General features: G+C 39.9%; 4 protein-coding genes and 2 long non-coding RNA genes across 9 annotated transcripts; 1 reads left to right on the top strand and 5 right to left on the bottom strand.

Annotated features, from left to right (window-relative positions):
• Positions 1–58,731: 58,731 nt before the first annotated feature.
• Positions 58,732–61,347, top strand: LOC145443277 (uncharacterized). Of its 2 annotated transcripts, XR_013916373.1 has the most exons (3): positions 58,732–58,837; positions 59,055–59,145; positions 60,206–61,347. It is a non-coding gene; the product is annotated as an uncharacterized LOC145443277 (long non-coding RNA). The 2 variants fall into 2 exon arrangements; XR_013916368.1 differs by having other exon boundaries at positions 58,738–59,145.
• A 1,699-nt stretch (positions 61,348–63,046) lies between these two features.
• On the bottom strand, positions 63,047–63,938 carry LOC145443294 (uncharacterized). The gene is made up of 3 exons (XR_013916380.1): positions 63,839–63,938; positions 63,137–63,198; positions 63,047–63,081 (listed from the first exon to the last, which is right to left on the bottom strand). It is a non-coding gene; the product is annotated as an uncharacterized LOC145443294 (long non-coding RNA).
• An 83-nt stretch (positions 63,939–64,021) lies between these two features.
• LOC145443251 (uncharacterized) lies at positions 64,022–89,860 on the bottom strand. Of its 2 annotated transcripts, none has more exons than XM_080321251.1 (22): positions 89,161–89,860; positions 88,579–88,696; positions 87,788–87,894; positions 87,199–87,342; positions 85,032–85,128; positions 83,492–83,523; positions 83,311–83,419; positions 81,720–81,829; positions 81,128–81,271; positions 79,285–79,363; positions 78,319–78,350; positions 78,139–78,247; positions 76,960–77,069; positions 76,694–76,837; positions 75,660–75,822; positions 74,310–74,341; positions 74,127–74,235; positions 73,335–73,427; positions 72,683–72,801; positions 72,252–72,395; positions 65,477–65,585; positions 64,022–64,808 (listed from the first exon to the last, which is right to left on the bottom strand). In XM_080321251.1, exons 1-22 carry the CDS (start codon positions 89,468–89,470, stop codon positions 64,748–64,750), a joined length of 2,475 nt encoding a protein of 824 aa, XP_080177377.1. In that variant the 5' UTR covers positions 89,471–89,860; the 3' UTR covers positions 64,022–64,747. The 2 variants fall into 2 exon arrangements, with proteins under 2 accessions (XP_080177377.1, XP_080177369.1); XM_080321243.1 differs by having other exon boundaries at positions 87,788–87,897; positions 89,161–89,859.
• On the bottom strand, positions 67,572–70,775 carry LOC145443266 (uncharacterized). Its single transcript, XM_080321263.1, has 6 exons — positions 70,572–70,775; positions 69,850–69,899; positions 68,928–69,024; positions 68,344–68,405; positions 68,211–68,288; positions 67,572–68,149 (listed from the first exon to the last, which is right to left on the bottom strand). The coding sequence occupies exons 1-6, from the start codon at positions 70,748–70,750 to the stop codon at positions 68,016–68,018; spliced, it is 600 nt and encodes a 199-aa protein (XP_080177389.1). The 5' UTR covers positions 70,751–70,775; the 3' UTR covers positions 67,572–68,015.
• Positions 89,861–90,404: 544 nt separating the features above from the next.
• LOC145437795 (uncharacterized) lies at positions 90,405–97,849 on the bottom strand. Its single transcript, XM_080315097.1, has 6 exons — positions 97,762–97,849; positions 97,584–97,689; positions 94,754–94,860; positions 93,313–93,456; positions 92,817–92,934; positions 90,405–90,979 (listed from the first exon to the last, which is right to left on the bottom strand). The coding sequence occupies exons 1-6, from the start codon at positions 97,847–97,849 to the stop codon at positions 90,802–90,804; spliced, it is 741 nt and encodes a 246-aa protein (XP_080171223.1). The 3' UTR covers positions 90,405–90,801.
• A 908-nt stretch (positions 97,850–98,757) lies between these two features.
• On the bottom strand, positions 98,758–109,145 carry LOC145433751 (uncharacterized). 2 transcript variants are annotated; one of them, XM_080310954.1, is made up of 13 exons: positions 108,284–109,145; positions 107,218–107,249; positions 107,039–107,144; positions 106,257–106,340; positions 105,313–105,422; positions 104,257–104,400; positions 102,982–103,402; positions 101,933–101,964; positions 101,752–101,860; positions 100,984–101,067; positions 100,462–100,574; positions 100,049–100,192; positions 98,758–99,045 (listed from the first exon to the last, which is right to left on the bottom strand). In XM_080310954.1, the coding sequence occupies exons 1-13, from the start codon at positions 108,295–108,297 to the stop codon at positions 98,909–98,911; spliced, it is 1,530 nt and encodes a 509-aa protein (XP_080167080.1). In that variant the 5' UTR covers positions 108,298–109,145; the 3' UTR covers positions 98,758–98,908. The 2 variants fall into 2 exon arrangements, with proteins under 2 accessions (XP_080167080.1, XP_080167086.1); XM_080310960.1 differs by having other exon boundaries at positions 100,462–100,571.
• Positions 109,146–128,872: the final 19,727 nt, after the last annotated feature.

Here is a 128,872-nt window from a genome sequence, read left to right as displayed (position 1 = left end):
TTCCAACCATCCCATATCGTATACGTCGGCTATATAAGTTGGTAGTCGTCCGTAGGCTCATACAACACGTTTTTTGAAGTATTTACACAATGATGGCATAATTATACAACTTGAAAAAAAACAATTTTTTTAAAGGCCTTTGTTTAGAACAGAGGTCTCAAACACGCGACGGCATTTGGGAATTTCAAGTATTCATCAATATATTCAAGTGCAATATATCTTTTTTTGAAGTTCACCCTGAAACTACAATAAAAATCGCTGAAATTTTAACAAACTTCATTATCACGTCACCATCCGGTATAATATCCGTTATTACTTCACATTTCAAGTTCATGATGATAAAATATGACCGTAAAATTACTCGATTTAATAGAAATGACTCGTGCTAAGTCGGGTCAAATATTACAATCAGAGAAGGACTTGCGACTCGCAACGGTGACTTGGTAATCGTACTGACGCAACAATCCATGCAACTGTCATGGAAAATAGTCTTCATTCTAATATAGGTACAATCAATCAATTGTGTTGAAAATGGACAGGGGATACGAGAAATCTTTTCCGAAGTACAATGTGGTACGATCACTAAAAAGATTAGGAAGCAATGCTATTACTATGGCTCAATAATTATATATTGTTATTGATATGATCCAATAATAAACGAAAACAAAATCTAACGCTGATTTAATTTGACTTTGGCAATGACAGTAACAATAGCCTAATTATCACGACTATATCAACACCAGGATTGGGCTACACCGCTCAAATGATCTGATATCAGATCAATCTTCTGTGGATTCAAAAATATTGTACATAAAATCGAGGCACATCAAAGGTGCAATAGCTGCAATATTATAACCCGATATTTTTACGATGTCATGATGCATCGTCTTGCATGATGTCTATAACTCATTATTTTAACAAATTATGCCCGCCACAAAAACAATTTTTTCAAATATTTGAAAATGTTATCTTTTTCCTTATCAAACGTGAATAGTACAAAGGGAATTACATTTTCACGATGTTTGTGGAATGCCTGTCTGCAAGGTCCCGTTAAATAGGACCTAGCTGGAAATTATATATTGCACGTCCCTATTATTGATGCTGCGGCCCGCGGCATCAACAAAAAGTAGCAAATTGACCCGCGAGCACATTTGAGTTTGAGACCTCTAGTTTAAAACATGTTTTAAACAAAGTGTTTTAAACAAACATTTGTTTTAAATGCAGCCTTAAATACAATAGTATTTTACAATGGGCGTCTTGGATAAGGTGTGACCAAAATTTACATCCGTCCAGCAAGAGTTTGAACCGCGTATTTCGAATATCGGTCAGGAACATATGGCGGACACAATGCTGTTGCATGAGAATAAAGGGGAATCTATATAGTGTATGAGTTCTTTAAATCTGCGAAGCATACCACGGAATGGTCATTGAGGTATGTCGCTTCGACATATAGGCTACTGCCACGCAAGTTCCAAACATCTGAAGCAGGCGACACATCTCCTCGTCGTTCAGAAAGAGCATTATCAAGCATTACTCGTCAAAACTCGAATCGATCTTTTAATCTGAATCGCGTTATCGCGAAGCATTATGAGAGCTTTACATCTGTCTATCATATTATGCTCATTTCCAAAAGCTATTTAGCCATTTCCATAACCGACAAGACGCAACAGTGTAGGTCTATAACGCCTATCTATCAAAATATGTTACCATAGTTGTGACCCAATATAAAACGTTGTGTCATAAAATCAACGCTCCGTAATACTGTAGAAACACATATGCTGGTATAAAGTTGTAAGCCCCTACTGCATAGCTTACTCACAACTGCATGAAAGTCGGGAAAATAATAATTTTATTATATCCCTGTCGTGCGCCGTAGCGTAAATGCGGAATTACTAGCCATCCACATAACACTACAATATTATTCAAATCGTCGTATGAATATTCGATTTCTTGCTAAATATGATGTTTGTATCCCATGAATGAAATAAAGAAGCATAATATTCGAATAAATATGACGTCGCTGCAATGAAAATCATAGCTGCTGAGTGAAGCGCCAATAAATATTCATGGCTCGCTTCTTTTGTTCAACTTTCTGTGCCCTATCGTAGATTTCCCTGGATCTAATTCAAGACCCTAATTAATGAATACAGATTTACTGGTGTCTGGACATTGACATAACCGAATGATACCAGAAATTAGTTATCCGCTTATTTGTTATAAACTAGATTTAATCCCCAACTACGGTTATTGTTACGGGTCGATATCAGTAAAAACATTGCAAATCTTTTGAATTGAATCCCTAATGAAACAATGGATGAATATTCAAATTATTCGACCGCACTGACGGCACATGGCGCAACTTCCTAACTCTCCTCACAAATAAATCTATGTCACAGCATGTTTGTATATGTAGTTCTACATGAATCACAAATGTTCGAATGAAATTAAAAAAAACGTCGATAAATGTTAGACGTAGTGATCTGTGGTTATGGCTTAGGACACCTTTCCACGTTTTCTTTGCACGTTCGGTAAATTATGTGTTACTCTGCTTTCTCCACGATATTTATACCAATTGACACAGCGACCTTGGGCATAGTGTTTATTTCTTGTCATGCATGAGTGAGTCTCTCATTTCCTGACAGCTGTTGTAGATATGAAATCGGCAAAGGTCGAAGCCTCTCGCTGCGGAATTGAGTGCAGCAGTTGATGATGTTCGGATGGTGACTTCCAACGACTCGGTTAATGCAAGCTCCGTGAAATTGACTTGCTGTTTGGTCATATTCAATGGTTTACTGGGGATATCGTAGTCCTTCACAATCGAGTGCGTCGTGATGTCGCACGAGATGCTACTCGCTAATTCTCCTCGTAAGCAAATTAACATCGCATCATGTCGTCGTAGTTTTAAATAGGATACGTTTACTCGAATTGCAACAAAAGGACATAGTTTGGCGTTGCGATCGTACCGCACGTACTGAGGACAGTTTCCTTTGGTTATTCGTTCAATAATTATGTTTCTCCCGTGGCCTAAAATAACTTAGGTATAGTACGCCACTTTTACTCTACCCTGACTACACAAGAGTTGTATACCAAACGCACGTAAAAGCTTAGCATCACGAGTTATTGCATGGTAATGCATGAGGGCGTCTCACATTTCCGCACAGTGTATCCAATTTGTATGGCAGTTTAGCATCGAAGCTGTCTGATTGACCTAATTCTCTAGCCATGAAGAAATGCGAGCACCGTTAAGGCGCGAATCACTTGGTGCTGAATCTAGCACCATACTGAATCGATTACTACTGAGCTCAGGAAATCAATTCTGACTACCGCATCGTCTCGCGTCTGATGACAAAGAAAAATGCAAACATCAGCTGGACGAGATCGACTTGATCTTTAATGTAGCACGTGACTTATTCGAGATTCAATTAGTACTGAGATCTCTATATCGATTCTGACCCCAGCTTCATCTAGCATTTGTATACGCTGTTCTCCTGGTTCTTCATCTACACACATGACAACTGTTGACTGAAAAAGTATGCGATGAGCATTATCGTGCTTATCTGCCAACAGCATACATACATGCCCTGTGCGAGACTGATTTCCGAGTACTAACGTGGATTGTAACAGTAGTGGCATATGTAAGTGTCCCCATATGGAGATGCACAAGGGAAAGCTCGTAACACAGACCGTTTTATAAATCAGATCGTGAGATCATGCGCCCTTATTTCAATACCTCGACGATAACGCAAGTTAGGCTGTGCTCAGTCAACGCAGGATATGCTTGAAAGTAATCTTCGTAACTGTCTTGAATTTGACATATAAATACATTTTCGTTTATCTTTCATTACGGACAGAACCAGGAAAATAATTATTAATTCTTTACTCAAACAATTAGATAACATAGTATGTAGTTGCTAGTTATGGTTTTCGGGTAACGAATATTCGAATTTAAAAAATACAGGATATTTTGTCCCGTTGCGATCGTACCGATGACGTAGGATAACTTCATACTTTACACATTTCCCCCTTACTACGTACTGGATTCATATTAAATGGAGATATTAGCCGCGCGCCGCGAGTTTCTATGGTGCAATAGTGCTAAACTCATTTTATCACAGTTCTGTTAGCTATGAAATCTCTGCTAATCTCGAATACTATCGATGTTGAGGTAAGTGCTAGAGTCTATGGCTACTGACTTTGTTAATTAAGGCGCCGTGAGAGTGACTTGCTCTGGTGTCATATTCGATGGATTACTGTAAATATCGCACTCATTCACAATCAAGGATGGGCTCTGGTGTCACACGAAATGCTCCCCACCATTTGTTCTCGCAATCAAATAGATAATACAGCATGCAGTTGTTGGTTTTAGTTGGTTACGGTTGTATTTTAATTATAAATATAAAAAAAAACATTGGAAACTGTTTCGCACGGGGTTCGTATCACGTATCACGTAAGCTGAAGTTATATCGTGTAGCAGACCTTTCCACTTTCATTCATAAAATTATTTGTTTCTCTTGGGGCCTACGATAACTTAGGTATAACGTAAGGTGTCGTAGGCCTCGGTTCTTGTGCTTTCATTTGCTCTCTTACTACGCAGGAGATGTATACCAAATTCACGTAAAATCTTCGCGCCATGGGTTTTACATGGTCATGCATAAGCGCGTCTCTCATTTCATCACAGATTATATCGACTCTGCATAATGCCTTAACATCAAAGTTTCCTGAGATGTCGGATTTTGGCGCTCTCCACAAGGAATAAATACACACATTTTCTAGGCGCGAGGGACTTGGTGCTTAATATATCACGTGATTCATCATCACCATCCTAATTTTATTGAAATTTTTATCAACTCAATACACCATAAGATTGTGATATGACTGATTCTAGATTCAATCAATACCGAGCTCAGGAATAGCTTCTGACTAGATGAGCTTCATATCCCATTTGATGACGCCATTTATCTGACTTTACACACGTGTCAACCTTGGATTGAAAAAAGCCATCGACGAGCATTATTCTGCATCTCTGCCAACAACAAGAAGATATGCGAGACTGATTTCCTGAAACCCGTAATATGTTTCACATTGTTTCAGTGACATAACACGATAGTAGTGAGTGTACCAGTATGGAGATATCAACACGGGAATCCGGTGCCGCATACACCTTTTATAAATGCGATCGGGAGATATCGCAGCATGTAGGCCCAGATGTAATTCCACATATGTCACAGCTTTTTGAATTTAGGAAAACACGGGCAACTGTTTGGCGTAATAATCATATATATACCAAGGCTATGGCTTAGAACACTTATTAACGTTTTATCTGGTATTCTGTTTCCACCCTTTCTAAGCAAGAGGATGTTTACCTATACCAATTAAAATCAAAACCTTGCGCAACGGGTTTTTATATATTGTCATGTATGAGTGCGTCTAATATCATAACAGCTGTTGTAGCTATTAAACCGGAGAATGTCGAAGCCGCTCGATGTTAAAGTGGGTACAGCGGTTGATGATCGTAGAATGATGAGTTTCAGCGACTTGGTTAATACAATCTTCGTAAGATTTACGTTCTGTAGGGCCATATTCAACAGAGCACGATTACTGGAATATCGCACTCATTCACAATCTTGAAGTGCGCTGTGATGTCACACGAAATGTTACCCCCTATTTCTTCTCGCCAACAAATAGATACACAAATTCAAATAGGTACAAATAAGTACAACGTATATCTATTTGTAGTTTTGAATCGGTTGCGATTTTTTGGATAACAAAAAAAAACATCGAAAACTGTGTCGTTTTGTGATCGTGCCCCGTACAGAAGGTATGACGTAGGCAGTGGCGGCTCGTCCTATAGGGCAACTGGGGCATTGCCCCACCTAAAATTCTGTTCAATAACAATTTAACCATTTATAGACGCACAGCAATCAATACATACCGAGATCACAGCGAAACCCGCGTTCTTCTTGTGCTTTCGCTTGCAAACGCCCATACATAGCGAAGTCTCTGCGAAAATCGAATTCTCTTCTGTGTTTTCGCGTTGTGAATGCCTAGCCGGGGCTTGCCCCGGTAGCGCTCATAACAAGCTTTCACTATCTATTCTCTCAAAGCCGCGCACAATAAAGAAACGGTGATTTACTCTCTCATATTCGTAAAATGGCCGAGCAACCGGGGCAAATATGCCTACTCGCCCTTAAGGTGTGATGTAACAATCGTATCTATATCTGAACTCGGTTACCGTAATATGCGTTGAGTCGACCTTTGCTGGTATAGGTCGATTTTGACGGTGTTTCGCACCATGATAATTCTTGAAACTTGGTATGATATGTCGTGAAGGTAGTATTTAACACTGCTCCAAGTTTCAGGCTTGCTACTTAAAGATAATGGTAGTAATTCCGTTTCCGAAGTTCAGTGTGTGCTGATCTATCATGTACATAGTACAGCAAACAGATTTTACTCAAAAGCCGGTATTGGTCTCCATTGATTTTGACGATGTTCTATACCGAGATCGGTCATGACATTTGGCACGGTAAGTGTTAGTATCGACCGCTGTAACAAGTTTTAAGTTTGTCACTGAACTATGTGGGTGGTAATTTCGTTTCCAAAGTCGAGTAAGAGCTGACTCTTCATTTATCGCCAACAAATTTACGCAAAAGCCGTTATTGGTCTCTATTGATTTTAACGATGTTCCATACCTAGATCTGTCATGAGCTTTCACACGGTATGTCTTGATTTTAGTATCGAACGCGGTGCCAAGTCTTGAAGTTGACACTCAATGATTGAGGCAGTTATTTCGTTTTCGAGGTCTAGTATGGTAGAGATGCGCGCTGATCTGATACTTAGCCTACCTACGTCATTGCGGATCTCACGCAAAAGCCGGTGTCGGTCTGTGCTAATCTATAGTCTGCGTTCCATAACGAGATCGGTGATGATATTTCCAATGGTATATCTCGATGATCGCATGAAACAGCTAACCAAGATTCTCGGTTTGCATTCAAATATTCACATAATTTTATGTTCGCCAATGTCCGTTTCACTGTGAAATTGTGGCCTTCAAACCATTTGCTTACAATCCCCTGTCAATTGCGATAGCTATTTCATTTTCGATGTCGGCTAACAGCTGATCATTCGATCAGCCTATTCCTCGATCTATTTTACTCAAAGTTCGGTGTTCGTCTGTTTGCATTGATTTTGACAGTGTACCATACCGGAATGGGTTATGAGATTGCGTATGCTACTTCTCGATGATTTCTTGTAACAGTATACTAAGTTACGGCTTTTATTCATGTATTTATATATTAATATATTTTCCAACGGCGATTTCGCAGCAGACTTATAGACAGTAAGCCGTATGTGTTGTGTCACAGTCTCCAGTTTCAAGGCCAAAATGTCCTACGTTGTTCCGAGACCGAAGTTCCGAGGCTCCTGTCCTTAGTTCTTCAAAGACCATTCAAATTGATGTTCTGGATTCAATATGACAGGCCCAATCTATGATATAACAATTGCGTATGTGTCCGAACTCGTTGACCTTTCCAGTTAGGCTTACGCGATCTCTCGAGTTCTAGTCATTGGAATTAGTCAGGTCAAGTCAAGTGCGAACATGAATCGTATTGAAACTTTATTCCGTACGTAGTTTACGCAGTTGCCTTTAGAGCGAAAATGAGAGGTCTAGAAGTTGTCCAGTCTATTGATCCAATCGTACGCCGGGTGCCTCCGCTTTGGTTGCCTATTATCACCTGGTCGTATAACCAGAGATGGCCACAGTCCGGTTCAGGAGCCGGAGCAGGATTTCAATGTTTTTTTACCTGGCCGGACTGGATCCGGATTTCGAATTTGGGGTGACGGTCGGATTTTAGGGTCTATCGATTTGCGTAATCTATAACTCTACCATGAAATCAAAACGCATGCTACTAAGGATGACCTGATACTTGATTCGTGGCATAGGGACGATTCTTAGTTCACGTACATTTTGTAAAATAATCCTTTGATTAAAAATAAATGAATAAAACATTTGTTACCACACTTCAAGTCACGGCTCACCGGCAAACCTCTCGCGGCACCTACGTTAAAATCACTATTGTCGGGAAATTCATGTGACCATCATAAAGTTACTTTTTTACGTTGGAAAACGCCATTGTGACGTCATGTTGATAAAAGTCGCTCGCAGCCCTTGCCCCACCACCCGATATTGTCACGAGCCGCCACTGGACGTAGGTGACTCAATTATTGGTTTCTCACGGGCCTGCAATAACTTGGGTACACATTATTCATCATAATCCTGATTTCTCTGCCTCCACTCTTTACTACGCAAGAGATGCATACCAAATGAGCGTAGGAATATAGACAACTAACCTACGGATAGATACCCAACACCCGTCGTCACGCTTGCTTGCTCGAAGGGAAATACTGCTCAGCAATCTGAACGCAACGTAATTGCTAATCCCATAGCTGACGACCTGAGCGCTCAAATTAAATAAAGTTGATCTTATTTGAAAGCTACAGTCGCGCTGATTCTGGTGATGTACATTAAACTTTTATCAAGGCAATGGAACCACCCCGAAATAACCTTCAAAGTCTGAAAATCGGCATTGTTCTAAACAATCGCAACCGCGCAAAGACCGTTGTTATGGTCATTGTGCTGCGCCGTTGCGATTGTTCAGAACAATGCCGATTTTCAGACTTTGAAAGCTACAAATCTGCCGTTGTCGCATCACTCGACCGTGAATTACGTGTTGCGCATCTATCCGTAGGTTAGTTATCTATAGTAGGAACTTCGCGCAACGGATTTTACATAGTCATGCATCAGTGCATCTCTCTTTTAATCACGGTGTATCGAATCTGCATCATGCTTTAGCATCGCTGTTGTCTTGGAAATCTCGCTTTGAACAGAGAAAAACGCGAATATTAATATTAGCGCGCAAGAACCTTGGTACTGAACATAGCTGGCTGATTCGAGATTCGATCACTGCGTGGACTTTCGATCTGAGGCCTTACTTCTGAGTTCGGAGTTCGGACCGCAGCTTCATATCGGATTTGATGACGCTCGTTCCCTGACTTGACTTTGCACACACGTCGACCACGGACTATATAATTCACTCGAATAGATGTCTCTCAGTGGTTCTCAACAGCCGGTCGATGGACCGGTGCCGATCCGCCAAATATATTGGAATTCGATATCTCAATTCCATAATGTAAAATGTTGAATGCTTGTCCATTAGTGATGTAAAACATCTGATTTTAAATAGATTTATGAATTTGGAACGCATTTTTCTGCATCGTGTCGAAGTAAAGAGTTCATGCATGGTCTATACTCAGTAGTGGCTTTTGGGGTGGGCGAGATGGGTGGTCGCCCGGGCCCCCTGGCCGAAGCCCCCCCTCTTTGGTTTATGCGCATTTTTCAAGGATAATAGCGAATAAACATGGAAATCCGTGTACCAAGCAAGAATATGATTCCGTACAGATGTGTCAATCATCATCAAATATCTGAATTGGTTAGAAAAGTCCCGTATCCCGATAATCATCACGTCCCTGCGTGCGGTAAAATTACTTAGTTTTGATCTAGTCTATTCTTGCACACATGAATACCTGGAAGAGAAACCATAACAGCAAACAGTAAAGTCACAATTTTCTCTCTTTCTGCTCACGTAATCAGATTTACCTGCAGAGCTGAGTGACGTGTTGGGCATCTAAACAATAATGAAACATCTTCGGGAGGACCCGTTGGTATATTGACTTCGTTACATGATGCTATTTCGTGCCCGCCTATATCTGGTATGTCAAGAGATATGGAAATCGCTAAAACGTATAAAAAAGTACTGATCCAGCTCCGGCCAAAAATGGAAAAGTCTGGCCGGATAACCAATCCGGCTCTGCACCATGCTCCGCAGTCTGCACCAACCCACACATACTTGGTGTATAATCGGGTGGCTATGGCGGCACGTTCAAATTTCGAGTAGAGAATTTCGAAATAACGACCCGCTAGTGGGGGCCCGAGTTTCGGGCTGAATGTGCCCATATCAAGAACTGAATCCAACCGAAAAGCCCAAAGCAAAAGATCATCGCTCTATTATTTTTGTTTTTGTGACTCGTTGCGAAAATTATGTCTTCCGCGAAGTTTTGCAGATTTGCGCAGCTTTCAAGTAGAACCATATGAGGATATAAGATGAAGAGAACATGTAATTCTGCCATAATGAATAATGCTACGAGCACTCTACGAGAACTCTATATATCCCTGCTCGCAGTGTAAACGAACATACGTGTGCCACTGTGCCTATTGTATACAATCCACTGCCGTGGAGTAACGGCAAAGGACAGCTTGGTTTTGATTCATATCAGCTAGCAGCGGTTGATGCTTATGAAGCGTCGATATGGAAATCGTCATTTGTAATTTGACGTGTACAAAATTTCAAATCTTTGTCAGATCTAGGCATATACTTCTCGCCTATAGCAGTAAAGTTCAAACCCCATTTAACTTTTTATATAAAAAGATATCAATAATTACGCTATATTTGTAAGTAGGCAAAGATTTGATTATTATCATCCACCTGCGGGGAGCTGTCTCTATTGTATTGATAACCTGGCACATGCCATGGCGATGGTCCTTCAATCATACTACAACACACCCCACTACTATCCACATGCGTGATAATAAGTGGTGGAATTTGAAATTTCGACGATTCTGCTATCAATAACCCGATATTATGTCGCACTATTTCTTTGTTCACGAATGTTCTTGTTCAGTTTATGTCAGGCCACAAAAGAGAAAAAGTCATCTTTCTTTTACGAAGAAATCGATTCAGTGTTGGGATAGAGTCTCTACCTTCAGGTCATAAGTCATCTCGAATTATTGCACATTTTGACTGAGTCAAGTCGAGTCACTCGATTTTTGGAGATGACTCGAGTCAAGTCAAGTCAAGTCAAGTCGTCAAGTCAAGTCAAGTCAAGTCAAGTCAAATTATCTTTACGAAATACGAGGTATGATTATAAGTCATTGCATTCGCCATTCAGGACAGAATATAGAATTAAATTGACATGCAAGAATGCGTTGTATAGCTCACGCATTCATAGAATTGCTAAACAACGTAGGTTAGCTGTGTATACTGTGTAAGGTGGCCGGAAAGTTGCCCTTTTTTTAAGAAACCAACAACGTAAAATAAAACAAAAGGTATATTTCTGGAGTCGAGTATTTATCAGTTTCCGGATTTTACTTCAGTATCATAGGTCTGAATATTTTGAAAAAGTTTGCTTATTTCAGATTTCCAAAGGGTAACCCTAGTAGGCCTATAACCATTGATCTACTGCAGATGAATCTTTTGCAACAGCCGGAAGTTCAATACCGGAACATCAGATACTACCTTTGCCACACCAATTCTACTATGAAAATCTGTAGGAACAGCCATACAGAAGTGGTAATGTGAATCTCAGGGTTCGGTTATTTCCGTGATTCTACCACCCAAGATTGATCGACTTTTTGTGTGTCGACCTTCAATGGTCACTTTAAGAACTCGCCCATGACTCAATCCTCATCCCCTGACCAATTTTCCGTCTAATTTTTCACGAGTCTGCGCACACTCACTGCGCAGACCCTCGGACAACAGTGCGTAACGACTAAAAAAAGAGTCAGCACTTCGGATTTTTTGTGCGCAACTTAGATTTTCTGTGCGCCTAGACCAGTGGTTCTTAACCTTTTTTCCTCCAGCGCCCCCTTTCAAAATTATCGTGCTCCAGCGCCCCCCAACCTCATATTGTAAGGAATGTAATAAAGACAATGAGTAAGAGGGCGGGCCGTAACAGCACTTTGTATGCCCCCCTAAAAACGATTGCCGTGCGCACCCATAGCCTGATAAACCAAACTTCTGAGGGCTTCGCCCACAAGAACCCCGTAGCATGATTTCGATGGTCAGCAAAGTTTGTGTGGCCTGGTCGCCCTATAGGTACCAAAATATTCTATAATGCATCAATGAATAGGTGGTAATTACATATATAAGTCGCTACAAACTTTTTATCCTCTCAGCCCACGTAATCAGATTTGCCAGTAGCACTGAGTGAGGTGTTGTATGGGAAAATAAAGGGCACGTAATTAATAATCAAACATATTCGGGCGTGCCCGTAGGTACAATTAATTCGTTACCAGGGCCGTAACAGCACTTCGTCACTCCCCCCCAAACAAAAAACGTTGGTCCTGGGCCTCCATCGGGTGATAAACCAACCTTCCGGGGGACTTCACCCCCAGACCCCATTCGGCTGTCCGTTATTTGCTGATACTAGGTATCTACATAGGGTGTCCATTTACAGAGGCAGTTACTCGCGCCTACACGCGCGAAGCGCGAAAAATTTCACTAATTAATGATTGAAATTGGTCAATATGATCGGGAATTGCATGTAAATTGAGATCAATTTTTATCCTCTCTCTGCTCACGTAAACAGTTTTACCGGTAGAGCTGAGTGATATGTGTTTAAAAAGGTAGGACCCCTCAATAATAATTATACATCTTCGGTCGTATACCCGTTGGCAGGAACGAAACGTCACTTCGTCAGGCCCCCGAAAAAACTTGGGTCTTGGGCTCCCATAGGGTGATAAACCGACCCCCCCCCATCACGTTGTTCGCTTTTGCCACGGAATCAGCTGTGCTGTTTAGAGAGCCAGTGCGAAGCGCGAAAACTTTCGACAATTCATGCTAAAATCGGTCAGTAAGACCGGGGAGTGCAAATATATTGCTATCAATTTCTTGTCCTCTATGCTCACGTTACCAGATTTACCGATAGAGCTGAGTGAGATGCAATGTTCCCTCAAAGCTGCGCACGTGCGCAGTGCTGACACCGTCTCTGCGCACAGAAATCTACGTTGCTCACAACAAATCCGAAGTTATGACCTTTTTTTAAGGTCAGCGCGGTGAGTTGTTGAGTGTGCGCAGACTCATCAAAACTTGAAGCGAACATTGTGAGGTGTCTTGGAAACTGTAGGGCCCGTAACTAATAGTTAAACATATTCGGGCGGGCGAACCCGTTAATATGACTTCGTTGCATGGTGTTATTTCGTGACCTCCTGTCTGCAATATCAAAAAATATAGAATCGCCCAACAGGGATATCGCTCAACAGGAATATCCCTGTCGCCCAATCGTACTAGACTAAGAGACACACACGATTTCAAATTGGTATTTCTTCACTGGCATATAATTTTCCCTGCAGATGGAATTCGTGTTCTGGGGTTCAGATTGCCAAGACAGGAACATTCGGTGCCAGTCATTTAGGCGCCCATGGACAATTAAACCTATATGTATTTTGAAGGCTATATATAACGAAGTTTTCGGTGTTAATTTGCTCTGAATACTCATTAAGGATATGTCCTATCACCACATCATCTACTGCGAAGCCATTTTTCTCCAGCGCCCCCCATACCGCCCCCCTTGAGCCCAGCGCCCCCCATATCGCCCCCTGAGCGTTTCCGCCCCCTTCAAAATCGCCAGCGCCCCCTGGGGGGCGCTGGGAGCAAGGTTAAGAACCACTGGCCTAGACCATGTCAGCACTGCGCATTTGCTCACGTGCGCAGCTTAGAGGGAACATTGTCCCTGACCTTGAGCATGGTACACTTACATTTTGTCGTTGTGTGTGAACAATTCCTTTTAATCTTGTACAGAACGGAAGAATGCCATTATCTTTGACGCCACACGATGTTGTGTCCTCGTCTTGCTACACTATCATCGGCCCATTCAACCAAGATATTTTAGCCTGGTCGCGGTTTTGCACCTTTGCAGGTGAGCGAATGCCCAACCCATTATGCACGCTGAACAACAGCACCTTGGTAAAAGAGGCTCTCCTCGAAAACAGACACTGAATTTCCCGATCTTCTAACCTGCTATTGCTCGACCTGTTCTCAATTTATTTGTGACGCGAGACACGACTAGAAAGACTTTTGTATTACATCAATGCAGCTGGCGGTATGATCCGCAGGAGACTCTAAGGATCGTAACGCTGCAGCTCGTATTTTATTTTTGAATGGAGTTTTACTAAATAAAACTGTCCCTCTCTCATTGGAAGTATTACTTCTACTTGACAATCTCGAAATAGCGAAAAGTCACCAAAGCCGATGAAGTAGAAGTACAAGAAGCGAAAAATTAGTTCTACTCGTGGCAGTACAGGAAGTAGAGAAAAATTACTCGAGAACTTAGAAAAATTAGAAGTAATTCGTTACTGGCCATCTCTGTTATTTCGCAAATACCAGTACTGATAGACGAAATACCATTAATAATGTGGTAGCTTTCTATTCTTCGAGGTTGCAACGAAATGCTTGTCTAGGCCATCCAAGTCTAGCTAAAGTCTTATGACATGCATGACTCGAGTACCAGTAGAGTCAATACACAAATTGTCTCAAATGGAGTCAAGTTATTTTCCATTTTTAAAATGACTTGAGTCAGGTCGAGTCACCAAAAATTCGCGACTCGAGTCAATACAACTTACTATTGATATAACTCGCGTCTCTCAATTTTAAACTTGATGAAAAAGAAAAATTTGATACGTATCAAATAGATTAGGCCTAGTTGTCAAAATAGATTAGAACGATATGTTGAGTACTACTATTAATCAATCATGGGTGACAACATCAAAATATCAGGATGAGCAAAATAAAATCACTGCCGATTCGAATCAGACACTGAAGATTATGGTCAAATCGAGTCACTAGTTTTCAATATTATTTTATTGTACAAAATTTTGAACGGAAATGCTTCAATTACAATTACATGAAAAATTGTAATTTTTGTTCGTAATATTTTATTCGGCATCAGTTCATGAAAAATGAAATATGCACTATTGATAAATATAGTCGCGACTTCGGTCACCTCGGAAAATATGCGAAACAAGAATTATTACCGAAAAACTCAAATAACTCCGCTTCAACGGGTTGGAATTGAGTCAAAATTGTCTTGCATCGTCTTTGAAGACAGCGCAACAATTTCATGGGGTTGACTGAAAAATGTGAAAAAATTTTTTTTGCATCTTTGGGTAAATTAAAAATTTTCAAACTGTACGAAATCCGCGATTATTGGGTGGAATGAATTCAAATTTGGTGTGCGTCGTTTTTAAGGCAACCTAACGATTTAATCACATAGCCAGCAAGATTCTGGAAAAAAAGCTAATTTTGAACAGCCCTATTAGACATGCATGCAGAACGCTGAGTTTGCTTCAGAATTTTTTATTGTGGCTCCAAGCTCTGAAGTTGATCAAAACGAAACGTGGGTATACAGCACATGGAATAAACGGTAAACACTTGAAACGTTTAAGAGTCGATTGAATGAAAATTAATGAGTGATAATGACATTTGAGGTACAAATACGTCAAGTTCAGGTCGCAAGGTCAAATCAGTTCCAAAGTCAATGACAAATATGGTCAGGGTTATGAATTCGGATTCGCCGTTTTGATGAGGTTAGGTTCAGAGAGGTTGGATAATGGTTAGGTGTAAGACTCGATTAATTAGGCCAACAATATAACATAGCCTAGTCTTACTCGAAACTGCTTCATTTCTGTATTCTAACGATTGAAACTGTACTTTTAAATGTATGACTTGAAAAACACCAATTTTGTCATACAAATGAGATGTCATCTAGTAGATATGCATTGTGCAATCAGATTGAACGAAACACAATGTCATTTCAAATCCACAAAGAAATCAGTTTCAAGTTTTAACACAACTAAAACTTATTCCATGCTCAATAATGCTCATTGAAATATTATTCACACAGAGGATTTTGTTCATGTTCGAATATGCAACGTCCTCCTTGGAGAGGCACAGCATTCAGTTGAAGAATCAGTTATCTACACCTTCACCATTGCAGATCCGTGAAGTCGAAAATGTTGATCTGTGCCACCATCCACTCTATGCCATTTTCTGTTTATCAAATCATACTTTCCAATGTAACAAGATTCGCTGTAATCTTCCATTATATAAATCCAGTTGCCGATGTGATAAGCTGCGTTGCAAACTCCATAAGTCATAGATGGCAATGAAGTCCACTGAGCCGAGGTGACATCGTAACATTTAACAATATCTATGCTAGAATCGTAAGTCGACCCACCGATCACAAATATCTTTTGATCAATTGCCACAACACCACAGTTACACACAGTATGTCCCATTGATTCAAGGTCAACCCACTGTGACGAGGATGGAGTGAATCTACAGAATGAAGAAACTTCGACATCATCTCGCCAGCCTCCTATACAATAAATGGAATCATCCAGTGATACAAGACTTGCATCACAAATTGCTGCAGGCCTTTTTTGCAGTTGAACCCATTGATTTACAGAGGGGTCAAATCTTTCCACATCCTTTGATTCTTCGCCAATACTTCCTCCGATGACAAATATGGATCCTGACAATGTCACTGAGCAAGGGAACCGCCCGTGGTCAAATATCATATCTTCCATCTTTTGCCAATTTGAATTTTTTCTCTTAACATTGAGCCGGTGAACGGATTTACTCTGACACATAACATAAATATACTGGTGGAGAACAATCGTTTCAAAACAATCGAAATGCCGAAACTTTGCATCGTGAAACTTGGTTATTTTCTCAGAAATTGGATTGAAGGATCGAATACAATCGGTATCCTCGTCAAAAAGGATTATCAATTCCTTCTTTTTTACCAGTTCAACTGATGCTTTTTGAATATGGCTCCTGATCAAATTGTCTAACTCGGAGTCACGCTTGAAAATAGAGTGAGTTTCTAGAAGTTCTTGCAAAAACACAGGAGATATTTCGACAAATTCAATCAATTCTAGACATTCGTACAAATTTTCCTTCTTTTCGCATCTTTCAATCCACTTGAGCGTTAAAACTAATTTATCTTCTTCCCATAACTTTGATTTTGCCGACTTCAAGAGATTTAAGAAGTCACTTTTTTCAACGCTTCCAAATCCAGCCTCATTTGCGATCTCCATGATATTTTCTTGTAAAAATATTCTGCATCTTGATGTGACATCAACCAGTCCATAAATATCACCAACATTTCTTGTAGAGAAGTAATTCTCAACGGTAATTGATTCCGCCAAAATATCGGATATTGCATCTTTCACATCTTCCAACTGCATCATAATTGCGACGTGAAGAAGTTCAATGGTTTTGCCATCTGGAATCTCAAATTTACTCGAATATATGAAATCAATGCAACTTTTGATACATTCTGAATCGACATCTTTTAAAACGACTCTTCCCTCGCGACTCTCTTTTGTGTCATGTTTCAGCATGGCTCTAAAATATGCGGAACCAGCCGACAATACGTTTTTGTGGGTAGGATAGACATCATCTCCGACTTGAATTATGAAATCACAATGTTCGTTATCTTGCTTCATTTGATGCAATTCAGCCATCATAGACACTCCATGCTTTTCTGCATCCAAACATACCATTCTCACCATGATGGCTAGTCACTAAATAAGCATATGCTGTATAAAAAAAATTGAAGACATAATCTGTTTTCACAGTGAACATGAATAATAACACATATCACATAAAATGAGTCAGACTAGGCCAAACTATTATGAACTGTACACATGAGCTGGAGCATTACGATGCAGTGGTCAAAACTGACTTGTGGGTGCTCGTGAAAATGTCTAGATTTGCAGTAAGAACCAACTCATGGGCGCCTGGTGTAAGCAGAAGGACACTCCTTCACCAGGTGGCCATGTCCAAATGAAAACATTACAGAGTACGGTCCTCCCGATATCTTAGGCTAATTACAGAGTTTTCACCACGGCTCAACGACAGACCAGCTATTGCGATCAGATGGGCAATCCACTATATCAGCGTTCACCAACCCGGTGCCCGCGGGCCCCAGGTAGCCCGTGAGGTATAGATGAATAACCCGCGAGCCCATTCTAAAAATAGGTGGAATAGTAGCATTTACCAATATTGGTCAGATTATTACCAGTGAGCTTTTAGATATATAGATTGATTGATTCAGCTATTCTTGTTTTAAACACACTAACATGTAACTTACATATATAAGCACTTGAAAGTATCCTCAATTACAATTTGTAATAAGATGTATGTGATAGAATCACCAGAAATCGAAGATGCGGCGCATTGCCTATACAGGCGACATGACGGAATGCCATCCATGGTCTTCTTGAAATGGCGGGGGGTTCCGTTATGATAGCTCGACGTCCAGGACAATGCCAAAGTAGTAAACAATATTACTATTCGGAGTCAGATAGCCGTGAAATACTAACAGATTTTCAATGTCTGTATACCCATTATGTATTGCATCTTTTGACACAGCTTGTTTCTGTTACACTCAACGCAGTTTAATATACCATGTTTCTAACTTTCTGTAATCGTTGCTGCTGTCCGGTATAATGAAATCTTGTTATTTCTGGATGCTGAACAGTTGGGGAATTGTAGCACTGCAAAATTGACCAACACTTAAGTCTGCAGCAAACGTTTGATGCCTTGTTGATACGGAAAAGTACAGTGGTGTATGCGCAGCAGCTATGAAGGTTGCAGGCGTCTATGGTTCAACTTATCGTTGTGAATCAGCCTTTTCGGACATGAACTTCATCAAAAACAAACACAAAACACGCTTAATCAATGCACATCTGGAACACTCACTCATAATTGCAGTGTCAAGCTACATACAAGTGTACAGCGCACTACTTGATATCATACAATTTCAGGCTTCCCACTGACTGCTATAGAAACAGATAACATGATGTCCAGTCCTGCCCAGTGCTATGAATATCAAAGCGGAAATTCACTGTGGTACGGCACACGGGTAAACGGCGAGAGTAAATAGTAGCACGCCGCTTCAATCATTACGCAAAAGTAGCCCTCGGTTGCAAAAAGGTTGGGGACCCCTGCTCTATGTGATGAAAAACAAAGACTAATAAAGCCAATAGGATATGATAGTTGACCTATGACAGCTCCGTATGCTCTTGTTTCCGTGTTAAGCGGGATTTGATTTTAGAGAATATGAATCTGTCCGACAGCAGAGTATCCCAAGGTCAATTCATTCAAATCAGGAGAATCTTGTCCAACACTTCTGTTTTATATCATACAGCGGAGCTGGGACACGGTTCTACACTAGAATATCACTAGTTTTAATTCCTGTGAGAAAGCGAATATAAATGAAACAAAATTTGGACTCGCAAGTTTAGGAAGAGGAACGCTGTGATACAACACCATTAAATTAAAGCAGGTGTATGAGTGTGAACGAAGGTTCAACATTATCGCAACTCGGATCGAACGCAAAAAATCAGCTGACCAACATGAATGACAAATGACAGATAATACAGAACAGTCAAGCAATAGGCCATAACAAATAAATGTCAAGGAGTTATAAAATAGAAATTGTTACAAGATTTCACGAGCATAATAGAATTGACAGTAGATTCAGATATCTCATTTGCTCTTTGCTCAGGTTATTCTGAAATAGTTGAAAGCACATGTTCTGACCTAGAGATTGGCTTCTGCAACAAGACACAAACGAAATATACAATACGCACAGTCCAAATCCGACAACGCAAGACCCAACACTTTAAGCAACAGACAACCGATCGATAGGGCGATTATTTTTTGACATGTCCAAAAAAGTCAAAATTTTGTCAAAATTTAAGTGTTAGATCAAAATTGTTTACCAACTCAAAAATTTTTTGCAACCAGCATTTTGCTTGTATCATAATCGGTGAAATTATTATTATTTGACATTTTACATCTTGTAGCCTACTTTATTGGCCTCCCGTTGTAGACGGCCCATTGTCTGCACATTGTGAATCATAAACGGGCATATGAAAGAAATAGGTTGACATGGTGTTATACTCAACGTACCGCAATATCCTAACTGAAGCAAGACTGCGTGGGCATTGGTTCTTATATCTGCGTGGGCATTGGTTCTTATATCAAGAAGCGCATGATGAAAATTTGTGATGAAGATGATCTTGTCAGAATGAAGCAACAAGGTGTGTCGCAGCAGTGTACGCACAACTTAAGTGTTGCCAGCCAACAACTGCTGCTGTTGAACGTTCTTACTTCATTCTCGGCAAGCCACTTATTAAGGACGGAGACTTTCTACCCGAGAATGCAGGATAATATCTTTTGTTGTATTACAATAAATGTTGATCATTTCTACCATAAGTATACATTTCTAACATTTTGTGCGAAAACAACTCATTTACATACATGAGGTAAAAAGTGTGTCAGAATTACGTATTTTAAGGTCAAAAAACGTCAAAATTTTGATTTGTTAGGTCAAAATATTCCGTTTTTCAGGTAGAAAGAAATCGCTCAACTGATCACCTACTAATAGGACTATATACCTCGAGTGTGCGTACTCAACGGGAACCAATTACGTAATAATTTGAAACTATAGTTAAGAAATAGTACATCCCCCCGTAAAATCTTTGTGATACAAGGGTGTGATACTCGGTCAATAATAGGTACATACTGCGTCGTATCGATCTACTGCCTTCCGAGCACGCATTGAACGACTATCGGTGATTCTGCAGGCTCAATGTTCGGTGCTCAATGACTGGTCACTACATAAATCTATATAGGCCTACCCACTCTAAGATGTTTTAAAACTTTCAATTATTATTGGTATTTTCTATTGATGTTCATGAATTAGGCCTACTAGATTTTGAACATTTTTCTCCCAAATTCACATTGATAACGCAATTCATCGTAAATAGCTTATAATTTATTATAATTGATATTAATCCAATGTACCTGTCGCACTGATTCCGAAATTCTAAATACTGATCGACTTCTCAATTCCCAAAGTATTCGACGGTAACATAACGTTGCGCTACATGCCCAATGGGCGTCGCCCATGTTATCGCCTGTAGAGCTACTTGCCAATCAAGAACGTGGATAGCTATGGCGTTGTTTATAATTAGAGTATGTATTGTGAATGTCACATCCACAGCAGTTCATTTCGCATCGTAGATCAGGAAGACAATGTATATGTGAAAACGGCGTTGTCAAATTGGTGTTGCCATGTCTGATATTCTCTTTGATCAATCGCACAACCGAAGATTTCTAGTCGGGTAGGCTACATCGAATTCGCGAGTAATATTCGTCGCCGGCGCGACAGTAACTTAAATTTGAGGATTTTGAAAAGAGTTTGAGCACCTAAACCTGAAGACGGCATTGTCTTTAACTCTCAAAGACATGTTTATACTGCCACAAGAATAATTATTCTGGTCGTGATGAAAATTTACTAACAAGCCGCTGCAATATTGATCAATTCAGTACAAAAATACATATTTGGCAAAAAGCCATATCTTATACTCAAAAGAGCCATATATGGCTCGTGAGCCATAGGTTCCCGGCCACTGCTATAGGCAATTGGTAGATTAGCATGCTTAATGATTTGACAGTAGACATGATTAATCATCCCATAAAGTCAGGGTCCAAGTGCAATATTAGACTGACTCAACCACATTAAAATACAACTACTACCATGTAATACCAAGTAATGACACCAGTTTCCACTTTCAGCAAATCACATCAGTAGTTCTCAACCTTTTCAATGCATGCAATTAATACAGTATTTGTAGATTTTAGCTTTTGCTTTGAATAGAGTGCACCAAGAACTGCCATGTGCGGATGAACTGTACATTAAAAATGAAAATTTCAATTTGACATTTATGGATAGAGCGTCTAAAAAACGATAAGAATCTACTGTTTTCGTATCAGAAGCGAATATCTCTTGAAAATTTGTGGAACAGTTTCATTTGCAACAACGCCAATTTCAGAGTATGAGGGTGATTACGGAGTGGTACTAGTGCCCGGACCAAGCTTTGACTATATTTTCGAATTGATTCGGTCAGTGTGATCAGTGTGATTGTAACTGACAATCACGACCACTTTCATTAAATCTTGCGCTTATCAGGATTACCAAATGATGTTGCTTCTGCGTATCTCTATCTATCTGTAGGTTTGTAATCCAAAATTCCGAGATTCGACTCTTTGTGTGGATTTTCATGACATAAATTATTTGTCGACCAACAAATCAATGAGTACAGAATTGCAGATGAAGCTACTGATATAAAAAAACACTGTAGGCCAGGGGTCGCCAACTCAAAATGGGTCGCGGGCCACTTTTCCAAATTCCTAGAGGCCGCGGGCCGCATGACATCAATATCGAGATAAAAGTAGGCAACGCAGTTCAACAACCACGTCTGATAACTCTACGTTATTACAATGCTGTGCTCTCTAACCGGGGCGACGGCTATAGTCACCACAAAAGAAATAATTTTTTATTGAACTAACACAAATACAACAAAAAGTATCATGATGATCAATTTCATTACATTTTGAACTATGAGCTGTACACGATACCTGACAACACGCTGTAGCCGCTAAAACAGGGGTGGCCATGATTTTTGCTATTCACGGCCGCATGTCGATTATTCATGCAGCCTGCGGCCGCATACCGGTGGATATTCGTGATAAACTAACTGGGGTCAAATACCCACGTTAAACTGTCCATGTCCATTGCCGGTACACTCCCAACTCATCTATTTACGCATATCGGCTTACTATGCGCACTGAAAACGCTAGTAGTTATGTTGTAAAGAGCCACATGAAACCATTCTGTAGTCGCGCGAAGCGCGAAAATTTTTTATGTTCATGAGTGAATTTCGTCAATAAATATTAGTATCGTTTCACATATTACTATAAAATACTTATCCTTTCTCGGCCAATGTGATCAGATTCACCGATACAGCTGATGCAGGGGGTATCTTCGAAAACTTAGGGTAGTTATTAAAAGTGTCGACAGCCGCATAATTTTCCTTCTACTGCCGCAGATTGACCACCCTTGGATTAAAGATTCAATATTGGGGTTAGCTAGACACGGTAGGCCTATTTGGTAGACAACTGTCTCCTCGTAAAGCATGGTGTTTTGGAGAGCCCGAAGTCGTTTTTCAAGCGTCTCGGTCTTGGCAGTGGTGGGCCATTGCACGTCAAGGCAATATGCACATTCGCACCAGCAAATTGTTCATCCATGGAATGATATTACCATGCCGAAGCCGTATCAACTAGTGAGTAATAGTGATATTGGGCACATAGAATGACTTACTTTGAAAAACAACAACAATATGTTTCAAAATGATTTACTAAACGTTTTTCTGAAATTTTTTCAAATCAGGTCGCGGGCCGCAAAATATGACCTCGCGGGCCGCATGCGGCCCGCGGGCCGCGTGTTGGAGACCCCTGCTGTAGGCCTATATATAGAGAACAGACACTTTCTAGGTTGATATATCACTCAATAAAGACTGAACCACTTAGGAATACCTGAAGAGCGCAAAGTGGGGTTAGTGGGGCAGTAATAATCACAGATAGAAATGGAGCTATGCAATCAGTTAAAGCGCAGGTATCGCGCCAACTCTAAACCGCGGAACCTGCCATGCTGAACAGCGGACGGAGCGAAACAGCAAACGAAAACAAAATGACTCAAATCTAAACGGAGGAACAAGGTCCAAGGAACTTGTAATACAATATGGTGGACCGAGTGGAACTGCTGGCCAGAAGGACCAAGATTACATTACATTTATTACTGCAAGTTCCACATGTTCCACAGTCTGCTAGTTCCGACGTTTAGATACGAGTCATTCAGTCATATGTCTTGGTCCAACATGCAGTATTATAAATTCCGCCATTTAGAGTCGGCGGCAATCGAAGTATGCTTACATATTAGCCTAACATATTTAAAAAATAATAATAGGTTTTGTACTCATCTTCGCGCATCTAACGATGATTTAAGAAATTTCAATACTTAAAATTAATGAACGGTCCCAGCTTGATAACGCAGTCATCTAAAAGAAGATAGTTTTAGTGTTTCACATGACCGCATGGATTAATGGTAGCAATTTCAGATACAATGTCGACTAATACATGAGCTCTAAACATGCTCCATCAGAATAGAGTTAAAATTGATAATCATCCAAGTTCCTGTACCAAAAACAGGCAACTTGCCGACGAGTTAACCATCAAATTCTAGCCATCAAAAATAAATATCACAACTACTGTGTAGAACAGTGCTCTTCAACCTTTTTCGACGTGGTACACCCTTTTAACGTTTGCTCAAAACTCGTACACCCCTGGTCTTCAAAAATGACTTTTTTCCTCAAATCGTACTGGCTACTTGATAAAATTGTTAGGTTACCTAACTTAAGCCTACACACCAAATTTGGTTCAATTCCAACCAGTAGCCGCATGGCTACGGGACAAGAAAGTTGCTATTTATTATATAAAAATAAATAACGAAAAATGTGAAATTTTTCTGTTGTCTATAAAAATGATGTTCTTCAAATTTGATTCAATTCCAATCAGTAGAAGCGGAGTTATTGCCGTCAAAAAAATTGGATTTGAATAAAATAGTATTTGGTCACAGAGTTTATTCGCAGCCAGTTAGGCCGCCCGCCACGCAAATTGGAATTTATTTCGTGTCAGCCCCAAAACAGCATGACATTGCGAACGATAATCAACCTAAATGTAACAGTATTGGGGAGAAAGTAAGTAAAGCTACTGCTGCAGAAGCGGTAATTCAGATCAGCGATGATAGCAGGCGCACCAGCCTACTGCGTATCAGGCCTGCCTCACACCACACACAGTCGACAGTAGCACATGGGCTGGAAGAGATGTCAGTAACCTCAGATCGTATGCCGCTATACACAGTCTATTGTCGCTAATTGGCATCACTAAATAACAAAATACTAAATTGCGAATGTATGGCGAAAGATTGGATATAAAATCGGCATTTTAAAACAAAAGGGTTTCGATTTCAACACGGAAGCTGTTTCGACCCTGGCTGGCTACGTCTGAGCTATCGCGGCGGTTTCCTCAAAAATCACTTAAAGACAAATGACTATAGCTCAGACCTGGGCAAAGTGCGGCCCGCGAAGCCATCCTGCGCGGCCCGCGAAAGATTGCTTGGAATTCTTAACATACAACCTGCTTTTTTAACGATGATGCGTGGACTAAAATTTAGGCTGTATCAACTAAACAGACAATTCGTTTGCTTTGAAGCCTGTTCATTAATATGTCACGACTACGCTTCCTACATACCTTTCATGCGTACTCCAGATTCAAAATGAAGGCATTGTGGCGAAGTATGAGCAACAATTAAATCCATAAGAAATCACTCTTTCCATAGTTTAGGTCAAACCTTCTTAGTTGCGATCAGACATGGGGTGATTACTTCATGAATGTAATCGATTGCGATTACGATTACTTCTGAATCACGCGATTACGATTACGATTACGATTACAGCAAAATCGGGAAGTAGTCGATTACGATTACGATTACATTTGAAAAGTAATCACGATTACTCACGATTACATTTCTTTTGCATCGTAGTAGTTATATTGGAAGACAATACATGGATTGCGCTGGAAAGGCCCAATGATATAACAACTGTCTTTAAAAAAGATGGGGCATTTCCTTGTTACGTCATAATGTACCCATAGCCCATTTTATAGAGGACGGTTTATCGCACCAAATGATTTGCATTCTTGCCATGTCCATGACTGCCCCACCCCCAATTCCCCAATAGGGTGGGGAGCGTGGTTGGAGGGGACTCAAAAGTATTTTATAAACTAACATAAATGATAGAGTATTTTCGAGAGATTTCATTAACTTCGAATTTCTCTTTGAGCTTTGCGATTTAAATGTCTTTAGATAGCTTGATTTCGAAATGCATATACGTCTCCCCCTCAAGAAATAAAGCATGCATATTGCATAATTCATAGTAATAGGCATTTAGGTGCCAGTCAATACCGCTCCTCGACACATCAAAAGACTTATGCAGTTTCGGCCAACATGAGACTTCACGAAGTGTGCTATTAAAAAAGACATTGGCCAAAACTTAGCGTATGTGTCCATTGTTAATAGCCGCGCTGGGTGGGCGTGACTAACAGTCCATTCCTCCCAATCTGAGCCCACGATGCAAATGCCACCCGGGCACCCACGGAGCATTAGACATGACAATTTGTGTGTGCGTCTCACGCAAGTTTTTCTGTTAGTCTGTTATTTGGGCCACTACTTTTGGCTATATAACAGACCGGAGGTCACGAATTAACAACATACAATAAACTAATTATTGCAAGATACCAGCAGATGTTATAATTAGGAATTACGCCCCCCCCCCCCGCTCTTCAGGTAAATCTGACGTTAGGGCGCTGAGATAGGATTAAAAATGCAAAATAATGCAATTACCAATATTATTGACGAAATGAAATCGTCAACTTCGAAATTGACTACCCTATGGTGGCCCAAGACCAAAGTTTGATTGGGGGACGCTTTTGCTGTTTTGATCCTGATTCTAACTACAACCCACGCTAACATATGGTATATAAGCCGATGGCTATGGCGGCAAGTCCAAATGTTCATTAAAGAATTGTGAAATAGCGATTGGCGCCCGTTTTGAGTAGAATAATATGAGATTGCAGAAAGAGAACATAAAATTCTGCCTTCAACTTAATGCAGATAATGTAATGCAAGCTGCCATTACGAGAAACGGCAAAACACAGGCCCAGTTATGATACATATCAGCAGCTGTTGATTTTAATGCTCCGTTGTGGAAACCGTAATGTTTTATTTGACGAGTACAAAATTTTAAACCTTTGTCTGCTGTACGTTCGTACGATATAGGTCTACTGCTCGCCAAGCAGCAACGGTGAAACTGCATTTAACTCTAGAATTAGAACTATTACATTCTATAGTTTAACTAAGCATAGCCAAACATCAATACAACAGTTGCTATTTTAACTTAGGCAGATAGGTGATTATAATTAATTATCCTGATGCGGGGTAGTGGCGTCTGAAATGTATTGATAAACCGATATTCAGCACGGTGGGTTTCTTACAATCACACTTATGTACATCGAATATCTATTTACTATGTGTGGACACTTCCTACGCAAAGACGAGCAAAGCTAATAGGATACCTCTGACGTAATAATGAGCAGTGGCATTTGAAAATCAGACGTTTGTGCTCTCAATAACTGGTATAATATCTGTTCCTTGTTCACGAGTGTTCAGTTTATGTCACAGTCCTTGTACAAATAAAAAGTAATCGTTATTTCACAAAGAAATCGATTAAATATGGGAAGTAGTCGATTACGATTACGATTACTTCGGGATTTTTTCGAATGTAATCGATTGCGATTACGATTACTTGAAAATGCTGTAATCGTCGTAATCGATTACGATTACTAATCGCGATTACCCCATGTCTGGTTGCGATTGTCACATTACGCATTATACGGTACGAGTTTCAAATCGTAACGTGAGGCGTTTCCAAATCTGTAGTTGGTAAAACCAGTCAATCAGTGCTCGCCACTGCTATCCTATATGACTCATCATCATCATCATCATACCTAATATCTATCACCCATAAAGGATGAAAGTTCATGTCAAAAAGAGGAAATCGAAAGCTGAAATTCATAGAGGGTTTAGCGCACTAATATTTGTATACTGGAGCTAGGGGTAGACCCGTCATTTTAGTTTTTTGCCAATCATGTCGGCGGAAGTAAGGGTTTGAATTATGACAAAAACACAAATCTCTCGGCCAAGAGAGGGCGAACCTCAGGAAAACTGCAAACTTCGCTCAACATCAAGGCTATTCGAGCTGCACACTACTCGGAATACAGCGACCAAAGCGACCAAGATTTGTACTATCTCATATACATTTCAGCGCAGTGGCTCTCGAACTGGGGGCCGCGAAAGCATCTGAAGGGAGGCGCGAAGCCGAAGTTAAATGTATTTTTTTTAGCGCCCCGCGCGATCTACTCCAAGCTCATAGTATAGTTATTGCTCTGTGTATTGTCCAAATTTGATATTATAGAATTCCCTTATCAACAACTATAACCTTCCATGGCATTAAACCATCCGTTGGATTGGGCGTGAACATTTTCACTATCATGAACCGGGGCGTTCCTAAAATAAGTTCGAGAACAACTGTTTTAGTGTCCCGGGGCCTACGATACTTACGGCCTAATATGGCACATTACACTTGCAGGATATAAGAGGCCGACGCTTACATAACAGACATCACGACTGACTCAATGATTGTTTGCGATCTCACTTCTCGATACCAGACGCCTCGCCATACAAGTGTAATGAAGTCGTATAACAGTCAAAGTTAGTACTTTCAGGTGAAACAACCCAATTAAGAGCCAAGTGACAGCGTCGCAACGTATATATACACAAACGCAGAATAAGACAATGTATCGAGAATCCCCAATTGGGCGTGTAAAAGTATTTTATTGCATGGTAAAACGAATCCAAGCACGTAAAAATGAAAGTCATTCATTTGGAACTACTCTGAAAAACTACATGAAGCTTAGCCATAGAAGTTCTGCAAGTGAAATGAATTACTGCAGTACGCAAACTACGTCTTGCTGCTCAACTGCCGTTTTTTATAGTCTGTCGCAGCATCTTTTCTCACAGAGGCATTTACCAGCTTCTGCTTTTTATTATAATATGTGTTCACAATGATTTTGCTCGCCAATTTGAAAGCTCGATCTCGATGATCACAACATGCAAAACTTGAGCCCCCCCCCAAAAAAACGATGCAAAACATATTGACCAGCTTCTCTCACTGCAACTTGGGGGGTTAGAGCAGATGGTTTTATCAGACCATCTAGGATTTAAAAACTGGATGCAACAAACTTGGCGAGTGGTTCTGAGGGAGCAAGCAGTCCCCCACGACCGAGCAAGTCGAAATAACGTGAACTTGCGCCACAGGACTCATCAAAAAGGACTCATAACATATTTGACAAGACAATTTTTCGAGGACCTCCTTATCAATGTCCCCATCCACAACATGCGACACCTCCTCGTTGTCAGGAGATAGAATTGATTCGGAAATTTCAATCGCCACATCTTCAATGACTTGCTTGAAATGATCAAAATGAGTTGAACTTGAAACACCAATATCATGCTCCAAGTAGTTTACCTCAATTTTAGGATGGAACGGAGCAGAATTATCTTTTCAGAATTGGTAACTTCTGTTAAACCCTTCGGAAATCTCCCCCACTCATTTGCCTATACCGCGAGAACCTTCTTTTAATCGGATCTTGCATAAGTAGTGACTGCGCTGCAGGGTTTCAATCGGAGCTTTGAAGGTTTGCTTTGACAGTTTATAGACAATAGTTATGGGGGTTATATCCATTCCATTTTATAAGCCAATTAGCAAAGTCTTGTAAAGAATCAATTTTTGAATCTTGGTGGACCACTGCTTTGGCCTAGGGGTTTGCTGAGAATCTGTGACAGAAATTGACGATTGTCCACTGTCCAGTGTCCACCAAGCATTAGCAAGACTCAAAAATGAAGCCATATCTTCCCTGTGAGGCAAGCAACTTTTGCAAGCTGCAATAGTTGTCTCGTGGAATGGAGCAAGAGCCAAGTTGACATTCTGTTGTTGTTGCTTGGATGCAATGAGGCAAAAATGTCAATTTTGGCGCTTTACGCAAATTCGAATCCAGCTTATCATCACATCCCCTGATTTTGTGAAGATCGCCACATGCAACGAATGCTCCAGGCGATGATATACTTGAAGAATCAATGGTGAATGAGAATGGAGGAAAAATGAATTTCTTGCCCCGGAGTAAATTGTTTCATATGCTCTTTAGAAGACGTACAGTATCGAAAAATAGATATCTTTTCTTGGCGCGGGATGGATGATGAAAAGAGAACTCATCATTTCCAGGGTATTTTTGTCTCTTAATGCAAATGCTTTAAATTTGAAGAATGATTATCCGACACAAGTCTTCGAACAGAAAATCTATGGCGATTGAGAGTAGCTATTCAATCCAGCAATTCCTCTGCTAACCAAGTTCCTGTAATTTCGTCTCTGGCAGTGCCTTCATCAGGACTGGTTTTTCCTCCAAACGTAGTCGTTTTCGCAAGCAAGAGTCGGTGATGTACTTTGATTCAAAGTGCAATTCACAGATTACAGAATTGAGAGTGTGTTTCCAATCGCGCCTATTCACAAAAGTTATCCATTTGTTTTGTAACTCCGCATCGTCAAATGGAAAGTGAAACGACGAAACTTTTTGTTCAGTAGTTAAATATCCAGATTTACAGCCGTGAACACAACATTTGTTGACCATTATCGTTCAATTATACATTAAGCCAAGCCTGCATCGTCAAGCATACATATAATATGTCAAAATTCACTGTCATAAATGCCGCATAAAATACCACCACGAATTCTAGCCGATATTAGTTTGTTTAATACTGCAACTAGTGCAACATGAAGTAGTATTTCCAGCTACATAATTACCTATCTAGATGCTACCGGATGGTCAAAACGGCTCCTAAACATACCCCCACTGCAATCGTACAGAGTTGTTACTACGGTAATAACTGATCGTGAAATCATTAAATAATAATTCTAACTTGGCGACTAGCTCGAAAACCTTGCCTCAAAATGTGAATAGCGCAATCGCAACTTTACAGTAGCCTACCTTGTATTATGAGTATAAGACGTTCAATACAGCAGCATATAACCAGATGCAACCGTCAAGCTAGACCTCGCCGAGTGAAATGAGTGCATTTTGCTTCAAGATGGGAGGCATTTACTATTGTCGACAAGCAAAGTAAAAACAATCGCTGAGTCAATCGTGATGTCTGTTTGGGAGTGTCGGCCTCTTATATCCTGCAAGTGTAATGTGCCATATTAGGCCGTAAGTATAGTAGGCCCCGAGTGTCCTAATAGAAGAACGTCGATAGGGGTTTAAAAAGAGTTGAAAACGTATCATATTTAACATTGTTTCGAATCATGACGGCAGATAGCTATTTCATTAATTAACCGCCACTTTCTCATTAGCTAACATACACTGAGCAGCATATATTAACAATATAATTTAGAAATTGAAACACACTGGATAATATAGCTAAAAATTTCCACTCGGCCCATCAACGTATTTTCTACTTCTCATTTGGCCCGCGGAGTAAAATAATTGCCCACCCCTGCTATAGCTGAACACATGTTTGTTAACTGCATACTTTCCAACACCAAACGGAACCATTGGTCTATCGCCGACGGCCTAATGTATGGGGGAGAAATATTTGCTTATGACATCACAATCAAGCGGTGTACAGTATTACCCATGGATATCTAGAAGTCTAGGAGTTCTAGATATCCCCGAGTATTACCTTTGAGATAACATCGTACCATATTGCTCATTAACCTGTGCGTCAACCTGTACTGACCCATAAACCTGCCTTTGTGATGGCTAGCCATCGGCTCATTGTAATTCGGTTCTGGTACACCCCTGTACACCCCATCCGAGTGGTACACCCTTTTCAAATTCTGGTACACCCTAGGGTGTACGACCACCCCGGTTGAAGAGCACTGCAGTATTACACTTGCGATAACATTGTACCATATTGCTCGTTAACCTGTGCGTCAACCTGTCTGTACTGACCTATAAACCGGCATTTGTGATAGCTAGCAATCGGCTCATTGTTACTCGGATCTGGTACACCCCTGTACACCCCATCCGAGTGGTACACCCTTTGCGAATTCTGGTACACCCTAGGGTGTACAACCACCCCGGTTGAAGAGCACTGGTGTAGAATACCGCGGGTATCGAAAGCATCATCAGGATCAAGTTTCCAGCCATGCCGCGGGGCAGCCATCGGCCACATACGATGTTTCGACGTAGGTAACGATGAAATCATGGAAAACTGAATGGGATAGAACGGTAACTGCGTGGCCTGTCAATCATTTCCGGTCGGGTAACAGTGACCTCACGAGTTTAGGAAATTTGCGCCAGTCACAAAACCTTAGCATTGAGAAAGTGTCTGTTTTCTGTTAGTGATCTTTTGGGGCATTTGACCTTATAGTACCGGTAGGTGTTTTGCAGATATGTATTAGTGATTAATTACAACTATCGAATATTGGAAATGCCTGCAAACAGTTGTACCTTCCCTGGTTGTAATACTAGTCGGAAAAATAGTAATTCAGTACTGTCATGGGATCTGTCTTATTATTATTATTATTGATATTTTAATGTATAGTCATTTATACAGTATATCTATTGAAATTATGGCCTCGAAAGTCAGTGATGTTGTTGAGGAGTGGTACGATATTCCTCCGGAAATTGTCCATGAACTGCTCTTCAACGACTTTGACGAAAGCAAGGACACCATGTATGTTCCAAATATCATACAGCAACTTGTTGATCTTGCACCGCTGCTGCGCTCATTGGATTTCAAGGACCCGCCAGTACTCTCTGAAAAAGGTATTGAACTAGCTACGGGTTGGATTATCAGTATGAACTCCAACGGAAATCCTGATGATCTTGTGATGAGTTACAGTAAGGTTTGCGGTGATCCAATATCATTCACAAAATCAAAGGACAGGCTTCTCTCTGCCAAATTTTTACTTGAGCTCATGGAAAGAATTATTGATAATGGAATAAAGGCACCGCAGCCTGAGTCATTAGTGTCTGCCAGTATATTTCTGAAAGGGAGAGTGATATTTTGGAATACATGGCTGGTTTTACTTTGAGAAAGGCGATTCGCAAATTCAATGACCAGTTGGACCAATCTTTGCTTGAATATATTACAAATAACACTGGTAAGCCCTTTGGCAAGTTGATCCCCCTAATGGAGCGGAAGGCCGGGGCACTTATTTATCCAAGCTCAGAGCTGCTCTTTCTTCTTAGGAGAGTCTGCAGGGAGTTTACAAGGGAATGCAGCAAATCCCCAAAGCTAATGAACTTTTCAATTTTGCAGGACAGAGTTGTCGAAAGTTCGTACGTATTCAACTTCAGAAGCAGCATTAACAGAGCGACATGTTCTGATGTCCATTCCAAACTAGTTATAGATTATATCATTGACTTATTTCTCAGAGTGTTGGGTCACTCCTTCACGAAAAAGCTAGTTAGTAAACTTCGAAAAGGAAGAGAATCGAATAAAGGAAGCCAGGGTACTCGTGGTAATTTGAAGGGAAAACCAATCTTGAGTAAAGAATTACTTCGTTTTGATGACTTCCGGCTTCTACCATATATCACTCTGTATGGGCCGTAGTAGATTGTTATGATTGATCTAGAAATCGCTTTCAGAGTGTTTGAAAGATTTGTATATAACGCTTCTTTGCACAATCTTTACCTAAGACCTTCTTTCCAGCAATTTCAATGTTTCATAATAAATTGTAACTCTGCGATCACGGCTTCTGTTGAACTCCTGTCGATGTGTCTATGAGCAGGGCTTTCACAATGAAATATTTACATGTACCAGTGTTGGGATGACTCGAGTCATGACTTGACTCGAGTCAGACTCGAGTCACCTTTTTAGTATGACTTGACTTGACTCGAGTCACTTTGCTAAAATGACTTGACTTGACTTGACTCGGCGTATCAGAAATGTGGATTGACTCGTGACTCGGAGCAAAATCCACGAGTCAATTTCAAGTCATCAAGTAATCGGTGTCGACAAAAATCACTGTATCTTGCATATGTTCGATTGTTCGCGAAATGCTGATTTAACACCCGTGAGAGCCGCCAATCACTCAATGATCATGCGTTTTAGTGAGCCTCCATTGTTTTCTCACAAATGAATTGACCGCAGCCGAAGTAATCGAAGCTTACGTTGTCGCAAACTAGCAGAGTAAAGTAATTGAATAGCAAAATGTATATTTCTGTTCTCTGTTCTTACCTTAACCAAACCTATTGTTTTATTGAAATTGAATTCAAATATATAGTTTATTATTGTCTTCAAACATTGGCGCAGGCTCGAATTGTATCATATCAATTTGTAAATGTATTGCATCTTATCAATTTGTTTCTCTATTCTCTATTTTGGCTGGTAACTATAAACTGAGGCTATGCTATTACTCACGTAGGTTAGCAATTCTAGGTATATGTGAGCGATACAGCGCCTTCTTGCGCGTATATTTAACTATAGATAACTAACCTACGGATAGATGGGCAACACGAGAGTCACGGTCGAGTGATGCGACAACGGCAGATTTGTTGTCGCTTCATAGCATGAAACGGGAGCGTAATTGCTAAGCCCATAGATGATGATCCGAGCGCTCAAATTAAATAAAGTTGATCTTATTTGAAAGCTACAGTCGCCCTGATTCTGATAATATACATTAAATTTTCATCAAGGCAATGGAACCACCCCGAAATAGCCTTTAAAATATGAAAATCGGCATTGTTCTAAACAATCGCAACCACGCACGGACCGTTGTTATGGTCATTGTGCTGCGCCGTTGCAATTGTTTTAGAACAATGCCAATTTTCATATTTTGAAGGCTATTTCTGGGTGGTTCCATTGCCTTGATGAAAATTTAATGTATATTATCAGAATCAGCGCGACTGTAGCTTTCAAATAAGATCAACTTTATTTAATTTGAGCGCTCGGGTCGTCATCTATGGGCTTAGCAATTACGCTCCCGTTTCATGCTATGAAGCGACAACAAATCTGCCGTTGTCGCATCACTCGACCGTGACTCTCGTGTTGCCCATCTATCCGTAGGTTAGTTATCTATAATTTAACTCTATATTCGTTCATCGGCTCAAAATCAATGACGACCTGACCATTCACTCTGTATATCAGACACCTATCAAAATGCAATCACGTAATCATGCCTCATACTTCCAAAAGGCAACTTGACTTGAATTGTGACTTGACTCGTGAGTTGACTTGACTTGACTCGACTTGACTCGAGTCACCTCAAAAAATCGAGTGACTTGACTTGACTCGAGTCACTTTCGAAAATCGATTGACTTGACTTGACTCGAGTCAAAATGTGCAATGACTCGAAATGACTCGTGACTCGAAGGTAGTGACTTGATCCCAACACTGACATGTACATGTACACATGCCAGGTTAGAGTTGGCAAGGCTTGAAGCTGACTGAAGAGTTTGACTTGCTAATAATAGTGGTGCTCAACATTTTAGCTTGTGGACTGGTAAAATTACAAAACAACTTCCAACAATCAAAATCGAATCAGAAAGACAAAAGCACGCAGGCAGACTTGGATAACTAGATAATTGTAGTCTAATTGCACTAAATTAGAGCGAAGTGCCAGTAATCTAATTCTGATCTAATTTGGAAAAGCTGAAAATGTTCTAGTTGTCCAAGTCTGTACGCAAGAGTGTATTTTGTCGAATGGATCCGGATTGTGATTTCGCATTGAAAGTAGAAGATAGCATGATTTTCCACTGAAGTATGAGAAATTAGCATGATTTCAGACGGCCTTTTTGGACTCTAAAAACCCTTCCTCCAAAATTCTTCGGACACTGAATTTCAAATGGCAAGCCGGAGCCGGGTGGATTCGGAAATGTGCGAATAAGACCATCTCTGCTCTCCGGTGTCTCAACCGTTATTACCTGTATTATCAGTTAAGCGTCTATACTATATTTATAATTAAATTTGCTTTCACTGTGTTGCTGTAATCATGGACATGCCGCAATCATTGCTTTACTCGCTGGTTGACAAATAAATGAATTCTCTCTTTATCTCTCACTCCCTCTCTCACCCGCTCGACAATCAACAATAACATTGAGTATAGGACAGAGATGAGCAATGAGCATGGATTAGGATTAGGTTTTGAAAAAACAGGATTTGTGAAATTTTGTCGGATTTGGATTGGATTTGGATTAGACATTTTTTTCGGAACGGATTAGGATTTGGATTGGATTTACCTATTTTCTGGGAGATTGAAATGTCGTGTGGCGAATGGCGACAAACTTTATACTGATCAGTTATTAATGTACTTATGGTCACTAAGTTATCTTGAATCAAGTGAATCGTTGGTTGTGAAAGAAAATTTTCGAATCCCTTCATTGCATAAATTGATATTTTTTCTGAACTTCCAGTTGGAATCGGATTAGGATTGGACATGGACTTGAATATGAAAAAGTTACGGATTTGAATTTGCATTTGGATTTGAAGGTTCGGATTTGGATTGGATTAGGACATAGAAATTTCAAATCCGCTCATCTCTGGTATAGGAGAACACGCTGCTAGCAGATGGTATCGAGTTGTAATGTTTATTCGACAGCCAATCGATGTTTATGGTGACTTGTAGTAGTTTTTTCTTGTAGATATAATGGCCTTGGAGTAAATGAAGCGATGAACGTACGGGCCGCATATCACAGGTACCGTCGTAGCGTGAGACGGAGACAGACGCTGTACCGTGAGTCGGTAAAAAGCCAAAAACTGGAGGAGGGTTGGTGCGATGACATGCAAAATAAGGTCAAATACATGCAAAATAAGGTCAGTCGCGACATGCAAAATAAGGTCAGTCACATGCAAAATAAGGTCAGTCGCGACATGCAAAATAAGGTCAGTCCGCGCATTAATCCAAATCTATACTTCAACTCCAAATCCAACTCTTTTTCTTATGAAAACGAAATTCAAAATATCTTTCCTGTATAGTAGCCTACTTTCAACAGTGAAATTCCTTATCTATATCCTAAGTCTTAAGATGTTTCAATCAAAAGATAATCATGATTATCTTGATTACGAAGTCAGTCGCATGTAGAATATTATTATCAGTCGGCGCGTAAATCCAAATCCATATTTTAATTAGAAATCCAAGTCTTTCTCTTATGAAAAATACATTTAAAATATCTTTCCTATATAGTAATTTCATGATTGAGATTCCTCATCTATATCCTAAAGGTGAAGATGTTTAAAACAAAACATAATCAGACGATTATCTCGATTACGGGGTGATTAGTCGCATCTAGAATATTAACAGTCCGTGTATAAATCCAAATATTTACTTCAAATCCGACTTTTTTCTTGTGCCACTGACCTTATAGTCCGCAATCTGCATGTGGCGACTGACCGTATTTCGCATGCATCTGACCTTATTTTGCATGTGACTGACCTTATTTTGCATGTGACTGACCTTATTTTGCATGTGACTGACCTTATTTTGCATGTCGCGACTGACCTTATTTTGCATGCGACTGACCTTATTTTGCATGTGACTGACCTTATTTTGCATGTGACTGACCTTATTTTGCATGTCGCGACTGACCTTATTTTGCATGTGACTGACCTTATTTTGCATGTGACTGACCTTATTTTGCATGTCGCGACTGACCTTATTTTGCATGCGACTGACCTTATTTTGCATGTGACTGACCTTATTTTGCATGTCGCGACTGACCTTATTTTGCATGTTTTTGACCTTATTTTGCATGTCATCGCACCAACCCTGTAGAATTATTGCTACCGCTCATCTTCAGAAAACTGTATATCAGTGGTCCCCAAACTTTTAAAGAAAATTCACGAAACCGGCCATTGAAATTCTTCCCCTCGGTTCGCATATGTCTCGCACGGGGCGGTTAAAATTTAATTTGAATAACTCTACTTTATGTTGATTTACAAAATAATTTTGGGTCAACTTCGATTCTGGTTCAGACAATAACTGTCTGAAAATTTTGATATTCTGGAAATTAAAATATCCGAAAATTTCTGGATCGTGTGAATTTTTGGAAGGTAGTTAGCGGTCTTAAAAATTGTCTCGCAGACCCCAGTTTGGGAACCACTGCATATATTTACTGTGCCGTACATGGAATGAGCGAACATTATCACATCAGCCTCTCACAGGCAAGTATTAACATATTAATAATAAAATGATAATGTAAAGAAGAATCTTCGCCCCGTGCCCGAACTATAGGTTTTGAAATATGTTTTCCAGCAGCATCACTTTATGACGTCAATGACATGAAAATCGCCTCCATAATGACAGGCATTATTGAACAGGTTCTGGTTTCTCATCTTGAAAGCGTAACTGCGTTAATTATATCTTCAGTGTAAAAGTAAAGGTCGTGTTGCTTTTGAAAGAGGGCTTGAAGTCTTTTGATGAATGTGACTTGGATCACCATCCCCCTTTACTCACAACAAAACACATAACGACTTTTGTTCTACAGTGATAATAATCAATTGTAGTAATCTACTGATTTATGTTATAGGGTGGCGATAAAGAAGATAACAGGAGCAAGGTTGTCATCACAGGGTCTGACAATTCCGACACCGACAACGATTAATGGACTTTAAGCTTAAGCAGCAATATTTGCTGAAGTGATTGCTCAGTTCTGTACTGATTCAATACACGAACAAAACCATGCATGATTTGTAAAATTATCAATCAGTCTTCATTGATAAGTGCAGTGCAGGATGTGGCAGGTATCCAACTAGGATCAGGGGTCACCTAGGGCCGGGGTTCATCTAGGGCAGGGGTTCTCAACCCGCGGCCCGCGGGCCGCATGCGGCCCGCAGACGCTTTTCTTGCGGCCCGCGACATCTTTCATTATGAACACATATACTACTGACACAGTATTTTGTATAATAATTTAGCTACTTAGCTCTCTTATCGTACCGTCTCTATTGTCGTTTGAATACCCATTCTTTGATGTTTTATGGTTTCTTGAGATATTCTCGAGTTTATATTTTTTTAATTGGCATTCTTCTTTGGACTCGGGTTCAAGAGAATCCCGCTGCGTTTCCAGTACACTTTTAAAGAATGTTTCACTCACTGAGAATGGTTTGAACAGAAGCAAGAAAAAGGAACGGCAAATTAAACGGCGACAACTGTGTTTGTAACACACTGCGTGAAAAAATGATTTTACTTTCTCAGATACAAATGGAAATCCGATTTGTCATATTTGTCGAAGAACAATTGTCGTAACGAAGCGTATAAGCTTAAAATGATGTAGCGAATGTTTCTTTCGGAGTTATGCATATCGCCTGATCTTGAAAAACGTTGCTAGCTATGTCTCAAGCCGAACAATCCATATTTCGAGGCATTGTTAAAATTGCCGACGACGTTACAGACTCATTGTAATATCGCTAAACCATGGCAATCTGCTAGAGAAGGCGTAATTTCAAAAAAACTATGACATACTGTGCGAATATTCGCTGTTTCCGCAACTTAGCATCAATGATACCATCACATGACAAATTTCGAAGCTACGGTTGTCTGATGCAACCGTGATCAAAAGAGTAGCATAGCAATGTCAGTCGATCTCTTATTACACGTCGCCTCGTAGACCATATTAGCCTAGCATTGGACGAATCCATCGATTCCACAGACGTTGCATAGCTAATTATCTGGGTGCATTTTATCAGAGTGGACATGTTTCCAGAGGAAATGTTGGCAAGGCAAACGTGGGGATGGGTTTCCTCTAAGCTTCGCACGTGCGCAATTGCGCAGTGCTGACACAGTCGCTGCGCACAGAAAATCTAAGCTGCGCACAAAAATCCGAAGTGATGACCTTTTTGTATTTAGTCCTTATGCACTGCTGTGCAACAGACTGTGCAGTGAGTTGGTGAGTGCGCGCAGACTCGTGAAAAATTATAGGGAATATTTACCAGCGAAAAACATCGACTTGACAAAGCTGACTTCAGTAACTATTGCTGACCCTGAAACGCCAGACTTCTCTTATTATCACTGAGAGCTCAAAGTGATATTGGCCTCTAAGTAACGAAGAAGTTACCATAATGCGCCGCTGGGAGAAACACATTCTCACAAAAAACAGCAACTGCGAACTTACGAAAGCTGTCCATTATTGCCATAGAATTCATAACAATATACTAAACGCCCGTATACGACTAGCAAATAGGCTACAGTAGCTTAAATTTAATAGTAGCCAACAAATACATGGTAATAATGATCTGCGGCCCGCGGCGTCTTTTGCTGCTAAAATGCGGCCCGTTATACATGGGAAGTTGAGAACCCCTGATCTAGGGTCAAGCAAGATATCATGACAATGTCATACAGGTATCTTTGAAGGTATCATGACGATGTCATACAGGCATCTTTGAAGATATCCTATATATGTGCAAATGTGTCGACAGATTTATATAAACTATACATATGACTAGATATATTTTGTAGCAGTTGAGGCATATACCAAATATATCTGCGATATATTCTGTGTTTGCTGGGATGCTGTAAAAGCGTGCATGCAACTATGTGCATTGTGCAGTGACAACAGAACAGATACCTTTTGATTATACTTGAGGTTTTCCCAATTGCATTACAGACTACATCGCACTTACAGCATTGGATAAATAATTGTACAATGGGGCTGTTCAAAAACATTTTCCAAATTTTCCGGCTACTTCTTAAAATTGCTAGATTGCCTAAAAAATCAAATTTGGCTCGATTCCAACCAATAGAAAGCAATTCTATGAAATAAAATTTTAGACTAATTACAAATAGAGATTTTAGAATTTTACCGGCTATCTCATGATATTGTTACATTGTGTAAAAATATGATTCATAGCAAATTTGACTCAATTCCAACTAGAAAAAGTGAAGTTATTAGAGTAGAATGTTTCGGATATGAAAAAATAGTCGGCTTACTACTATATAATTATATTATATGAAAGAATTTCTCACTAAAATACTCCATTTATTCAAATCAAAAATATTCTCCTCTCACATCATTGATTCCACTTTTTTCAAATGAAGCCAGATTCAGTGTTCCTTTTATGCAACATAACAATTTTATCAAGTAACCACCCAGTAAAATAAAAAATAAGTTATTTTAGAACAGCCATATTGTACAAACATCACACAAAATTAGCCATTCATTATTATACTCACGTGCACAATGCACATACCTAAGAAAACGTTAAATGGACAAGGGGCATTGTGTGTTTTCACAGACTGCAGATCAAATCAATGAGTTACACCTCAAAAATACTAATGTAGAAAGGAGATCCTCAGATATGTTAAAGCGGCATGGCCGTAGAATGAATCCACATCTACTGAATACACGTTCCACTAGATGCAGGAATTGACAAGCATTTTTGAACCACACTGAAGAGCATTGAATACTCATTCTTTCTAGTCGCCCAAAAATGCAAAGAATCATCGCCTTCAAATCTACACATGAGCTTATCAGTCTCTTGACCATCTGAGTCATTTCATTGGCTCTAATTGAACTTTGCTTCAATTGTTTGCTTGCATAATTGAAAAGTCTTGAGTACTTTAATTGCGGAGGATCTATTACCTCTTACTATGTATCATTTTCTGTTGTTTAAACGGTGGCATATCTGATATCAGACAAGTGCAACGAAAGCAGTGGTGACAAATAGCGAGTCGGCAGAATTCGTCGGATGCGTTGATCTAGCCATTACGATTCGGAAATTTCTTCATCTTCAAGTCATATAAAATAAGCCGAGTCAATGACTTGGGTCGAGTCATGCGTAATGACTCGAGTCGAGTCGAGTCATTTTCCCATTTCAAGAAAATGACTCGAGTCAAGTCGAGTCATAAAAAAATCGTGACTCGAGTCATTACAACCCTGTAGCATCGGAATGTCAGCGCCCTTGAGTTAGGGGGAAGGTATGGAGTTGCGGCCGTTAGAACAAAAACTGTGCAGCCGTTTACAGATAATTTAATTACCTTTGTTGGCAGCAGTTAACTAGAAATTTGAATTGGCTCCCAAATGTTATAGAGATATTTATTAAACCTCAAAATTTTCTTTGCGCCTTCCGCGATTCAGTTTTGAAGGTAACCCTGCACTATTGAATGTAAGCGACATCTCGAAAAATTCTACTTACCAGACTGCTTTCATTTTCTAGCTCTACATAAAGTAGTTTTTCATTTCTTGGAAATAGCTGCTTTTAGTAATTCACTGCATTTCCTCTACTGGAGTAGCAATGTGGGGGCACCATATTCTGAGATCCGGAAGAGGCTTAAAAAATGTCATTTGACTCCCCAAGACCCGTCCTCACTTGTAATTGGTTGAAGTTGAACTTTGTTTTAGTCCACCTTGCCGTCCAAACCGAGATTTCAAGGCTATTATGGCATAGTTGTTTCTCTACCAGTGTTGGGATCAAGTCTCTACCTCCGAGTCACGAGTCATTGCACATTCTGACTCGAGTGAATCGATTTTCGAAGGTTACTTGAGTCAAGTCACTTGATTTTCGGGGGTGACTCGAGTTAAGTTATGAGTCAAGTTGCATTTTCGAAGTATGAGGCATGATTACGTCATTGCATTTTGATAGCTGTTGGAAATGCAGATTTAGTGGTCATTGATTCTGAATCGATGAACAAATATCGAGTTGAATATACACGCAAGAAGGCACTGTATCGCTCACATATACGTAGAACTGTTAAACTACGTTAGCCTCAGTTTACAGTCACCAGCCAAAATAGAGAAACGAATTGATAAGATGCAATACATTACCCATTTACATATTGATATGATACAAATTGAGCCTGCGCCAATGGTTGGGAGTATATAAACTATATTAGAATTCAAATTCAATAAAACAAGAGGTTTGGCTAAGGTAAGAACAGAGAACAAAAATTGATATGTTGCTATTAAATTACTTTACTACTGGTTTACGACAACGTAAGCTGTAAGCTTCGATCACTTCGTTTGTGGTCGATTTATTAAAATATTTATCGACACAGATTACTTGATGACTTGAAATTGACTCGTGAATTTTGCTCAGAGTCACAAGCCAATCGACATTTCTGAAACGCCGAGTCAAGTCAATTTTGTAAAGTGAATTGAGTCAAGTCAAGTCATACGAAAAAGGTGACTCAAGTCAAGTGATCCCAACACTGTCTAATGATCACCAGACTCTCAAAGCTATTTAAGAGTGAGAATTGTGAAAACGGAGGACATTTGGGCGTCCTGGGATGACATGGGGTAACCCTAATTATTGACCACTTTGACCACCCCTGCCCGCATACAATTCGAAATAATGTGTAGAGCCGTGTCTCATATTTGATGTCGGCAATCGAGTGAGGTTGACCCCCCAGCTCACCACAACATACCAGGGTTAATCTTTCAAGCAATAACTGGAAGGAAGAACGACGACGACCAAATTTCTCTGCCTGCTTGTTATTCTAACCCTCTCATATTTCTTCACAAGTCGAACTGGAGATGCAGACAAAATTAGAACGAAAAGATATATATTCAACAAACAACGAAACAATAACAAAAGTAATAACATAAAAGTATATGCAAAAATTTGGAGAAATGCCAGAAAGAAATTACATCCAGCTGTACAGAGAAATTGGCGTACACTCGATGCGGCAAGAAAACAAACCACTCAACGAAACTTCAACAGGCTTAATGTACTCTGAGATGACTTTTCGTCGCACCCACTGCGGCCGCTGATTTCAAAGCTCTTCCGAGGGTCACGTCACGACCCGATGGCACGTAAACTTCTACAGCCAGCTCTCAACTGGACTACGACCAGCTGCCAGCGATACTTACTGCGCAGAACCGCTTGCAAAACAGCATAACGCGATACAAATCAATGCAGCACTCCGCAGAGACTGCCAAGCGCACACCTGATTTGGTGCATCTGAAGGTGAGCAGTATCCTTCTGTGGAGAGAACGAATGGCGGCGTAACCGCGAGTTAAGCAAGGTATGCTTATACTTTTCAATCACGCAATCAGGGATCACTCAGATGCAGCAGGTATCACTAAGATATCGCGTGTAGACGGTGTTTGGATCTGTTGGTTACAAATGCATCAATCCTGAACTCTTATTAGGCCTGTTCAATCGAATTGAATCAGATATCGGCTCTGTACTGTGTTGAAGTGTCTCCAACAATAGCCATTACAATCCAGCCCGGAAGCGTCGGACTCGTAGAAACAACTGGAATTTCAAAACTCCCAAATACTATACCAAGATCCGACGACCGCTAAAAATCCGCAACTATCTAATTTAAACACAACTGGATTCTGAATTATTCAATTGTAAATGAGCTAAAAAATACCAAAGGATGGGGTTTCGAGTTTAAAATCGGAGCGGGAGCGGCAAAAATATCATACAACAGAACACCAATACCAAGATTCAAGCCAAACGATGACAGGTGCATTATAGTTGCTCAGTAATAAATTTGTTTGTTTTTAAATGTGCAGCTAGAACTTGAACGCTTCTCAAAATTGAGCAAGAGTTGGCACTACTTACATTTCCAATTTCGAAACTAGCACTAGAACTAGTCACCTTTAAAAACCCGTAAATAGATTCGATTCCGAAACGACTAATTAATTAATCGGAGCGACATTTGACGTCAGGCTAGCAATGGTTGCAAGAACATAACACACAAAGGTATCACACAAACACACACACATGGTTTTCAGTTGTTCGGCAACTGATTTGGTAAATGCGAAGATACTTTATTCCAAATTTCACTGGCTACATCGGTGGTTCCCAACCTGGGATCCGTGAGAAGGTAATTAGGGGTCTGTGATTACTTTGATGAATTTCGGGGGAAAAATATGCTATCTTTTTACCTTAATTCCTCTCTGTAAATGGAAATTGTACCAGTATGCATTGAGATGAAATGATGCTGCTATGGGTACATTGACCCTACATTACAGTACTACATCTTCCGCAACGTAACGATTACATTCAAATAAGGATAACCTCTTCAATTATTCACTAGAAAGCATGCGGCTTAGTTCAGGAGAGCCAATAACACTCTTTTAAACAGTGCGAGGCGAAACTAGCGCTAAAGACCTCAGGCCCTCTGCCCCCACTATGAAGATGCTTCTTTATTTTAGTATTATGTTGATTGTTTACTCAATTCATATGCCAACGGTGTGTACTGTTGTGATATGACCCATCCTGAGAGACTACTCGCTATAAAATAATACTCTCACAGAGCATCAAAAGGACAAAATGGAAAAATCAATCCAGGAGGAAAAGCTCCGAATGGCATTTGCACAACAAAAAGACAACAAGACCCCTGGAGAGGACGCAATAACGTTTAACGCAGATTACAAAATCTTCAGCATAATTCTATCAACCAGGTTAAAGACAATGCTTCGAAGCATCACGCACGGACACCAATATGTGAACCAGCAGAAGTCGATCGGACAACTCACCCTCATACTGAGAGAAATAACAACGGAAATGAAGACCAGGAAAATAGGAGCAATATTCTTAGTGAATATCAAAAATGCGTACGACTCCATAGATCATGAGATTCGCTAAAAGGCACTGGATGTAACAGGTTTCTGTAACGCCTTTTGAAATTTCTAGCGCTTCATACGACAGAAACGAAGCAAAGATCTCCATTGCGGGTAGAGTCGGGAAATCAATTCTAATCAACGCTGGGATCGAACAAGGATATCAAATCTCCATGTTTTTATTTACAATCACCACCGTATCCTTATTATAGAAACTGAATCGATCTATGAAAGTACAGAAGAGGAGGGGACTTGAAGAGAGTAAAACTAACTAAGCTACGCAGACCACATCACAATAACCTTGGACAAAGAAGAGGAGTGTGAAGAAGGGATCCGAGTCATTGCAGGCTTTGGGGTAGCAAGCTTGTTGACAATCAACAAGACAAATGCGATGAGCTATGGGTACTCCACACATACACAAAAAAAAAGGAACGAGGACGATCACGTGGGTCGACGAGATCGTCATCCTTGAAAACACCATAATGAAGAGAAAGAAAGCCAGTACCCATAATAAGCAGCTACGCACATACTAATAACACTCTCAAGAGACCTCAAACACATGTACCTCAAAAGACACAAGGAAAAAATAGTTTAGTGCAATGTACTTCTTCTATTTAGATACAGTGTGACGACGTCCAAAATGCCGAGCATCATCAGATCCCGACTGAGAAACGACATCACCGCCTTCCTATTCGGACCAGAGAAAGGTATAGACTACGCTAAGATAATAAAATCAGAATAGCTCGGAGGAATAGGTGTGATGGATCCATTATGAATTAAAACTGTGATCCAATTCCTGCGAAAGGAAGAGAACAGGAGAGCGAATGGGACAGAAGGCTTGAACAAAAATTGACCCTCGCTTTGAGGATGTATGTGAAGCACGTAATAAAAATAACATGCCTTATACTTTACAGCCCTTGAAGCACCGCCAAGAAATAAACCAGAAAATGACAACCATGGAGATCGGAGCACATGACATCAAACAGAGAGCAAGGAAATGACTATACAACTTAACGACAGAAAAACAACACAGAAGAGATATCACCAAAAGGTGCGGTTTATGCTGGCACAACATCAACCATGCATCACTAGCACAACACCAAAAGGAACGAATTGGAATATCGCACATCGGATATTCCCAACTAACCACCGGCTCCACACCAGACTGGCGGGCCAAAACAGCAATTGTACTCTATGTGACGAGCATATCGAAACGCACGAGCACTTACTCCTGAAATGTAAGGTATCAAAACTGGTATTATCGATAAATCTATAAACCTGGTGTAAATCTACCAGACAAGTGAAGCTATATCCCGACTTGCAGACGGCAATCAACATAGAGAAGAGGAACCCTGTCGGACAGCAATCTCATTGCGTTGATCTTTTTAATATTCATCTTTAAACAGGCAACATGGGCAGCCAAATGCGAAAAAAAAACAGAACAACCACAACTTAGGCGCATAATGAGTCGCGAATTCGATCATACGCAGATTGTCCAACAGGAAAAGCACTCCGGATGAACAAGACTCAGATGAGCACCTGCACCAGATAAAACTGAGATGATGAAAGCAATGACGAAAACCTTTTTTGAAATTTAGAATATTAGGCTTTCGCAAGATCATGCATTAAGCTAGAGCGTATTAGCCACCTACATTAGCCTTCCATTGACCACCTCTTCCATGACCACCTCTCCAGATTGGCGAGGAATTCACCAGAATAGTACAACTATCGCGACTGTCCGCCAAAATCTGGGATTCTAAATATTTCTCACTGATACTGGGATGGGGCAGTGCTATCTAATTGATATATGAATGAACTGACTGCTATCGTATTTCTTAATAGAATGTCAAATCAGTTTGCTGAAATATGTAAAATTTCATGCTGTAATAGTACAAGTACTGTTAATTGCAACAGAAATGACTATTTCATAATGCATATATAAATTTTCGTTCAGAAGTGAGAAGCAACTACGCACTCTACATGGAACCAACAAAACCAAGTTCGAAATTACCCAAGGAGTACGTCATACCGAAGTTTTAGTTCTTGCGAAGCCGAATGAGGCTGCGACGGCAAAAGTTGTTAACGACTTTATACTGACTGTGAAATGATCGTTTGAATATCACGGGTCCGGGTTCGCTTTTTAGATTGACGTAATTTAGGTTTGAAATTTGCCGAAAGCGATTTAGCTTTTGCTAAAATTACGGGTCGAATGTAAGTTAATTCACATGGAGTAACGCAATCTATTAGACACTTTTTATACATTCATTTTTGCAGTAGCATAGACCATCGCAAAATGCTATATATTTTCTGAATTCGTGTAGGTTGCTGAATGTGCGACATGTCTATTTAAATGCGACAGCGTTGGTCGGCTTGTAATAGGGAATTCCCCTTGCTTATTTTCATCTCTGTAGCCGTGCTATCGTAAGCATGTGTTATTATATTGTTGAAATCTGAAATGGTTATGTCTTGGAGATCGATACGAGTGACGAAGTGAGCTAAAGGGTTCACAGATTATAATTTGCGAAGCCATGTTCGTTGAAGGATGAGTCACTGACAGACCTTCTCCACAGAATCACGAAAAGCTAAGAAATGTGACTTTGAAGACGATGATGTAGAAGAGAGATTAGTGGAAAGAATCGTGGCATCCACCCAAATCGAGTAACGAAGAGCAAAGATTTTGAAACAAAAATTCACGACTAAGGAAGCCCACTGTTAGATTTGGAAGCACTACACACATACAACAGTATACCCATGATGCTTCCTAAGGATGAACTTCAAGTATTGATATAATCGCAAAGGAAATATGGACACAAGACCTGTATCAAAAGCGGGCTTGTCACACGGTTGGAAATGCCCAGCATTTAGATCTCCCTGTGACTATTGCGAGAACTATGGCCACTGGGAGGATTTCTGCGCAACAAAGAAGCGTGATAGTGACGGCAATTCGAGAAGCAAGCAACAAGATAGCCACCAACGTAAAGCACCGAGAAAGTCGAAGAAACATCAAAAGATTCGACAAGCAGAAGTAAAAGTGTATGACACAGACAGCAGCAGTACCGATGGTCAAATCCCTGATGGTGATGATGGCTCAACGAACACAATTTCATCGATCACCATTGGAGCTGTCAACAAGCGCAAGAGCTCCGGAAAGTAAGCATACGATTAATTTTAGGCATATAAATCCGAAGCTTACGGGTTGCTGGAAGAATAAGGAATTATTCGGGAAATTCAAATCGACACCCTTACATCCAGAACCCAATGTTTTACTTAAGAACTACTTGAGTGCTTTGAATCAATAACTCTCTGCACTCAATAACCACATGGCTTGAAGTATCGTTAGAACGAATTCTATGTGGTTGACACTGACAGTCCTGGCATCCTGGGCCCGACCACCTGCGAGGCACTCAATCTTGTAACACTAAACCTGCACGCATGCAGTATCATGGACAAGGCTCCTCATACAGAGCAGACACTGCCTAGGGTGGATACCATTGAGGACCTAAAAAGAATCATTTTCATACTGCTTCGACGTCATTAGCAACTTCAAGGGTGAAGAATCCCTGCACATACTAAAGAACGCAGAAACAGAAGAGCTTTGAAAACAGCAGCTGCAGTGGATGCAACGAAAAGTCATCTCCGCTTACATTAGGCCTGTTGAAGTGATATGTTTTCTTGTCACACCGAGTGTACGCCAATTTCTCTGTACAGCTGGACATAATTTCCTACTGGTATTTCACCATTATTTTGTATTTTTATAATTCTATTTGGTCTTTCGAATGAGATACGCATCGTAAAAGGTACAGTACTACATAGCATTAGCTACAGTGAATATCCACGACTGTGCAAAGCACCCGGATAACTCAGCTTTCACGATTGAAATATTTCGCCGCATTTTCTGTTTAATTCTGGGATATAAGTAGACTTATAAAGTCACCTGTGACACCACATACTCCTCGGAGATGTTAAAACTGTCATTTGTCAGACCTTGGGGGGCATTACAAACAATGCGGTAAATCAGAATCTCCGCCAGCGGTAACAATCTCTCTCGAATGCGATTACCGCATAATGTAAAAATTGGTATTTCAAAACATTTTGCGGCCAGCTCACGCAAGAGCGCTTTGAACTCATGTAAACTCTCGTAATTCCAGACGCAACACAACGTTTCGCAATCAACGCGCTAATTTGTGATTTCGCCAAGTCGATAATCTCAGTAAATGATGACATCAAATGAGGGTTTATAATGCCTCGTGGTCAGCAACGATTTGTAATTTAGCTGCGATAATCTTTCACATACAGGGAAATGGAAATACCCTAATTGCTTGTGGCATTTGCTCTGAAGAGAGCAAAATTGCAGGCGTGCGCTACATTAGAGTTTGTCTGCTTTAGGCCGCTGCGTCAAGTATCAAGCGTGCATTGAATTTTATCTTCGTTTGAGGATAATACAGTTGAAGCAATACATGTATGACATTCTGGAAAATGGCGCTGATCGTAATTCACAACCACTTTATAGGCCTACCGAATCGGACTGAATTTTACCGTTCGGCATCGAGTTACTTATTGACAAGGCGACCACACGATATGCTAGCCAAAGTTGAAAAGTGGATATTAAATAAATCTATTTGGCAATAGATTACTAACCTACCGAGGTTAGTAATCTATAACTTAAGATTATAATAGCATGCTTCTGACATAGAACTCAAGTCCCCGTTATATTCATACAGGCTTTAAACGGCGAGGTAGCCTACTCAGTCCCCGCACTTACTGGTACGTATATGAGAATTCAATTCATAAGCGTTATACATCGCCACTGCCTTATTTTGCTTGATTTTACCAACAGGCAACAGTTAGGCCTACGAAATATAACCCTACTGGGTAACTTACAGGTAATGCCCTTTTAGATCGATTACTGCCTCACTTCTTTACTTTATTGAAGTAGAATATTAAGATTTTGCAGCAAAAAGCTACTATTTCCAGCGCGGATTCAACTCCGCCAGCTAAAAGCTAAGCGGTAAGTTACCGCGAGAAATCTGCGCTAATTTCAGTTTTGTAATACCGAACTTTGCGGATAGTGACGTTCGTGACGCAAATCGTTCACGTTTTCTCTCGATTACTAGGTTTTGCGGTAAGTCAATGTCAGCGGTAAAAATGCTCACGAAGACATCGTTATTGAGGGTTTTGTAATCGCGATTGTCCGCTTCCCTCGAATTGTGACGGTAAATGATGATGCCGCAGCGCGGTAGTCGATTTGTAATGCCGCCCCATAGCTTAGATATATTTAATTCACTGCTACATAGATATGTTTGGGGCCAATGCCCTCAAATGAGGAACTTTTTGCTTCAATACATTAGATACAGTCAGTAATGAATCTCTGCTAAACCAGTCGCTGATAAAGCTAGTATCTATGTTTAAAAAAGCCGTGACGACGGCAAGAAATAAGAAAATCTGGAAAACATCTGACTCCGTAAGAAGAAGACTCGAAAGAAGAAACCGAAATGAGGACGATGAAGAAACGGAAGAAATCTTAGAGAATATAACAGAACGAGCGCGAAAACTACGAAGCAACACGCGATAGGCTAATATATGAGAAACGTGCTAAAGCAAATGAACTACAATTATAACACGCATTATCGCGATTCCGAGCTATGGCTGCATTTGAAATGATATATAATATGCGTGCAACGCCAGGTGAAACTAGAACTAGAACATGTAAGTTGGATCTACCGGTTGTACCTGTAAAATTAAAGTCTTGCGCGTAGCGCGAGATTACCGAATGGGTGTAAGTTTACTTTACCATGACTGACGGTAAGGTAGCCCGCGAAAACGGCATAATGTTCAAAGGAAATCAGGCAGTTGTTTTAACATGTCTGCAACCAGACATACTACAAAAACTGCATGAGAGTCACTGGGCATTGAGAAGACAATAAAACTTGACAGGGAATACGTATATTGGCCTGAACTAAAGAATAACATTGCAACACTCTGCTAGTCGTGCGAATCACGCCAGGAACTCCTACCGGAACAAACAAAACGAACAATGAAGATGTAGGAATGCTCACCAAAACCTTGGGTAAAACTGGGAGCTGACATTTTCAAGATCAAAGGTAGGAAGTTTCTGATCATTTCATACTACTTTTCCATGTACCCCATCGTGCAAGAACTAAGATTGATCACATCGAAATCCGTCATTTAAAAATTGAAACAGATCCTGAGCTTATTTGGAAGCGTTTAAGAAATAGTCAATGACGGTGGACCTTGTTTCCTCAGCCAATACGACATGTTCTGCGATGAATGGAAGATCGCACACACCACCAGATCACCTCGACGCAGCGGATCAAATGGCTTCATCGAATGATGAAGAAATTGTCAAGTTACATGGAAAAACGGTTAACATCACGTTTGGCTCATTTCCAACCAGAAGACTTATGGTGATACCAATTTGAAATTTCAATAATTTAGAAGAAGAAAATTATTCGCAGTGGAAATATCGTCACTCCACCATGACCAAACAATGTGTTCCTGTCATGCCTAAAGGCAAAGTTATGCAACAATTTGCTGGTCGTACACCAAGGGCCGTATTCGGAGACACGTCTCTATCTCAAACTCAAGTCGTGCTCAACGGAGCACAGGATGAGTCCAACTTAATTAGAGAGAACGTTTGGTATTCGGTTAGGATTTCAAGCGTTGCTCAGTTTTGAGTCTTTGACAGCTGATGACTGCTTGCAGACGTCTGCGGTTTTGTTAATTGTTCGTGATCTGGGAATCCGCAGGTTTAGATATCATGTTAGTTGCCTAGCATTGCCTTCAATCTCGAAGTCTTCAGGCATAAGCACAAGTTATTTATTGGATTACTGATGATGGGTAGTGGTACCATCTACCATTGTATTTGCCTGCTGAGGCGCCGTATTGTCCGCCCGCATCGCCACGGATTCGGGTCTTGTTAGGATTGGTAGATCCCTAGAGTAGACAACAGCTTCTGTTTGGTTTTTCAGTAATACTCATCCCCCATTCGTTTCTACATATCCTGATGCTACGTTTTATATTTAAATGATAAAACAGGGCGTTGTGAGGAATTAGCCGCTTTCGCGAATCTATTGGAAGTCTTTCTGATAAAAAATGTCCGCCAATTTGGGAATAGCCTACCCAGCCAACGATGAAGCCATACAGCGCTAGAACATGATTTCCTTCTTATAGCAATGCTATATATTACAGTTGAAATTGTGAATTCAGGCGCCAAACATGCTCACAGCGCTATTTCCACATTCAAGGCCAGACGTTAAAAAGTGAATGAGTATGGCGTTGAGTCTGCCGACGGCTTGACTCGGTAAACGCTTGCTCAAACGATACATTTTGAGATCGACTCTGACCTCAGATCGTCATTGAATACCATAACCACAAAAGTACAACTCCAAAGAGCGCTGAGTTCGACTTCAGTCGAACTTAAACTCGTTCTCTTGCTTTGCTTTCTGAATACCGATTTTACGCAATGTTGACGCAAAACGAGTTTGAGCACTGAGTAGGGTTTCGTGAATACGGGCCCAAGTCCTGCTTTGGGTTCTGTAAATGATGCAGAGGGCTGATGATGAAGTCTTTGCAGTGATAAATTGTATTCTCACTGGCAGAACCCCAGTAAGGAATGCACTATTGCCCAGCTCTGAATACTGATACCACTCTGACTGTTTTCAGATAAACTGGGGAAACACCATTTTCTATTATGATGTTGGAGAAAGGGAAATAAAATGATCAACATGCAAGCTGATAATTTTCTGACACCAGGCTGAAATTAGATCTTCACCGATGGCCTCTTTTTAGATAATCGATCGCTACTTTGACTTCAGAGTGATTTATAAGGTAAAACATTTTAGACTGAAATATCGTTCTAGCATCTAGCCTGGTTTTGAGAGGGACAGTTTTTCACCGGTATTCAAGTTCACGATTTCCAAAAAAAGGACTGGTACGTTTTGACTGGTGCCAGAGAGAGTCAATCTCGACAAGGTCTTTGGAGTGTCCTCTATATTTTTGAGGAAGAATCTTCATATATCTTTGCCTCTAAGCCTTGAAAATATGATGAGTGATGTGATTCCTGAATTGTCAAAGTCTTTCTCGTCCATCCTGTGGGAAGTTCCCGGTATTCAGTCTTTTATGCCATGAATTTTGTTGTTTCGATATAATGCAATAGCCGTTGAGTCATCCACAAGAATCGGTTCCACTTGCGATCTCGATGTGTCACAGCATCGATTTGATGGTCAACAAACCGATCAATGCAGTACAAATTGCGATCACGTTTATTCAAAACGACACATAATAGATTACCAAAGACAAGAATATACAAAAACGATGAATTGTCACATGTAATTAGTAGCAAATGAATCAAATGCAAAGTATTCCATTAATTCATGTATAACTGTCTTTTTATGAGTGAGTGTCTCATATTATTAGGTTCATCTTCCGATAGTGCATGGACATCTGAAGAGGCATGGCACAGAGATTTCACATACATCAGGTGTGATGCCAGTTCCACTGTTTTCTTTAATTCCAGTCCATGCCAAATTGATGAACTTCCACCTTGACAGTACAAGAATCAATCACCTTGTTAACTGTCGCTGGTGCCCTCTTAGAATTTTTCGTCTGTCCATCCATAATACAGAGCATAGCAGGGCGTTCCAACCTTGAAGTGATTGACTTCAGTAAATTTGCCTTTCAACTTCTCTCATTGCTTTAATCGTATAATTATATATTTCCAACTGCTCATGACACGCAATGTGCAATGCGATGTCATAAACGGTTGAAAGGATGAAGACATGGCTAGCTACGGTCTCTTAATCCAATTTTTATCGTGGGTTAGCGCTCAGTGTAACAATGTTCGTTCTCAATCTTTATCCGGCCACATTTTCTTTAATCTCTCTTCCTTGTTCTTTTCCTTTGATTCTTTGTGCACGTCCTTCATCAGGTCTTTTTCTGGCGCTGGTAAGCCAATTCTGGTGCATGTAATCACAGCAGGAATTACAGGATCGCCAATGGAATCTTATGACAATGTACCAGGAACCATAGGCGGCTCAATTCATCGGCGCTACCATGCTACTTTGTGTTACGACATTCAATATCATAATTTTATTGATTGCAAGTCTTTTATTGATTGCTAGTCTCATCTGGTTGGGTGGTTTCCAGCGAGGCATGATTTGTGTGGTCCAAAAAATATAGTACCGTCAATAAAAACTGTACTTGATACAATATTGATGGAGGTTCTAAAGAGCAACATTGATAACCGAAACGTATTTGTTAATCTGGTCATACTTTCATGAAGTGTCTTTTGAATATATCGCGAGTTGGCTTCTTACAATCATCATTAGAACAGTGAAAAACAGGCAAACAATTCCTACGTCAGACGAGTCACATGATGATCCAAACTTCTTTATCAGATCAAAATGAACCTAGAGTAATTCTCCTCGTCAAACTTTCTTCAATTCTGCCTATGAATCTTGTCTATATTCAACACCAAAATCACAGGATTCCTTTTCTTGTAAGAAGTAAAGGCTGACACATTGGGTAGAAATTGACTGTAGAATTGTACCGGGTCACGTATGATTTGGAAACATAAGCAAGAGCCAGCATTTTCAACATCGCCTCCATTTTGAAACCTCTGGAATTACTAGCTTCAAGTGGACAGTCTCTGATGTTCAAGATAAAAAAGTACATATTCGCACAACCGTCAGTCAAATTCTTAGGTCTAGAATAAAAATTAGTTTCAACGCCGCCTCCATTTTGAACCCCTGGAACTACCGGCACTTTATAATCGTTATTTTAGACCTATGTTTCAACTGACAGTTGTGAAAATATGAGCTTTGGTTTTCGGCATTAGAGACCTTTCCCATGATGTGTCTTCAACAATGCATTGAGACCATCGGATTGAATCCGCTGACCAAAATCTCATCCGGGAAAACTGCAACGCCTCTTGAATCATCACTCAGCTGATTCATGAGTTTCGTGAAATAACCTGGTGCTGAAGAGATTCCAAACAGGATCTTTATTTGCAGCAAGACTTTTTTTAGACTTCTTCGGTCAATTGAACTAGGTTTTATGCAGCAGACTAATCAATCTTTGAAAAGCGATATCAACCGTCCCTTTGAATTGGCTGTCGAGTGTCGATGCATTTCATACAGTGAATTCATCGCAACAGAATATTCGCTGCTTACAGAAATCTTTCCCGATTTATTACCAGGAAACACTTGTTTACGAATTAGGAAACATAGTCATTGAAATTGATCAGTTGCCACACATCCAATTACCAAGTCATAATCTTGCGATAACTTATTGCAGATAGCAAACGGTACTGAAGAATAATCACAGACAATCCTTCAAACAACCAAACCGAAAATGTACTGGTGAAATCCTCACAGCGGTTGGTCGATTCGGAAAAATGAAAACTGGAAAGTGAGTTTACAACTCTGCTACCGTAGAGGGTATCAATTACAATATTCAGTATCCATATTCCACTAGGGCCTATAAATTTTAATGAGTATATCAGTAAGAATAAATTGAAAATTGGATATTTCAGATGGATTATAGTCATCTGGTAGTAAAATATTCCAAAGGTGTGAATACACCTCAAGTGTTCAGTTTATGCAATGATGTAAATTCAAGCTCAGCAGGTATTCAGACATGTGCCAGTATCCAGTATTCATTCACTGCACAATTACTTTGATGTTGGATACGCTTGAGTATGCTTTACACCTTCAATACAACCACTCCTTCCAAAAACTTTCCTGTGAACATATACTTTTTTTGATATGGTGGTTGACTATCACCCCTACTATTGTAGTAATGGCATAGAGCCCATATATATTTGCATCCATGAGGTGAGCGTCAGCACTTATCAAGAAGCTTTTTTTGTTCCACTTCATATCCAAAAACTCCTGAAAGTCCACGTTTCTTCGTACAAGAAGACTTGACTATGTTAGTTTGAAACGGGTGTTTCTTTTGCTTTTCAGTATGCACACTCCGTTCAGAAAGCTTGATTTCCAAAATAACACATAAATATAAATCGGTTCATCAAACAGAATTTTGATTGGCGAAAATCACAGGTGAGCACATCTTGCCTGATAGGAGCAGCTAATTCCGGTATGCAGTAATGGCATCACGTCGCTATATATTAGCATCCATGAGGTAAGTGTCAACACTTATCACGATGCTTTCTTTGTTCGGTTCGGTTTATTAGAATACTTTATCAGTTCAATACACCCCTTGTATTGCGATACAATGAAAAGAGAGGAAACGTGTCGAAACGACTTGGTGTAGTCTTTGGAATCAGACACTCACCTTGGCCTAGCGAGGCGATGTAAAGAGGAGACAAACACACTGAATGAAGAGTAAAAGAAGACAATATAGAAAAGAATGCAATAAAAATAGGGTGGCTTGTTACGGAAAATCGATAGGTCAGGTCGCGGTCCGGTAATCTTGAGTGCGGACTCGTATTCATTTAGTAGAAATCGCTTGTATTTCGACTTGAATGTGGACATGCTCGTCGACTGTCAGATGGCCGGGCCAGGTCCGGCATATTTGATAGAGCGATGATCTTTCCGGTCGATCATATGATATTTGGACGATGTGGACGAGCGTGTGTTGTACTTGTGAGCTTTTCATTCCGGGGTAAATAAGTCATTGAAATGTTCGGGGCAATGACCGCAGTGGAATTGATACATAAATTTGACGCTTCATATCTAATTCATATCTAAAAACTTGACCATCGAAAGTCTGGACAGCTTGTTTGCGTTTCTTAGTATAAGAAGACTTGACTATGTTAGTTTGAAACGGGTGTTTCTTTTGCTTTTCAGTATATATACTCCTTTCAGAACAGTTCCATTTCGAAAATAACACATAAATATACATTGGTTCATCCAACAGATTTTTGATTGGCGAAAATCACAGCTGATCACGTCTTGCCTGATACAAGCATCTAATTCAGGTATGGCTGCTCTTGGTTCCAGATTCATATCACAAATTGGTTCGGATCATAGTCCTCTGTCATGTAAAGGTCAATTCCATCCAGGGAAATGATATTCATCTTTTCCGTATCGGCCTGATCTGCATATATATTCTGCAATATTTTGTAGACCACCCTACATTGATTTGTCAGGAATATATGGGCTATTTTATCATCATCCATTCATGAATCAATTGGCTTAGATCAGTTACCGGGGCAGTGTGGACCACGTTGGAAGATGTCTTACACATCCATGCCTTCCAACTCTTCACGCTGCTGTTCCAATCGTTGCTTGACAACAGTCTTTGTCCAAACAATCTTCACACTGCAACCTGTTCTCGAAATTGCAAAAATATCGTAGCTCTGATATGTATCAAAAGATTTTCGTCGTCAAATTGTCAACACGTGTTTATTTACAACACATAATATATTAACAAATGCAACAACATACAAAAACAATCAACAGTGATAACAACAATGTGACCAAAACATGAATTCTTGCCTCACTTGTGTTTCTCGTCAGCTCAGTGATACCGACAGACTTGATGGCAATGGAGTGGGGATCTGATCCCTTCTTGAGAAGACCCGCATTAATATCTCCCCTGAATTTAAACATGCTGCCTCTTGGATGATGAATTCCCAGATAATTGTTTGCAGTGTTCAATATTGCAGTTGTATTCCGAACAGTTTTCGTAGGAAATTTCTTACTGATGCTCTCATAGAAATTGGGGGAATAGATATCTTCAAAGTTATAGCCTAATGTAGAGGCCTTTGTCCGGTATGGAGGTTTATTCAGCTCACAAAATATACTACAACCCGACAGACGATACAGATCCAAGAACCAATTAACTGACCAGTCATACCGTCAACCGCACCGCACGGCCGACACAACCCAAAAGGCAAAACCAGCTCATGCTCTTCACCGAATAGACAGAGTATGACCAATAGCGGACCCGAATAGGGGGCGCAGGAGGGATGCTACACCAACAACTTTACATTCATCGAGGGCTTATTTGAAAAATACATTTCCGAGCTACCACTAAAGCGGATATACTGTTCAGTGTTCAGTGTTCAGGGCAGAAAGAAGGGTTTCTAGTTTATCCAGATAAGATTTCAACCATCTGATGTTAAAATGAATCAAGTTAATCTCGGGAGATTAGACAAAAGTAAGGCCGTTTTTCCGGCCTTGTTGAGTTGAACATTAAAATAAGCTAAAAAGTATTTGTTATCCATGGACAATAAATTAAGTATCAGCGTCCCCCACTCAGGCAGTGAAGGACAATTCAATCAAACTCCAGACGGAGGATATTTCACTTTGATTCGTTTCTGTATCTTGAACGAATGCTACGAGATAATGAGCTTTGGTTTGCGATCAAAATTGTTCCACATTGTTCCTCGTCCTCAATAATTCCATGTTCACGGATTCCATGGAATTGATCGACTATTGTCCAGTCTGTTGTTGCTGTCTGCTTCAACGTCAACATCAGATATGTGAGCGAGACAGAGTCAAATTCGGGAAAAGCCGTTTTCTTCAATCAGACATCGAACCTCGGTGTGCACCAATTAGGATTCAAATACTCCGTTATTTTCACTGCATAAAATAATCCACACTCTGTGGTGATTCTATCTGATGATAGAAAGGATCAATTTTGTGAAGTAACAATGCACTTTTCCGGTATGCAGTTGATTGAATAACCAATGCCTAAGTGAATAGATTTTTTTACTGCATATTGTGCTGCTTTAGCATACAGCAGCTGTATTATAAGCCTATACCACCCCGTTTGTTATCAACGCCAGTGATTTACACCGTCATTTAACGATACTATGGGGTGCATAAAAAGACCCATCTCATCATCATCGTCTGAGGCAAGCGACCCTTCGCTCAAATGTCCTACATCTCAGAGCTCGCCACTTGAATATGAAAGCTAAGGTCAGTATTAGATTACACTAGTCAACATTCTAATTGCTTCTGAGACGGTTGTGGGCAATCTTCATTATTTGGGGTCGCTGTTCATGAATATCAACTCGGAATTTGTTGATTGGCTCTAGTTATCCAGATATGTCAAAATGTGATGACAATGCACAGTTACACACTCACTATTGTATCGTACCGTAGCGTCATTAACATGGTTGACATTAATATTCAGATCATAAGCAGGATCGAAAGAATGCAAAACCTAAGCAGAACGGAATCAAGAAGCAATCTACAACTTGGGCAATGGGCATTGAGGTCGAAAGGTAAGCAAATAACTCTACCATAACAGCATGCCTCAGAGGTACGCCTCATAACAAACTACCATAAGGAGATCGAAACCCTTTGCACGACACAAGTCAAATGCGAAGACCCGACGGAAATCACGCAAAAGGAAGTATACGAATAACGAAATTCTGGTCAACGATTCCACCCAACCAAACACCGAGACTACGATCTGGGAGGAACTACGGCTAACAAAGCGAGACGTAAAAGCATGCTTCAGTAATATGGATAGAGTGCTTGCATACAGAATCACTAATAAACCATTTCGCGCGGGTGCAAAAAAAGAAAAATCCAGCCGGACTTATACCGCAAACATACTGCAGAAAAACAAATACAAACTCCGCAGCGCCGACGATGATACGATGAAGCATATATATATCAAATGCATTGCTTACATAAAAAAATTTATATCGTCAGTGCCGATGTCGAAGACCTCGTAAAAATGGACTTCAATGCTATCATGGAAGAAACGTACTACGCCTACGACGGGCCGCACAAAATAACAACCCTAAGTCAAGAACTGGATATTGTTAATAAATAAAAAACTCAACATCAAAAATAGATAAGTGGCTCGCGAACGAATCACGGATCTCACAAAGCCAATCAGGAGAGATGTAGCAAAATGCCTACAAGAGATGATGGACTGATCGCGAACGCAAGCGTTGTGTGACTTGTATATCACATTGTATATTGTGTGTGTCTTGGACAGATGAAAATATAATCTGTCGATTGTTTGAAACCTATAACGACGATTCAAAACCGCAATTGCGATACGAATGGTAAATGTAATATTATTACGTCAGAGCGCATGTATAAATTGTATATGCGAACGTAACCGGCAAAGGACCAACTATTCCGAACTCGTCCTTTCATGATTACAACGTAAATACCAGAAATATAACATGTGGCCACTGTCGTAGTTCACAATATTGAAATCACACCCGCACAGCACCAAGATATGCTCCGATTGGAAATATCTCTCACATAATGCATATGGTCTCGTGTGTCTTAATCACACCATTTATGGACCGATTTTCTCAGATGATCCTGCACGACAGGCTGCTACAGTTTCGACTGGGAGGACATGCAAAAGAAAAGCGAACGAAGCTGCCCGTGAAGCTGAGGAAGATTGGCAACATCGGGACTGCCTCCGACAATGATGATCTGTGGCCCATCGGTGGGTATACATTTGTGACAAATGTCTTTGACGTCGCATTCAGCATTGTGTTTTAACTACGGTGGGCACAATGGTTTGAAATAAAATCACCGAAGAAATTTTTCACGGTAGATAACATTATTCCATAAAATTGTTGAAATATAAAATATTAATGATTTGTGTCTACTGTTTCAAAATGAGCAAATTTTGGTTTTAGGCGTTTTCTAAGCTCCCTAACAATTTTTTCACCAAGCCGAGTGAATTTGGAAAACAGTTGCTTGACCAACCCTAATTAACACACACACACACACATACGTGAACACACACAGACACACTTCAGAGGGATAAATGAGCGTTGGACAGACTTGGATACACTCCAGACATGATACCTGAGTTGTCGACCATAGTACAGAATACAAACCTATGAATAGATAAGCAACTCCCGCCGTTACGCTTGGGCAGGCAGCTTTATTGCTAAGCAATCTAAATGCAGCATCATTGGTAGCGGTATAGCTGATGACCCTAGCATTTAAAATTAATAAACCTGGCCTTAATCGACAACACAAATTAAAAATCGGCATTGTTTTGAACAATTGCTTGACGATGATGTAAATATGTAAACACAGTCAAGGGACGAGAGAGAGAGCTAGAAGTGGGGTATTCGTTTTCGCCTGCACCATCGAGATGCGATATGACCGAAAAGCCACCTAGTCTGCACCCCCATCTTTTCTCATCCATGTTCTCCTTGTATGCTAAGTGCCAAACAGGATAGCCGCCAGTTTTTGAGTTTTTCGTCTGACCTGGCCGGGGATCGAACCCACAACCTACCGATCAAGTCGTACGCATCACCATTACACTATCTTGCTCGGTCAGATACCTTAGTGATACCTGCTACATCTCAGAGATACCCGAAAGACGCAATCACACAGTATCGCACGCAACATTCATCAATCCTATGCTGATAATCGGATGGTACCTTGCTCAACTTGTGGTTATGCCGTGCGTTCGCACTCTCCACAAAGGGATACTGCCCACCGTCTGATGAGATAACTGCGGATAAGCATCGCTGAGCGCAGTGTTGAGCTGCTCGTAGGCCAGTGGAGAGCTTTAGATGTACAAGTGTACGTACCATTGGATGAGCCCAGAAATTGGCGTTCGCTGTGGATGCCGCGAAGAGTCATGTCGCCGTACTTCAGCGTGTTGAAATTTCGAGAGCGGTTTCCATTCTTGCTACATAAAATGGACGCAAATATCTTTTGTAGAGCTGAACGTGATTTCTTTCTGGCATTTCGATCAGTTTCCAATATGACAATGAAAAAGGACTGTAAAAAAGATTATATTTGTTTAGACAAGATAGATCACTTCGGACTCGTCCCGACTTGAACACAGCCGTAAACAAACACTATTAACACATGTCAGGACAGTGATTCCCAACCTGGGCGGAATTCTCAACGAGGGGGAATTTGACTTTAGGGCAGTAAAGGGGGGGGGGGGTACACCGGAACCCGCCAAACTTTACATGTATTTATGGCACAACTACTTGGCCAGAAACTAGTACGTCCGAAATCTGTATTACTTTTGCGTTATTTCTAGCTTGAAGTTCGTTTTAATACCATTAAAAATATTCGCCCACTCCCGGTTTGCGTTACAAGTGCGGCTAACAATACGATTTAGTGCGGACAACAAATTCCAGCTAACCGGGAAGACTGCCGTATGTTCGCTGATACCTTCGATATAGTCTATATATGTCGAATTGTCCATCGTTCATAGAGACGCATAAATGACAAGTGCCGAATAGTCCTGTCTTGGCAATCCGAGCAGCCCTTCAATGCTATCCGCAGAGGAAAATGCTGCATCCCGTAAGAAATGCAAACTTGGAATTGTCTGTGTCCCACGAAAGAGGTAACTTCTCTTTCAGTTTCCTCTTGTACACAAAATGAACAAGGGTGTAGCCAGAAAAATATTTAGGGGCAAATTTTTCAAGTTTCAAGGGAAATCCCCTCATGGAAAGCCCCACGACCCACATCCATCAATGGACAATTTCATCGCTATCCTTTATACAGACGTACACACACATCCTTCCCGTTGTGAATTAAATCTGGTATCAGACGATTGATTAACAAATGAACCCAAATCACTAATAATAATGAAATGAAATTAGTCTGAATTCGATCAATAATATTGGTACATGTATGAGCAAATGGAGTCTTCGAAAAGTTACAGCACGTCATTATAAATCTCCACACAGTTAGGGCTATATATTCATGAGTACGTCACAGGTCGGCTTTGTAATGATTCAAGTCGACTAGTGAGAGATGATATTTCAAGTACAGAAATTACAAGCTCCCTGCCACCGAGAGTGAACTTATCAGGGAGAATTATAAATTAGTCCTATTTTCAACGGTGCAAGGCTGTGAACCTTGATTATTCATATTGCAGAATGCGAAACACGCCGTGCATAGCCAAACACCTTAGTGGATACGACACCCGTGAACTTGAGATCAACTCACAGCATTGTATCACAGTCTGCTTCTCTCTGATCAATTAACACACGGTTCAATACTTAATTAAGATTTCAAGGCCTTCGATAAGCCCAGTACCCCAAATTGACCGAGATAACAATTCATTAGCGTTGAGTACATCGTAAATCCCGATAATGCAAGTCTTCTAGCTTCGACGAACTTACGCGTAAGCTCCGCTCTACACTGTACGTACAGTCACTTCACAGTCTAAACCGTAGCCGCCAGTCGGGCAGGATCATCTGAGAAAAGCGGTCCATAATTGCAACCACTTCAACAGGCAACGAACCGGCATACCTGGACGAGTGACCTTTATAATCCCGGTGACTTTCTTAAAGCCGGCTTCGTCGAAGTCAGAGCTGCAGCAACACAAAAACATAGGCGTGGCGAACTTCTAATGTTAATAAAGCTTTTTTATTTATACTGGCTACTGGATATCGTTATTAAATTGGCTGCAAAAAATGTTGCCAATCAAATTGGACTGAATTCCAACCATAAGTCATTGTAACGATAGCATACCTTCGTTATTTAGAAGTACCAAGCCATGCGTGCAATCCAGATGTAAGCCATGCTATTGGTATGTTGTTGTTCTTATTTAATTGTCATATTGAGCAATTGTTTACCTTTCTACTGGCATATTTCGTGATTATGATCAATGTTGGTGTAGGATTGTCGCCGGAATAAATTTGGAAGATTTGTATTTTTAGATAGGATAGGTTTTCAAGTATTACACCGCCCATCACTGATATCTCTGTTATTGTGAGCGCCAAGTTGGAAAGTCGTGGATACCAGTGTTACCAATCAGGTATTTGGTCTGACCAGGCTGGGTACTGAACCAACCACCTACCGATCGAGAAGCCATAAACTGCACCATTACGATATCTTGTCAGTTGTAAATATCTATGTCTAGAAATGAAACAAAACAAATTTGACTCAATCCCAACTCGCGTTAGCAAAGTTACCGCAGTTAGAAAACTTTGGAATTGAAAATCCACTTACGAATATCGGAAGATGTATTGAACGCCTGGTTCAACTGGAACTCTTATCCTCGGACTACGACGAGGTCCGGCTGTAGTGCCTACGGGCAGGCTTGGAACTGACCAAAAAAAGAAGATGAATTCACAAGAGGTATGGACCTAATTATTTCCGCACGGACACACAGTTTCGATTATATCGTTGCCGTGACAAGGAACACTCTACGAGTCAAATCAAGAAGTTGACCTGAGCATCTATTCAAAAAGCATGATTGAAAATGCTTGTTTGAAGAGTATGACTTAGATGTCGCACTCGCTCCCTTGTGTATATCTAGTGGTGTTTATGTGTCTACTGTAACCTGTTCCACATACGTTGTATCATGTATTAGTTGCATATTGACGTTATACCATATAATCCTTGAAGTCTTACTATTTATTCATTTATTTTTATGGTAATGAGCCTAGCGCGGAACGTTTTGCAATCGTTAAAATCATTGACACACGTATTTGTCCTTACATTATCAGAAATTTATCGTTTGCTTTCTCCATCCATACCTCTATAGCGATGGGAGTGTATTTTGCCGTTCTGTACATTTTTGTATACTATATGTTATTTCTATACTAGTGTGTGTTTCATATCGCAAACCCTGAATTCCTCACTGGTTGTTGTTCTAACATCAAAACATCGCTAGGCAGATCAAGCAGTTGAGTTTTACATCAACCTAGCTACATTATGTCACGTAGAGAGAGTGATGACACTTTCATAATATTGCATCACCCTGGGAATATCAATAAGCCTTGCTAATGTTGCATGGCATTCATTGGTTGCAGGCGATTAGGCGAATTGTGTATGTTGAGGTAGCGCAACGTTTGTAGAGAGGTACGCAGGGGAGTTTAATCATATTATATTGGTTTTAGTTTTCCACCAATCAGTTCATGACTTACCTGGGAGCTCTTCCACAATACGACTCGGCTTCTGAACTTTTGACAGAGTCCTGGAAAATAGATGCTGTCTTTAAAATGGATGAGACTAGCGATTAAGTAATAGGAGAGAAATGTTTCTGAGGCACTGACTCTGACTTAACATAGGGTAAATGTGTTGCGTAACAAAGCCCATTATGATGCAGTGAAATTTGCCTGAGATCGCCATCCCGTATGTAGAATCTAAGTTAGCGGTGCCAATTCTTACTGAAATTCACGGCTAGGAAAGATTTTGTCCGGGTGTAACATAACACGCGCCTCAAAAATCATGATTGTGACCACATCACAAGGTTCCGATAAACAAGTCAACTCTACTCGTATAGTTTTGACTCGAGTCATTTTCAATTCATCGCTGTGTCAAGTCTGAGTCCTAGTCACGGAGCAAATGATCGGAGCCATAGTGATCACAGTTCCTTATCGAGTTCAAGTCAGGTTCAGCCCAGTTTTTCGAAGCCATTGAAGCTTGGTGGATATTGAATGTGTCGATAGATGAAGCTTGAATAAAGCCATATAGAAAGTCTCGGGTCATACGACTTGATCAAAGTTAATACACAAAGTGACTCAAGTGGGGTTAAGTCATTATCCATGTAATAGAAAATGAATTAAGTAAAGTCGAAGAAAAATTTCAACTACAGTCATTACAGCCCAGGGCCAAACTTATTTACCAAGCGCGCAACCTCACCTGGACGACTTGGGCTTCGATTTGGATTTCGGGTTCGATTTGGACTTTGGCTTCGATTTGGAGTTCGCCATCCCAGCGGGTGTTGTGTCTTGCTCCCGTGATCTGTCATCTGTCGTAGATTTTGCAACTGAATTTTGGTGACCAATATTTCCAATACTATATGTCGCGACATTTTGCAGGAAGGTATCAAGGACATTCCTCTTGCACGGAGAAATTCAGTGCCAGACCGCCTTCGCATTACTTACACGGTACAATCATAGTAGCTATTGTGATGGATGAAGCACCCATGCTGGCATAGTAGCTTGTAGCCTGCGAACAACTGCTGGTTTTGATCACAAACAGAACAGCAGTGAAGGAAAAGAGACTGTTAACACATGCCCTCACCTATTCAAGAAAAAGAGGAAGTTTGCTTCAGATCAAGCCAGAGAAAATATACAAGGGAATGAATTGGAGAAATATTTTTCAGCTCAGCGTGAGAGCATGGGATGGGATGTTTTGAGTTAGAGGTAAAGAGAAATCGTTTTGATCATCCTAAGGCTGCTGCTCGAGAACTCGTGGGTGTGGTTGGAATATCATCTCCATTGGTAAGAGTTTTCAGCGGTGAATGCAAGAGAACCTCATAGTGAGAGAGAGAGAAAGAGAGAGAGTTTTATAGAGCAAGCCAAACTTGGTGTACAGACGTTTATCATTCCCATCTGATTTGATATGAGCTGAACTCGAATTTTGCTGTTAATTCTTTTTCATTCAGAATTTCATTCATTTTTTGCGAATTCACTGATTCTGATTCTAATCCGATTTGATAAAAAAATTGTGTATCTATAATTCTAATCTAATTACCAAAATCTGTGTAGCTTACACTACTATAATTTCTAAAAATGGTGCAATTCAAATTATAGACTGTGTAGCTCGAATTCTAATACTAATCTAATTTGTAAAAAATTGCGTTATTCAAATTCGAATCAAACTTCGAAAAACTATACTTCTTATGACGAGCGGAACTAATACTTCCGCCGTAATAATGAGTCAGTGGCGTTTGAAAACAGACGTTTGTGCTATCGCTAACGTGGTATATTAATTCCTTCTTGTTCACGAATATTCAGTTTATGTCATAGTCCTTGAACAAACAAAAAGTAATCGTTCTTTCACAAAAAAAAATCGATTAGATATGGGAAGTAGTCGATTACGATTACGATTACTTCGGATTTTTTGCGAATGTAATCGATTGCGATTACGATTACTTCAAAATGCCGTAATCGTCGTAATCGATTACAATTACTAATCGCGATTACCCCATGCCTGGTGTGGACACAGCGCGAGTGAACGGCTCACTGCATTTGGGTTATGTCATACTTTCCATTTGACCAAAGGCAACTTTACGGACATTTTTGACTGGATTGGCGAGCGCAAATTTCGATAAAACGGGTGTTAATGGAAAGCTGCTGCTGTACTGATTACGAAAATATAAATTTTATTCTGTTCATGGTCCTGGAACCCCCTAAAATCAGCCTAGTAATTTGCATTGTGATCGAGTTTTGGCATTGTGACGATGGGCATAGGGCATAGAAATTGCAGGTTTTATTATTTAGGTGACATGAGTTTTATCCTCTGTGCGATTGCACAGGACGTTGCGTTTTAATTTGAGCTGGTGGTCGAGGTAGTCAAGGAAGTATTCAAGTACTATGGGAAGTCGTGTTAGCCTGAAAACATTGAAGATATTTAGTTTTCCAAGTCTGGTTCCAGAAGCAATTTGGCTGTTCACCAGAACATTCTAATACTTACCTTCATATCCATATTCAAGTGCCGAGCGGCGCTTTGGCGCCGGCCCGCTCCTATCCGATGAAGACGAGACGGGTCTTTTCCCGCGTCTAATCTCTTGCCCGGAAGAGCTACTTGTTGGCAATCCTGGACTGCGGTTACTGGAATCTGAATAGGGTATTAATTCTGATGATTCGAGTCGAGTAATGAAATTATACGATCCTTGTCACTAAGAGTGAATTTAACAACGAGAATTATAGGTTTGATAGTAGAGTGAAATCCTTGAAACCTCGGTAGTTCGTAACACAACGTACGACACACGTCATATAAATCCCCGCAAGTAGTGGAAACGACACTTCTTTGAAGTCACGATCAACCCACAGCATTATCACCAAGCTTGAACAAATTACCGGTACCAATCTTTGGAACAATCCCGATTTTCGGACTTTGATGGTTATTATGAGCCCGATTTTACTGTGTCTTTTCAAAATATGTACAACTCAAGCTTTTCAGTACGGTTTGATTAAATTTTAGCGCACGAGTCGCCAGCTATAGGACTATCAATAATACCATATACCATATCAAAATAAGACAAGTAACATACCGGTAAGGAAATTTGAATTGGAGGCAGTGATTTCGGAATATATCTTATATAAACTTGATTCATTTACAATACTGCTTCTTAAACTTGGCGGGATTTTGATTTTAATAGGTTGGTAACACTTGATGTTCGATTTGGATGGCATTAGGCCACACCGGAGAAAGATCATAAAGCTGTATCCCATTATACTACAAATAATTTTTCGATCATGATGTTTAAAACCCGAAAAATGATAGCACCTTCACAGGCAGCTTCGCTTGCTTTTCTCTTGTATGTCGTCTTCATTGGAACTGTGTCAGACAAGGGTCCAGCATTGCCTGCTCAGTACAAATAATTTTACGATCAGAATGTTTAAAACCCTGGGAAAAATGACAGCACCTTCACGGCCAGCGTTGCGAGCATTTCTCTTGTAAGTCCTCCTGGCTGTAACTGTACCAGCCAGTCGTGCGGGATCATCTAAGAAAAGAGATACATAAATGCAACCATTTCAAACTGCAACGTGTCGGCATACCTCGATACGTGATCTTTGTAATTCCGATCACTTTCTTAAAGCCGGCCTCATCGAAGTCAGAGCTGCAACAACACAAAAACATAGGAGTGGTGAACTACTAATAAATAATAACTTCTAATAAATCTTTTTAAATTATACTTGCTACTGGATATCATTGTTAGATTGGCTGCAAAAAACGCTGCACATCAGCTTGGGCTGAATTCCAACCATAAGTCATTGTAACGATAGCATGCCATCGTTATTTAGAAATACCAAGCCATGCGTGTAATCCAGATGTAAGCCATGCTATTGGTCTGCTGTTTTTCTTATCTAAATTGGCATATTTAGTAGTTAATATCAATGATATTAGTGTAGGATTGTTGCCGGAATAAATTGGTAAGATTTACATTGTTAGATAGGATAGGTTTTCAAGTCTTAAACAGCCCCATCCATGCTATCCCGGTAATTCTGAGCGCCAAGAGGGAAAAGTCATGAATACGAGCGTGACTAATCAGGTCTTTGGTCTGACCCGGCCAGGGATTGAACCCACGACCTACCGATCAACAAGCCGGACGCTCCACCATTACGGTGAGAAATCCACTTACGAATATCGGAAGGTGTATTGAACGCCTGGTTCGACTGGCAGCTTTATCCTCGGACTACGACGACGTCCGGCTGCAGTGTCTACGGGCAGGATCGGAACTGACAACAAAAAGAAGATGAATTCACTAGAGGTATGGACCTAATTATTCCCGTATGGACACACAGTTTCGATTATACCAGTGCCGGGACAAAGAGCACTCTACGAGTCAAATACATAAATTGACCTGAACATCTATTCTGAAAGCATGGTCGAAAATACTTGTTCGAAGAGTATGACTTAGATGTCGCACTCGCTCCCTTGTGCATATCTAGTGGTTTTTATGTGTCTACTGTAACCAGTTCCACATACGTTGTATCGTGTATTAGTTACATAATGACGTTATACCATATAATCCTTGAAGTCGTCCTATTTATTCATTTATTTTTATGGTAATGAGCCAAGCACGGAACGTTTCGAAACCGTTAAAATCATCAACACACGTATTTGTCCTTACATTATCAGAAATTATCGTTTGCTTTTTCCATCTATACCTCAATAGTGGTGGGAGTGTATTTTGGCATTCTGTACATTTTTATATAAGCTACTATATGTAATTTCTATACTAGTGTGTGTTTCATACCGCAAACCCCTGAATTCTCCACTGGTTGTTGTTCCAACATCAAAACATCGCTAAGCAGATCAAGCAGTTGAGTTTTACATCAACCTAGCATCATTAGGTGTCGTAGAGAGAGTGATGACACTTTCATAATATTGCATCACTCTGTGAATATCAATTAGCCTTGCTAATGTTGCGTGGCATTCATTGGTTGCAGGCGATTAGGCGAATTGTGAATGTTGAGGTAGTGCAACGTTTGTAGAGAGGTACGCAGGGTTCAATCGTATTTTATTGGTTTTAGTCTTCCACCAATCAGTTCATGGCTTACCTGGGAGCTCTTCCACAATACGATTCGGCTTCTGAACTTTTGACAGACTCCTGGAAAATATATGATGTCGTTAAAATGGATGAGACTGGCGATATTAAAAGTAATAGGGGAGAAATATTACTGGGGCACTGACTCTGACTTAACATAGGGTAAATGTGTTGCGTAACAAAGCCCATTATGATGCAGCCAAATTGGCCTGAGATCACCATCCCGTATGTTGAATCCAAGTTAGTTGTGCAAATTCTCACCGAAATTCACGACTAGGAAAGATTTTGTCCAGGTGTAACATACCACTCCGTCAAAAAACATGGTTGTAACCACATCACAAGGTTCCGAGAAACAAGTCAATTCTACTCGTATAGTTTTGAGTCGAGTCATTTTCAATTCATCGCTGTGTCAAGTCTGAATCCTAGTCACGGAGCAAATGATCCGATCCATTGTGATCACAGTTCCTTATCGAGTTCAAGTCAGGTTCAGCCCAGTTTTTCGAAGCCATTGAAGCTTGATTGATATTGAATGTGTCGATAGACGAGGCTTGAATGAAGCCATACAAAAAGTCTCTGTGGCATACGACTTGATAAAAGTTAATACACAAAGTAACTCATATCGAGTCAAGTCATTATCCATGTATAACAAAATGACTCGAGTAAAGTCAAAGAAAAATTGCAACTAGAGTCATTACAACCCAGGGCCAAACTTATTTACCGAGCGCACAACCTCACCTGGACGACTTAGGCTTTGACTTGGATTTCGGCTTTGATTTGGATTCCGGGTTCGATTTGGACTTTGGCTTCGATTTGGATTTCGGTTTCGATTTGGATTCCGGGTTCGATCCGGACTTTGGCTTCGATTTGGATTTCGGGTTCGATTTGGACTTTGGGTTCGAATTGGAGTTCGCCATCGCAGCGGGCGTTGTGTTTTGCTCCCGTGATGTCATCTGTCGTAGATTTTGCAACTGAATTTCGGTGTCCTATATTTCCAATAATATTACTATATGTCTGCGACATTTTGCAGGGCGTTATCAAGGATATTCGTCTCACGCGGAGAAATCCAGTGCCAAGCCGCCATCGCATTACTTACACTGTACAGGGCTGTTCAAAAATAACTTTTTATTCCCGATTCAAGCCGTTCACCTCTTAAATCGTCAGGTTGCAGTAGAAAACCTTGCTCACCAAATTTCACTCGATTCCAATCTGTAAAGGCATCCGCAGATCCAATTAAAATTTTTAATTTAATATGGAAAATTAAAAAAAAAAAATTTCCAAATTTTTCTGCCAACCCCATGAAATTGTTGAGCCGTCTTCAAAGACGTTGCAAAACAAATTTGAGTCAATTCCGACCAGTAGAAGCGGAGTTATGTGAGTTTTTCGTTGATAAATCACGGATTATCCACAAATCAAGGATAATCCGAGGATTGTTATCGAAAAACTCACATAACTCCGCTTCTACTGGTCGGAATTGACTCAAATTTGTTTTGCAACGTCTTTGAAGACGGCTCAACAATTTCATGGGGTTGGCAGAAAAATTTGGAATTTTTTTTTTTTTAATTTTCCATAATAAATTAAAAATTTTAATTGGATCTGCGGATGCCTTTACTGATTGGAATCGAGTGAAATTTGGTGAGCAAGGTTTTCTACTGCAACCTGACGATTTAAGAGGTGAACGGCTTGAATCGGGAAGAAAAAGTTATTTTTGAACAGCCCGTACAGGCAGTAGTTATTGTGCCGGATGAAATACCAATGCTGGCTTAATACCTTGTAGCCTGCAAGCAACTACTGGTTTCGATCACCAATAAAACAGCAGCGAAGAAAAAGAGACAGTTAACACGTGCCATCACCTATTCAAGAAAAAGAGGAAGATTGCTTCAGGTCTAGCCGGAGAAAACATACTAGGGGATGAAGTGGAAAGACACTTTGCAGCAGAACTTGAGAGCATGAGCTGTGATGTTTTGAGTTAAAGGAAAAGAGAGATAGTTTTGCTCATCGTAAGGCTGCTGCTCGATAACTCGTTGCTGCGACTGCAATATCATCCCGCCAGAAAGACTTTTCAGCCTAGTCTAAGAGAACTGTAAAGTGAGACAGAGAGAGAGAGAGAGAGGGAGTTTTAGTGAACGAGCTTGGTGTACAGACATTGATCATTTTCATGCTTGAATTGATATGAGCTCAACTTGAATTTTGCTGCTAATTCTTTCTCATTCGGACTTTCATTCAATTTTTGGGAATTCACTAATTCTGATTCTAATACAATCTGTAAAAATTGTGTATCTATATTTCTAATCTAATTTTTAAAAACTGTGTAGCTCTAATTCTAATCCAATTTGGAAAAACTGAAGGTTTTCTAGAGTTCTCCAAGTCTGGTCTCAGAAGCAATCTGGCTGTTGACCAGCGTAATCTAATACTGACCTTCATATCCAATTTCAGATAACGAAGGAAGCTTTGGCGCTGGCCCTTTCCTACCAGAGGATGGTGAGACGGGTCTTTTCCCGCGTCTACTCTCTTTCCCGGAAGAGCTACTTGTTGCCAATCCTGGACTGCGGTTACTGGAATCTGAATAGGTTATTAATTCCGATGAATTGACTCGAGTACTGAAATTACACAATCCTTGTTATTATGAGGTTGGTTTCCATGCATTGGCCAGATTTTAATATGTATTTTCGAAATAAGGACAACACTAGCTTTCGATTAAGTCCAGTTTTAATAAATTTTAGCGCACGGGTCGCCAGCTATAGGACTACATATAACGCTGATTCTGCCCTGCTCAGCAGTCAACCGCACGACTGGAGCTGCATATCTATCCGTAGGTTGGTAATCTATACTCCAACTGTGGGACTCACTTTCTGAAAGCTGTTGAGCAGTGTGTGTATTTGCCGAGGGAAGAGAGTCCAACCAGGACCGGATTCGTTTTGTCTTCTCGGCCTTCGACGGCGATGCGGACATGGCATTCCCGCTGCGACTAATGAAAAATTCAGTTACTGTAACACATATATTTCACAGCATATTTCATACTTTGAGGTGATGGAGACGAACATACCACAAAACAGGCACATAGCCAGATGAGAAAAAGGGGGGTGTTTTGAAGAAAGCGGGTGTTTTGAAGAAAGGACGTGTTTTGAACACTGGACGTTTTACATTCTATCTGATTTTTCGGGCTAAATATATGCACAAATGCCTCTACTGCAGGAATGAGATAATATCGCACATAATAACAACTCTACACTCATATACAACGCCCCGCAAATGGTGAAGCGGGATTTCGCATTTAAATTATTAGCGACCTCAACTTGATATCATATGACAGAGCCAGTTTCACGAATGTTGATGTATCCTTTCGGAATATGTTAAACCCGACGTTTCAATCATTTTTATTTCGGCCCGTAACACACTCACAGAACCCAGTTGTATTATGAAGATATATAACCACTAAAAAAATGTTCAATGCGGAATCCGTTACGAATTAGCTCAGTTGTTGAAATCACAACTGCCCACCTTTCTGATCTTCTGGCACTCGGGCCTGCCACTTCCTCCTGTTCCGTTGCCACCGCGGTTGACTCGGCAACGGGAGTGCGCGCTCTCTTTATGCTGTTTATTGATTACAGGTTAAAATCGAACCAACAAGATACGTAAAGGAAAATAATTTCCTCACTAGAACTCGAAACTACCGATGAACGGGGCTGGATGATTACGACAATCATCCGAGTAATCGATTCAGAATCGAGTAATAATTCTAAAGCTTGAAGCCGAGTAGAAAGAGTTGAATTCTCGGAGGGGAAATTTAAGCTCTAATTTCAGCCGATGGGGTCCACACGATGGGTTGGGAACCACTGTGTTAGAGTATATTTTGTAAAGTGGAAGTTTTATTTCTAAATTGAAAGCAGTGAATCACATTGTTAACACATGCTGCTAACTGGAAATTATTATTCGGGGCTTGCTAAGATAGCTACATATTTTATGATGACATTATTCATGTGTCTTCAACTCCTCATGCATGACGTCTATATCTTCTAATTTAGACAAATCATGTTCACTCTTTACCAAGTATAATTATATTAAAATACTTCTGAATCGTTTTTTTTCTCGTGCCAGGCATGATTTGCTTCATAAGAAAATCACACGTATATGATGTGTGAGCAATGTGGTTATGCAAGGCCGGACAAATTCATCCCGGTCTGCTTCAAACTTTGCACAAGTAGAATATGCCATTGTTGGGGTAGATTTTATACAGGCGTCAAATATCGCCGATACTAACTCCGGCAGAAATTTTTTTTAAAACTCTTTCACCTGGGAAGAAATTGCTTTTTTAGTTGGACCACATTTCCTGGTGGTAGGTTACCCATAGTATGCGAATCGACGACCGACGCCTCACTCGAAGTGGAGGAAATCTCGTCACCTGAAAAAAAATACACAAGTGCTATCCATCCGTCCGATATCAGAGAAAGGAAAGCAACTTCAAGTCATACATACCTTCCCCCTCGCTCTCCTTGTGTTCCTGGACCCTGTTTGTACAGTAGGCAGGTTAAAATCGATCTAATAACATGTAAAGACGCCTCACTGGTACTGTTGAAGTTTGATTATTTTTTGTCATTTGAATATGCTTTTAGAAGTGCATAATTTCAATGACCCAACAAAAATATATTCATACAACCAATTTTATTTCACTCAATGCATTTCCCATGATTCTCATCAGGACCAAATGTCAGGCTGTTCTTACACCTGCGACCGACCAAAAATGACTTGTAGCATTTTTCGAAAACGGATTTAGTTACTGCACCACGCATATATTTCGCAGCATTCTTCGCAAGCACATTTCATACTTTGAGGTGATGCAAATGAACATACTACAAATCAGCTTTCCTCTTATTAAATTATAAGTGTGAGAAGCAATTATCGAACAGAGAGTACCGTAATTTTCCATGTATAATGCGCAAAATTTTACAAATGTTTTGTCGTAAGATCGGAAGGGTGCATGTTATGCATGGGTACAACAAGCCTTGAAAAAAATATCCCCTGAAATCACACCTGTTTGTTTTAACCACGCATCACATTCAGCCAACGTGCCCAGTAATTCGCAGGGTTTGGCTGCTATCTACTATTGTTTCACAGAGACAATGCTGTCAAGTGTATAATGATTAGCGATTGTTTTGTCATGATTGTTCAACAGTGACATCGCAAACAGAATGACATATACGAATGCTAAAACTTAATTATTCTCGTACTGCGAATGCAGGCAGTGTACTATACGTGGGTACAGGCTTTTTCCAGAATTTACATCCCATGGAAAATTACAGTAATTCTAATTCTAGTTCCAGTTGCGGATATTGAAAAGTTGGTAGCTTGTCAGAATGTAAGATCGCCATCCAGCATGTCAAATCTACATCAGCGGTTTCAATTCTTACCAAAATTGACGGACAGGACAGATTTTGTAAAATTTCACCTGCCTCGGTAAAAGTTGTAACCTCCTCACAAGGTTCCGAGAAAAAAGTCAATTTTACTCATATAATATGACTCGAGTCAGGTTGAGTCATTTTCAATTCATCACTGTGTCAAGTCTGAGTCCGAGTCATGGGGCAAAGGATCCAAGCCATAGTGTTCGCAGTTCATTATCGAGTTCAAATCAGTTTCAAATCAACACACAAGACTCAAGTCAAGCCATATAGAATGTCTCGGGTCATATGACTTGGTCGATTTTAATACAATGACTCGTCGAGTTCCGTGATTTTCCATGTATAACAAAATTAGAGTCCAGTCGAACAAAAATTGCAACTCGAGTCATTACAACCAAGAGGAAAACATATTTACCAAGCGTAACCTCACCTGAACGACTTGGGCGTCGATTTGTCCTTGGGCGTTGACTGGAACTTTGGTGGCGACTTGAGCCTTGTCGGCGACTTGGACTTCGCAGTCAACTTTGACTTGGGCGTCGACTTTGACTTGGCCTTCACAGCAGATCTTGTAGTTGGCCCCCGTGATCTGTCATCTGTCGTTGATTTTGCAACTGAATTTCGGTGTCCAATATTTTCAATACTATATGTGCGCAACATTTAGCAGGATGTTCACAAGAACATTCCTTTCGTGCGGGGAAATTCAGAGTCAAGCCGCAATCGCATTAGTTACAACGTACAGTCATAGTAGTTATTGTGACAAATAAAATACGTATGCTGGTCTAGTAGTTTTGAACTTGCCAACATCTTCTATTTTCCATCAAAACAGGACGGCAGCGAAGAAAATACTTAGTTAACATAGGCTAGTTCAGACCTACCGAAAGAAAACATATTGGGGGATGAAGTGGAATGATATTTCGCAGCAGAGAGTGAGAGCATGGGCTGTGATGTTTTTAGTTACTGGAAAAGAGAAATCGTTTTGCTCATCCCAGGGCCGCTCCTCGAAAACTCGTATGCATGACTACAACATCACCTCCATTGGAAAGTGTTTTCAGCCATGCAAGAGAACAGCATAGGGATAAAGAGAAAGATAGTTTTGTTGAACGAGCCAAGCTTGGTTTACAGACATTAATCATTCTTGTGCTTGATTTGATATGAACGAACTACACTTGAAGTTTGCTGCATATACTTTCTCATTCACAATTTCACGTAATTTTTGAGAATTCACTAATTCTAATACCAATCTAATATGGAAAAACTGTGTAGCTCCATTCTAATTCTAACCCAATCTGTGAAATATTGTGCAATTCTAATTCTAATCTAATTTAAAAACACTGTGTAGCTCTAATTCTAATAAAATTCATGCAATTCTAATTCTGATCCAATTTGGTAAAACTGGAGTTTCTAGTTTTCCAAGTCTGGTCTCAGAAGCCATTTGGCTGTTGACCAGCGAAATCTTATACTGACCTTCATATCCATATTCAGGTGCCGAGGTACGCTTTGGCGGAGGTCCGCTTCCATCAGAGGATGGCGAGACGGGCCTTTTCCGGCGTCTAGTCCCTTGCCTGGCAGAGCCCCTTGGTCGAAATCCTGGAATGCGGTTACTGGAACCTGAACAGAGTATTATTGCTGATGATTCGAGTGCACTGTGCACACTATGCATGTGAGCGTTAGCACAGCAGTCGCATATTCATCCTTAGGTTGGTAATCTATATTTCAAGAGTTAGACTCACTTTTCGACAGCTGTTGAGCCGAGGGTTTTGCTGTCGAGGGAAAAGTGTCCAATAAAGTGCGCAGATGTTTTGTTTTCTCTTCCTCGGACAGTTCGGTCTCCTCACACCTGCTACTAACAAAAAATGACATATAGCAATTTTCGACAATGAATCAAGATTATGTAACACATATCATTTGCAGCATATATCACAAGCATTTACATACTTTGAGGTGATGTGACCGCAGTGGAAAAGATAGGTGGTGTATCAAAACAGGATGTTTTAAATTATATCGGATTTATTGGGCTAAATATATGCACAAATGCCTCTACTGCAGGAATCAGATAATCTCGCACATATCAACAACTCCACACTCATATACAAAGCCCCGCCAATGTCGAAGCGGGATTTCACATGATTTCGCATTTAAATTAATAGCTACCTCAACTTGATAACATACAACAGAACCCTTTTGACAAATGGTAATGTATCCCGTCATCAAGTATAGCATTAGCATCAAGTATAAAAACCCGCTTTGCACTCTGATCAATGTCAGACGCCGAATACATTGTCTGGACTGACCTAGACCGTTACGGTGTAAGCTAATATTCCTTGCAAGTCGTCGTCGAATTTATTGGCAAAGCGATGGCATATATTGATTTCATGGGATCATTATATTATTTGATTGCACCACTTGATACATTTGGCGTTATTTATAACGTCAATATGTATTTCAGCATTGTAGCATTTTGTGGCCCGACTCGTCTCTAGGCATCGTGTACAACTTATACATTTGTATACGCTATCACTTCAATGAAATGTTGGGTTGGAACTAGCAATATGACGTCATGAGGTTCACGTTCGCGTTCACACAGAACCTTTTAAAAAGGTTCACGCTCACACGAACCCGAACATTTCAGAGGTTCACACCATCCCTAGTCCCTACCAAGTGCAACAATTATATTCTGATATTTCTTAATGAGATTTTTCTCCTGCCAGTCATGAATTGCTACGATAGGAAATCACACTCACACGATGTGTGTGCAATGTAAATGCGGTATGCAAGATCGGACAATTTCACCCCGGTCTGTTTCAAACTTTGCACGAGTAGATTATGACATTGTTAGGATAGATTTTAGTTGGGGCGTCAAATATCGCCAATACAAACTCCAGCGGAAACTTTTTTAAAAACTTTTTCACCTGGGAAGAAATTGCTTTTTTAGTTGGATCACATTTCCTGGTAGTACGTTACCCATAGAATACGAGTCGTCGGCCGCCACCTCACACTCGCTGGAGGAAATCTCGTCACCTGAAAAAATACGCATGTTTTATCCATCGGCCTAATATCAAGAAGGGAGACCAACGTCAAGTCATACACACCTTCCCCCTCGCTTTCCTTGGTTTCCTGGACCCTGTTTGTAAATAGGGAGGTTAAAATCGAACTAATAACATGTAAAGACGGCTCACTGGCACTCGAAACTGCCAATAGACAGTGCTGGATGATGATGACAATGACATGAGTCATCGAACATGAATCGAGAAATTATTCTAACGATTCGAGTCAAGTATGACTTGATGATTATTTCAAGTACTCAAACTATACGCTCATTGCCAGCAAGAGTTAATTTGTCACGAGCCTTCTCAAGCTAGATTGGTCGTACTGAAACATACAAAACTAACGTTGGCGGAACAGAGATATCTGTGAAGTCCAAATGACTCAGCATTTTCACCAAGTGCAATTGAATAGGCGGTGAAACAATGAGCGGGAGGGCAGCTGAAATTCCAAGAATATTTGAAGCAATAAGTCTTCGTTTAGTAGAGTCCTACTAGTTTGTCATGGGGAGGTCGCCGTCGCCGTCCATCAACAATAAAGTTCATTTCACCAGAGTGTACACTGCTCGGGAGGCAGCGGCCAAGACAAGCTTCGCAGTATCCTAAATACATATTTATGATCCTAATAAATGATGACGGCGAATAATTATTATTTTTGATAATTAACCGACACTTTCTTATTATCAAATACCTATACATCGACTTATCCCCATGTATCAACAATGTAATTCACTGCTTTCAATTCAGAAATACAATGAATAAATCGCGGGATATACTTTGGATTTTCAACTCGGCCCGCCAAGCTATTTTCTGCTTTCATTTGACACGCGGGGAAAATGATTGCATACCCTTGCCATATTGAATGTCTCAAGTCATGTAACTTGGTCGTGTTAATACAAAAAGAGTTAGGTCATTTTCCATGCATAACAAATTGACTCGTCTCAAGTCAAAGAAAAATTGCAACTCGAGTCATTACAACCAAGGGAAAAACTGTTTTACTGAGCACAGCCTCACCTTGTTGACTTGGCCTTGGGTGTCGGCCTGGACTTGGCCTTCCCAGCAGGCTCTGCAGTTGGCTCCCGGGAACTGTGATCTGTCGTTGATTTTGCAACTAAATTTTGGTGTCAAATATTTCCAATACTACATAACCGCGATATTTTGCAGGACGCCGTACAGTCATAAAAGTTATTGACAAATCAAGTACCCATACTGGCATAGTAGCTTGTAGTCTGCAAACAACTTCTAGTTTTGATCACAAACAGAACAACACCGAAGAAAATATCATAGTTAACACTGGCTTTTTAACACATGCTCTCAACTACATCAAGAAAAAGAGGAAGATTGTTTAAGATCTGTTAAAAGAAAATATATTAGGGAATGAAGTGGAAAGATATTTCGCAGAAGAGCTTGAGAGCATGGAATGTGATGTTCATCATCATCGTCATTGGTTTATTAGCAATTTTATTAGTTCAATACACCACAAAAAATGCGATACAATGAACAGACAGGAAGTTACTGGAAAAGATGGAGCGGTTTGGTTATCCCGAGGCTGCTGCTCGACAACTCGTAGGTGTGCCTGCAACATCCTCTCGATCAAAATGAGTTTGTTTTCAGCCAAGGATGCACAAGAACTGTTCAGCGCGAAAGAGAGAGAGATAGTTTCAATAAGCGAGCCAAGTTTGGTCTACAGACGTTAAATTTTTTCTCATTCGGAATTTCATTCAATATTTGCGAATTAACTAATTCTAATCTAATTTGTAGAGCTTCTTGGAGGTACAGAACTTCAATATACATTTGAACAGTCCATCCATTTTGAAATGAACCCAAATATTTTCGGCTGACACTCGTCAGGGGTAATCGTCAGCAACTAGTTGAGTATCGGAAAGAGCGTTGTATATCAACAATCGTATCACAAAATATGACGTCACCTGCATGAAATTTCGAATGGGAGAGCGTTCAATGTACTATTTTTAGGTGGTACACGAACTCCTTTTGTTGACAGAGTTTTGGTTGGTGTATTTTGATAAAAGTCGACTCCAAGGCACACAAATGGAACTGTGAACGGCCCCTCCCAACGACGCGAAATCTGTCGTCTCGATAATTACTCGCACAAATCGGATTATTTAACAAATGTTTGCCGATAGCAGAATCAGATCATCGGGATCGTGACAGCGTCCGCAGGAACGCATAAACAAGCGTGTCCCAAGATTTATCAGAGCACATGTAACACGCTAGGTGAGAAGCTCACCCTTAACTCATCCGCCTAAACTTTATGCTGACCTATCGAAGGCCATTAATTCTGCCATCAGCAAACATCTGCTAGATAATCCAATTTGTGCGAATAATTATCGAGACGACAGATTTCGCGTCGTTGGAAGGGGATGTTCACACTTTTATTTGTGTGCCTTGGAGTCGACTTTTATCAAAATACACCAACCAAAACTCTGTCAACAAAAGGGGTTCGTGTACCACTCAAAAAATAGTACATTGAACGCTGTCCCATTCGAAATTTCATGCTGGTGACGTCATATTTTGTGATCAATTGTTGATATACAACGTTCTTTCCAATTCTCTACTAGTTGCTGACGATTACCCCTGACGAATGTCAGCTGAAAATATTCAGGTTCATTTCAATATGAATATACTATTCAATCTAATTTGGAAAAAATCGTGCAATAATAAATGTAATCTAATTTGGTAAAACTGTGTAGCTCTAATTCTAATTCAAATCTCATTCGAAAAACCGTATATCCCTAATTCGAATCCTAATATATCATTTAAAACGGAAGATTTTCTAGTTTTCCAAGTCTGGTCTCAGAAGCAATTTGGCTGTTGACCAGCAAAATCTCATACTGACCTTCATATCCATATTCAGGTGCCGAGGGTGGCTTTGGCGCAGCCCCGTTCCCACCAGATGATGGCGAGACGGGCCTTTTCCCGCTTTCAATATCTCGACTGGAAGAGCCCCTTGGTGGGGATCCTGGAATGCGGTTGCTGGAATCTGAATAGGGCATTAATTCTGATGATTCGAATCGAGTACTGAAATTATACCATCCTTGTCACTGAGACAGAATTTAGCAACAAAAATCATACTTTTCATAATATAGTGAAATCCTTGAAACCTATTTTGAGGTTGGTTTCAATGCTCTGACCAGATTCGGGTTCATTTCAATATGAATACACCATTCGATTGTATTTCGAAGTTCTGTACCTCCATGAAGCTCTTGAGATTTTAATATGTATTTTCGAAATAGGTGCAACACTAGCTATTGATTGAGTCAAGTTTGATTGAATTTTATCGCTCGTGTTCCCGGCTATAGGACTTCCCACAACGCTAAATTTGCCATGCTCATCGGTCAACTACACTGCGCATGTGCATGTGAGCATGATGACAGGAGCTGCATCTCTATCGTTAGGTTGGTTATCTATACTCCTACGGTTGGACTTACCTTTTGAAAGCTGTTGAACCGTGGGTTCTGCTGCCGAGGTAAGAGAGTCCAATAAGGTTTGCACATGTTTCGCTTTCTCTTCCTGGGACCGTTCGGTCTCCTCACACCTGCTACTAACAAAAATTGACATATAGCAATTTTCGAAAATGAATCAAAATCCACAAACACATATAATTTACAGCATATTTCGCAAGCATTTTCATACTTTGAGGTGATGGGAACGAAGGGGAAAAATAGGGTGCTTCAAAAACAGGATGTTTTAAATTATACCGGATTTATCGGGCTAAATCTATTCACAAATGCCTCTCCTGCAGGAATCAGATAATCTCGCACATATCAACAACTCTACACTCATGTACAAAGCCCCGCCAATGTCGAAGCGGGATTTCGCATCATTTCGCATTTAAATTAGTAGCGACCTCAACTTGATACCATACAACTGAACCCTTTTGACAAATGGTAATGTATCCCGTCAGAATATGTTATACCCAACCTTGGTAGGTTCTGCACTGTGAACCTTTTTCATATATTACAATTTTAGCTTCATTATAAGATCTTTGGTTGAAATTGATTGCATTTCAATTGCGGTCCACTCTATGCATGGCGCTGGTAGCGTAAAAAAAATCACCATCAAACGAGCATGCGCCTTGACAATCTCAAAATTTTCTGCTGTGAGATTGACCCGCCATCACACAACGTCAAAAGCAAAATACACTACATATAGGTAGTCGGCCAATGATGTTCATCCAACCAATTAACGAAATTGATATCGTTGTTTGATGTACAAAATCTAGCAGGCGTACATGGTCAATCTTGACTTCATATATATATTGTAATATAAAAACCAAATCCGTGTGATTGGGGTGTTGGCTACTACTGTGTAACTTGTGAATGGGGTAATATTAGCATCAAGTATAGAAACCCGCTTTGCACTCTGATCAATGAATGTCAGACGCCGAATACATTGTCTGGACTGACCTAGACCGTTACGGCGTAAGCTAATATTCCTTGCAAGTCGTCGTCGAATTTGTTGGCAAAGCGACGACAGATATTGATTTCATGGGATCATTATATTATTTGATTGCCCCAGTTGATACATTTGACGTTATTTAAAACGTCAATATGTATTTCAGCATTGTAGCATTTTGTGGCCCGACTCGTCGCTAGGCATCGAGTACAACTTATACATTTGTATACGCTATCACTTCACTGAAATGTTGGGTTGGAATCAGCAATATGACGTCATGAGGTTCACGTTCGCGTTCACACAGAACCTTTCAAAAAGGTTCACGACGCGAATCTGAACCTTTTAAAGGTTCACACCATCCCCATTCTCTACGAAGTACAACAATTTTATTCTAATATTTCTTACTGAGATTTTTCTCGTGCCAGGCAGGAATTGCTACGATAGGAAATCACATTTATACAATGTGTGTGCAATGTGAATACGGAATGCGAGATAGGACAATTTCATCCCGGTCTGTGTCAAACTTTCCGCAAGTAGAATATGCCATTGTTGGGATAGATTTTAGTTGGGCGTCAAATATCGGCGATAAAAACTCCAGCAGAAAATTTTTAAAAACTCTTTCACCTGGGAAGAAATTTCTTTTTTAGTTGACGCACGCATCCTGGTAGTAGGTTACCCATAGAATACGAGTCGTCGTTCGAGACCTCACTTTCGGTGGAGGAAATCTCATCACCTGAAAAAATACGCATGTTCTATCCATCCGCCCAAGATCATAGAAGGGAGACCAACGTCACGTCATACGCACCTTCGCCCTCGCATTCCTTGGATTCCTGGACCCTGTTTGTAAATAGGGAGGTTAAAATCGAACTAATAAAAATGTAAAGACGCTTCACTGGTACTCGAAACTGCCAATAGACAGCATTGGATAATGATGCCAATGACATGAGTCATCGAACATGAATCGAGAAATGAGTCCAACGTTTCAAGTAGGGCTGGGCATAATGATTCGAGTACTCGAATCTGAATCGAGTATTAATTGTAAAGATTCGAGTCGAGTAGTAAAAGACGAGTTTTTCGAGTACTGAAATTATGCGCTCCTCATACCTAAAAGTTAATTTACTATCGAGAATTATAGTTTTGATACCATTTTCCACTGAGGAAGCGTTGAAACCTCTATTGGCCGTGTCGCGGCATACGAGACATTGTACAAAGCTACGAACGTTACTGGAAATAACACATTTTAAAAGTTATCATCATCTAACAGCATTGTCAACAAGAGCATTGAAATCGGTATGGTCGAAAAAATACCAAAGAAACTTTAATTGACGGATACCAGGCATTATATTCTTTGTGGTGGGATAAAAGGTACATTTTTAAACTTTTACATAATATATTATGTTGTGACGTCATAATGAGTGATACTCGAATACTCGACTCGACGCGTTTTACGTGATTCAGAATCGAATCACTCAGGTACTCGGTTTTGCCCAGCCCTAGTTTCAAGCCACGTATGACTTGATGATTATTTCAAGGACCGAAACTATATGCTCATTGCCAGCAAGAGTTAATTTGTCACGAGCCTTCTCAAGCAAGATTGGTCGTATTGAAGCATACAAAACTAACGTTGGCGGAACAGAGACATCTGTGAAGTCCAAATGACTCGGCATTTTCACCAAGTGCAATTGAATAGGCGTTGAAACAATGAGCGGGAGGGCGGCTGAAATTCCAAGAATATTTGGAGCACTAAATCTTCATTTATTGGAGTCCTATTAGTTCGTCGTGGGGAGGTCGCCGTCCATCAACAATAAAGTCTATTTCACCAGGCTGTACACAGCTCGGGAGGCTGCGACCAAGACAAGCTCTGCAGTATCCTGAATACATTTTTATGATCCTAATAAAAAATTGTGTCCGTGAGTAAAAAAGAGATTTTAAAATGTATCATATTCACCATTGTTTGGAATGATGACAGCGAATTATTATTATTATTGATAATTAACCGACACTTTCTCATCGTCAAATACCAATACATCCACTGAGCTCCATGTATTAACAATGTAATTCACTGCTTTCAATTCAGAAATACAATTAATGAATCGCGGGATATACTCTTAAATTTATGACTCGGCCCGCCAAGCAATTTTCTGCTTTCATTTGACACGAGGGGAAAACAATTGCATAACCAAGCCATATTGAATGTCTCCGGTCATATGACTTGGTCAGGTTAATACACAAAGAGTTACGTCATTTTCCATGAATAACAAAATGACTCGAGTCAAGTCAGAGAAAAATTGCAACTCGAGTCACTACAACCAAGGGCAAAACTTTTTTACTGAGTACAACCTCACCTTGTTGACTTGGCCTTGGGTGTCGACTTGGACTTGGCCTTCCCAGCAGGTTTTGCAGTTGGCTCCCGTGAACTGTGATCTGTCGTTGATTCTGCAACTGAATTTTGGTATCAAATATTTCCAATACTACATGTCCGCGACATTTTGAAGGACGCAATAAACCGTACAGTCATAATAGTTATTGACAAATAAAATACCCACGCTGGCATAGTAGCTTGTAGCCTGCAAACAACTTCTAGTTTTGATCACAAACAGAACAGCACCGAAGAAAATATCATAGTTAACACAGGCTCTCAGCTACATCAAGAAAAAAGAGGAATATTGTTTCAAATCTGTCCAAAGAAAATATATTTGGGAATGAAGTGGAAAGATATTTCGCAGCAGAGCTTGAGAGCGTGGAATTTGATGTTTTGAGTTACTGGAAAAGAGAAATAATTTTGCTCATCCCAAGGCTGATGCTTGAGAACTCGTAGGTGTACCTGCAACATTATCTCCATCAAAGAGAGAACTGTATAGCGCGAAAGAGAGAGAGAGAGTTTCAATAAACAAGCCAAGTTTGGTGTACGGACGTTAAATTTTTTCTCATTCGGAATTTCAGTCAATATTTGCGAATTAACTAATTCTAATCTAATTTGTAGAGGTTCTTGGAGGTATAAAACTTCAATATACAGTTGAATAGTATATTCATATTGAGATGAACCTGGATATTTTCAGCTGACACTCGTCAGGGATAATCGTCAGCAACTAGTAGAGAATTGGAAAGAACGCTGTCTATCAACAATCGTATCACAAAATATGACGTCAGCAGCATGAAATTTTGAATGAGAGAGCGTTCAATGTACTATTTTAAGGTGGTACACAAACCCCTTTTGTTGACAGAGTTTTGGTTGGTGTATTTTGATAAAAGTCGACTCCAAGGCACACAAATGGAAATGTGAACGGCCCCTCTCAACGATACGAAATCTGTCGTCTGGATAATTATTCGCACAAATCGGATTATTTAGCAGATGTTTGCCGATGGCAGAATCAGATCATCAGGATCGTCACAGCGTCCGCAGGAACGCATAAACAAGTGTGTCCCCATATTTATCAGAGCACATGTAATACGCTAGGTGAAAAGCTCACCCTTAACTCATCCGCTTAAACTTGATGATGACCTATCAAAGGCCATTAATTCTGCGATCGGCAAACATCTGTTAGATAATCCGATTTGTGCGAATAATTATGGAGACGACAGATTTCGTGTCGTTGGAAGGGGCCGTTCACACTTTCGTTTGTGTGCCTCGGAGTCGACTTTTATCACTCTGTCAACAAAAGGAGTTCGTGTACCACCTAAAAATAGTACATTGAACGCTCTCTCATTCCAAATTTCATGCTGGTGACGTCGTATTTCGTGATACGATTGTTGATATACAACGTTCTTTCCAATTCTCTACTAGTTGCTGACGACTACCCCTGACGAGTGTCAGCCTACTATTCAATCTAATTTGTAGAAAATTGTGCAGGTGTAATTCTAATTCGGATGCAATTTGGAAAAAACTATGTAGCTCTAATTCTAGTACTAATCTAATTTGGAAACAATTGTGCAATAATAAATCTAATCTAATTTGGAAAAGCTGTGTAGCTCTAATTCTAATACTGATCTAATTCGAAAAACCGTATATCCCTAATTTTTTTTAACAGTTGGTTTGTGGTACAGAACTTGAAGACAGCTTTCAATACAATATCCATTGTTGTAAAATATTTATTCAACTCGAAGACTTTTCGGGGGCCTCTTTTCAAGAGTTTTAAGAGTTAGTGAGTTCTAATTCGTGTTTGTTATTGTTTGGTTTCAAAATGCTATGTTACTTGTATCGTACTCTTCAAGTTTGTTATTGTTGCCATCGTTACATTGCGGACTTCATGGTATGTAATTTCTGATTGTTGCGTCATACTTTGCCTTCCTGGTTTTGCTTTTCATTCTGTTAAAATCCCTTCAGTGTGCCGTTAGCTCTTGAAAAGAGGCACCCGAAAAGTCTTCGAGTTGAATAAATATTTTACTACAATGGATGTTGTATTGAAAGATATCCCTAATTCTAATCCATTTAGTAAAACTGATGATTTCCTAGTTTTCCAAGTCTGGTCTCAGATGCAATTTGGCTGTTGACCAGCGAAATCTAATACTGACCGTCATATCCATGCTCATGTGCCGAGGGAGGCTTTGGCGCAGCCCCGCTCCCACCAGATGATGGCGAGACGGGCCTTTTCCCGCTTTCAATACCTTGACTGGAAGAGCCCCTTGGTGGCGATCCTGGAATGCGGTTGCTGGAATCTGAATAGGGCATTACTTCTGATAATTGGAGTCGAGTACTGAAATTATACGATCCTTATCACTGAGACAGAATTTATCAACAAAAATCATACTTTTCATAATATAGTGAAATCCTTGAAACCTATTTTGAGGTTGGTTTCAATGCTCTGATCAGATTCGGGTTCGTTTCAATATGAATATAGGCTACTAAAATTGTATTTCGAAGTTCTGTACCTTCATGAAGCTCTTGAGATTTTAATATGCATTTACGAAATAGGTGCAACACTAGCTGTCGATTCAGTCAAGTTTGATTGAATTTTATCGCTCATGTTCCCAGCTATAGGACTACCAATAACGCTGAATTTGCAATGCTCATCGGTCAACTACACTGTGCATGTGAGCATGATGACAGGAGCTGCGTATCTATCCTTAGGTTGGTTATCTATACTCCTACAGTTAGACTTACCTTTTGAAAGCTGTTGAACCGTGGGTTCTGCCGCCGAGGTAAGAGAGTCCAATAAGGTGTGCACACGTTTCGTTTTCTCTTCCTGGGGCCGTTCGGTCTCCTCACACCTGCTACTAAGAGAAATGACTTGTGGCGATTTTCGAGATGAATTCAGTTACCGTAACACATATATATCACAGCATATTTCGCAAGCATGTTTCATAATTTGAGGTGATGTAAATAAACATATCACAACCAGGCGTGTATCCAACAGAGAAAAAAGGGGCCTTTCGCGAACAGGATGTTCTAAATTATATCGGATTTATCGGGCTAAATATAAGCACAAACGCTTCTACTGCGGAATCAGATAATCTCGCACACAATAAATACACTATCGGCATATATATAACCCAGTCAATGTTGTAGCGGGAGACGTTACAATTTCGCATTCAAATAAGAAGCAACCTTAACTTGATACCATACAACAGAAGCAGTTTCACAAATGGTAATCTATCCCGTAGCCCACCCACCGAACCCAGTAGAATTATCATTAAGATATAGCACCACTGTGGTTATCGTAGATAACAGCAGAAAGAGAAACACAGAGATAATTTGACCCTAATTACCAAATGCGAAGCAGCGCGATAAAGTTATAACACATAGATCTTGCCATTTTACGTTCAATTAAGAAAATGATTTTCGTTTCCGTATCAAATCAGGTTTCACAAATTAAAATGTTCAATGCGGAATCTGTTATGTATTTATAAAATTGACCATGAATTAGCTCGGCTGTTGGAATAACAACTGCCCACCTTGCTGATGTTCTGGTATTCGGGCCTGCCAAATCCTGCTGTTCTCTCACCGCCGCTGCAAAGGGGCTGTGTCCATCATCTCCACCGGAAAGAGTTTCCAGCAAAGGATGCAAGAGAGCTGTATAGTGGAAAAAAGAGAGAGAGTTTCATTAAACCAACCAAGCTTGGTGTGCAAGATGTTAATCAATTTCATGTTGATTTGCTATGGTTGCTGCGGTATTTCATTCATATTTGCGAATTAACTAATTCTAATGTAATTTGGAAAAATTGTGTAGCTGTAATTCTAATACTAATCTAATTTGAAGAAAAATGTATGTCTCTAATTCTAATTTAATTTAGCGAAAACAGTGTGACTCCAATTTCTAATACTTATCTAATTTGGAAAAAAATTGTATGATTCTAATTCTAATCTCATTTGGAAGAGCTGTGCGGCTCTAATTCTATTCCAATTCGAACAAAAAAGTGTCTATCTTTAATTCTAATTGTAATTCAAATCCATTTCGTGAAACTAAAGATTTTCTAGTTTTCCAAGTCTGGTCTCAGAAGCAATTTGGCTGTTGACCAGCGTAATCTTATACTGACCGTCAGATCCATGTTCAGGTGCCGAGGGAGGCGTTGGCACAGCCTCGCTCCCACCAGATGATGGCGAGACGGGCCTTTTCCCGCGTCTAATACCTTGCCTGGAACAACCCCTTCGCGGCGACCGTGGAATGCGGTTGCTGGAATCTGAATGGAGTATGTATTCTGATGATTCGAGTCGAGTAATGAAATTATACGATCCTTCACTAAGAGTGAGTTTATCAACGAGAATTATAGTTTTCATAATAAAGTGAAATCCTTGAAACCTCAGTAGTTCGTAACACAGCGTACGATACACGTCGTACAAATCCATGCAAGTAGTGAAAACGACATTTCTCTGAAGTCATGATCAACCCGCAGAATTATCACCGAAACTTGAACAAACTATCGGTACCAATCTTTGGAATGATCCTCATGTTCAGACTTTGAGAGCTTTTCAAGGTTGGTTTCAATCATTGGCCAGTGTTGGGATCAAGTCACTACCTTCGAGTCACGAGTCATTTCGAGTCATTGCACATTTTGACTCGAGTCAAGTCACTTGAATTTTGGAAGTGACTCGAGTCAAGTGTAGTCGAGTCAAGTCGAGTCACGAGTCAAGTCACAATTCAAGTCAAGTTGCCTTTTTCGAAGTATGAGGCATGCTTACGTCAATGCATTTTGCTAGCTGTCTGAAATACCGATTGAGTGGTCATTGATGCTGGATCTATGAACAAATATAGAGTGAAATAGAAACGCAAGAAGGTGCTTTATTACTCACATATACGCAGAAATGCTTAACTACGTAAGTAGAATTGCATACCCTCTGATTATTATAGTTACCAGCCAAAATAGAGAATAGAGAAATGAGTTGATTAGATGCAATACATTGCCCATTTACAAATTGATATGATACAATTCCAGTCTGCGTCGATGGTTGCTGGCTGTATAAATTATATTGGAATTCAATTTCAATAAAACAGGAGGCTTGGTTAAGTTAGGAACAGAGAACAGAAGTACACATTTGCTATTTAATTACTTTACTATACTAGTTTACGGCAACGTAAGCTGTAAGCTTCGATCACTTCGTTTGCGATCAATTTATTTGTGAGGGAACAATGGAGGCTCAGTAAAACGCACGATCATTGAATGATTGGTCGCTCTCATGGGTTACACCATCTTTTCGCGTATAATCCGAACGTATGAAAGATACAATGATTATCTCGTGCTACGTTTATCTCGTGCGCACCAGGAATGATGGAGATGCGATAAATTAGCGAGGATTGCTGAGCAGGTAAGGAGCAATCAATGACCTAATTTCACTCGCGTACAAACGGCTAACCAACTTAACAGGAGATCACACGCTGTTGTGCAGTGCAGACGCTTCTCAGTAATTGGCAGCGCGTAACACTGATAATACGAATTACTGGGCACGATTGCTGAATGTGATGCGCGATTAATACGAACATGAGGAAAGGCGTGATTTCAAGTGTTATTTCGAGGGAGATTTTTTTAATGCTTGTTGCACCCGTGCACCCTCGATTTTAGGACTAAAAATCTGTAAAATTTTGTGCATTATACAGAGAAAATTTCGGTACTAATAATGCTGATTTTGCCCAGCTCAGCAGTCAACCGCATTGTACATGTGAGCGTGACGACAGGAGCCACTTATCCATCTTTATGTTGATAATCTATACTCCTACAGTTAGACTCACTTCTCGAAACCTGTTCTGCTGGCGGGAGAAAACTGTTTTGGTGCCGCTCTTGTGCTGCAGAGAGAAGAGAGTCCAATAAGGCCTGCAAAGGTTTCGTTATCCCTCCCATAGATGGTACAGTTTCCTCACACCTGCCATTTACAAAAAGTGACTTGTAGCAATTTTCCAAAATAAATTTCGTTACTGTAACACAGGGGTGGGCAAACTTTCGAGCTCGCGGGCCGCATTCAACATTTGAATCCATTCGCGGGCCGCACTATATAAAATTAGGATTATAAACTAAAACGCAGTATTGGTATTTGATTATATAGTGAGGACATGTATACTTATTTAAAACAATCCAAACATTGCTTTGATGATATCGTACACGCGTCAGAAACAGTGACGAGATTTCATAGGCTGGTCGACCTCAATAACCAATTTGTTAAAACTATAGAGATGGAAGACGGTTGTCCTGATTCTTAGATCAGGATTGAATTTTATATCTGTGAAGAGAGATCTGTTCATAGATTGACTAATTCCACTTTTGGTTCAGTTCGAGGAAATACAATGCTGACAGCATTCGTAACCATGTTAGCTTCAAACACGCTTCTACCATATGTGTGGATAAAACATGAATACCATAATTTTACGCATACAGAGAACGAATCTACCAAAGACATGCGCGAATCGTTTTTTTATAAGCACATCACTGAAATATTTAAAACTGGAGTGGTCAATCTGAAATCACACTCGGAATCCGAATTATGTCAATCTCGATTAGGACTTCTGTGATGTGTAGAAGCTGCAACCTTTTAAACTGCGTGGGACTTGAGATCGGGCTGTAACGCCAGAAATTAAACATAAAAAATAATATAGGAAGCATTTACAATGGAACATGTGGTTCTCAAACTTTTCAAGACCTCCTCTTATGATGGTAAAAGATTCCGCGCTCCCCTAATAGCGTCATATCACAAAATGAAACCAGGATGCTAGCAATCCTAATTCCTAACTGGTAGTTTGATGGCATGGAAGGTTACGACTGTGGATGAGAAATTTGTGAATATGAAATTTAGACTAAATACAGAGCAATAAATCTGAATGAGATGTTTATTTTTTAGTTGATCTCAGCTATGCGCCTCCCTTCAGATGCTTTCACGCCCCCAAGGAGGTGCGCCGCCGCCAGTTTGAGATCCACTGCCTTAGAATTATCATGGTGAAATATACCAAGCAAAAGTTAAATCAAGTCCCTGCAATGATGCGATTTTTAATACGCATTTGATCAATATTTTTAATAAGTTTCTTTAGACTCTCGCGGGCCGCACAGAACGGTGTGGAGGGCCGCATGCGGCCCGCGGGCCGTAGTTTACCCACCCCTGCTGTAACACATATTTCGCAGCATATTTCACAAGCATGTTTTGTACTTTGAGGTTATACAGAACAACATACCACCACCAGGCGCGTAGTAAAGGGAGAAAAATAGGGGGTGTTTTGATACAGGATTTTTTAAATTATATCGGATTTATCGGGCTAAATATATGCACAAACGCCTCTACTGCAGGAACCAGATAATCTCGCACATATCAACTCCGCCAATGTTGTAGCCGGAGACGTTATGATTTCGCATTCAAATAAGAAGGGGCCTTGACTTGATTTCATACAACAGAACCCGATTTTTCAATCTTTTTTATTCCGGCCCGTAGCACACCCACGGAACCCAGTTGTATCATTAAGATAAAGCACAACTTAGGTAAGCGAAGATAACAGCAAAAACAGAAACGAAGACATAATTTGTCCTTGATTACCAAAAGAGAAGCAGCCCGATCAAGTTACAACACAAAGATCTTGCCATTTTTCGGTCAAACAAGAACATGATTCCAATTCCGCATCAAATCAGATTTCACAAATAAAATGTTCAATGAGGAATCTGTTATGTACTGATAAAATCTAAGATGAATTAGTTCGTTTGTTGGAATACCAACTGCCTACCTTGCTGATGTTCTGGCACTCGGACCTGCCAAATCCTCCTGTTCTCTCATCGCCGCGGCAAAGAGACTGCTTTCCTCATCTCCATAGAAAAGAGTTTTCAGCCAAGGTAGCAAGACAACTGTATAGTGGGAAATAGAGAGAGAGTTTCATTAAACCAGCCAAGCTTGGTGTCACGACGTTAATCAATTTCATGTTTGATTTGCGATGGGCTGAACTTGATTTTTGCTGCTAATTCTTTCTCATTCGCAATTTCATTCATATTTGCGAATTAACTAATTCTAATCTAATTTGGAAAAATTGTGTAGCAGTAATTCTAATCCTAATCTGATTTGGAAGAAATGTGTAGCTCTAATTCCATTCCGATTCGATCAAAAAAGTGTGTATCTTTATTTCTAATTGTAATTCAAATCCATTTAGTGAAACTGAGGATTTTCTAGTTTTCCAAGTCTGGTCTCAGAAGCAATTTGGCTGCTGACCAGCGTAATCATATACTGACCGTCACATCCATATTCAAGTACCCAGGGAGGCATTGGCTCATCCCCGCTCCCACCAAATGATGGAGAGACGGGCCTTTTCCCGCATGTAGTACCTGGCCTTGAACAACCACTTTGCGGCAATCCTGGAATGCGGTCACTGGAATCTGAATGGAGTATGATTCGAGTCGAGTAATGAAATTATACGATCCATGTCACTAAGGGTGAATTTATCAACGTGAATTATAGTTTTCATAATAAAGTGGAATCCTTGAAACCCCGGTAGTTCGTAACACAGCTACGATAAACGACGTACAATTCCATGCAAGTAGTGGAAACGACACCTCTCTGAAGTCATGATCAACCCACTGAATTATCACCAAACTTGAACAAACTATCGCTACAATTCTTTGGAACGATCCTCATGTTCAGACTTTGAGGGCTATTTTAAGGTTGGTTTCAATGCATTGGCCAGTTTTTAATATGTATTTTTGAAATAAGCACAACACTAGCTTTCGATTAAGTTAAGTTAGATTGAATTTTAGTGCTCGCGTTGCCAGCTATAGGACTACCGTAACTTTTCAAGTATGGTACACCACCATGTATAATACGCATACTTAAAATGACAAGCACATTCTGGAAAAAAGCCTGCACCCATGTATAGTACATACACTGCTTTCGCAGTACATGAATAGTTGTGTTTGGTATTCGAAATCATTCTGTTTGGTGTCACTGTGGAACAATCATGGCGTAACGATCTCTGATCATTATACAATTCACGGCATTGTCTCTAAACGATAGTAGATAGCAGATAAAGCATGGGAGGCCTGCGATAGTTCAGGCCAGCAACAAGACATCTTGCGCAAGAGGTCTATTACAGATGCGATTGCTCAGGCCACAGGTTATGTCGTGCGCACAAGGAATGTTGAAGACGCGTCTGTAGTGTTCAGGCCAGCGACGACATCTTGCGCACTTGGCATGCTGTATATGCGAATGTTCAGGCCTGTCGGTGATGCGATAAAGTAGCAAGGATTGTCGAGCAGGTATGCAGTAATCAATAACCAAATTTCGCTCTCGTACAAACGGCAAACCAACTTAACAGGAGATCGCATGCTGTTGCGCAGTGCAGACGCTTCTCACTAATTGGCAGAGCGCAACACTGATAATACAAATTACTGGGCAAGATGGCTTAATGTGATGCGCGATTAAAACAAACATGAGGAAAGGCGTGATTTCGAGTGTTATTTCGAGGGAAGTTTTTTTAATGCTCGGTGCACCCGTGCACCCCCGATTTTAGGACAAAAGATCAGTAAAATTTTGTGCATAATACATGGAAAATTTCTGTACTAATAATGCTGATTTTGCCTAGCTCAGCAGTTACCTGCATTGTGCATGTGAGCGTGACGACAGGAGCCGCTTATCTATCGTTAGGTTGGTAACCTATACTCCTACAGTTAGACTCACTTTTCGAAACCTGTTGGGCCGTGGGTTTTGCTGTTGGGAGAAGATAGTCCAATAACTTCTTCGTGAATTTCGCTGTCTCTTCCTCAGATGGTACGGTCTCCTCACACCTGCTACCAACAGAAAATGACTATTAGAAATTTTCCAAAACAAATTTAGTTACTGAACACATATATTTCGTAGCATATTTCACAAGCATGTTTCGTACTTTGAGGTTATACAAACAACATACCACCACCAGGCGCGTAGCAAACGGATAAAATAGGAGGTGTTTCGATAACAGGATGTTCTACATTATATCGGATTTATCGGGCTAAATATATGCACAAACGCCTCTACTGCAGGAATCAGATAATCTCGCACATATCAACTCCGCAAATGTCGTAGCAGGAGACGTTATGATTTCGCATTCAAATAAGTAGTGACCTTAACTTGATATCATACAACAGAACCCGATGTTTTATTCTTTTTTATTTTGGCCCGTAGCACACCCACGGAACCCAGTTGTATCATTAAGATATAGCACAATTATGGTAAGCGAAAATAAAAGCAGAAAGAGAAACAAAGACATCATTTGTCCTCGATTACCAAAAGAGAAGCAGTGCGATCAAATTACAAAACAAAGATGTTGCCATTTTACATTCAAACAAGAACATGATCTCGAGTCCGTATCATATCAGATTTCACAAGTTAAAATGATCAATGCGGAATCTGTTATGTATGGATAAAGTCTACGATGAATTAGCTTGGTTGTTGTAATAACGACTGCCCACCTTGCTGATCTTCTGGCACTCGGGCCTGCCAAATCCTGTTCTCTTACCGTCGCGGCAAAGGGACTGCGTAAAGGAATATAAATTTCTCACTAGTACTCGAAAATACCGATGGACAATGTTGGATGATGAAGACAATCATTTGAGTAATCGAATCAGAATTCAATAATAATTCTAAGGATTCAAGTCGAGTAGGGAGAGATTATTTCTATGAGGGGGAATTTGGGCTCAAACTTAGGTCAATGGCGACCACGAGATGAAAAAGGTCGGGAACCACTGGGTTAGAGTATATTCTGCCGATTAGGAGTTTTATTTCTGAATTAAAAGCAGTGGATTACATTGTCAACATATGCTCCTGATTGGCAATGTTTATATGGAGCTTGGTACATTTGACTCTCTGCATGGTTTCTATATCTTATAAATTTAATGAATTATGCTTACTCTTTACCAGGGTTGTTACCAAGTCACAAGATTCTGAGTCACAAGTAAACCTCATTTTTATAGTTTTGACTTGAGTCAAGTCGAGTCATTTTCAATTCACCACCGAGTGAATTCGAGTCCAAGTGAGTCCGAGTCCAAGACATTGTGTTGACTGCTCAGTTTCCTGTTAGTCTTGCCACAGACACTGTTAATAACTCTGTTTGGTGATATCGAATAGTTTGCATTCATAATATACTAAATTTCCTCACTTTTAGCAGTTTTTGCTCGCATTTACAAGTAAAAGTACCAATAGCCGAAATCCAATTAGCGTGATTACTAGGGCGGGTTTTTTTTACCTAAAAAAAAGAAAATTTTGACCTAAAAAATCAAAATTTTGACTTTTTTTGACCTAAAAAAACTGAATTTTGACCAAATTTTGACCTAACGTATGCAAATTAGGTGTTTTCCCAAATAATGTCAAAATTGTACCAGTTATCTACATTTCCGGTTGTAACTGGCTGTCCCAACGAAGTAGTTTGGCCTGAAAAAACGTTTTTGGCTCAGAAACAGGCGACTTTGTATATATAAAAAACAATATTTTACCGAAATCTGGCTTTATGAAGAATTCCAGTGGTTGCAATACGTATTATGGCGGAAATAATTTAAAAAAATTGTAGTACAACGAGAGATACTTTCCTATATTCTTGTGTAAAAAGTGCATGTCCTTACTTGCCAAGGACGTTCAACAGCAGCAGTTGGCTGACAACACTCAAGTTGTGCAATGTGCATACACTACTGGTGACGCAACATGTTGCTTCATTCTGACAATGTTGTCTATTACAATTTTTCATCATGCGCTTCTCAATATAAGAATGATGCCCCAGTTAGGATATTGCGGTACGTTGACCATTGACCGTTGATGATTCAGTATGAGCAGACAATGCGCCGTGTACAACAGTAGGGCTATAAAGTAGACTACAAGCTGTAAAATATCAAATGATACGTTCACAGACACTGCAAAATCTATGATACAAACGAAATAAAGACGTCAAAAAAATTTTGACTTTATGAACAATTTTGACAAATTTTGACCTAACGCTACAATTTTGACAAAATTTTGACAAATTTTGACATGTCAAAAAAAACCGCCCCAGTGATTACTTTACTTTTCTTCGAAATTATAATGAAACGTCGGTCTTGGCCGTTAGAGTCTCGAGTCATATGACTTTGTACGAGTCATGCGCAATGACTCGAGTCCAAGTTGAGTCAATACACAAATTGACTCGAGGTGAATCATTTGCGTATTTTGAGAAAATGACTCGAGTCAAGTCGAGTCATCAGAAATCGTGACTTAAACGGGACTCAAGTCATGACATGACTTGAGTCTTTACAACCCTTTATCAAGTACAACAATTTGATTCCATATTTCTTAATGAGAGTTTTCTCGTGCCGGGCATGCATTGCTACAATAGGAAATCACATTTGAAATATTTGTGTGCAATGTGAATATGCAAGGATGGACAATTTCCGTTTCAAACTTTGCGCAAGTAGATATATGCCATAGTTGGGGTGGATCTTATTTAGGCGTTGAATAACGCCGATACGAACGAACTCAAGCTGAAATTTTTCCAAAACTCCTTCACCTGGGAAGAAATTTCTCTCTTGGTTCAACAAAACCTGGTAGTAGGTTAGCCATAGAATACGAGTCGTTGTTCGACACCTCACTCTCGCTGGAGGAAATCCAGTCACCTGAAAAAACACTCATGTGCTAACCATCCGCCCAAGATCAGAAAAGGGAGACCAACGTCAAGTCATACACACCTTCCCCCTCGCATTCCTTGAGTTCCTGGACCCTGTTTGTGAATAGGCAGGTTGAAATCAAACTAATGAGAATGTAATGACACCTCATGGGTACTGGAAACTACCAATAGACAGTGCTGGATGATGATGCCAACAATATGAGTCATCGAACATGAATCGAGAAATTATTCTAACGATTCGTGTCAAGTATGACTTGATGCTTATTTCAAGTACTTAAACTATATGCTCATTCCCAGCAAGAGTTATTTTGTCACGAGCCTTCTCAAGCTACATTGGTCGTATTGAAACATACGAAACTAACGTTGGTGGAACAGAGGTATCTGTGAAGTTGTGAATGACTCAGCATTTTCACCAAGTACAATTGAATAGGAGGTGAAACGATGAGCGGGCGACCAAAAATCCAAGAATATTCGGAGCACTAAATCTTCGTTTACTGGAGTCGGGGGAGAACCCGTCCTAATAGTTTGTCGCAAGCAGGTCGCCGTGAAGTATAACTTAAGTCGGTGTTATGGCAAAAACACAAAGACAGACGCTCGGCTAAGGGAGGGCGCGTTTCGGAGGAAGAGTGCGTTTCGGAGGCACTGCTAGTTTCCATCAACGATAAAGTCTATTTAACCAGGCTGCACACTGCTCGAGAGGCAGCGACCAAGACAGGCTTTGTAGTATCCTAACCATATTTTTACTATCCTAATAAAAAATAGTCTCAGCGGGTTAACAAAGATTTTAAAATGTATCATGTTCGCCATTGTTTTGAATTATGACGGCCAATAAATATTATTTTTGATAATTAACCGACACTTTCTCATCGTCAAATACCAATACATCCACTGAGTACCATGTATTAACAATGTAATTCACTCCTTCCAATTTAGAAATACAATTAAAACAACGTAGGATATAGTTAAAAAATTTTGATTCGCCCCACCAACGTATTTTCTGCTTTCGTTTGGCCCGCGGGGAAAATGATTACCCACCCCTGACATATTGAATGTCTCGGCTCATATGACTTGGTCGGGTAAATACACAAAGTGAATCAAGTCGAGTTACGTGATTTTCCATGTATAACAAAATGACTCGAGTCGAGTAAAAAAAAATTGCAACACGCGTCATTATAACCCAAGGCCAAACTTATTCACCGGGCACAACCTTACCTGAACGACATAATCTTGGGAGTCGACTTTGACTTGAGCGTCGACTTCAACTTAGGCATCAACTTTGACTTGGGAGTCGACTCGGACTTGGCCTTCCCAGCAGGTCTTGTAGTTGGCTCCTGTGATCTGTGATCTGTCATTGATTTTGCAACTGAAGTTTAGTGTCAAATATTTCCAATACTATATGTCCGCGAAATTTTGAAGAGCGTCAACAAGAATATTCCTCTCGCTCTGAGAAATTCAATTCCAAACCGCCATCGCGTTACTTATACCGTACAGTCATAGTAGTTATTGTGACGAATAAAATAGCCATGCTGGCATAGTGCCTTGTAGCCTGCGAACAACCTGTAGTCAGAACAGCACCATAGAAAAAGACATAGTTAACACATGTTCTCCACCACATCAAGAAAAAAGAGGAAGATTGCTTCAAATATGTCCAAAGAAAATATAGTAGGGAATGAAGTGAAAAGATATTTCACAACAGAGCTTGAGATCATGGAATTTCGCTACTGCTCTCCGTCTCCATCAAAAAGAGATTTCAGCAAAGGATGCACGAGAACTGTATAGCGCGAAAGAGAGAGAGAGAGAGAGTTTCATTAAACGAGCCAAGTTTGGTGTACAGACATTAATCATTCTAATGCTTGATTTGTTGAGCTGAACTTGAATTTTGCTGTTAATTTTTTCTCATTCGGAATTTCATTTAAGATTTGCGCATTAACTAATTCTAATCTGATTTGAAAAAAAAACATGTAGCTCTGCAAATTCTAATACTAATCTAATTTGAAAAATTGTGTAGCTGTAATTCTAATTCTGAAGTAATTTGGAAAAAAATATGTAGCTCTAATTCTAGTACAAATCTAATTTGGAAATAATTGTGCCATTCTAAATCTAATGTAATTTGGTAAACCTGTGTAGCTATTCTTCTAATACTAATCTAATTTGAAAAGAAATTGTGTATTTTTAAGTATAATCTAATTCGGAAATACTGTGTAGCGCTAATTCTAATTCGAAAAAAAACTGTATATCTCTAATTCTAATATTAATCGTAATCCATCCCGTATAACAAAAGATTTTATAGCTTGCAAGTCTGGTCTTAGAAGCAATTTGGCTGTTGACTGGCGTAATCTAATACTGACCTTCATATCCATTTTCAGGTGCCGAGGGTGGCTTTGGCGCAGCCCCGCTCCCACCAGATGATGGCGAGACGGGCCTTTTCCGGCTTTCAATATCTTGACTGGAAGAGCCCCTTGGTGGCGATCCTGGAATGCGGCTGCTGGAATCTGAATAGGGCATTAATTATGATGATTCAAGTCAAGTACTGAAATCATACGCTACTTGTCACTAAGAGTGAATTTATCAACGAGGTCATAGTTTTCATAGTACAGTGAAATCCTTGAAACCTAATTTGCGGTTGGTTTCAATGCACAGGCAAGATTTGGGTTATGAACAGCAGGGGCCCGAAAACTGATCCCTGAGCACGTGAGCATGAGGACAGGAGCTGCATATCTATCCTCGGGTTTGTAACCTATGGTCCCATAGTTGGACTCACTTTTTGAAAGCTGTTGAGCCGTGGGTTCTGCTGCCGAGGGAAGAGAGTCCAATAAGGGGTGCAGACGTTTCGTTTTCTCACCCTCAGGTCGTACGGTCTCCTCACACCTGCTACTAACAAAAAATGACTAGTGGCGATCTTCAATAATAAATTCAGTTACTGTAACACATATATAACACAGCATATTTCGCCAGCATGTTTCATATTTTGAGGTGAGGCAAGCAAACACACCACAACAACGCGCGTAGCCAACGGAGAAAAAAAAGGGCCGTTACGAAAACATGTTATAAATTATATTGGATTTATTGGGCAAAATATATGTACAAATGCCCCCACTGGAAGAATCAGATAATCTCGACATAATAACAACACTATACGCCTATACAATTTTACGTTAAAATAAGAACTTGATCTTGGGTCATTATCAAATCAGATTTCGCAAATTAAAATGTTCTATGTTCTGTTATGCATTTATAAAATTGACGACGAATTAGATTGGTTGTTGGAATAACGACTGCCCACCTTGCGGGTGTTCTGGTACTCGGTCCTGCCAAATCCTGCTGTTCTCTTCCTGCCGCGGCAAAGGGACTGCATGCTTTCTTTTTGCTGTTTGTTGATTGCAGGTTAAAATCGAACCAACCAGAAACGTTAGGGAAAATATACTCCTAACTAGTACTCAAAACCACCATTGGATGACGCTGGATAATGAATACAATCATTCGGGTACTCGAATCAGAATCGAGTAATAATTCTAAAGATTGAAGCCGAGTAGAGAGGGGAAATTTAGGCTCCATTCTCGGCCAATGGGTCCACAAGATAAAAAAAAGGCTGGTAACCACTGGGTAAGAGTATATTTTACGAAATGGGAGTTTTATTTCTAAATTGAAAGCAGTGAATTACATTGTTAACACATGCTCCTAACTGGAAATGTTTATATGGGGCTTGGTACGATAGCTACAGGTTTCATGATGACATGATATATTAGTCTCTCTGCATTGTGTCTATATCTTATAACTTAGACATTATGCTTACTCTTTACCAAGTACACCAATTTTATTCTAATATTTCTTAATGAGATTTTTCTGGTGCCAGGCATGAATTGCTACAATACGAAATCACATTTACACAATGTGTGTGCAATGTGAATAAGCAAGGTCGTACAATATCATCCCGCTCTGTTTCGAACTTTGCACAAGTAGAATATGCCCTTCTTGGGGTAGATTTTATTTAGGCGTTGAATATTGCCGATACGAACGAACTCAAGCAGAAATTTTTCAAAAACTCTTTCACCTGGGAGGAAATTTCTTTTTTAGTTGACGCGCGCCTCCTGGTAGTAGCTTACCCATAGAATACGTGTCGTGACTCGACACATCACTGCAGGTGGAGGAAATCTCGTCACCTGAAAAAAAAAACATGTGCTAACCATCGGCCCAAGATCAGAGAAGAGAGAGCAACGTCAAGTCATACGCACCTTCCCTCTCGTTTTCCTTGGGTTCCTGGACCCTGTTTGTAAATAGGCAGGTTAAAATCGAACTAATAAAAATGTAAAGACGCCTCACTGGTACTCGAAACTACCAATGGACAGTGTTGGATGATGATGCCAATGATACGAACACTCGAGTCTGAATCGAAAAATTATGTTAATGATTCGAGTCAAGTACGACTTGATGAATATTGCAAGTACTTAAACTATATGCTCATTCCCAGCAAGAGTTAGTTCGACTCGGGCCTTCTCAAGTTAGATTGGTCGTATTGAAGCATACAAAACTAACGTTTGTGGAACAGAGATATCTGAGAAGTCGTAAATGACTCAGCATTTTCACCAAGTGTAATTGAACAGGTGATGAAACGATGAGCGGACGGGTGGCTGAAATTCCAAGAATATTAGGCGCACTAAATCTTCGTTTATTGGAGTCGAGGGAGAACCCGTCTTATTAGTATGTCGCGAGCAGGTCGCCGTGGAGTATAATTTAAGTCGGTGTTATGGCAAAAAGACAAAGACAGACACTCGGCTAAGGGAGGGCGCGTTTCGGAAGCACTGCTACTTTCCATCAACAAAAAAGTCTATTTCACCAGGCTGTAGACTGCTCCAGAGGCAGCAACCAAGACAAGCTTTGTAGTATCTTCAATACATTTTTCATTATCCTAATAAAAAATCGTATCAGCGGGTTGAAAAAGCGTTCAAAATGTATCATGTGGTGTGGACCATTGTTTTGAATTATGACTGCGATAATTAACCAACACTTCCTCGTTGTCAAATACCAACAGATCCACAGGCCACCATGTATGTAACTCACTGCTTTCCATTTAGAAATACAAAAAAAACAGGATATAGGCCCACCAACGTATTTTCTGCGATCATTTGGCCCGCGGGGATAATAATCGTCCACTCCTGCCATATTGAATGTCATATGACTTGGTCGGGTTAATACACAAATTGACTCAAGTCAACTCAAAGAAAAATTGCAACTAGAGTCATTAGAACCCAGGGCAAAACTTATTTACAGAGCACAAGCTCACCTGGACGACTTGGTCTTTGGCGTCGACTTTGGCGTCGACATGGCCTTTGGCGTCGACTTCGACGTCAACTTGGTCTTTGGTGTCGACTTTGGCGTCGACTGTGACGTCAACTTGGTCTTCGGCATCGACTTTGACGTCAACTTGGCCTTGGGTGTCGACTTCGACGTCAGCTTGGTCTTTAGTGTCGACTTTGACGTTAACTTGGTCTTCGGCATCGACTTGGACGTCAACTTGGCCTTGGACATCGACTTTGACGTCAACTTGGCCTTGGACGTCGACTTTGACGTCAACTTGGCCTTGGACGTCGACTTTGACGTCAACTTGGCCTTGGAAGTCGACTTTGACGTCAACTTGGCCTTGGGCGTCGACTTTGACCTGGCCTTCCCAGCAGGTCTTGTAGTTGGCTCCCGTGATCTGTGATCTGTTGTTGAATTCGCAACTGAATTTTGGTGTCAAATATTTCCAATGCTATATGTCTGGGACATTTTGCAGGACGTCATACATCATACAGTCATAGTAGTTATTGAGACGAATAAAATACCCATGCAGGCATAGGAGCTTGTAGCCTGTGAACAATTTCTAGTTATAATCACCAACAGAACGGCACTACTGAAGAAAAAGCCTTAGTTAACACAGGTCTTTTCACACATGCTCTCAACTACATCAAGAAAAAAGAGGAAGATTGCTTCAGATCTATCTAAAGAAAATATATTAGGGAATGAAGTGGAAAGATATTTCTCAGCAGAGCTTGAGAACACAAAATGTGATGTTTTGAGTTACTGGAACTCAGCTCAAGAACTCGCAAGTGCGCGTGCAACATCACCTCCATCGGAAAGAGTTTTCAGACAAGGATGCGAGAGAACTGTATGGTGGGAAAAAGAGAGAGAGTTTCATTAAATCAGCCAAGCTTGGTGTACAGAAGTTGATCGTTCTCATGCTTGATTTGCTATGGGCTGAACTTGAATTTTGCTGCTAAGTCTTTCTCATTCGGAATTTCAATCAAAATATGCGAATAAACTAATTCTTATCTACTTCGTAAAAAATTGTGCAATTCTAATTCTAATCTGATTTGGTAAAACTGTGTAGCTCTTATTCTAATACTAATCTAATTTGGAAAAAATGTGTATTTTTAATTCTAAATGAAATTTGGCAAAACCGCATATCTCTAATTCTAATTGTAATTCTAATCCATTTCGTTAAGTTGAAGATTTTCTAGTTTTCCAATTCTGATCTCAGAAGCAATTTGGCTGCAGACCAGCGTAATCTCATACTGACCTTCATATCCATATTCAGGTGCCGAGGGACGCTTTGGCGCAGGCCCACTTCTACCAGGTGATGGCGAGACGGGCCTTTTCCCGTGTCTAGTACCTTGCCTGGAAGAGCCCCTTGGTGGCAATCCTGGAATGCGATTGCTGGAATCTGAATAGAGTATTAGTTCTGATGATTCGAGTCGAGTACTGAAATTATATGATCCTTGTCACTAAAGACTGGGTCACATTCTCGTAAAATCGTACCTCGTACGATTCTCACTCTCTCACTAAATTGGCCAAAACGAGAGATTACGTCATCGCTGAACGAAAAGTGAGAATAAAGGTAACGCATGTTGTCGCTGCCAAGCGTCAGCCGAGCCTCTTGCGACCCCTTATTGCAGCTATCAATTCTCACAATTTAGCTCGGCAAGTCCACAATACGCTCGTACGAATCGCTCTCTCCATGTAAGGTCTGTGTAAGGTCCGCGTAAAAAACGAGAGAGAGGAGGCTCTTTACGCCGAGCAAATGAGAGAAGAGAAGAGAAAGGAGAGAAACTAAAGAAATGCTTTACGCGCCCTATACGCCATACGATTTTACGTACGTGACTGATGCTTAAGAGTGAATTTATCAACGAGAATTATAGTTATCCTAATCGAGTGATATCCTTGAAACCTCGATCGGTCATAACACAGCTTACGATAAACGTCGTACAACTCCATGCAAGTAGCGGAAACGACACCTCTCTGAAGTCATGATTAACCCACAGCATTATCACCAAACTTGAACAAACTACCGGCACCAGTCTTTGCAACGATCCTGATGTTCAGATTTTGAGGGCTATTTTGAGGTTGGTTCCAATAAACTGGCCTGATTTTATTATATATTTTTAAAGTACGACACTAGCTTGCGATGAAGTCAAGTTTGATTGAATTTTAGCGCTCGGGTTGCCCGCTATAGGACTGCCAATAACACCAATTTTGCCCGGCCCAGCAGTCGACCTCATTGTGTATGTTAGCTTGACGACAGGAGCTGCATATCTATCCTTAGGTTGGTAATTAATACTCCTACAGTTGGACTTACTTTTTGAAAGCTGCTGAGCAGTGGGTTTTGCTGCCGACGAATGAGAGTCCAATAAGGTCTGCAGACACTTCGTTTTCTCTTCCTTAGACCGCACGGTCTCCTCACACCTGCTACTAACAAAAAATGACTTGTAGCGATATTCGAAAATGAATTCAGTTACTGTAACACATATATATCAAATCATATTTCGCAAGCATGTTTCATACAGAGAAATAAAAGGGGGCGTTTCGCGAACAGGATGTTATAAATTATATCAGATTTGTAAGGCTAAATATATGTACAAATGCCTCTACTGCAAGAATCACACAATCTCGCACATAATAACAACACCATACATAACCCCGCCAATGTCGTAGCAGGAGACCTTATGATTTCGCATTCAAATAAGTAGCAACCTCAACTTGATACCATACAACAGGACCAGTTTCACACATGGTAATGCATCCCGTCAGAATATGTTATACCCGACGTTTCAATCTTTTTATATTTCAGCCCATAGCCATAGCACACCCTAAGAAACCAGTTGTATTGTTAAGATATAGGCAATTCCTAATTAGCTGGTTCGTGGTACAGAACTTGAATATAGCTATCAATACAACATCCATTGTAAGAAGTGTGCAGCTAACTCTTGAAAAGAGGCACCCGAAAATTCTACGAGTTCAATGAATATTCTTTTATGATGGATGTTGTATTGAAAGCCATGATATAGGCCTAGCACCACTTTGATAAGCAAAGATAACAGCAGAAAGAGAAACCAAGGTATAATTTGTTCTTGATTACCAAAAGCATAGCAGCGCGATCAATTTACAACACAAAGATCTTGCCATTTTACGTTCAAAGAAGAACATGATCTCGAGTCATTATCATATCAGATTTCACAAATTAAAATGTTCTATGTGCAATCAGTTATGTATTTATAAAATTCACGAATAACAACTGCCCACCTTGCTGATCTTCTGGTACTCGGTCCTGCCAAATCCTGTTGTTTTCTTACCGCCACGGCAAAGGGACTGCGTGTTCTCTTTTTGCTGTTTGTTGATTACAGATTAAAATCAAACCAACCAGAAACGTTAAGGAAAATAAACTCCTCACTAGTACTCAAACGCAACGTTGGATGGCGCTGGATGATGAATACAATCATTCGAGTAATCGAATCAGAATCGAGAAATAATGCTAAAGATTGAAGCCGAGTAGAGAGAGATGATTTCAACGAGGGGAAATTTAGGCTCCAATCTCGGTCAATGGGTGTACGAGTTAAAAAAGGTTGGTAACCACTGGGTTTGAATATATTTTACAAAATGGCAGTTTTATTCCTAAATTGAAAGCTATGGATTACATTGTTAACATATGATGCTGACTAGAAATGTTTATATGAGGCTTGGTATACGATAGCTACAGGTTTCATGATGACATGATACATTTGTCTCTCTGCTTTGCGTCTATATCTTATCATGTAGACAAATTATGTTTACTCTTTACCATGTACAACACATGTATTCTAATACTCCTCAATGAGATTTTTCTCGTGCCAGGCATGAATTGCTACTATAGGAAATCACATTCAAACTATGTGTGTGAAATGTGAATATGCAAGGATCAAGAATTCCATCCCGGTTTGTTCCAAACTTTGCACAAGTAGAATATGCCATTGTTGGGGTAGATTTTATTTAGGCGTCAAATATAACCAATACGAACTCAAGCAAAAATTTTTCAAAAACTCTTTCACCTGGGAAATTTCTTTTTTGGTTGGACCACACTTCCTGGTAGTCGGTTACCCATAGAATACGAGTGGTCACTTGACACCCCACTGCAGGTGGATGAAATCTCGTCACCTGAAAAAGACGCGCATGTTCTATCCATCCGCCCAAGATCAGAGAAGATAGAGCAACGTCAAGTCATACATACCTTCCCCCTCGCTTTCCTTGGGTTCCTGGACCCTGTTTGTAAATAGGCCGGTTAAAATCGAACTAATGAAAATGTAAAGACGCCTCACTGGTACTCAAAATTACTAATGGACAGTGCTGGATGATGGTTACAATGATACAAGCAATCCAACCTGAATCGAGTAATGACTCTAATTATTCGAGTCAAGTATTACGATATGATTATTTCAAGTACGGTACTCAAACTATATGCTCATTGCCAGAATGAGTTATTTGTACACAAGCATTGTCAAGCTAGATTGGTCGTAATGAAGCATATGAAACTCACTAACAACAGAGATATCTTTGAAGTCTCGACTGACTCAGTATTTTCATCAAGTGCAATTGAAGAGGCATGTTCAAGAGAATCACAGTTTCAATACTATTTTTGCCGTAGATGCCTTGTATTACAAAAATACAAAACTTGGTAGAAATGAGATATCTGTTGTTATCGATCCAACGAATTTTCACAAGTTTAACGAAAAAAAGACACAAAGTACGGTAATCTTTAATGTATTTTTATTTTATTTATACAACCATAAAGTCAATTAAAGAGACTGAAACAAAAGTCACGCATCACAAATCGCTGTGCGAACAAGTGCCAATTCTAGATGCTATACTCGCTGGATCTGAAAACAGACTTCCGCTTATAATTCTATCACATGAAGTAGAACATAATGCTGGTTATCTACTTCAAATCTAATTTGTGACATTTCCCTATACTCATATTCCTTCCAGGAGCAGTGCATGATGTGCATGTGCCGCTGGACAAGGAAGATGGATATTTAGCTTTGTATTAGGCTTTCTAAATCTCGCATCGCCCTTCCAAGCTATGCCGGTAATGCTGAGCGACAAGCGGGGCAGTCATCGATACAACTGTTAATAATCAAGCCTTTAGTCTAACCCGGGCGGGGATGGAGCCCGCCGACCGACGCTCCGCCATGATGCTATCAAGAACATCACAGCAAATATCAAATGACAAGTGCTTTCTAGTTGGTCGAAAACCCAAATTCTTTTTCAAATGTGCAACTAGAAATAGAGCTACTCACTTTTGAAAATCCATATCCAAAGTATTCACTTTTTGAAATCTGAAGTTCGAGCTATAATCGCTGAATTCGAGAAGCAGACGTGACTCGCGTTCGTGAGTTAAAATTTCTGCGACGCCGCGCTTTTTCAAGCCTATTTATATACGAAGGCTCCTAGAGCGACACCTACTGGAATTTGTTGAAGTTTGGTGCATTTTTGTGATTTAAATTCACTTTAAAATGTGCATAATTTTCATATCACAGCAAACAACATATTCATACACCCTATTTTATTCCACTCAATGCATTTCGAATGACTTTCATCAGGACCAAACGTTAGTAATCAACTATTCAACTTCGAAATATCCGAATTGTGTTGCGCTTGTGACGTAACAAAGACCGACACAGTTTCTCGAGCGGCAATAACAATTCACACTTCCGGTATGCAGGATGTCTTACATCCGCTCTACCTGTGGATGTGGTATAACGTTGAGTTAGACACACTTGACTACGAAATAGCCGAATAAGCACACAACACGAATAAAATATTACCGTGCTGCAGTTTAATAATGGTGGATTCGATAATCTTTAAAGCTAGGGCTGCAGTTCAAACACATTGTGCTGTACTGATTACGTAAGTGTAAATTATATTCCGCTCATGTCCCCGGAATCGCTCAATCAGCCAGATATCGGTCCGCAACGGGATTTTGAGCGGCTCGCAGACGATTTCCGGTTTTACATGATACTGTGGCACGCGGGTCTACTACTCTACATACATTTGCGAGCATACATTTCCGGCCATGAACATTAACAAGATAAATCTGCGGTACAATCTAATTTATGTTCACGTGCAGGATTTACCACGTCCTACACGCAGGCAAAGCTCAAAGAACTATAGTTGAAAACTTTGATCGACCACAGATGTCTCATCGACTTCAACAACTATCAAAGTATAGGCTACATAACGTTAATAAATTCATTTACGATTTATTCCTTGTATAGGTGGCATTGCCGAAGCCAGGAGGGGCCAAAAGGGCCATGGGCTCTCCACAATTTTTCGGACTTTTTCGTAAATTAATATTTGCTTTGCGCGATATATAATTTGTATAGTTATTTGATTGTTTACTACTCGTCTCTCGATAAATCAAAATAAATAATAGGCCTAAATAAACATACGCCTGATGTACAGAATTGAATGTGACTGTGTGCTGCCTGCGTTTGCGGAACTATTAGGCACCAGATTTTCGGCGCCAAAAAGACACCTAATGCAGATAGGTTTAGCTAACACGAAGTGCGATCCCAGAAAGATCGCCGGCGATAGAACCTTATTGGTCGAAGATCGCGCATACGGCCCAGTCTTTGCAACCTGAGTCCCAAGCGTACCAATGCGACGAGCTGAGGCAATAAATATTGCGCCCGTGAATAAATGCAAATTTAGAATCGTGCGAATCCCACCATGGACATTTCTCTTTTACTAGGTTGCGGTACGTGTGAGCGATCCTTTAAGTGGCGACAACTTTCTCCGGAGCCGACCGGAGGTCACTAAATAACGGCATGCTTCAACCAAATAAGTACAAGTGGCCCGCCGATACGCTCACGTTCCCGACACTCGTGAATAGTCTTATCGTGTGGTATGAACATATAGCTCAATAGGAATCATTGCGTGCCTTCTAAATGTTTGAAGACACCGCCTTTATCAGCTCCACCAGCAAATCTTATATTGATAAGGTATATATGCAGGACCAACAGAGTCGCACTCAAAACCCCCAATAGGGGGAGGGGGCTTGAATGGAGGTCCGAAATTACGTTCACACCATCCCTAGAAAATATCTTAGTTACACCGGGGCCTACGATATTCGGTATCGTTTCGTATCGTAGGCCCCTGTTACGCAAATAAATCATTGAAATATCTATGGTCGCACTGCTGTGTCACTTCTGACCCAACAGGTCCCCGGACTTGAAAGAAACTCTACTCGTAATTTATTGATAATAAACTAAATTCCAACGTCCAGGTTTACAATTGAACATCTCATTAGATCACTCACAGCGCATACACAGGGATAACGCCAGATTACGACCAAAGCAAGTGTCAAGTTATATCGTCGTTAGCGCCAACGTTTGATCGGCTCTTTGCCGTATTCAATCGGAAACCATCGTATTTTTGCCAATTCCGTTATTCACGACTTGCTAAAATTAAACCCATATACAGAGGTGGTCAGTAACGAAATACTTCTACTTTTTCGAAGTACTCAAGTAGTTTTCCTCTACTTCTGACACTTACTCAAGTAGATCTGATTTTTCTACTTCTACTTCTACTTCGTGATATTTTGTGATCTACTTACTTACTTTTCGCTATTTTCAGTTTGTCAAGTAGAAGTAGTTTAATCCCCCAATACGAAAGATAGCCTGGGGAATTTAGGGGTTGTTTTCACGGAATACCAACATTTAATATTCATAAAGGTCAAGTAAAGCCCAGACACTTTGTTGCGCTTCGGCCTAGTGATGGAGTGACAAGTAGGTTTTCATGAAAATATCAGTGAATATAATTTGGGCACCGGATTTCTTGGTTCCTCTCACAACGCATTGTCGCCCATATCAAATATTTCGTCTGAATAAACATGGCCCACCATAACGTTTGAAACTACCGTTTCGCAATCTAGCAGTTACCGGTCATATCGTAATCTATGCGTGTCTTGCTAATCTGGAAAATCCAGCTTTTTTAAACGTTACACCTGTTTTACTAAATCACCTTTAAAGCTTTATGGACAAAAGACATGAAATATATTTTTCGCTCTTTAGAAGTGGTATTTGTATTTCAGTTTCAATTGCGAGCATTATACCTTGAGTTCTAATTACTTTCAATTCTTTTGTCTGCAGAACATACATGTTGAAGCATAAAAGCAAGTGGATTAAAGCCTCTATTTTCCCAAAATAAAGCTCCACTAAATATAACTTTTACGATCCACAATATTTGTTATTAACGTTTACTAATCGCGCAAAGTGATGACACCATATCCAATACAACTTCTACGAATTGTTCTTGGCCTAAACTTGAGGCCTTATAATATGGGGTAGGGTGCCATGTCATGATATTCTCTAAAAACGGGATCTTCTAGTAAACAAAGGGTTAGTATCGCATTTTCATATCAATACTATAATTTGCATCCAATGATGCAAAACAACGCTTATTCTTTCGAAAATTGATACCTCCAGGTATGCATCAATACGAATCAAGCTCTCTGAACCTGCAGCGTAGCTCAATTCGCATCTTTTGACAGTCCATGCGAACGAATTAAGACTGCGTTTTCAAAACTATACCCATATGGAGATCAACATGGGAAAGGTCGTAACACAGACACGTTTTTAAATCAGATCGTGAGATCATGCGCCCTTACTTCAATACCTCGACGATTACGCAGGTTAGGCCGTGCTCAGTCAACACGGGACTTGCTTTTGAAAGTGATCTTCGTAACTATCTTTAAATAGTATATTCATATTGAAATGAACCCGAATATTTTCGGCTGACACTCGTCAGGGGTAATCGTCAGCAACTAGTAGAGAATTGGAAAGAACATTGCATATCAACAATCGTATCACAAAGTATGACGTCACCAGCATGAAATTTCGAACTATCTTTAATTTGACATATAAATACATTTTTGTTCATCTGTCATTACGGACAGAACCGGGAAAATAATTATTAATTCTACACTCAAACAATTAAATAACACAATTACATAGTTATAGTTTTCGGGTTACGAATATTCGAAAAAAAAAATACAGGATACTTTGTCCCATAATTGCGATCGTACCGAATTCGTAGGATAACTTCATACTTTACACTTTCCCCCTTACTACGCACTGGACTCATATCAAATGGAGATAATAGCCTCGCGCCTCGAGTTTTTATATGTTGCAATAGTATTAAACTCATTTTGGCACAGCTATGTTAGCTATGAAATCGATGTTTAGGTAATTGCTAGAGTCTAGGATGTTAGGAATGTGACTGCTACTGACTTTGTTAATCAAGGCGCCGTGAGAGTGACTTGCTCTGGTGTCATATTCGATGGATTACTGGAAACATCGCACTCATTCACAATCAAGGATGGGCTCTGGTGTCACGCGAATTGCTTCTCGCTATTTATTCTCGCAATCCAATAGATAATACAGCATCCAGTTGTTGGTTTTAGTTGGTTACGATTGTATTTTAATTATAAAAACGTTGGAAACTGTTTCGCATGGGGTTCGTATCACGTGAGTAGTTAGTATGATCGGTCGTGAGGTGGGTGGGGCTCTTATGGGCGCGGTGGCACGGTGCCGCGAAAACTCGTGTTGGCACGGTGACCCTTTTGACCCCCCCTTCCGCTCGCACGGTGCCATTGTGTCTTATGGGCTCTCTCACACGGTAACCCTTTTCGGTATAGGGATCGCTCACACGGTGCCGTGAAAACTGGTGGTGACATGGTTACCTTTTCAGGTATAGGCATCTCTCACACGGTGACTCTTCTAGGTATAGCCATCTCTCTCACGGAGCCTCGAAAACTCGTGTTGACAGGTCGTACTTTCAGGTATAGGCATCTCTCACACGGTGCCTCGAAAACTCGGGTTGACAAGTCGTACTTGTGTGGGTATAGGCATCTCTCGCACGGTGTTGAATATGTATCAAGTAAATAGTCACGTGATTGACTCTTAGTTAATGTGTATATTACAAATTATTATATATGACCGATTCGAGTTAATCCCAACGTTTACGGTGAGTACGACAATGATATATCGTTATGTCTTACGGCGGGGCGGCATGCGGCTATTGCGTCTTATGGGTGCGGCCGTGAATCGCCCTTTCGGGTATAGACATCTCTCGCCCGATGTTGAATATGTATCAAGTAAATAGTCAAGTGATTGGTCCTTAGTTAATGTGTATATTCCAAATTACGGCGAGTACGACAATGATATATCGTTATTCTTATGGACGCGGCGATGATTCGTACTTTCGTTGATAGAATGCTAGCGGCGTGTCGTACTTTCACCAAAAAGGGTGTGAAATAGTTTGCTAAATCTAGGAATCAGTCGCTTGGTAATTAGTTTACCACGGAACCGGCGTAGACGGCAATACCAACAATAGCCGCGCTCACATATTAACACTCCAAATAGGTGTGAAATAGTTTGCAAACCCTGCGTTCGCTGACAAGATAATGTCTCAGACATACGCGACTTGATGTTACAGGCATATCGATCGCTCACGCGGTGAAATTTTCGTAAGCAGTTTGGCACAGAGCTTGATTTCACTCGTACGATTTAATAAGTAACGAATAACAGACCGCCAGTGTCGGTAACTTGAATAGCGACAAATTGTCACTTATTTCCGCTCTAACCCTAATCCTTTGTGAAGTGAACGCTTATTCAAAAGGGTGTGATATCATTTTAAAATCCTACGACACTCACAGGGTAATGCTTCAGACAAAGCGATCCCTCATGCCCACTCACAAGGTAATATTTCCGTAATTAGTTTGTCACAGAGTCGTCGCAGACGGTGATTCGTAAACCAACAATTTGACACTTTCTGGTATGGTCGCTATATGTTTTTGACACTTTGTCCATGTTTGACTTTAGTTGTATGATAAGAATCATGCGAATATTCAAGCAATGTATCAATTGAATGAAATGAAACTTACTACACAGCTCAAGTTGATTCGTATTTGAATGTGTTGATCCGGTACAATTCTAATTAATTTGAGAAATCTTTTTAACGTGATCTTTTGATTCGACCGTAACCTGAATATTACTGACGCCGACTTTCAGTCACATTGAATTATTCACACATTCCACGCCGCTGTTTTAACAGTTATAGAATCAATACCAACTATCTCTAACCCGATAATATTCAATCATTTTGGTAATTTACCAACTTTAAGTCCATTCGCGGATGTACTAAAGGTAAATCCAAACAATCCAAAATGAAATATTTGGACTTTGACATAGTCTGAATTGAAATAGATTGACAAACATGACTACCAACTTTCCCGCAGTCCCATTTCGATATTATATGCACATTGATTTGAAACAAGTAATGAAACATTGCAACTCTATTCGCGATCCCGCTTTCCGTTTGTCAAAGAGATATTTTAACATCTTACCATACTCAAAAGAATTCTTCACAACATTAACAATTGTTAAAAATCTAGTTTTCACTTACTTGATTATATCACTACAACTCACAAACTTGAATTAATTCATCCTGGCTGTATTCGTATGATCGGTCTTTTTTATTCGATTGTAGAGGTCGTTACTATTCTGAAGACAAAGTATTTACTAATCGGTACATATACGATTTGACTTGGACATATTATATTTTGAGTATACGAGATTTGAATGTCCGAACAATAACTGAGAATTAATTTATCACAATTAAATCCGTATATTACAGCGTAAAAGATATTGGGGTGTCAGCAACTCTGTACGGTCGTAGTTACAACCACATTAACTAATCTACCCAGGCAACTCGTCATGATCATTCCTGAAATCAACACAAATATGACCACTGACTTGAGTTAACCACAAAACAGCATCAAGTTTTAAATCCACTTGTAGCTTACGGATTATTTGAATGCTGGTTATGTTTTGTTGTAATTGAGTTAACGGAAATACTATTACGTCTCGACATCTGACCATCTTACCATATTCAAAGAATCAACCACGAAAACATTGTCAAGTAAATCCGTTAACCGACCAACTCAACAATATCAATATGAAAAACAGCCAAACATACACGAATCCATACAAGCACTAAAACCTAAAATCCATAACAAGCCTGGTTGTATTCATATCCCTACATGTCTTTTTTATTCAACTTGAAAAGTCGTTACTATTCTGTAAGACAAAGAAATTACTATGCGGTATATTTTGTAAGATAAAAGTAATTACTTCTCGGTGCCCGCGACTTGAGATTAACATAATATGTTTGAGTATGCGAGATTTGAATGTCTGCCCAACATGTTGAGAATTCATTTCTTACAATCGAACGCAGGTGTTATATTGAAAATTATCATGATGTAAACATAAGGATTGACACATTGATTTGACATATGTAATAGTTGATCATGACTTGACTATTAAATTATTTGCGTTAATTAGACCCGGCGTTGTGGTAAAGATTATTGTGACAGCAACAAACTTTTCAGTACCATTGTTATTAACATATTGAGTTGTAAACTATGTGTGTCTAAAATGTTCTCGATTGGAAAATTATTCAGCCTTGGTACAAACCACGCAGAGTATTGTGGATATCAGGAAATATTTTACAAATGTCTGCAGTAAACAAGACTAAAGATGAAACAACAATTTCCTTTGTTGAACAATAACCGGTGCAATACTTTATTGTCGGTGAGAATTGAAACACTTTCGCGCATTACCTGGTGTCAAGATATCACACTAGGTGAATTGACATACCACCATTTGATTAATGCTTAATCCGTTCGCATCATTTCTCACTCACTTTGATCATTACAAAAGTAAATTGGAATATGTTTGCCAGGCACCACCTATTCAACTATACTTGAGTAATACAGAAACCTCTCAGCATTAATAATATCGAAATGTGCGCTACACTGAAATCTACAAAAATGTGTTTGTATTGCTGTTCGTAGTAGCGATATCGATTTGAACCTCCATCATCTAACCAAACTACTGAGAGTCGTTGTCAATTTACATGACGTTCACTGATTACATACTAGAACTATTTGTGCAACGCACACGATCAGAGAAATTGGACATTTTTCCATTGCCATTCGTCAAAGTAAATGTCGTCACAATAATCAGTCACTAAAAGACCATATACTTGTATGTGATTGAATCGCCGACAATTAACTCGGTAAATCAAACCCCTGAGAAATTTCACTCAGTCATTGGATAGGAAACAGCGTCGCTTAATCGGTGTGAGTCGTTTTTTCTAAATACTAATCATATCTGTCCAGCCAAGAACAATTTTCACTCACTTGGGTAACGAAACCAGTGTCCGATATCAATACAAGATATTTTCGTCACACAAAAATAATCAACTTCACTCGATATTCCCGTACTACGAAACTGTACAAAGGTTACATGTTTTTGTATGACATGGAATTAATACCGATCGAAGTAACCGTATTGGAGATAACTTTTAAACAAACACACTCTACGTGGTTAACATTCTCGTCGATTCTATTGTGATTAATGTATACTTCATGTGATCTGGATTCATTTCGATATGGCTAAACATTCAACCTCGACGGATACGAATTGTCACACACTCAAGTAATATCATACCAAATAGTTATTTACAAGACACAGAAAATTTGTTTTGGTCGTTTCGACTTTATTACTGGAGATACTCATCACTTCGCTTAATACAATCTAGATTTAAACTCCATCGAACCTTTGGTGTCTATCGTTTTGCTGGATACGAATTATGTTAGTCTAAGAGTACACAATTTTCACTATCTTGGGTTATGAACTCAGTGTGTTAGCGATCATTCAATATTTTGTAGTATCAACTAGCTACTTCGTAGGATACGGATGATCATCCTCACAACTCTTACAAAAGTACGAAGGATATTTACATCACACAAAGTAATCGACTTTACTCGATATCCTCACACTACGAAACTGAATGGTTGGTTTGACTCTACAAACTGTTCTGATGTCACAAGAACTTTTTCATACGAATGGTTACGTATCTAAATATTCAAATAATCCAACACACGACTATAGCACTTACAGAAATATCATAGTTCTTGTAACAAGGTTGTATAAGTATAATGTTTATCGTAAGTCCTACATAGCCATGATATCCGTCCGAGTTTGACTTTTAGAAAACATTATACCGACATCGCGACATCTTTCAAAATTAAAACCACGGTGACTGCTTCAGAGACCTACCAATGATATTGCAGTAATACAGTTACTTCCACAAAAGAGTATGTATTCGACTTAGTTACCACAAATCTAACGCACAAAACAATTTACTTTACTAACGAGAAGCACCGAGCCTCACATCAAAACAACTAGAAAGTGGAACTATATTAAAAAAACGTCGCTAACCTTTGTGCACCAGCTGTAAATCACACAAGCAACATGTTTCAAGATTCTGGTTATTGAAAAACGTTAAAGTGTTTCTCCTGCACCAAGTCGCTATGTTGACGAAAGCGTATATTGTAATACCATGATCGATTTGCATTCGTTGGTCACAAACTGTCACTACTCTAAATAATTATTTTTCACTCAAATACAAAAGCATACTTGTCGCCAATCGTTTTCATCAAGCACGAGTTCAAGTAGCTTACTTACTACGACATGAATTGTTATTTTTATGTTGTGTAAATAGGTAATAATTTATTTTAGTAACACTACATCAACATCATCGAGTTGTGCGAATAGATTTACATGTGGTTTCAATCGAAGTACACAGCACGGTCTAATGTAGATTCATCTCTATTGTACAGCAACTCGGTAATCGAAATGCATTAACATTTAAACAACGATCTTGGTTCGTCACGCGAAAAATATCTTTACTGTCGCAACACTCTGATACTCTGCACAAGATGTGTAAATCCTTTTCACACTCACTAACGGGATACCGATGTCAAGCAACAACGTTTAACAACATCACTGACACTGAACATACGATACCTACCCAAGTAAAAATATCATTTTCACCAGGAGGTCAGTCGTTACTTGTGTACAATTACCATTTTCCGTTGGGAGTTTAGCGTTACCCGAGTAACAAAACCATTTTCACTTGGAAATATATGTTTTCCCTCAACAACAAACGTTTTTCACTTGGAAATATATTTTTTCCCTGGGTAACAAACCCCTTTTCACTTGGAAATATATTTTTGCCCTGGATAACAAACCTTTTTCACTTGGAGATATATTTTTTCTCTTGGTAACAAACCTTTTTCACTTGGAAATATATTTTTTCTCTGGGTAACAAACCTTTTTCACTTGGGAATATATTTTTCCCCGATCAACAAACCTTTTTCACTTGGAAATATATTTTTTCCCCGAGCAACAAACCATTTTCACTGAGCAACAAACCCCTTTCTCCCCAGGCAACAAACCCTTTTCGTTTGGAAAACTATCATTTACCTGAGTACCAATACCATTTTCGTTTTGAAAACTGACAACTACACCAGTCAATTTGATATTTTTTGTATATTGTTACAACAGACAGTGACAAAATATACACCAACAACGACTCCGATACATTTGTGTAATCAAATATTCACTTGCTCTGATGCATCCCATCAAAATCATTGGTTACTCACATACAATAACAATGTGCTGTTGTACATCGACATGTATGTTTTCGGAATTGGCGAATAAAGGGGTTTCTGATATGTCCGTGATGTCCGGGTTCGTGCTTTGGATTTTCCAGAGTCAAAATGTCTGAATAAAACACCTCCTTGACGATGGTTGGTATGTGGATAACGGTGTTCGGAAAACGGTTGGATTTATGTCGCCCATCGCGATAACAACTCCAGGTCGAGTTTTCCTCCCACATGTTTACTATATTGTGTCTTTATTGGTCAATGTATGTCTCGACATTCAGTTTGAAATCGGAAACCCTGATAAAGTACGTAACCGGATCCGGATATCAACTGTGAATCGATAAACCAATGAACAATATTCAAAGTAAACATGTTACACCCTGTGTTTCCACGACAAAATACCATCCAGACATACGTCGCGCTTGTTTGCCCACACCAGTATACGCGTAAATGGAGGTGTGTGACATTGCATGCAATGTGTTGGTATACAAACATCGATCCACAGACATTATCATAGCCGGTAATTTTGATGTAGATCGAATGTCACCCGATAACAATACCAATAAGCCACATTGCAATGACTCTGAGTCAATCTGAAGCATGACATACAGACACACAAACATAGAAACCGTAACATGGGTATTCGCACGATAGTGAAAGTGAACTGTACAGTACATATCAATATTGTGATCACAGTCAAATATGCGAACCATGCACAATCATATACCCTGGTTTTTGTTGGATATGTACGAAACCGATAAATCGATACATTTCTTTTCCCTGGACATCAATACTACAATCGCCATTCCAATACATCGCTCGAATGTGAGGTTCGTCTGGTGTAAAATCCATATCAAATAACACCAAAGTATGCCTTCCGTGTTTTATCATTTCCACCGACGCTTCTTGTCTGTGTCGTAACACTATAGTGTGGGGAGTTGAAAAACGGTACATTCTAAAACGGATTGACATGTTCTTCGATATGACCAACAGAATCGACCTCAATAGCCTTGTGGTGATGACAGTGTCAAAATGCTACCGATATGACGAGACCAACCCGATCTCTTGTAGCGATGACCGTTTCGAAATGTCACCGGACGAGCTAGACCCTTACGAAAGTGTGTTTTATGATTGCGTGTGAAATCACGAGGTAGTGTTCTATTGTGGTGTACGATTGCAGTCTTCATTCCACAGAAACATACCTTATTGGATCACAATATCAGTCCGACATTTGCACGATCTTTATCTGGAGTCGTTATGTGGGAGTAGCGACATCCATTGATCGTGACTGAAAGACTGATCGCAATCATTTCGAGCACCGTACTTCGATAGTTCACCTAGATCAAACGCTGCAGCAGAAAACTTCGGTGTCGACAACACGACGGATATTGACCGATGTATCCAATTGGTCTGGGTGATCTGTCCGGAGATAGGGCCATGACTATCTTGTAATGTTACAACACGATAAAACCATCGAGTAAATCAGTGAACGTTGTCGAAATATCGATGTAATAGCGCGGACTAAGAGTTATTGCAATGTGGCTTATTGGTATGACATTGTTATCGGGTGACATTCGATCTACATCAAAATTACCGGCTATGATAATGTCTGTGGATCGATGTTTGTATACCAACACATTGCATGCAATGTCACACACCTCCATTTGCGCGTATACTGGCGTGGGCAAACAAGCGCGACGTATGTCTGGATGGTATTTTTTCGTGGAAACACAGGGTGTAACATGTTTACTTTGAATATTGTTCATTGGTTTATCGATTCACAGTTGATATCCGGATCCGGTTACGTACTTTATCAGGGTTTCCGATTTCAAACTGAATGTCGAGACATACATTGACCAATAAAGACACAATATAGTAAACATGCGGGAGGAAAACTCGACCTGGAGTTGTTATCGCGATGGGTGACATAATTCCAACTGTTTTCCGAACACCGTTATCCACATACCAACCATCGTCAAGGAGGTGTTTTATTCAGACATTTTGACTCTGGAAAATCCAAAGCACGAACCCGGACATCACGGACATATCAGAAACCCCTTTATTCGCCAATTCCGAAAACATACATGTCGATGTACAACAGCACATTGTTATTGTATGTGAGTAACCAATGATTTTGATGGGATGCATCAGAGCAAGTGAATATTTGATTACACAAATGTATCGGAGTCGTTGTTGGTGTATATTTTGTCACTGTCTGTTGTAACAATATACAAAAAATATCAAATTGACTGGTGTAGTTGTCAGTTTTCAAAACGAAAATGGTATTGGTACTCAGGTAAATGATAGTTTTCCAAACGAAAAGGGTTTGTTGCCTGGGGAGAAAGGGGTTTGTTGCTCAGTGAAAATGGTTTGTTGCTCGGGGAAAAAATATATTTCCAAGTGAAAAAGGTTTGTTGATCGGGGAAAAATATATTCCCAAGTGAAAAAGGTTTGTTACCCAGAGAAAAAATATATTTCCAAGTGAAAAAGGTTTGTTACCAAGAGAAAAAATATATCTCCAAGTGAAAAAGGTTTGTTATCCAGGGCAAAAATATATTTCCAAGTGAAAAGGGGTTTGTTACCCAGGGAAAAAATATATTTCCAAGTGAAAAACGTTTGTTGTTGAGGGAAAACATATATTTCCAAGTGAAAATGGTTTTGTTACTCGGGTAACGCTAAACTCCCAACGGAAAATGGTAATTGTACACAAGTAACGACTGACCTCCTGGTGAAAATGATATTTTTACTTGGGTAGGTATCGTATGTTCAGTGTCAGTGATGTTGTTAAACGTTGTTGCTTGACATCGGTATCCCGTTAGTGAGTGTGAAAAGGATTTACACATCTTGTGCAGAGTATCAGAGTGTTGCGACAGTAAAGATATTTTTCGCGTGACGAACCAAGATCGTTGTTTAAATGTTAATGCATTTCGATTACCGAGTTGCTGTACAATAGAGATGAATCTACATTAGACCGTGCTGTGTACTTCGATTGAAACCACATGTAAATCTATTCGCACAACTCGATGATGTTGATGTAGTGTTACTAAAATAAATTATTACCTATTTACACAACATAAAAATAACAATTCATGTCGTAGTAAGTAAGCTACTTGAACTCGTGCTTGATGAAAACGATTGGCGACAAGTATGCTTTTGTATTTGAGTGAAAAATAATTATTTAGAGTAGTGACAGTTTGTGACCAACGAATGCAAATCGATCATGGTATTACAATATACGCTTTCGTCAACATAGCGACTTGGTGCAGGAGAAACACTTTAACGTTTTTCAATAACCAGAATCTTGAAACATGTTGCTTGTGTGATTTACAGCTGGTGCACAAAGGTTAGCGACGTTTTTTTAATATAGTTCCACTTTCTAGTTGTTTTGATGTGAGGCTCGGTGCTTCTCGTTAGTAAAGTAAATTGTTTTGTGCGTTAGATTTGTGGTAAGTAAGTCGAATACATACTCTTTTGTGGAAGTAACTGTATTACTGCAATATCATTGGTAGGTCTCTGAAGCAGTCACCGTGGTTTTAATTTTGAAAGATGTCGCGATGTCGGTATAATGTTTTCTAAAAGTCAAACTCGGACGGATATCATGGCTATGTAGGACTTACGATAAACATTATACTTATACAACCTTGTTACAAGAACTATGATATTTCTGTAAGTGCTATAGTCGTGTGTTGGATTATTTGAATATTTAGATACGTAACCATTCGTATGAAAAAGTTCTTGTGACATCAGAACAGTTTGTAGAGTCAAACCAACCATTCAGTTTCGTAGTGTGAGGATATCGAGTAAAGTCGATTACTTTGTGTGATGTAAATATCCTTCGTACTTTTGTAAGAGTTGTGAGGATGATCATCCGTATCCTACGAAGTAGCTAGTTGATACTACAAAATATTGAATGATCGCTAACACACTGAGTTCATAACCCAAGATAGTGAAAATTGTGTACTCTTAGACTAACATAATTCGTATCCAGCAAAACGATAGACACCAAAGGTTCGATGGAGTTTAAATCTAGATTGTATTAAGCGAAGTGATGAGTATCTCCAGTAATAAAGTCGAAACGACCAAAACAAATTTTCTGTGTCTTGTAAATAACTATTTGGTATGATATTACTTGAGTGTGTGACAATTCGTATCCGTCGAGGTTGAATGTTTAGCCATATCGAAATGAATCCAGATCACATGAAGTATACATTAATCACAATAGAATCGACGAGAATGTTAACCACGTAGAGTGTGTTTGTTTAAAAGTTATCTCCAATACGGTTACTTCGATCGGTATTAATTCCATGTCATACAAAAACATGTAACCTTTGTACAGTTTCGTAGTACGGGAATATCGAGTGAAGTTGATTATTTTTGTGTGACGAAAATATCTTGTATTGATATCGGACACTGGTTTCGTTACCCAAGTGAGTGAAAATTGTTCTTGGCTGGACAGATATGATTAGTATTTAGAAAAAACGACTCACACCGATTAAGCGACGCTGTTTCCTATCCAATGACTGAGTGAAATTTCTCAGGGGTTTGATTTACCGAGTTAATTGTCGGCGATTCAATCACATACAAGTATATGGTCTTTTAGTGACTGATTATTGTGACGACATTTACTTTGACGAATGGCAATGGAAAAATGTCCAATTTCTCTGATCGTGTGCGTTGCACAAATAGTTCTAGTATGTAATCAGTGAACGTCATGTAAATTGACAACGACTCTCAGTAGTTTGGTTAGATGATGGAGGTTCAAATCGATATCGCTACTACGAACAGCAATACAAACACATTTTTGTAGATTTCAGTGTAGCGCACATTTCGATTTTATTAATGCTGAGAGGTTTCTGTATTACTCAAGTATAGTTGAATAGGTGGTGCCTGGCAAACATATTCCAATTTACTTTTGTAATGATCAAAGTGAGTGAGAAATGATGCGAACGGATTAAGCATTAATCAAATGGTGGTATGTCAATTCACCTAGTGTGATATCTTGACACCAGGTAATGCGCGAAAGTGTTTCAATTCTCACCGACAATAAAGTATTGCACCGGTTATTGTTCAACAAAGGAAATTGTTGTTTCATCTTTAGTCTTGTTTACTGCAGACATTTGTAAAATATTTCCTGATATCCACAATACTCTGCGTGGTTTGTACCAAGGCTGAATAATTTTCCAATCGAGAACATTTTAGACACACATAGTTTACAACTCAATATGTTAATAACAATGGTACTGAAAAGTTTGTTGCTGTCACAATAATCTTTACCACAACGCCGGGTCTAATTAACGCAAATAATTTAATAGTCAAGTCATGATCAACTATTACATATGTCAAATCAATGTGTCAATCCTTATGTTTACATCATGATAATTTTCAATATAACACCTGCGTTCGATTGTAAGAAATGAATTCTCAACATGTTGGGCAGACATTCAAATCTCGCATACTCAAACATATTATGTTAATCTCAAGTCGCGGGCACCGAGAAGTAATTACTTTTATCTTACAAAATATACCGCATAGTAATTTCTTTGTCTTACAGAATAGTAACGACTTTTCAAGTTGAATAAAAAAGACATGTAGGGATATGAATACAACCAGGCTTGTTATGGATTTTAGGTTTTAGTGCTTGTATGGATTCGTGTATGTTTGGCTGTTTTTCATATTGATATTGTTGAGTTGGTCGGTTAACGGATTTACTTGACAATGTTTTCGTGGTTGATTCTTTGAATATGGTAAGATGGTCAGATGTCGAGACGTAATAGTATTTCCGTTAACTCAATTACAACAAAACATAACCAGCATTCAAATAATCCGTAAGCTACAAGTGGATTTAAAACTTGATGCTGTTTTGTGGTTAACTCAAGTCAGTGGTCATATTTGTGTTGATTTCAGGAATGATCATGACGAGTTGCCTGGGTAGATTAGTTAATGTGGTTGTAACTACGACCGTACAGAGTTGCTGACACCCCAATATCTTTTACGCTGTAATATACGGATTTAATTGTGATAAATTAATTCTCAGTTATTGTTCGGACATTCAAATCTCGTATACTCAAAATATAATATGTCCAAGTCAAATCGTATATGTACCGATTAGTAAATACTTTGTCTTCAGAATAGTAACGACCTCTACAATCGAATAAAAAAGACCGATCATACGAATACAGCCAGGATGAATTAATTCAAGTTTGTGAGTTGTAGTGATATAATCAAGTAAGTGAAAACTAGATTTTTAACAATTGTTAATGTTGTGAAGAATTCTTTTGAGTATGGTAAGATGTTAAAATATCTCTTTGACAAACGGAAAGCGGGATCGCGAATAGAGTTGCAATGTTTCATTACTTGTTTCAAATCAATGTGCATATAATATCGAAATGGGACTGCGGGAAAGTTGGTAGTCATGTTTGTCAATCTATTTCAATTCAGACTATGTCAAAGTCCAAATATTTCATTTTGGATTGTTTGGATTTACCTTTAGTACATCCGCGAATGGACTTAAAGTTGGTAAATTACCAAAATGATTGAATATTATCGGGTTAGAGATAGTTGGTATTGATTCTATAACTGTTAAAACAGCGGCGTGGAATGTGTGAATAATTCAATGTGACTGAAAGTCGGCGTCAGTAATATTCAGGTTACGGTCGAATCAAAAGATCACGTTAAAAAGATTTCTCAAATTAATTAGAATTGTACCGGATCAACACATTCAAATACGAATCAACTTGAGCTGTGTAGTAAGCAGAGGTGGTCAAAGTAGTCAAGAAAGCTACTCAAGTAGAAGTAGAAGTAGCGACGAAAAAATCTACTCAAGTACGAGTAGAAGTACTTCTTCCATAAGCCAGATAAAACTACTTGAAGTAGAAGTAGAATTGAGTGACTTTAAATCTACTCAAGTAAGTAAGTAGTTTTGAAAACAGTCTTAATTCGTTCGCATGGACTGTCAAAAGCTGCAAATTGAGCTATGCGGAAGGTGCAGAGAGCTTGATTCGTATTAATGCATACCAGGAGGTATCAATTTTCGGCAGAATAAGCATATTCTTTCGCATCATGGGATGCAAATTATAGTATTGATATAAAAATGTGATACTAACTCTTTGTTTACTAGAAAACCCCTTTTTTGAGAATATCATGGCATGGCGCCCTACCCCATATTATAAGGCCCCAAGTTTAGGCGAAGGGCAATACGTAGAAGCTGTATCGGATACGGTTTCAACACTTTGCCCGATTAGTATACGTTAAAAACAAATATTGTGGATCATAAAAGTTATATTTAGTGTAACTTCATTTTCGGAAAATACTACGCTTGTTTTTATGCTTCAACATGTATGTTCTGCAGTCAAAATAACTGAAAGTAATCAGAACTCTAAGTATGATACTCGGAATTGAAAGTGAAATACAATGACCTCTTCTAAAAAGCGGAAAATATATTTCATGTCTTTTGTCCATAAAACTTCAAATGTGATCTGCTAAAACAGGTGTAACGTTTAAAGAAGCCGGATTTTCCAGATTAGCAGGACACGTCATGGGCTGCTAATTACGAAATGATAGGGATTTGCTAGATTGCGAAACGGTAGTTTCAAACGTTATGGTGGGCCATATTTACTGTGATGAAATATTTGATATGGGCGACAATACGATGAGAGCGAAACCAAGCAATCCGGTACCTAAATTATATTCACTGATACTTTCGTACAAACCTATTTGTCACCCCATAACTACTGTGCGCGAAGTGGAAAACAATTTCTGGGCTTTAATTGACTTTTATGAATATTAAATGTTGGTACTCCGTGAAAACAGCCCGAAATCCCTCAGGCTATCTTTCGTATTGGGGGATTGAACTACTTCTACTTCACAAACTGAAAATAGCGAAAAGTAAGTAAGTAGATCGCAAAATATTATGAAGTAGAAGTAGAAGTAGAGAAAATCAGATCTACTTGAGTAAGTACCAGAAGTAGAGGAAAACTACTTGAGTACTTCCAAAAAGTAGAAGTACTTCGTTACTGACCACCTCTGGTAGTAAGTTTCATTTCATTCAATTGATACATTGCTTGAATATTCGCATGATTCTTATCATACAACTAAAGTCAAACATGGACAAAGTGTCAAAAACATATAGCGACCATACCAGAAAGTGTCAAATTGTTGGTTTACGAATCACCGTCTGCGACGACTCTGTGACAAACTAATTACGGAAATATTACCTTGTGAGTGGGCATGAGGGATCGCTTTGTCTGAAGCATTACCCTGTGAGTGTCGTAGGATTTTAAAATGATATCACACCCTTTTGAATAAGCGTTCACTTCACAAAGGATTAGGGTTACAGCGGAAATAAGTGACAATTTGTCGCTATTCAAGTTACCGACACTGGCGGTCTGTTATTCGTTACTTATTAAATCGTACGAGTGAAATCAAGCTCTGTGCCAAACTGCTTACGAAAATTTCACCGCGTGAGCGATCGATATGCCTGTAACATCAAGTCGCGTATGTCTGAGACATTATCTTGTCAGCGAACGCAGGGTTTGCAAACTATTTCACACCTATTTGGAGTGTTAATATGTGAACGCGGCTATTGTTGGTATTGCCGTCTACGCCGGTTCCGTGGTAAACTAATTACCAAGCGACTGATTCCTAGATTTAGCAAACTATTTCACACCCTTTTTGGTGAAAGTACGACACGCCGCTAGCATTCTATCAACGAAAGTACGAATCATCGCCGCGTCCATAAGAATAACGATATATCATTGTCGTACTCGCCGTAATTTGGAATATACACATTAACTAAGGACCAATCACATGACTATTTACTTGATACATATTCAACATCGGGCGAGAGATGTCTATACCCGAAAGGGCGATTCACGGCCGCACCCATAAGACGCAATAGCCGCATGCCGCCCCGCCGTAAGACATAACGATATATCATTGTCGTACTCACCGTAAACGTTGGGATTAACTCGAATCGGTCATATATAATAATTTGTAATATACACATTAACTAAGAGTCAATCACGTGACTATTTACTTGATACATATTCAACACCGTGCGAGAGATGCCTATACCCACACAAGTACGACTTGTCAACCCGAGTTTTCGAGGCACCGTGTGAGAGATGCCTATACCTGAAAGTACGACCTGTCAACACGAGTTTTCGAGGCTCCGTGAGAGAGATGGCTATACCTAGAAGAGTCACCGTGTGAGAGATGCCTATACCTGAAAAGGTAACCATGTCACCACCAGTTTTCACGGCACCGTGTGAGCGATCCCTATACCGAAAAGGGTTACCGTGTGAGAGAGCCCATAAGACACAATGGCACCGTGCGAGCGGAAGGGGGGGTCAAAAGGGTCACCGTGCCAACACGAGTTTTCGCGGCACCGTGCCACCGCGCCCATAAGAGCCCCACCCACCTCACGACCGATCATACTAACTACTCACGTGCGCTGAAGTTATATCGTCTAGCAGACCTTTCTACTTTCATTCATAAAGTTATTTGTTTCTCTTGGGGCCTTCGATAACTTAGGTATAACGTAAGGTGTCGTAGGCCTCAGTTCTTGTGCTTTCATTTCCACTCTTACTACGCAGGAGATGTAGCCTATACCATATTGACGTAAAATCTTCGCGCCCCGGGTTTTACATTACTGATCCGGCTTCGACACAGCTCCGGCCGTATCAGAAAAAGTTGCAATCCGGCTCCGTTCCGGTCCGGCCAAAATTGAAAAAATCCGACCGGATATCCAATCTGGTTCCGGTCCATGCTCCGGGCTAATACACGGTGTATAAGCGGGTCGCTATAATAGCCACTATCTATGGCGGCACGTTCAAATGTCGAATAGAGACTTGCGAAATAAAGATCCGAGGGCCCTCGAGTTTTGGGTTGAAGACATGAGCGGATTCCCAAATTTCGGGATCCGAATCTATCCGGATCTGGCTGGCAATGTGAGATTCGGAGTCCGGCTGGTGAAGGTCCAGTTCGGAATCTGAAAAAATCCTGCCAGAACAATGCTAATTAACCGTAATGCAGCAAAAAATCCGGTTAAAATTCGACAGTCACCGCATTTCAAAATCCGGATCGTGTCCGGCCAGGTAAAAATCAATGAAATCCTGCTCCGGCTCCGGCTCCTGAACCGGACTGTGCCCATCTCTGCCTATTGCATACAATCCACTAACCCAGATATTGGGAGCTGCCGTTACGAGTAAAGGCAAAGGACAGCTCAGTACTGATTCATATCAGCTAGCATTGGTTGATGCTTGAAGCATCGATATGGAAATCGTCATTTTTAATTTGACGTGTACAAAAT

Source organism: Botryllus schlosseri, chromosome 1 (genome assembly GCF_051294905.1).
Source record: "Botryllus schlosseri isolate E-star chromosome 1, Bs_hap1, whole genome shotgun sequence".
NCBI classification, from domain to species: Eukaryota; Metazoa; Chordata; class Ascidiacea; order Stolidobranchia; family Styelidae; genus Botryllus; species Botryllus schlosseri.
This window is presented reverse-complemented; position numbering and strand designations above follow the sequence as displayed.

What these genes read in the sequence shown, in the direction of transcription:
- LOC145443251 (XM_080321243.1), bottom strand. Translation starts at nt 89,470, where the DNA reads ATGGATTTGTACGACGTGTATCGTACGCTGTGTTACGAACTACTGAGG. An exon ending in AAAAAGAAATTTCTTCCCAG is followed by an intron (nt 81,830 to 83,310) that starts GTGAAAGAGTTT and finishes TTTTGTTAGTAG; the next exon opens with CAGGTGTGAGGAGACCGAAC. An exon ending in TGCTCAACAGCTTTCAGAAA is followed by an intron (nt 72,396 to 72,682) that starts GTGAGTCCCACA and finishes TAACCTATTCAG; the next exon opens with ATTCCAGTAACCGCAGTCCA.
- LOC145437795 (XM_080315097.1), bottom strand. Translation starts at nt 97,849, where the DNA reads ATGAGGTGTCATTACATTCTCATTAGTTTGATTTCAACCTGCCTATTC. An exon ending in AGAGAGAAATTTCTTCCCAG is followed by an intron (nt 94,861 to 97,583) that starts GTGAAGGAGTTT and finishes TGTTGGTAGCAG; the next exon opens with GTGTGAGGAGACCGTACCAT. An exon ending in AGTGCCAGAACATCAGCAAG is followed by an intron (nt 90,980 to 92,816) that starts GTAGGCAGTTGG and finishes TGTAAATGGCAG; the next exon opens with GTGTGAGGAAACTGTACCAT.
- LOC145443266 (XM_080321263.1), bottom strand. Translation starts at nt 70,750, where the DNA reads ATGGCGAACTCCAATTCGAACCCAAAGTCCAAATCGAACCCGAAATCC. An exon ending in TCAAAGCCTAAGTCGTCCAG is followed by an intron (nt 69,900 to 70,571) that starts GTGAGGTTGTGC and finishes TATATTTTCCAG; the next exon opens with GAGTCTGTCAAAAGTTCAGA. An exon ending in TACAAAGATCACGTATCGAG is followed by an intron (nt 68,289 to 68,343) that starts GTATGCCGACAC and finishes CTCTTTTCTTAG; the next exon opens with ATGATCCCGCACGACTGGCT.
- LOC145433751 (XM_080310954.1), bottom strand. An exon ending in TGCTCAGCAGCTTTCAAAAA is followed by an intron (nt 104,401 to 105,312) that starts GTAAGTCCAACT and finishes TACTCTATTCAG; the next exon opens with ATTCCAGCAATCGCATTCCA. An exon ending in ACCTGAATATGGATATGAAG is followed by an intron (nt 103,403 to 104,256) that starts GTCAGTATGAGA and finishes ATTCAACAACAG; the next exon opens with ATCACAGATCACGGGAGCCA.